Source organism: Canis aureus, unplaced genomic scaffold (genome assembly GCF_053574225.1).
Source record: "Canis aureus isolate CA01 unplaced genomic scaffold, VMU_Caureus_v.1.0 ptg000124l_RagTag, whole genome shotgun sequence".
In the NCBI taxonomy this organism is placed as follows: Eukaryota; Metazoa; Chordata; class Mammalia; order Carnivora; family Canidae; genus Canis; species Canis aureus.
The window spans coordinates 549317-693495 of NW_027554438.1; the positions used below are offsets into that span (position 1 = coordinate 549317).

A 144179-nucleotide genomic window follows, 5' to 3' on the forward strand; every position below is an offset into this window, starting at 1 on the left:
GCATGTGGCCTGTGGGCCTGGGGTGGCTCAGGCCCCACAGGCAGAGGAGAGGCAGGAGGAAAGGCCGTGGCTGTGTCTCCTGAGGGCACCCGGTCAGCTCCCCAACAAGGACCAGGCCCCACAGAGGACGTGGGAGGACAGTTCCTGCTGCGTCTGTGGCCTACTCGGGAAGGTGTCCCCACATCCAGCAGCGCCGACCAAGAGCCCCAGTCTGGTCTTCCCGACAGGGCCTTGCAGCTGGCAGACGCACACACACACCAAGCGAGAGCACAAGCGCGGGTGTGCAAGAGAGATGAAGCCGAGCCCCCCCCCCCCCCGCCCTCCTCGGAAGCAGCCGGCCCAGAACCCGCTCCCCGGGCCCAGCACGAGGAAAGGAAGCAGAGCCCACGCAGTAGCAGCAGGAGGAGAGCGGGTGGCCGGTGTCCCGCTCCCCCCACGCTGCTCCCAACACTGTGGAGATGCAGGGCCAGGCACTGTGGGTTCACCCTTTTTTTAAAATTTATTTATGATAGTCACAGAGAGAGAGAGAGGCAGAGACACAAGCAGAGGGAGAAGCAGGCTCCATGCGCCAGGAGCCCGATGTGGGACTCGATCCCGGGTCTCCAGGGTTGCGCCCTGGACCAAAGGCAGGCGCCAAACTGCTGTGCCGCCCAGGGATCCCTCACCCTTTTTTTTTTAAGATTTTGTTTATTGGAGTTCAGTTTGCTGCCATGTACCATAACACCCAGTGCTCATCCCACCAAGTGCCCTCCTCAGTTCCAATCACCCAGTCACCCCAACCCCCCACCCACTTCCCCTTCCACTACCCCTTGTTCATTTCCCAGAGTTAGGTGTCTCTCATGTTTTGTCACCCTCACCGATATTTTCACTCATTTTCTCTCCTTTCTCTTTATTTCCTGTCACTAATTTTTATATTCCTCAAATGAATGAGACCATATGATGTTTGTCCTTCTCCCATTGACTTATTTCATTCAACATAATACCCTCTAGGTCCCTCCACGTCGAAGCAAATAGTGGGTATTTGTCATTTCTATTGGCTGAGTAATACTCCATTACATAGGTAGAACACATCTTCTTTATCCATTCATCTGTCGATGGGCACCGAGGCTCCTTCCACAGTGTGGCTATTGTGGACATTGCCGCTATAATGATCGGGGTGCAGGTGTCCTGGCGTTTCACTGCATCCGTATCTTTGGAGTAAATCCCGAGCAGTGGAATTGCTGGGTCGCAGGGCAGCTCTATTTTGAACTCTTTGAGGAAGCTCCACACAGTTTTCCAGAGTGGCTGCACCAGGTCACACTCCCACCCACAGTGCAGGAGGGTTCCCCTTTCTCCACATCGTCTCCAACATTTGTTGTTTCATGTCTTCTTAATGTTCACCATTCTCACTGGTGTGAGGTGGGATCTCATTGTGCTTTTGAGTTGTGTTTCCCTGATGGCCAGTGATGCGGAACATTGTCTCATGTGCGTGTTGGCCATGTCTATGTCTTCCTCTGTGACATTTCCGTTCAGGTCTTTTGCCCATTTCATGATTGGATTGTTGGTTTCTTTGCTGTAGAGTTGAATAAGTTCTTTAGAGATCTTGGACACTGGCCCTTTATCTGATGGGTCATTTACAAATATCTTCTCCCATTCTGTGGGTTGTCTTTTAGTTTTGTTGAGCGTTTCTTTTGCTGTGCAGAAGCTTCTCATCTTGATGAAGTCCCAGTGATTCATTTTGGCTCTTGTTTCCCTGGCCTTCATGGATGTATCTTGCAAGAAGTTGCTCTGGCCAAGTTCAAGAAGGGTGCTGCCTGTGTTCTCCTCTAGGATTTTGATGGCTTCCTGTCTCACATTTAGATCTTTCATCCACTTTGAGTTTCTCTTTGTGTACGGTGGTGTGAGAGAATGGTCCAGTTTCATTCCTCTGTGTGTGGCTGTCCAATGTTCCCAGCAGCATTTATTGAAGAGACTTTGTTCCAGTGGATGGTGTTTCCTGCTTTGTCGAATATTAGCTGACCATAGAGTTGAGGGTCCACTTCTGGATTCTCTGTTCTGTTCCATTGATCTCTGTGTCTGTTTTTGTGCCAGGACCACACTGTCTTGATGACCACAGCTTTGTAGTACAACTTGACATCCAGCATTGTGATGCCCCGGCTCTGGTTTTCTTTTTTAATATTCCCCTGGCTACTTGGGGTCTTTTCTGATTCCACACTAATCTTCAGATGATTTGTTCCAACTCTCTGAAGAAAGTCCATGTTATTTTGATAGGGATTGCGTTCAATGTGTAAATTGCCCTGGGTCACGTTGACATTTTCCCAATAAATGAATTCTTCAAATCCATGAGTATGGAATAGTTTTCCATCTCTTTGTGTCCTCCTCAATTTCTTTCAGACGTGTTCTGTAGTTTTTCGAGTGGGGATCCTTTACCTCTTTGGTTAGGTGTATTCCTAGGTATCTCATCCTTTTGGGTGCAATTGTCAATGGGAATGACTCCTTAATTACTCTTTCTTCAGTCTCATTGTTAGTGTATAGACATGCCACTGATTTCTGGGCATTGATTTGGTATCCTGCCACGCCGCTGAATTTCCTGTATGAGTTCCAGCAATCTTGGGGTGGAGTCTTTTGGGTTTTCTAGGTACAATATCACGTCATCTGCAATGAGGGAGAGTTTGACCTCTTCTTTGCCAATTTGAATGCCTATTATTTCTTTTTGCTGCCCAATTGATGAAGCTAGGACTTCTAGTACTATGTTGAGTAGCCATGGTGAGAGTGTACGTCCCTGTCGTATTCCTGATCTTAGTGGAAAGGCTCCCAGTGTTTCCCCATTGGGAATGATATTTGCTATGGGCTTTTCGTAGTTGGCTTTGAAGATGTTGAGGAATGTTCCGTCTATCACTACAGTCTCAAGAGTTTTGATCAGGAATGGATGCTGTATTTTGTCAAATGCTTTCTCTGCATCTATTGAGAGGATCATCTGGTTCTTGTTTCTTCTCTTGTTGATGTGATCCATCCCATTGACTGCTTTACGAGTGTTGAACCAGCCTTGCATCCTGGGGATAAATCCCACTTGGTCATGGCCAGTAATCTTCTTAATGTATTGTTGGATCCTGTTGGCTCATATCTTGTTGAGAATGTTTGCATCCATGTTCATCGGGGATATAGGTCTATAATTCTCCTTTTTGGTGGGGTCTTTGGTTTTGGAATTAAGGTGATGCTAGCCTCATAGAATGAGTTTCGAAGTATGAATGGACCTAAAGTACCACGATGTATAATTTAAAAGCAACAGAGTCAATTTTTACAAAGTTAACTTATCCTTTATTACAAATAAAATTTATGAAGCAATTATAGAGGTTTACAAAAAACACAAAATACAGAAACAGCACAATGAAAGGGGAGGGAAAGGCTTCAATTGTGCTGCAGCCATCACAAGCTGCTGCTCGGGGGCCAAGGCTGGTGGCTCCACTGAGGCAGGTGGCAGTCCGGCCCTTCGATGAACTCGAGAGCCGGCACCAGGACATGTTCCTCCTTCTGGGGTGGCCAAGAAGCAGGTGGCTCCTCCAGGTCGGGACAGTGAATCAAAGGTATGACCCCCAGGTACTTTGGCTTGACCTCAGTAGCTGGCATCTCAGCCCAGGCTTAGCTTTCAGCACCAGCAGCTGGGACCGGCTCGATCACCTCAGGCCCAGGAGCTTCAGCAGGCCCCACAGTCAGCCTCGGGGCGGGGCTCTTGCCACGATGGTTCAGGGTGTTGCTCGGGGTCCGAAGCCGGTTGCTCCCCTGAGTGAGGTGGCTGCTCCAGCACATCAATGACCTCGATAGCTGGTGGTGGGGCCCGTTCGGCTTCCAGGGCTCCCAAGGGTGCAGGTGGCTCTTCCAGGTCGGGACAGGGATTCAGAGGTCTGACCACCACATACCTTGGCCTGAACACAGCAGCTGGCATCACGGTTTGGGCCAAGCCCTCAGCTCCAGCAGCTGGGACCAGCTCAATCACCTCAGACCCTGAAGGTGCAGCACCCCCCACAGTCAGGGCTCAGGCGGGCTCTTGGGGTGGTTCAGGGTGTTGCTCGGGGTCTGAAGCCGGTTGCTCTACTGAGTGAGGCGGCTGCTCCGGCACATCGATGAGCTCGATAGCCGGTGGTGGGGCCCATTTGGCCTCCAGGGCTCCTAGGGTTGCAGGTAGCTCTTCCAGGTCAGGACAGTGATTCAGAGGTCCGACCATGTATCTTGGCTTGAACACAGCAGCTGGCATCATGGCTTGGGCCAAGCCCTCAGCTCCAGCAGCTGGGACCAGCTCCATCCCCTCAGACCCTGAAGGTGCAGCAGGCCCCACCGTCGGAGCTCGGGCGTGCTCCTGGGGTGGTTCAGGGTGTTGCTCAGGGTCCAAAGACAGAGTATCATCTCCAAGAAGACAAAGTATCATCACCAGGATGGACTTTCCACGTCCCTCTCAAATCAAGGACACTCTTCCCACCGCTCAATGTGTGTGAGTGCAAGAGCCCTGGGAGGTCTCCCCAGACTGCAGCCCGTGGGGATGGGGTGTGAGCCTACCCACTGCTCCGGCCCAGCAACACGGAGGCTTGATCTGTGTGACCCACCCTGTCCCCAACTCGGCCACCCCAGTCCTCCTCACCTCCACCCACAAACTCCGCTTGATGGAGATTTATGAAACGCCAAAGGTAACACTCGGCACGACAGTGGAGCACTGAGCCTGGCAAGTACTGCCCCGTGAAGTTCAGCAGCTTTGTCAGGGCAGGAAATTCTGGGGGATCGTGGAAGTCCTCCTCATAGTAGTCCAGCCAGATGGTCAGGAAGGAGGACATGGTGCTGGGGAGGGACAGGTGGGCAGAGGCGTCAGAAGACAGAGCTCCCTCACACAGAGGTGTCCCGGGGAAGCCCTGCAGGAACCGGGGCCCTCGGCCTCCCATGCGGGGCTGTCGGAGGCCAGTGCTGCTCCTTGTCCACCTGTCACCTGGCGGTCCAGTCTGCCACAGCCCTGCTCGCTGAGGAGGGGCTGGCACAAAGCCTCTGTGCATGGGAGCCCATGACCAGCAGTGTGACCATCACTGTTTTTCCTGGGGAAACTTCCCTCCCGTGGGTCTGCCCTGCCTCACTCATGAGGGGCCCCCAAGGGGTGTCCTTCCACTGACTCTAATCTCCCACGGGGCGGGGGCCGTCTGGTCCGTGAGCCCTCACTGGCTCTCCTGAGCACCTGCCGTGCACCCGGGTCCAGGTGCCACCAGATTGGTGAGTGCGATGCTCCCCACACCCTCTGCTCTGGGTCCCAGGTGTGGGGCAGACAGAGGGTTGGGGGGATGGGCATGGAGGAGGTCACCCTTTGGTGTCCCAGTGCTCTCCCACAAAGCCGACACCCCACCCACGGCTCTCCTTTGCTCTTTTCCTGAAGGGGCCTTAGACCCTTACCCTGTCACAGGAATTGCAGACGTGTGGGGTGAAGGGTCGAGCAGCCCCTCCAACCCACAGCCCCCTCGCGGCCCTCCTGGAGAGGGAAGGCTCCCCTGCATGGTCCAGAGCTCACTCACATTTCCCACTGGTCCAGGATTCCTTCGTTCTTGCAGGAAGCTACGATGTATCGATATCTAGAGGAGGGCAGGGGGCATCACATGAATCGTCCTGTGGACCCGATCTCTCCTCATAGCTGCTGTCACCTCTGAACCCCAACTAGTCCAGAACCCTGGGGGGCCGTCAGCTCTGTGCCTGTGGCCACGGGCAGCTCCTGGAGAAGCACCTGCACCTGCTGGCACTTCCTGAATGCTTGAGGAATGAAAGGGCTCCGGCCAGGCCCATGGCTGATATCCGAGTGGGCCTGGGCGCCCAGGTGTCCCCAGGGACCCCTACTCCGAATGCCCCAGGATATAGACCCCAGATGGACTCAAAACTCCCTTTCAATGGCAAAACAGGCCAGCTCAAGACCCTGGTGACGGTGAGGAGGCGGCACAGGCTTTGTCATGGGGAGAGAAGACGACTGATGAGCACAAGCACAGCCCCTCTAGCCGACCTGCCACAGGCCCGGCACCGGGGGCTGCCCTACAGGACCCGACTAGGCCCTGTGTGACTCTCCTCCAGTCGGAGGAGCAGCCCAAGGGGCCGGGAAGTTAAGCAACATTCCCCAAGACTCCCAACCAGTAGGTGGCCCATCCCACTGGGCTGTGGAGGGTCAGAGTGCTCACTTTGCAAACAGCAGGTCCAGCACCTCTTCAGGGGTGCCATATTCCACCAAATAGTTAAGGAATTCAAATATGGACAGGTTATCAAAGCGCAGCAAGGCGGGCACCAGTTCTTCTACCTGCCGCTCCAGCAGCTCCCTCCGGCTGGGGGTGGTTGGGCAGATCCGATTCTTCCTCAGGGCTGAGGCCCTTTCAGCCTGAGGTGGGACAGAGGGGATGTGCAGCCTGCACTGTAGCCTCCAGGAGACCTGGGAGTTGGAGCGCAGACCACAGCCTGAGCTCTCAGTGGCGGCGGGGGGGGGGGGCAGGAATGCCCACAGCAGGGACACGGGGCTTGACGCCTGCGGCTCAGTCACTTAGCATCTGACTCTCAGTTGTGGCTCAGGTCATGGTCTCAGCATCCTGAGATCCCACCCCTGGCAGGCTCCGCGCTTGGGGCAGAGTGTGCTTGAGGAGCCTGTGTCTCCCTCTTCTGCTTCCTGCTGTCTGTCTCTTAAACTGACAGACTATCCAATAAAGAAATAGTTTTAGAGGATACATTTTCAAAAAAATTTGGATCAATACAAGGATCTCAAGTGGGAGAGGTCAGTATCCCAGGGCCGCTTGTCAGCTGAGTTTTGACAGCACCTCCCTGCATTAACGGCTTCACCCCTTGAATTTGACCACACGCCCCTCTCTCGAGGTGCCAACACGGAGACCTTTCCTTGGGTGGGAGGGCCCAGGGTGTGAGGGCTGCAGGATGTTCAGCACCGCCCTGTGATTTGGCAACAGAAGGGAATCGCATCGAAGTCCTGCATCAGTGAAGGGCTCAGTGGCTGTGGGAACCAACTGGCCTTCTGACATGTTGTGCAGCACACGAGGCCCCTGTGCCCGACCCCGGGAGCGGGGGCAGGGATGCGCTCCTTCAAAACCTAACTGTAGAGCGATAGACATAGTACAGTGAGCCCCGTGTCCCTTTGGGGAAAAGTCTCCCAACTCACCAGGACCATGCTCAAGCCTTGGAGAAGGTGGGGAAGGACGTCAGGCCAATGGGGCCTCCTGGGAGCACCAGTTAGGAGAAAGCATAGCACAGTGCAAACTACTGGAGACCGCATGCGATGAGACATGGTGTGTCTCTTCTTAAAAAGTTTTTATGGGCAGCCCGGGTGGGTCAGTGGTTTAGCACTGCCTTCAGCCCAGGGCGTGATCCTGGGGACCCAGGATCCAGTCTGACATCAGGCTCCCTGCATGGAGCCTGCTTCTCCCTCTGCTTGTGTCTCTGCCTCTCTCTCTTTGTCTCTCGTGAATAAATAAATAAAATATTTAAAAGAAAGCATTATAAAAAAAGTTTTTATTATTTATTCATGAGAGACACACACACACGGGTGGGGGGGCAGACACACAGACAGAGGTAGAAGCAGTCCCCATTCAGAGAGCCCGAGGCAGAACTCGATCCTGGGTCTCCAGGATCAGGGCCTGGGCGGAAGGCAGGCGCTAAACCACTGGGCGACCAGGCATCCCCTGAAGGCTCTATTCTGATATTCCTACAAATCTGTGCACAGGGACTCTGCATCTGGCCCAGGCAGGGGCAGGGCCATGGGGGCAAGTTTGGGGAGGAGGGGAATCCAGACTCCTGTAGCAGCAGGAGTCTAGGGGGGAGCCGAGGGGAGCAGCAGGCTGGCTTCTGGGACCTGGGGCCCTTCCTGCTGCATCGGGGCCCTGGGTGTCGGGTGGCCCCAGCCCCTGCACTCACCTTGAACCCTTGCAGGTCTCCGTTAGCTGTGCTGGGCTCCTTCCTGATCACCACCGGGGTGTGGGGGATGTCCTCTTCCTCCCGCCTCCGCCGCCACCCCTTGTCCCATGTGGAGCTCTGTAAAGACCGTGTGCGGCAGCCAGGCAGGAGGCCTCAGCGCCCGGTGTGGCCGCCTCGGCTGGGCCGCACACCCAGCTGACTCCATTGCAGACACACCACAGCACAGTTGGCACACACCTCCCCCAAGGAGAGCAAAGGGATGCGGCTGCAGGGCCTTGGGTTAACTCCGGGTCATGTAAGAGGCACCTCAGGAATCCTGTTTCCACCCTGCCCACCGTGACATCAGGGTGACCCTGAAGGGGTCACCGGGGAACCTGCTGCCCTGCAAGGTCCTCCAGCCTGGATGCGACCTGCCCACACATCCCTGGTTCCCTGAAACTGAAGAGGAGGGGATGGGGCTGCCCAGGATGGCTGGCACAGGTGGCCTGGCCTGCTCTGTATTACCCTACAGCGCCTCCTGAAAAGCTCCCTGAGGTGTTGGGTTTGACGGTGGCACCAGCGTCTCCAGCATTCGAAGCAGCCGCATCCCTGGGGTTCCTGGTGTTGCTCAAAACTGGGAAAGCCATCAGGGAACATCTTTCAGTAGCAGAAGTCTCCTGAAAGTGAGCCTGAGGTGGGGCTGCACTAGAATGTGGGGGCCCGGGTACAGGGGTTCCAAGTTCTGTTGGCCTCTGTTGTGAAAGAAGTGACCTCACTGCCTGGGACCCCCTCCCTGAGTCCACTCCTGGAGGGAGCTTCAGGAGCAGCGCTCGGGGCTGCCAACGGCCCCCCCCCTCCCTGCAGGCAATGGCCTGTGTGCACACAGTGACACAACCGCACCCCTGTCTACAGGCCCCAGGGCAAGACTATGTGCAGCCAGGGCCCCAGCCTGGAAACACACCTGGGTTCAGACACAACTTTCCATTCTTCCCTGGTTTTCACCCCGGAGAAGCCGTTGTGCCTGTCGGGGATAGTCTGCCTCTTGCCTGTGGGATAGGGATTATCCTAGCAGGTGCTTCCTCCAGATGTCCCCACGCCACTGTGGCATCATATCTGTGACATTGGAGGTGGGTGTCACGTGCAGGCAATACCTCCCACCACATGTTCTTCCTTGGTGTGTACATGCGTCCAGGCCCACAAGGTCCCTGTGTGCACACACGTGGGCACCGTTACCCTCATTCTGGAGGCCCAGAAGATGACAGTCCCACCGGGGCAGGGATGGGCAATAGCTTCCCACAATCCTAGGCTCCTGAATCCAAGGCAAACCCTACAGTAGGTGTGGGAGTCTTGGCCTAGAAGGTGTGAGGCTGTCCTTATCCTGAAACCCTGCCTGTCATGTTACGGGCCATTCCGTCATTTCCACTGGGTGAGCTGTGGACAGCGGTGCACCCAGTGGGTCACCCTGACCTGGGCTCTTCCTCAGACTGGAACGTGCTGGAATGCCTCCTGTCTGGGCTGTCAATGCCCACCCCCACCCCATCACATCCCCATGACTGTAGCCAGTTCCATCCACACAACCTTTTCTCAGCCCCCTGACAAAGGGGAGGGGCAGCCTTGGCCCCCAACGGAGGACACAGAGCTGGCTTCATGCCCCCTTCTGCCTCCTTCCCAGGCTGTGATCCTGGCGAGGCAGTGGGTCTTCACCTCCTCCCCTCAGTGGCCCCCTGGAGCCCCAGCTGCTGCGTTTGTCAAAGCCCCACAGTTTGTCACAGCCTCACCTCCGGAGCTCAGGACCCAGGGAAGCACCAGGCTCTCTTTCTAGGGAGCAATTTGCTCTTTCCATTCCTGATATTTTTCCGTATTTTGTCCATCTTCCCCCCTGGAGCATGAGCTCCGAGAGGGAGGATCTGGTCTGTTTATCAGCTCGGGCACTATCTGTGCTCAGGGCTCAGCAGCTGAAGGAGAAGGTGGGAGGATCCATCCCACCACGGGCCAGCTCAGCGGTGGGAGCCTTATTGACTTGGGGCATTTTAAAATACTTGTGCTTTTCTTTTCTTTTTTTTTTTAAGGAAACTCTGTGCCCGATGTGGGACTCAAACTCAGGACCCCGAGATCAATAACCACACGCCCTTCAGACTGCTCCAGGCAGGCGTCCATTGGTCATTTAAAACTAGTAGACTGATAACTATTTCAGTTAATTTGGTGATCCACATTGCTGAATTACCAAGTGACTCCCCCAATGTCAGTACTGCGTCAGCACAGATTGCCCCACCTGACAGCACTGAGTGGCTGTTCAGATTGGAGACTGAACTCGTTCACGGGGTCTTTCAGGAGCCAGGGTGGCTCCTCCATGGGCCTCCTTCCTCCCTGGGAGGTCATGCACCTCTGCAGCCAGCAGCACAAGGGGAAGACAACAAACACAGGCATGAGGGAGGGGGTCTCCAGCCAGGTCTAGCAGGCCTGCATGTCCACCTTTATGCTCACTCTGTGTGTTATTTATTAGAAGTAGTATTCATTTTTAGGATTTTATTTATTTGTTTAAGAGAGAGAGAGCGAGAGAGAGCGAGCACGCATGATCAGTGGAGACAGGCAGAGGGAGAGGGAGAAGCAGGTGTCCTGCGAGCAGGGAGGCAGAAACCCAGGAATTCTGAATCATATCCCACAAAACAGAGAAAACACATCACCAGATCTGCTCCACAAAACAAACAAAAGGCATCTCCTCAAGCTGAATGAAAATTTTCTACTTGAAGTACAGACTGTATGAGTGAAACGAGAGCAAGATTTGTGTGTGTGTGTGTGAGAGAGAGAGTGAGTGTATATGTAAAGTAAATCTTTTTTTATATCAATGCTGTTTTGTATAAACTAAAGAAAGCAATGTCTCAGAGAATCTGCAATAACCAAATTGAAAGCTTCTTGAAAATATGTAACTGCTATTAATTAGCTTCATCTGTTTTGGATTTCAAACCATTAGCATTTGGCAAAGGAATAAAACAACATAGAAACTAGGATCTCCTATATGAGTAAAGAGTTCAGTGCAGAATTTTGAGGGTGAGTGTTTGCTGCTTCACCATTATGATCAAACGGAAACTTCATTCCTTCAGATAAAAAGGGCAGTGTTACCCCAGCAATGTTACAGACAGCAACTTTCTTCAACCTATAGGAGGTAGGTTCTTCCTATTTTGGATGAAAGTTTAGCAAAACTTTCCAGAGTTACCCACTGAAGAAGCACAGCCTGACACATTTCTTTCATCTGGACACCGCAGAAGGCTGAAGTATTTACAGCAGATGGTATTCAGTGTAATGTTATCATACCATGGATTATCAAAATATCTCCTTTCATCACCTTTTGTTTGGAGTTCTTTTTTTTAAAAGATTTATTTGTTTATTTATTTATGAGAGAGAGAGAGAGAGAGAGAGAGAGGCAGAGAAACAGGAGGAGGGAGAAGCAGGCTCCATGCCGGGAGCCTGACGTGGGACTCGATCCCAGGACTCCAGGATCACGCCCTGGGCCAAAGGCAGGCACTAAACTGCTGAGCCACCCAGGGATCCCCTTGTTTGGAGTTCTATCTGGAGTTTTATGTATTTGAAAAATCCAGGATGAATCCTCAGTTGTAGAAGAAAAATAGACTGTGCTCTAAGCTTATATGTGAAAATGCTCCAAGAAGGTTGGTTTGCTCTGACAAAATTCATAGAAGAGCAGTATAACCAGAACAATTCTGAGGTCTCAGGCTGCAGGACTTGAGAGGGGTCGTCACTGGGGAAAGGCAATGTTGATGTGCTGTGTGGTGCCAGAGGAGATAGCATGTGTGAGGGGGCTGGCAACAGGGCCTTTCTGAAAGAACACAGTGGTCATCAATTTCAGGTAAGGGCTCATATATGCCAGGCTCTGTGCTGCTTCATCTTTCTGACCTTTTCATCCTCATAACAACTCTATGAGATATGTCATGTTATCCACATTTTACAGATAAGAATATAGGGCCTTCGAGAATTGAAGTAAATGACCCAAGGTCACCAAGTGAGTGACAGGAACAGATGTCTTCTTGGGGCTATGCCCCACCATGGTCCACACTCAGTATCTACCCCATATGTCTGTTGACTGACTGGAATCTCAGAGGTCTTAACATCTCACATGTGTAAATGATTGGTTGATACGACCCCTCATCATCCACCAACCTCACAGATAAATCTAGATATTGTGTATATGTGTGTGTGTGTATTAATATTTATATTTATATTTATATATATTTCAAATTTCAGCTTTGCTGGTAGTACCTTACTGGGAACCTCTTGGAATACTAAATGGCTTGAATTATTTGTGTGAGAAAGGATCTTCCTACTATAGCAGGAGGATTCCAAAATGAAAAAAAAAAAGGCATGAAAGATCACCAAATACGTCTGATTTACAGATTCGGTCCCTATACTGTAATCTTCTCTTTGTTCCTGTTCTTTGCTTACAATAATCATCACTGCATTTTGACTGCACTTCAAGTAGGCTGCTTCTTCAGCCTCTGACTTCTCTGATTACTGGCTCTTGATCTTTTGCTTTTTTTAATTTATGTGCATTAGTCTTTATCCCTTTAAAATCCACCCCAAAATCTGCTAAGCATATACATCTGGAATTTCAAATCTCACCCTGCCCCCCTTCACACATGGACATTTCTTCCTTTCCCTCTTAACCTCATTCATCATACATTTTCTGTTTATAGCTCTGGGACACCTTGACTCTGACACACAAATCAGCTTTTTCCTGAGCTCTTACTAGAACTGTGTTTCTCATTTACTCTTGGGCAGTATCCATCCTTATCGACTGAAGTTAGGAGTTGAATTATCACCAAAATAAAAGAAAAAGAATGAAGAGATTTTTGTTATTACAGCAGAAATTATTTTTTAATCCACAACAGATGATTTATATTCATCAAAAATTTGTGCTGCTTTCAGCAAACAAGCTTACATATGAAGTCATCAGTTCTGTAAAAGGTGAGGAAGAAAACAACTAATTCAAAGAGAGCATTTTTCCCTCCTTTTTGGTATGCAATGTCAAAAACTTGAACAATTCGTATCAAATCAATTCAGTGGTAGAATGTGGTGTATTACATGAGCATGACTTGTAGTCAGGAGACTTTGGGTCTACTCCCACGATTTATTAGAGTAGCTGTGTGACCTTGGGATAAATTGCTTAAAACTATAATCTGAGTCATTTGTCTGTAAATTTAAGATGTTATTTAACTATGTGACCTTTAAAATTATGGACCTTCTGTGGAGAGTGAAACTTCCCTTAAGCCAGAGTCTTTAAAGGGGAGGCTAGAGTGCTCCCAGATCAATTTCCTCCCGGCCCTAGATCTATAAAGAAACAAATTCAAATCCCCAGTTGAAGCCTTCAGATTTGTTAAAATTAAATACATTCAAATATAATAAGAAATTAACATGAATACTAATGAATGAAAGTCAGGGGAAAACAAGAACAACACATTGAGGTTCTTGGGAATTTATAGATATTGAAATCATCAAATAGTATAAAATAATTATGGGTCAAGTGTTTTAAGAAATTAAAGATTCTCAAAAAAAGAAATTAAAGATGGAATAATAAATGAAAAAGGGTCAAAATGCAAATCTAATAAAAATACCAGGCACATTTGAAAAAAAAACATTTATAAATAACAGATAATTATTAAAACTAATAGCTTAGTGGATGTGTTAAACAGCGGAATATATGCAGCTGAAGATGGAGTTAAATCTGAAAGAAATAGTCAGGCTGTACTACATAGAGACAAGGCAGTAAATACAGAAGAGACATTAAGCTATATGGAGGGCATAATGAGTAATATATATAATTTGAGTTCCAGAAAGGGGAGATAGAAAAAAGGCAATATTTGAACATAGAAGGGCTAAGATCTTCCCCAGACTGACAAAAGGACATGAATCCACAAATAGAGGAAACAAGAGTCCAAATAGATAAAAGGAAAGTCACACCCAGATGTATGATAGTAAAACCAAAGAATAGCAAAGACAAAGAGCAGATCTTAAAAGTAGGCAGAGGGGAAAAAAGTAAATAATAAGGAGGGCAAGTAGGTATCAGTTTCTCAGTAGCAACAATGGAAACCAGAACACAGTGGAATATCTTCAGCGTTCTGAAGAGAAAATGACGGTCAAGCTAGATTCATGGATTTAACAAAACTATTTTTCAAGGACAAAGGCAGTAAAGACACTTTCAGATAAAGATAGATTGCATTTGCAACCAAGAAACCTTATTAAAGGTATTTTTAAAGAATGTTCTTTTTGACGCCTGGGTGACACAGTCAGGTAAGTACCTGACACTTGGTTTTGGCTGGGATCATGATCTCAGGGTCTGGAGATCAGCTCCACGCTCAGCATGGGGTCTGCTTAAGGCTCTCTTTCCATATCCTTCTGCCCTTCCCCCCGCTCTCTCTCAAATAATAAATCTTTTAAAAAAAAGAATGTACCTTAAAAAGAAAAATGGTTCTAGAAACAAGTTTTCAGGATAATACCCTTGGAAGAAAAAAAAAATACCCTTGGAAGAAAACATAGGGGTAAGTTTCCATGATCGTGGATTTGGGGATGGTTTCTAAGATACAACACAAAGAGCACAAGCAACAAACAAACAAACAAACAAAAAATACTGAACTTCAAAATTGAAGATTTTTGTGCTTCAAAGGACGTGATCAAAAACTGAAAGAACCCCCCCCCCCAAAAAAAAAGGGAAAGAACCTACAGAATGGAAGCTATTATTTGTAAATCATATAAATCTTGTGTCTAGTATTCAGAATTTAGAAATTATACAACTGAACAATGAAAAGACAACCCAGTTAAAAAATGGAGACAAAGAATTGAATAGACATTTTCCAAAGAAGATACACAAATGGCCAACAAACACATGAAAAGATGTTCAACATCATTAGTCATTAGAGAAATGCAGATCAAAACTGCAGTGAGATGCCCACTTCATGCTTAGTGGGATGGCTATAATTTTTTTTTAATAGAAAAAAAACAAGTGTTGGGTAGAAGGTAGAGAAATTAGAACCCTTGCACGTTGCTTGTGAGAATTTTAAATGGTGCAGCTTCTATGGAAAAAATGTTGGTGGTTCCTTCAAAAGTTAAACATAGCATTGCCATATGAAACAGCAAATTCACTTCTAGTTATATCCCCCCCTAAATTGAAAACAAGTATTCAAACAGATACTTGTACACAAATGCTCATAGTGATACTATTCACAATAACCACATTATGCTGAGTGAAAGAAGCCAGGCACAGAAGGTCACATATTGTATGATTCCATTCGAAATATCCAGAATAGGCAGATCCAAAGAGACAGAAGATTACTGGTTGTCATTGGCTTGGGAGAGGAAGGAATGCAAAGTGACTGCTTAATTGGCATGGAGTTTCCTTTTGGGATAATAAAAATGTTCTGGAACCAGATAGAAGTGATGGTTGCACAACATCATGTATGTACTGTCACCAAATTATATGCATTTAAATGGCTAACATTGTGAATTTTAGGTTATGAATTTTGCCACAATACAAAAAAGTAAAAGGGAGCCTTGTGGCTCAGCCATTTAAGCATCCAGCTCTGGATTTCAGATCAGGTCATGATCTCAGAGTTGTGGGATCAAGCCCTGCATCAGGCTCCACATGGGGCATGGAGCATACTTAAGATTCTCTCTCTCTTCCTCTCCCGCTGCCCCTGCCCCCTATGCTGCCTACATTCATACACAAACACACTCTCTCTCCCCCTTCTCTAAGAAAGAAAAAAAAATTTTTCACAGATGCATAGAAATTAGCAAACATGTAGGTAAATCCAGACATTGTACAATATAAGTGATAATGATAATAATGTCTCATTTGTGTGGTTCTAAAAATGAGCATTAAAGTAGTAGACAACAACAAACATGTGAGTTGAGAAAAAAGTAATCAGAGCATTAAAGTTCTCACAAGACCTTATGAGAGTCATTCACTCTCAAGTGCTTTTGACTGTGATTGACAGTAATGAATGTTTTATAGTCACCCAAGTGTACACACATATGTATATGACTGAAACAAAAATTTCTCAAAATAGTCCTTCCCTAACTATATATGTTGTACACTATTTTCTAATCTAGTTAATTTCATTTTTAAAAATGCTAATTGTCTCCCCTTAAGTTGACTCCATCAACCACTAATGGATTGTAACATGCTACTTTAAAACATAACAAAACAAACTGGTATCAAGAGTATGATGGCACCCAAGTAAAGATGTGGGTGAGAAAAAAAATTAAAAAGTCTTGAGTTGTTCACTATCTACTCTGATACTGGGTCAGGAAGCATATGCAAGTGGTGAATTGGCTGTATTTTCCACAATCTTTTGAAGATGTCATCATGTTCCAATATGGTAATCTCCATGGGGCGAAAGTATATTTCTACTAATTCACTGGAAACATTTTAAACAATTCTGAGTTTGTATAACATTCTGTAAATTGTCAAGATAAAGTTCTCTGGAGTATTCAATATGGATGCAAGTAATAGAATTTTTTAAAGATTTTATTTATTCATTCATGAGAGGCAGAGAGAGAGAGAGAGAGAGGCAGAGACACAGGCAGAGGGAGAAGCAGGCTCCATGCAGGGATCCCAACGTGGGACTAGATCCCAGGTCTCCAGGATCACGCCCTGGGCCGAAGGTGGTGCTAAACTGCTGAGCCACCCGGGGCTGCCCAAGAATCTCATATTCATCTCAAATTCATATATGCAAGCAGAATGGTCCATCTCAATTTGAAAAAATCAGAAAAGCTGAATTATGGTCTTACACTTCTTATCCTCTTGTTATTTTGGATAAGTGACTTCATTTGCCCTGGTTTTCTCATCTGCAAAATTAAAGGGAACTTTTAAGTTTTTCCTAAAAGGAAATCTGTGATTCACTCTAACAAGTCTATACAAAACCTTGAGTGCTCTCTCTCTCTCTCTCTCTCTCTCTCTCTCTCTCTCACACACACACACACACACACACACAACTGTATTGCATTAAGATGAAGGAAATTTGGGGCGGCCCTGGGTGGCTCAGCGGTTTAGCACCACCTTCGGCCCAGGGCCTGATCCTGGAGACCCAGGAAAGAGTCCCACGTCCGGCTCCCTGCATGGAGCCTGCTTCTCCCTTTGCCTGTGTCTCTGCCTCTCTCTCTCTCATGAATAAACAAAATCTTTAAAAAGAAAAGATGAAGGAAATTTAACATCGACCCTTATGAAACGTTCTCAACATTGGCATTAATCTATTTTAAAGTAGGAAGTGACTTTCATCACTGATGATTTATTGGGCATACTATATATTTTCAGACATGATTTTTTATTTATAAGACATTTGTGACTTTTTTAAAATTAGATTTTTGTTACTGCAACTTCAGAAGCTTTACCAGGTTAAGAAAGGGGATTATGCTGGTCTGAGCCTGTACCAGTAAATATGTCCATATTCCATGGTAGCTAAATGGCTCCTGTTTAAATTCTTGTTCCAACTGCTGCAAAGTACCTTAAGGAACAATGTTTGGTAAGGTATGTTTACACAAGAGATACAAATGTCTGTTTTTCCACCATAGCTTTTTGTTCATGTTAGCTTATCATTGAAACTGTCCATGCTCTCAAGTGATGTGTGACTAAGAGATTTGTTATCTTTAGTCCGCTGCTGTCTGGAAGATTTGTACTAGATGAAAGAGTAGAAAAGACACTCTCCACTTCAGCCATTCTGCATTATTTTCAGGTGCCTAATAGCCTTTTGATGATCTTGCTTACTGGGTTTTTAACGTTGTGTGCATGCCTATGTGTGTGTAGAAAATTTCAAACATAAACAGAGTAGTGTAATGAGCCCCACTTACTCATCACTCAACTTCAACTATGAATATCCTACCATTCTTGTTTTATTTATACCACCCACTCCCCAGCCCCTCTGTTTGATTATTATTATTTTTTAGAGTTTTTATGGTAAAATTTACATACACTGAAATGCACAAATAATTGAACTGTTTTGACAACTAGATACACCTGTGTAACCTGTGCCCTTACCAGAGTTCCATCTCTTGAAAGAATCTTCCTCTGTCCCCAGGTAATTCCTCAAGTCCCCCAAAAGCATCCAGTGGTTTTTCTCACCTTAGGTGAGTTTTGCTTATTCTAGAACTTCATATAAGTGGAAGCATACAGTATTTCTAAACCCTTTTGTGTCTGGCTTCTTTTCTCTTGTGAGATTCAGTCATTTCATTGCAGGGATCAGTACACTAATGCATCCTTTTTATTACTGAGTGGTAAAATAATACCACAGCTTGTTTGCCCATCCTCATGTTGATGGACATTTGGGTTGTTTACAGTTTGGGGCTATTTTGAGTAAAACTGCTATGAGCATTCTTTATATCCTTTTGTGAAGGATATATTCCCACTTATCTTGGACAGTGACCTAGATCTACAGCTGCTGGACTATAAGGTAGGTATATGTTTAACTTTATAAGAGGCTACCCCACCCTGTACCACACTTTTACACTCCCATCAGCAGTATATATGAGTTCTAATTGCTCTGACTCCTCATCAGCACTTGGGATTTGTCAGTCTTAAATTTTAGCTACTCAGGCAGCCGGGTGGCTCAGTGGTTTAGCACCGCCTTCAGCCCAGGGTCGAGTCCCACTTCGGGCTCCCTGCATGGAGCCTGCTTCTCCCTCTACCTGTGTCTCTGCCTCTCTCTCTCTCTCTCTCTCTCTCTCTCTCACTCATGAATAAACAAAATCTAAAAAAGAATTTTTAGCTACTCTAGTGGATGTAAAGTAGTATCTCAATTTAGTGTTAATTTGCATTTCTGTAATGACTAAAGATATTGAGCGTGTTTTCATGAGCTTATCCCTTTGGCCTAATGTATTTTTCACACGTGGTTCCCTTGTCCACAACACTTACTATCTACCACCCTTTTCTAGTTAGCTACTTACACCTTATCTAGTCCTCACCTTATTGAAAGGAATCCTTCCTCCCAAAAAGTTAGGAGTTGAGGAAATCAGCCTGAAAGCTCTATGAGAAACAGTTTTCCAGAATCAGCATCAGCCACTGTCTTTTCGCAGTGCCCTTGAACCTTAAGGCAGGGAAAACTTTTCCTTTACCCTCCTCCAATTCCCACTTTTGGAAATACAAACAGCCCAAGTCGTAGTTGCTCATTCATTTTGATGTTACCGGGTACAGAAGCTCGTAGGGCTGGGACTCCTGTGGAGACAGGGGCATACCATAAAATCTAAAAGGGAGTACCACGTGGAAATTTTATTGAAGAACAGTAAGCACCTCAGCTTCAGTATTTCCCTTTGAAGGGATAATCCTGTGGCTTTCAAGCCTGTAGAGAAATAGGGTGATTACAGTGTACAGCATGAGAAAGAAATACTTCTGGACACCTGGGTGGCTCCGTGGTTGAGCTTCTGCCTTTGGCTCAGGTGGTGGTCCTGGGATCGAGTCCCACAGCGGGCTCTCTGAAGAGAGTCTGCTTCTCCTCTGCCTATGTTTCTATGTCTCTCATAAATAAATAAATAAAACATGAACATATAAACATAAACATAATAAAACAATAAAATGTAAACAGCCTAATAATATATAGAAGTATATAATTTCTTCGGAATATAAACTCTTAAGTTACCATTGACTAGAAAAGCATCGCATTCTCTTGCTGTGCTCTGTAAAGCTTCTTCCTTGACCTGCTCCCAATATCTGCTGAGAAGATAAGCAAAAAATGTTCTCAGGCTTCCCTTAGTCTGACCTCCAGGGATTGCCTGGGGGTCAAGGAGGATCCTGTGTGGGAAGAGAGTAGGACTGCTATCAGAAGGGTTACAATTGATGCTTCTCCTATCTTTCCACCCTCAGTTGCTGGCCTTTTGGTTTCCTCCCATTAAAAAGAAGCTTTATTAGTGTGTTTATAAACAGTTATGCCTCTGAGTAGGTGATTTTGGCACACCATGTATATCCCCTTGTCACTCAACATCCCTATGCATGCTGATAAGCTTTCTGCTGCCAATACCTGCATCCCTTAGCTCTCCCCACAGGAGCATTCTTGGTGCCCGGTGGCTGGAAGTGCCAGGGAGCTGACATCCCTGGGAACAGCCTCAAACTCATGACAGATGGGAGCTAGTGGCTAAGCCCTCCATCTTTCTTATCCTTTGGGTGAGACAACTCTCGGGTCTGCTCTACACCACTTCCCAGAGTAGCACAGTGGAAATGAGCCCAAGTTCCCCACAGCTATAACATACTCATAAATTCATCTACTGGCTTCCTTCCCTTCCCTGGCTCACTGTCCCCTCCTCCGCCAATGTTTCCTGAGATAGTCTTCCAAATAAACTCCTAGCCTTGGTCCTAGTCTCAGGGCCTGTTCTGGAGAAACCCAATGTAGGCTAGCTTAATAATACCAAGCAAACTCACTAATAAAATATTGGTATAAACATATTGTTAGTAAATCTTCTAATACTTTAAATGGTTCAGATCCAGCGTGGCTAAAGACCTAGCATTCATTTCGTTAAATTTACCTAGCATTATCCCCAAAATGTTATTGTTTCAGAATGCTTCTGAGGTAAAGATCTAGTTTAAGGAGTAATCTCAAAACCAGGGATGTGTATCTCACATATTTGAGTTTAGATGAAGAGTCAGCGACTTGATTTTTCAAAGCCAATTGGTATAATGTATACTATTGTTTCCCAGCATACTAAGATACTTCTGTGTATAATAAAAGATATCCTCAACATGTTTATATTTTGGTTTTACTCTCTTTAGCCCATTGTTTGGAAACAAAAATGGGAAGGAAGTATAATTTTCCTGAAGAAAGAGCGCTGATGCTGGTGTATAGGTGTGCATGTATATGGACCCAGGAGTCCTCAGCGTCCCTTGCCCTCCACATACCCACCTAAAATATTTTGGCAAGCTTGGGTTTACGGATGTGTCATGAGTTAAGTTCAGTGAATAACTCCACGTAACATTTTATAGGTCAAGAAAACACAAGAGAAGCACAAATTTGAAACTGTGTCAGGGATTCATGGCACAAGGTATTAGATATTTTCTGTCACCAAATATGCTTTGCTTCATTATCCATTAAATATTTCATCTTAAATACCAGTTCCAAATCCATAAATTCAGACCTGAGCTTAGTGCCACATGCCCTTCTCAAAATAATTAGCTTCCAGATGCTTTAATATTAATTTCACTGATGCCTTTAGAGAAATTCTTGATGTCTGTTTTTGTGCCAGTACCACACCGTCTTGATGGTCACAGCTTTGTGGCACACCCTGAAACCCGGCATTGTGCTGCCTCCTCCCGCCCCCCCCCCCCCGCAGTGGGTACCTTGGCTACTATTCCTGTGGCCATTCGGGGTCTTTCTGATTCCACACAAGTCTTCAGATGATTTGTTCCAGCTCTCTGAAAGAGTCCGTGGTATTTCTGAGAGGGATTGCACTAGTTGTGTAAATTGCCCTGGATCACGTTGACATTTTCCCCAATATCAATTCTTCCAACCCAGGAGCATGGAACCTTTTTCCATCTCTTTGTGTCTTTCTCAGTTTGTTTCAGACATGTTCTGCAGTGTTTCAGGTAGAGATCCTTTACCCCTTTGGTTAGGTTTCTTCCTAGGTAGCTCATGCTTTTTTTTGGGTGCTGCAGTTGTATAAATGGGATTGACCCCTTCCTCGATGTCCCTTTCCTCGGTCTCATTGTTTGCGTACAGAAAGGCCACTGGTTTCTGGGCCCCGAGTTTGTATCCCGCCACACTGCCAAACTTGCTGTAGGAGTTCCAGCCGTCTTGGGGTGGAGTCTTTTGGGTTTTCTAGGTACGGTATCATGTCATCGGCGAAGAGGGAGTTTAACTTCTTCTTTGATGATTTGAATGCCTTTTATTTCTTTTCATTGCCTGATTGCTGAGGCCATGACATCTCGTACTCTGTTGAGAATAGCAGCGGTGAGAGTGGACATCCCCATCTCGTGCCTGGTCTTCAGGGAAAGGCTCCCAGTGTTTCTCCATTGGGAATGAGAATTTGCTGCGGGCTTTTCGTAGATGGCTTTGAAGATGCTGAGGGACGTTCCCTCTATCCCGGTACTCTGAAGCGTTTGGATCTGGCATGGATGCCATATTTTGTCAAATGCTTCTTCCTCTGCGTCTCTTGAGAGGATCATCTGGTTCTTGTTTTCTCTCTTGCAGATCTGATGAAGCACCTTGAGTGCTCTCCGAGTACTGAAGCAGCCTTGCACCCCGGGGATAAAGCCTACCGGGTCATGGTGAGTAACTTGTTAATAATGTCCTGTTGGATCCCATTGGCTCGTAGCTTGTGGAGAAGGTGTGCATCCGTGTTCATCAGGGACATCGGTCCAGAATTCTCCCTTTTGGTGGGTGGGGTCTTGGGTTTTGGAGTTAAGGTGACACTGGCCTCCAAGAACGAGTTTGGAAGTATTCCATCTCTTTCTATCTTTCGGAGCAGCTTTAGTAGCACAGGTATGCTTTCTTCTTGAAGCGTTGGATAGAATTCCCCTGGGAAGGCATCTGGCCCCAGACTTTTGTGTCTCGGGAGGTTTGTGTGTTTGTTTCTAGGTGTATTTCTTATTGGGGTTCATTTTGCCAACATAGAGCATAACCCCCCAGGGCTCATCCCATCAAATGTCCCCCTCCGTGCCCATCACCCAGTCACCCCCAGCCCCCCGCCCTCCTCCCTTTCTTGCATCCCTTGTTCGTTTCCCAGGGTTAGGACTCTCTCATGTTTGGTCTCCCTTTCTGCCATCTCCCACTCAATTTTTTCTCCTTTCCCCTCTATTCCCTTTCACTATTTTTTTCTCATCCTCCCCAGAAGAATGAGACCATATGATGTTTGTCCTTCGCTGATTGACTTCTTTCACTCAGCCGTCATACCCTCTGGTTCCATCCAGGTCGAAGCAAATGGTGGGTGTTTGTCATTTCTAATGTCTGAGTAATCTTCCATTGTGTGCAGAGACCACTCGCCCTCCTTATCCATTCATCTTTCGATGGACACCAAGGCTCCTTCCGTAGTGTGGCTGTTGTGGGTGTTGCCACTCTAAACCTCGGGGTGCGGGTGTCACGGCATTTCCCTGCATCTGTACCTTTGGGTCACACCTCCACCAGTGCACCTGCTGGATCGCAGGGCAGATCGGTTGTTACCTCTCTGAAGCACCTGCACACGGTTTTCCACTGAGGCTCAGGGAGGGTGCCGAACCCTTCCGCATGCGCTCACAGGGGTTTGGATGCAGGCACCGTCCACCGTCAGGGCACGGCCTTGGGGTGGTGGCTTGAGGGCCTGGGTTGCTGTGCCCCAGGAACCCCGCGAAGGTCCTTGGCTCTTCCTTCTCCCCCTTCCGCCCCCTCCCCCTCCACCCCTGCCCCCCTTACTCCCTTACTCCTTCCGCCCCTGCCCCCCTTCCCTCTTCCCCCTTCCCAATCTCCCCAGGCTTGCCGGGAGCACGCCAGCCCCCCCTTGGTCCCTATCAGGTGAGTATGGCTATTTCTGAAATTTTTGAATTTTGAAAGCATTCTCCTTTCACCACATCCTCTCCAACATTTGTTGTTTCCTGTCTGGTTTTTTGTTCCCCATTCTCACCAGTGTGAGGTGGTATCTCATTGTGCTTTCGATCTGTATTTCCGTGACCCCGGTGATGTGGAGCATTGTCTCGTGTGCTTGTTGACCATGTCTATGTCTTCCTGTGTGACATTTCTGTTCGTGTCTTTTGCCCATTTCAGGGTTGGACTCCTGGTTTCTTTGCTGTTGAGTTGAATAAGTTCTTTAGAGATCTTGGATAACTCACGCTTTATCTGACAGGTCATTTGCAAATATCTTCTTCCATTCTGGAGGTTTGTCTTTTAGTTTTGTTGAGTGTTTCTTTTGCTGTGCGGAAGATTCTCATCTTGATGAATGATTCATTTTGGTCTTGTTTCTGTGGCCTTCATGGATGTATCTTGCAAGAAGTTGCTGTGGCCAAGTTCAAACAGGGTGTTGCCTGTGTTCTCCCCTAGAAGTTTGATGGAATCTTGTCTCACATTTACATCCTTCATCCATTTTGAGTTTTATCTTTGTGTACGGTGTGAGAGAATGGTCCAGTTTTATTCTTCTGCGTGTGGCTGTCCAACATTCCCAGCAGCCTTTAGTGAAGAGACTGTCTTTTTTCCAGTGGATGGTCTTTCCTGCTTGGTCGAATATATGGTCTTGACAATAGAGTTGAGGGTCCACTTCTGGATTTCTCTCTTCTGTCCCATTGATCTGTGTGTCTGTTTTTGTGCCTGTACCACACTGTCTTTGATGAGCACAGGTTTGTAGCACAACCTGAAATCCGGCATTGTGATGCCGCCAGCTGTGGTTTTCTTTTCTAATATTGCTCTCGCCATTTGGGGTCTTTTCTGATTCCACACTAATCTTCCGATGATTTGTTCCAACTCTCTGAAGAGAGCCCGTGATATTTCTGATGATAGGGATTGTGTTCCATGTGTAAATTGCCCTGGGTCACGTGGACATTTTCCCAGTATATGAATTCTTCCAATCCAGGAGCATGGAGTAGTTTTCCATCTCTTTGTGTCTTTCTCAATTTCTTTCAGATGTGTTCTGTAGTTTTTTGGGTAGAGATCCTTTACCTCTCTGGTTAGGTGTATTCCTAGGTACCTCATGCTTTTGGGTGCAATTGTAAATGTTACTGACTCTTTCATTTCTCTATCTTCGGTCTCATCGTTGGCATAGAGAGAGGCCACTGATTTCTGGGCATTGATTCAGTATCCTGCCACACTGCTGAACTTGCTGTAGGAGTTCCAGCAATCTTGGGGAAGAGTCTTTTGGGTTTTCCAGGTACGGTATCATGTCATCGGCGAAGAGGGAGAGTTTGACTACTTCTTTGCCGATTTGAATGCCTTTTATTTCTTTCTGTCGCTTGATTGCTGAGGCCGTGACGTCTAGTAGTATGTGAGTAGCCATGGTGAGAGTGGACATCGCTGTCTCTCGTTCCCAATCTTCAGGGAAAGGCTCCCAGTGTTTCCACATTGAGGATGATAATTTGCTGAGGGCTTTACTTTCCGTAGATGGCTTTGGAGATGCTGGGAACGTTCCCTCTATCCCTGTACTCTGAAGCGTTTGGATCAGGAATGGATGCCGTATTTGTCAAATGCTTTCTCTGCATCTCTTGAGAGGATCGTCTGGTTCTTGTTTCTTCTCTTGCAGATCTGCTAAGTCACGTGGCATGCTTTCCAAGTGTTGAACCAGCCTTGCATCCCTGGTATAAATTCCACCTGGTCATGGTGAGTAACTTCTTAATGTACCGTTGGATCCCATCGGCTCGTGTCTTGAGAATATTTGCATCCATGTTCGTGAGGACTGTCGGTCTATAACTCTCCTTTTTTGGTGGGATCTTTGTCTGCTTTTGGACTTAAGATGATGGTGGCCTCCAAGAACGAGTTTGGAAGCATTCCATCTATCTTTCGGAACCACTTTAGTAGTAATAGGTACGGTTTCTTCTTTAAACGTTTGATAGCATTCCCCAGGGAAGCCATCTGGCCCTGGACTTTTGTGTCTTGGGAGATCTTTGATGATGACTGCTTCAGTTTCCTCCCTGGATATTGGCCTGTTCAGGTTTTCTGTGTCTTCCTGTTCCGGTTTTGATAGTTTGTGGTTTTCCGGAAATGCGTCAGTTTCTACTCGATTGCCCAATTTATTGGTGTATAGCTGCTCAGGATGAGTTTTAAAGATCGTTTGTATTTCCTTGGTGGTGGTGGTGATCTCTCCTTTCTCATTCATGATTTTATTTTATTTTTTTATTTTCATTTTTTAATAATAAATTTATTTTTTATTGTTGTTCAATTTGCCAACATACAGAATAACACCCAGTGCTCATCCCGTCAAGTGCCCCGCTCAGTGCCTGTCACCCATTCACCCCCACCCCCCACTCTCCTCCCCTTCCACCACCCCTAGTTTGTTTCCCAGAGTTAGGAGTCTTTATGTTTTGTCTCCCTTTCTGATGTTTCCCACACATTTCTTCTCCCTTCCCTTCTATTCCCTTTCACTATTATTTATATTCCCCAAATGAATGAGACCATATAATGTTTGTCCTTCTCCGATTGACTTATTTCACTCAGCATAATACCCTCCAGTTCCATCCACGTTGAAGCAAATGGTGGGTATCTGTCATTTCTAATGGCTGAGTAATATTCCATTGTATACATAAACCACATCTTCTTTATCCATTCATCTTTCGATGGACACCGAGGCTCCTTCCACAGTTTGGGTATTGTGGACATTGCTGCTAGAAACATCAGGTTGCAGGTGTCCCGGCGTTTCATTGCTTCTGTATCTTTGGGGTAATATTGTATTATAATCAATTAATTAATTTTTGTTGTGTTGTTTATATATATACATTTATATATATAGTTTGTATTTTTTATTAAGTGTTTTATATGTTTGGTTGCTCCCACATTGGGTGCATAAATATTTATAGTGGTTAGATCTTCTTGTTGGATTGTCTCCTTTATTATCATATGGTGTCATATCCTTCTTTGTCTCTTGTTAATCTTTGTTTTAACATCTAGTTTATCTGATCTGAGTATTGCTACTCCAACTTTCTTCTGACATCCGTCTGTGTGATAAATATTTCTGCGTCACCCCACTTTCAATGTGCAGGTGTCTTCACATCTCAAATAAGTATGTTGTAGGTACTATAGAGTTGGATCTAGTTTGTTTGTTTTTGTCCATTCTGACACCCTATGTATTTTGATTTGAGCATTTAGTCCATTTACATTCAAAGTAATTATTCATAAATATTTATTTAGTGCCATTTTATTACTTGTTTTGTCATTGTTTCTGGAGATTTCTCTGGTCCTTTCTTGTCTTTGTTACTTTTAGTCTTTCCTTCCCGCTCAAGGAGAGCCCTCTAATATTTATTTTTTTAATTGAAGTTTGACTTGCCCACATATAGTATAACACCCAGTGCTTATCCTGTCATGTGCCCCCCTCAGTGCCCATCACCCAGTCACCCCATCCCCCTGCCCACCTCCTCATCTGCAACCCTTTGTTCATTTCCCAGAGTTAGAAGTCTCTCATGTTTTGCCACCCTCTCTAATTTTTCCCAGTCATTTTCTCTCCTTTCCCCTATAATTCCTTTCACTTTTTCTTTTATTCCCCGTATGAGTGAAACCATATAATGATTATCCTTCTCAAATTGACTTACTTCACTCAGCATAATACCCTCCAGTTCCATCCACATTGAAGCAAATGGTGAGCATTCTTCCTTTCTAATATTTTTTGAAGGGCTGTCTAGTAATCATGAACTCCTTTAGTTTTTGTTCTGTGTCCTTCTCAGCCTATTGATAGTGATATTATTAGCTTGGAATGCCTGAGGCACTCACCTGGGCCCCCACTACCTATGGCAAGTCCCCACAGACATTTTCCCATCGAGAGCCAATATTATGGTTGGCATGGCCCTTGTGGCTCTTATTATTATTGGAAGATGTATCTCAGCAACAACTATCAAGGGACTTTGAAAAAAGAAATTTATTACTCAGAGATCTTGGAAGGCATATGGCATGCCCAAGAGCCATCAAGCAAGGTGTCAGATAGAGATTACAGACCTGGGTACTCTCCTTACTGAGATTGAGGGTAGGCTACCTAGGATTTCTTGGCTTTACTCTTTACTCATAAATTTAAAACAGAGCAGGAATTAGGGCACAAGAGGTGATAGCAGAGTTCCTTAAGTGGTCAATAATCTAGATTGCCAAGGACTTTCTAAAAAGGAAACTCAGATGGGACACCCTGGTTCCTTTTCTTATCTAGTTGTTTTAGCAGTAGTTGTATCATATAGCTGGCAATATGTTTATTCAAAATAGATGTCTTGGAAATGTATGCCTCAGCAATCAAAAGCTGATTTTCAGGCACTTACACTACAAAAACCTTGTTGAATCTTCTTTCAGAATGTATCTAGAATATTACCATTTTTACCATCCCCATAGCCTTGATCCAAGCCTACCCCATTTCTCACCTGTAGAACCACAGTGGCCCTAACCAGTCTGGGTTCCCTGGAGGCTCCTCTAACTGAGTAGCCAGAGTTAACATGTCCTATCTCATCCCTCCCAGGTTCAGAATCCTCCATTACCTCACTCAGCACCAAAACCAAAGCCTGTATGACCAGACCAAACCTGGTCTTCTTCCTTGTGCTGCCTCCTTCCTTCCTCACCTCCTTGTTCTTCTCTTGGTTCTTCTAGAAGTTCACCTAGTCACTCACCTCCCTGCTCACCACACTACAGCCCCAGATGGTTTTTTCACCCTTCTTGAGCACCAGCCTTAGCCTTCCACTCAAAGCCTTTGCACTGACTGTTCCCTCTTCCTGGATGTTCCCTCCCCACACAACTGGGGCGTCCCTCTTTCCCTCTCCTCAGGCCCTTCTCCCACCTCACTGAGGACTTACTGAAAGTCACCCTGATCAAAATCCTGACTGCCTCCCCCAACAGCTTCTGATATACCCGCCCCTGTTTTTCTGATGTAACATACCACACATTATAGTTGTTTAATTAATGTAAACTCTAACCAGAATGGAAGTTACAGAAAGGCAGGGAATTTTGTTCACTACTCTAGCCCTAACACTCAGAACAGTGCCTGCCACAACTGGAAAGTACCAGTTAGGTTGGTGAATAAATGCACAGAAAGATGGATGGATGAATAAATGGAAATAAAACTTGACTTAATTAGTGGTTACACCATAATGACCACAAGATGGAGACATTCTTTAATATAAATTCATCCCTACTTTTCCCTTCTGTTTGTTTCCCCATCCTGATAGTACTTCACTGCCTCTTTTACCTACACACATGCCTGGGTTTTACTCTCCGTGTGTGTGTGTGTGTGTGTGTGTGTGTGTGTGTGTGTTCTCTCTTTTGAATTTTGTGTCCCCTCTTGGCCACTTGTGTACTCCTCTGTCTACAGAGGCTCTGTTTGCAGGATGGAAGAAACAGGTTAGAACTGAAACAGATACCTCATTTATTTTTGTTTAGCCTACTGAATTTTAAAAATTTCTTTAATAGATTTTTTGCATGTGTTTTAAATGGAAAAATAGCATGTTTGCATTTTGTATTCACGTATTTTTATGAAGCTAAATTGATTTACTTTTGGCTTCTGTGCCCTGTATAAAGTGCTGAGGTAGTGGGTCTGAATGAAATAACAGTACAAATCCAAAGATGTGCTTTTTCTTTTGGACCAAACTAGTTCCTTCTCATGTGGTTTCATCTTCAGAGGTGGCCAAGTCTTTCTTGGAGGAAAATGCTTCACTTCCCCGCTCAGGTAGCGCCTGGGGAGCTCAAGTCTCATTGACTTTTCCTCCTTAACACTGACTCAATGTCACATATGCAATGGGTCTGCTATCATTTATGCAGAAACCTATTTGACATTTCCTTACCTGGGATGAAACCCTATAAATTATAATTCACTTCTTCTTCTTCTTCCTCCTCCTCTTCCTCCTCCTTTTTTTATAGTCTTCATTTCTATTTCAATTCCAGTTAGTTAATATACAGTGTAATACGTGTTTCAGGAGTAGAATTTAGTGGTTCATCACTTACACACAATACCCCATGCTCTTAATAACAAGTGCCCCCTTTAATACCCATCACCTATTTAACCCATCCCCACCTACCCACCTCCTTCCAGCAACCCTCAGTTTGTTCTTCATAGTTAACATTCATTTTTATGGTTTCCCTCTCTTTCCCCCCATGTTCATGTGTATTCTTTCTTAAGTTCCACATATAAGTGAAATCATAGTATTTGTCTTTATCTGACTTATTTCACTTAGCATAATAGGTTCTAGCTCCACCCATGCTGCTGCAGATAGCAAGATTTCACTCTATTTGATAGCTGAGTAATATTTTATATATATAATTATATATATATATTGCTGCTTCTTTATCCATTCATCTGTCAATGGACATTAAGGCTCTTTCCATAGTTTGGCTATTGTGGATGTTGCTGCTATAAACATTAGGGTGCATGTATCCCTTTGAATCAGTATTTTGTACACTTTCAGTAAATACCTGCTAGTGTAACTGGTGGGTCATAGGGTAGTTCTATTTTTAACTTCTTGAGGAACCTTTATACTGTTTTACAGAGTGGCTGCACCAGTTTGTATTCCCACCAACATTGTAAAAGGGTTTCCCTTTCCCCACACCTGTTGTTTCCTGTCTTGTTAATTTAAGCCATTCTGACATGTGAGGTACTATCTCATCATGGTTTTGATTTGTATTTCCCTGATGACGAGTGATGGTGAGGATCTTCTCATGTGTCTATTAATCATCTATATTTATTCTTTGGAAAAGTGTCTATTCGTGCCCTCTGCCCGTTTCTTAACTGGATTATTTATTTTTTGGGTGTTGAATTTGATAAATCATTTGCAGATTTGATACGAACCCTTTGTCAGATACGTCATTTACAAACATCTTCCCCCATTCTATAGGGTGCCTTTTAGTTTTGTTGACTGGTTCCTTCACTGTGCAGACACTTTTTATCCTGATGAAGTGTCAATTGTTCAGTTTTGATTTTGTTTCCCTTGCCTCCAGAGACCTGTCCACTAAGAAGTTGCTAAGACCAAGGTCAATGAGTTTTCTGTCTGTGTTCTTCTCTAGGATTTTAATGGTTTCCTGTCTCACATTTATTTTTTCTATAAATTTATTTTTTTATTGGTGTTCAATTTGCCAGCATATCGAATAACACCCAGTGCTCATCCCGTCAAGTGCCCACCTCAGTGCCTGTCACCTGTCTCACATTTAGATCTTTCATCCATTTGAACTTATTTTTGTGTATGGTGTAAGAAAGTGGTTCAGTTCCATTCTTTTGCATGCAGCTGTCCAGTTCCCTCAACACCATTTGTTGAAGAGACCGTCTTTCTCCCATTGGATATTCTTTCCTGCTTTGTTGAAGATAAGTTGACTATCAAGTTGTGGGTCAATTTTGGAGTTCTCTATTCTGGTCCACTGTCTGTTTTTGTGCCAGTACCATACTGTCTTGATGATCACAGCTTTGTAATACAGCTTGAATTCTGGAATCTCAATGCCTCCAGCTTTGCTTTTCTTTTTCAAGATCGTTTTGTCTATTCAGGGTCCTTTGTGGTTCCATAGGAATTTTAGGGTTATTTGTTCCAGCTCTGTGAAACATGCTGGTGATATTTTGATAGGGATTGCACTAAATGTGTAAATTACTGTGGATAGCATAAACATTTTAACAATGTTTGTTTTTACACTCCTTGAGCATGGAATGTTTTTCCATTTCTTTGTGTCCTCTTCAATTTCTTTCATAAGTGTTCTGTAGTTTTCAGAATGCTGATGATCCCTAGGAATCTTATGTTCTTTCGGAGGCCCCTGACCTCATGGAATCTCTCTCCTGAGATGCAGATGCTGCTCTCTAGCCCCATATTCTTACCCACAGAATATAGTGATCAATTGGCTGCCACACCCATGAATGACTGCCGTGCTCTCTTGGAGGTATGACTGTTGCTTATTCCAGAAGAGAATGAAGTTCAGGGAAAGAGTAGCAAAACAGGGAAATAATCAGTAGAAAAATGAAAGGAAAATTGGGGAAAAGAAATGGGAAGGTAATGGGCATAGATGAGAAGGATGCAGAGAAGAAAAAGAATAATGGGTTATACCTATTAAGTATACACTGTGTATTGACACTGTGCCAACCACTTCATACGGGAGCAATAGTTGAAAAGTTTTTCTCAATGCCTAAAGTCATTTACTCTATAACCCTTTGCTATGGGTTGAGTTGTGTTCTGCCAAAATTAATATGTTGGAGTTCTAGTCTTCAATACCTCAGAACTTTACTGTATTTGGAGACATAGCCTTTTAGGATGAGGTCACTATAGTGGGCCCTGATCCAATCAGACTGATATCCTTATAATAGATGATTGGGACACAGACACTGCCTTAGTCCATCTGAACTGTTACAACCAGATAACACACAACCGATGGCTTATAAACAATGGAAATTTATTTCTCACAGTTCTGGAGCCTGGAAGACCAAGACCAAGCTCCAGACTTGGACCAGCAGACTCAATGTCTGTTAAGGATTCTCTTCCAGGTTCATAGACAGCCATCTCATTGTGTCCTCACATAGTGGAAGGGGCAAGGGAGCTCTGTGGAGCCTCTTCTATAAGGGCACTGATGCTATTCATGAGGGTGGCAAGCTTTGAAAGTCCCCACTATCCAATACCATTGCTTGGGGGTAGGGTGCACAAACATCCAATATATAGCAGACACATGTAGAGGAAGGATCATGTGAAGACACAGGGAGAAGACAGCCCAAGAGAGAGACCTCAGAAGACAACAGTGTTGATGGCACCCTGGTCTCAAACTTCCAGCTTCCAAAACTGAGAAAAGTAATTTTTTATTGCTTAAGCCACCTTGTTCATGTTACTTTGTTGTGGTAGTCCAAGCTGACTGATGTGTCCAGGACTTGGTTATTGGTTGAGAGGCAGGATGGCACAGAGAATAAAGTCCCAGATTGTAAATTGACAATTTGGGTTAGAGTCTCCATCCTGTTGCCACTTTTTCTTTGTAAAACGTATGTGGTGGTAACAGCAACACCAGCCCACTTGAGCTGATGTGACCTCCTTGGAGTTGAATCAGCACAGGATTTCCCATTATTACCCTAAGGGTTTCCTTATCAAAGGTCTCCTGTGTAGGCTCTATTTTGATTTACTGCCTTTCTGGGGACTTTGCTGTTTAACCATTTTTTAGCCTACCATTTCCCCAGTGGGAACTTCACTTTCATACACACTCCTTCCTCAAGCCCTGTCTCAGTTTACCACCTTTGTGTACCAGTTTTGACTCTACTTCCTTTTTCCTCCCTGAATTTTCCTGCCCCTCTGATTATTTGTGCTTAGAATTCCGTGCAGTTACATGCAATCCTTTCATCATTCTCTGTGTATTAGCTCCTTATCCCTGAGGGAGAACCCTGTGTCTTTTGCAGTTTCCATCACTGTGCTGAGCACACAGTGAGAATATGCATAAAACGAGTCCTGGACATATAAACTCTGCACGCTGCCTGCTCAAAAGCCCAGGGAAGAGAAAATGGAGACATAGTCCCAAGGAGAAAGCCACAGTCTATGTAGATTTCAGGCTCAGATAAGCTTATAGAGTGCGAGGGCCCCAGCACGATACAGACAACAGATTGCTTCCCAGAAGGTCATCATTACGTGTGAGGTATTCTTTTCTTTTATGCAACTTACTGCACCCTGTAGGAAACTGAATTTGGAGAATCAAGAGATCCATATGAGCAGGTATCACGGTGTCCATTGTGTTCAGCACCATGAGGACATCATAGTTTGGATCCTGTAAGGGTTATTCCTGACCCCTGCTTCCTCATGGCATCACATGAAGAATGGTTGTGACTGCCCCTGACTTGTGGGACACAGCCTGAGATGCTATCTAATATTTCCTTACTTATTACTTGGGTTGAAGAAAGAATCCATTAGATGAATGAATAAGATTTTTTTAAAATATATTTAATTTATTTTTTTATTCATGAGAGACACAGAAAGAGAGAGAGAGAGAGGCAGAGACACAGGCAGAGGTAAAAGCAGGCTCCATGCAGGGATCCTGATGTAGGACTAGATCCCAGGATTCCAGGATCACTCCCTGCGCCAAACGCAGGTGCCAACCACTGAGCCACCCAGAGACCCCCCTTCAATAAGATTTTTTTTAACCTGAGTTACTAATAAAGATTACAAACATACTTAAGGAAATATCAGCAACTTAATTCTGCAATGTCTGGAGAATGTTGGGGAGGGGAGACATCAGAGGACTCCAACTTTTTCAGGTTTGTAGAATTATGAGCTTGGAAGTGTGCAAACTTCAAAGCAAGACTTTGAGCAAGAAGGGACCAGTCAAGATTGATGAGGTGATGAACATCAGTGGGGATCTCCATTGCTTTGTTCTGTACAGTTGGTACGGATTTTTATGTTATTCAATATACTTATATTCCTCAAGTTGAGGACAGTTTCAGTAGCACAACCCATGGCAAAAATCATAAATATTGGACTATCTGCCAAAAGAAAAATCCAAGAGTTAGTCTTCTCTCTTATCTTGTCTCCCCTCTTCACCCACGTCCTATCCTATCTGCCTCCCTTGGGGAAGAAAAGGGTACACAGAATGCCCCAGAATTCCCCTCTGCCTTCTGTGAAAGAAGCAAGAACCACAGCTCCATCTCTGTCCAGGGACCAAGCCTTAGTTCCCTTTGGGCCCGACATCTCAGTTTAGGATGAATCCCAAAGGGCCCCTGCTGTGTCAGATGCATAGCTGAGATTGGAGTCTGTACCTTCTGACGAGGCAAGAGATAGTTGGAAGAGAGGAAAAAGCCTGAGGTCAGAACTCATGTATTCACCTAAACAGCCCCTTGGTACCTGTTGTTTTCTATCTGAATGGCATCTGTGCATCTTATTACAAGTCCATACTTTTCTCCTCCTCAGGAAAATGGCAAGTCCTTCTGCAGATTTCAGAATCATATCATGCTTATTCATGGGGTTTGGGTAATAGCAATAATGGTAGTGATGAAAAAAACCAGAACTGAGGTATCACCCTCTTTGTTGAAGAGGGTGATGGCCAATGACCCAAGTTCCCATTCGAGGAGATCATGATATGACATGTTCCCAAGTGTCAGACTTTCCTGTGGAAAGCAGTTGTGTTCTCTTCATCTTCCCTCTCCTCTCCTCGTCCTCTCCTCTCCCCCTTCTCTCTTCTGACAGATGGCTCCCTCCAAACTTTGGAGAGTGAACTAGGACTTGGCCCTGTATCAGCCTTTGCTGTACATAGTAGTTAGTCTCTAGGATGGCCTGCGATCTCTTAGTATTCATGTCCTTGTATACTCTTCTCCCATGTTGTATCAGAGTTGATCTGTGCAACCAACAGGATACAACAGAAGTGAAGAAATGTTCCTTCTGATATTTGATTACTTTGAAACTGTAGTATCTCCTTCCTCCCTCCCTCTTCTCCTCCTCTTCTCCCTCTGTCATCATTTGCCCTGAGAAATGCCAGTTAGTGCTCTTCCTCCCTCCCTCCATCTCTCTTATCTCTCTTCTCTCTTCTCTTCTCTTCTCTTCTCTCTATCTCTCTCTCTCTCTCTCTCTCTCTCTTATCACTTGCTGTGGGGGAATACATTATAAGGACATCCAGGCAGCCCACACAGAGACCCATGTAGAGAAGAACCAAGCCTGACAACTACATGGGTGATCTTGGAAGCAGGTCTTCCTGGTGACAGGCCCTGCTGACAGCTAGATTACAACTTCATGAGAAACTCAGCCAGAAGCACTTAGCTAGGCCACTTCCAAACTCCTGACCCTCAGATGCCATGAAATAATAAATGCTCATTGTTTTAAACTGCCAAGTTTTGGAGTAATGATTACACAGCAAAGATAACTAGCACAGATATATCCTTTGAGAAAATGAACACCAAGAATCCTGTGGAAATAGTTGTACCTATGCCAATAACTTCCACACGCTTTGTCTCTGTACCAGTGCAGGCAAGAAGAACTGGGTCGCAGGAAACATCATACACGTTGTAGCAGGCAGGACACTTAATGCCATTGGGTACTGAGGATTCCTGAGGCACTGAATGAAGAAAGAAAATTTTCATCTCAAAGAGTAAGCCATAAAAGGAGCTCAGAGAATTTATTATCCCCCAACCAAGATCATGCTTATTCCATGATTCCTCCACCCAAAATCAAAATTATTTAAAACTAGGATGGCATGGAGGGTGTGTGTGTGTGTGTGTGTGTGTGTGTGTGTGTGTGTGTGTGGAGGGGAGTAGGTATTAAGTGGAAAGATAGAGGATCTTATAGGAATTTGGTTTATTTGCTTCTTTCATGAATTGATCCTTTGCCCTGGCTGGAGAAAAATGCTTAGATGCCAGAAGGTAACTTGTGGTCTTAAAAAATACTGGTAAGAAATTTTATCATTTCAAGTTTCACATCTAAGTCTTTAATACATTTTTAGCTTATTTCTGTGAATGGCATAAAAAAGTGGTCTGGTTTCATGCTTTTGTATACATGTAGCTGCCCAGTTTTCCCAGCACATTTTTGGGAGAGACTGCCTTTTCCCCCATTGTATATTCTTCTCTCCTTTGCCATAGATAAATTGACCATACAAGCATGGGTTTATTTCTGCATTCTCTCTTCTGTTCCATTGATCTATGTGTCTGTTTTTGTGCCAGTACCATACTGTTTTGATCACTACAGCTCTATAGTGTATCTTGAAATCTGGGATTGTGATACTTTGAGCTTTATTCCCTCAGGATTGCTTTGGCTACTCAGTCTTTTGTGGTGCAAATTTTACTTTTATTTTCTCTAGTTCTGTAAAAAATACTGTTGTATTTTGATAGGAATTGCATATCTGTAGATTGCTTGGGTAGTATGGACATTTTGACAATACTCGTTCTTCCAGTCCATAACCAAACATTGGAAGTAATTTCACATCATCTGTAGACACATTTTTCTTTATATATCTCCTTTAGCAAAGGAAATAAAACAAAAATAAACTACTGGGACTACACCAAAATAAAAAGCTTTTGCATAGCAAAGAAAATCACCAACAAAATAAAAAGGCAACCTACTGAATGAAGAAAGATATTTGCAAATTATATATATCTTTTAAATATATAATTAAATATATAAATAATATATAACTTATAAAAAATAAAATATATAAATAATATAAACACTAATAAAAATTATATATAAATAATATTCTAAATATATAAAGAGCTTATACAACTCAATACCAAAAAAGCCCCACGAATAATCCAATTAAAAAATGGGCATGGAGGGATCCCTGGGTGGCGCAGTGGTTTGGCGCCTGCCTTTGGCCCAGGGCGCGATCCTGGAGACCCGGGATCGAATCCCACTTCGGGCTCCCGGTGCATGGAGCCTGCTTCTCCCTCTGCCTATGTCTCTGCCTCTCTCTCTCTCTCACTGTGTGCCTATCATGAATAAATAAAAATTAAAAAAAATGGGCATGGAAAAAAATAATGGGCATGGGACCTGAATAGACATTTTTCCAAGAAAGATATATAGATGGCCAACGGACACATAAAAAAAGATTCTCAACATCACTAATCATCAGGAAAATGCAAGTTCAAACTATAATGAGATATCACTTTATGCCTGTCAGAATGGCTAAAATAAAAAACATAGGAAATAACAATTATTTGTGAGGGTGCAGAGAAAATGGAATCTTTGTGTGCTGTTGGTAGGAATGCAAATTGGGGATAGCCACTGTGGAAAACAGTATGGAGGTTCCTCAAAAAAATAAAAATGGAAATTCCATATGATCCCATAATTTCATTACTGGGGTATTTACCCAAAGAAAATGAAAAACACTAATTTGAAAAGATATATGCACCCCTATGTTTATTGTAGAATTATTTGCAATAGCTGATATATGAAAAAACAACCCGGGTGTCCATGGACTGAAGAATGGATAAAGAACACGTGATATGTATGTGTGTGTGTGTGTATGAATAAATAAATTTATTTATTCATTAGAGACACAGAGAAAGAGAGGCAGAGATATAGGCAGAGGGAGAAGCAGGCTCCCTTCAGGGAGCCCAGTATGGGACTCAATCCTGGGACCCCAGGATCACAACCTGAGCCAAAATCAGATGCTTAAGCACTGAGCCACCCAGGCGTGTCTATACAAGAGGATATTACACAACCATAAAAACGGATGAGATCTTTCCATTTCAAATAACATGGATAGATTTAGAGCATAAATGCTAAGTGAAATAAGGCAGTCAAGGAAAAATAAATATCTATCATGTGATTTCACTCATATATAGAATTTTAAAAATGAAACAAATTAGCAAACAAAGGTTTTTAAAAAGGCAAACAAAAACCACTCTTAAATAGCATAAACTGATGGTTGCTAGCAGGTAGGTGGGTGGAAGATGGATTATATAGGTGAAAGAGATTAAGAGTACATTTATCTTGATGAGCCCCGAGCAATATATAGAATTGTTGAATCGCTGTATTGTACACCTGAAACTAATATAATACTGTATGTTAATTATACTTCAATAAAAAAATACTGTTGAGAGAGTTAAGAAATAAATAGGCAAGGACAAACACTTTTCAACTGGAATGGAAAAGCAAACAATTTAAACCTACAAACTCATACTTAGTGTAAATCCTGAGGACCCATCCCAGCCGCCCAGCTGCCATTCAGTCTTCCTTAAAAGAAGGGCTTGTGCCTATCCCTTCACAGGAAGGAAAGACAGTCAGTGAGGAAAATCAATAGGCAGCTCAGAAGCAGAGAGACAGGTCGTAGGAAGGTACTTAGAAGACAGACATAAGGGATCCCTGGGTGGCGCAGCGGTTTGGCGCCTGCCTTTGGCCCAGGGCGCAATCCTGGAGACCTAGGATCGAGTTCCACGTCGGGCTCCCAGTGCATGGAGCCTGCTTCTCCCTCTGCCTGTGTCTCTGCCTCTCTCTCTCTCTCTCTCTCTCTCTCTCTCTCTGTATGACTATCATAAATAAATAAATTAAAAAAAATTAAAAAAAAGACAGACATAAGACAATGGATTGGGATAAAGGATGGGAAGGGAGGGAGAGCAGAGATGTGTTGGCACTCACCTTGGAAGTCCCCTTGGTTATAGAGCTCATCTTGGCAGCACTGGTAGTTTTACCCGAATGTTTTATTATCTCCTAGTGTTGCTGAGAAGGTCCTTGGGACACACTTGCTTGAAGAACAACCTTCTCCTCAACATATTGTAAGAGCTTCCCTGTACAGAAGCAAACCCCAGAAGGAATTTCCCCTTTGAATCATAGAGAGAGCGATGCCCAAATGGGCTACCATTATTAAAGGATTCTGTGCTTCAAATCCTTTTGTCTTTAGTCTTTCCACTTCTCAAGGAGCCCTTCTGCATTGGTCCATGGAATAAACCAGTGGAGGGATGGTTTGTTAGCACTTGTTAGAATGGGAGTGTCATACTTCAATGAGGTGATGCAGAACAAGGATTGTCCAGTCTTTTTACCAGTGTCTCCCACCCTGCCTCCTCCCACCACCCCACACCCCCAGGTCTATCTGGGTAGAATTCAACATAAGAAAGTAGGGTAAAATAGAAGATGCACAGGAAAGCTCCAGCTGGCACCAACATCAGCACTTGTCTGATCTAATCTCTGATTCCTCAGATGAAGAATCTGAGGCTCAGAGAAATGCAAAACTTGGCTAAAGTTGACTGAGAGGTGATGTGGGTCTCCTAATTTTGTCTCGTGCCTGTTGCCTCCACCACCAACTGCTCTCAACATCAGGAGAACCACAGAAAACTAGCTCTATCTGTTGCTGCCCTACCTCCCCAGTTCTTAGAGGAATAGCCAAGGGCTTGCTCGTGAAAAGAAACAGGGTCTGAGAGAATGTATTAGTATCTTCAGAGATTCACTGACACTGTTAGGGTAGAGTATACTTCCTTGTCTCACTGACAATAGACATGGTCATATGATTTGCTCTGAATACTAAAATGTGAGCAGAAATGTGTATTCTATGTTCCAGCAGAAGCTAGGGTATACTTGGAGTATGGTTCTCTCTATCTCTCTTCATTTTTTTATTGTGGTACAATGCATATAAGGTAAAAAAATACTATCTTAAAAATTTTTAAAGATTTTACTTATTTATTCATGAGACACACAGAGAGAGAGAGAGAGAGACAGGCAGAGATACAGGCAAAGGGAGAAGGAGGCTCCATGCAGGGAGTCCAATGTGGGGCTTGATACTGGGACTTCAGGATTATGCCCTGAGCCAAAGGCAGATGCTCAACAGCTGAGCCACCCAGGCGTCCCTATATTAAACATTTTTAATTGCACAGTTCAGTGGTGTTAATCTCCATGCTCTTTCTTCCCTCCACCATGACACCCAGCAATTCTTTAGAAAGCATCTTCTCCATCAACTTGAGTCCCAGGTTAATATGATTTAGAGTAGACATGCGGCTGACCCAGATGGTGTGAGCAAGAAATAAATCTTTAATTTTGTAGCTTCTGACACCTTGGAGTCACTTGGTATAGCAGCGGTACTTAGCCTCTTAGTACTTAGCAGTACTTAGCCTGGCTGATACCAGGATAACACATGGCTGTCATCTCTAACTTGCTGTCCACCCTGCTGGCTAAAGACCATGAAGTTTCCATGCAATAGCATCTGACTTACAACTAAGTAGAAGAAAGTGTTTCTAGCTTCTAAAATCTCAAGGTGAAGGATGCAGACCGAGAATAAAAACATCTGAAAGCAAGGGCAAATGTATACAACTGAACATGTGCTTTCATTGGCACAGGGCATGCTCAAATGGCCTGATCTTCTGCCTTGTTGAGAATGGATTTTCCTCGGATGTGAGTCTTTGAAACAGGGTGTCACAGCCAACTTTCTCATTCTAAAGAGAAAGATAGAAATGAAGAGAAGCCAGGGCAGAGGGAAACATTAGTTCTTCAGTCACTGACTATCATTTCAGGCAGGGAATTTTTATTACTGTCTACCCCTAAAAACACGTAGGAAGACACAGACCAAAGAGATGTGATGGTGTCAAGTTGTCCACCCCCAGCCTGGGGCCACCCAATGCTTGCACAATCCCTGGTAGCCTGCCACCCAAGAGTACAGGTTCTTTGAGTGACCAAGCCCTCTGGTCACTGGGCTTGACAAGGGACAGATGGTGTTTGTACTTCTTCCAAGGATAGACTATGTCATGCTTAGGCGGAGGAGGAAATAAAAGCTTCATAAACACACTCAAGCCCTCTTTATGGTATTCACTTATATACCTGGCAGATGTCCAACTCATCAAAATTCCACCCTTTTCTGAACATGTCAAATGACCAAAGTTAGGTCGAAGTTTGAGAAGGCAGAGAAGGGTCTGGAAGTGATAGAATTGGGTTGAGCACAGGCAGTGTTCATGGTGGAACCCACCCTGGAGAAAGACAACCAGTTACTCATTTCCCCCTCAATTTCTGGCCCTTGATGTACTCACCAATATCTATCATATCCCTTCTAAGAACCTGGGCCTAAGGGAAGTATAAAAGCTTACAGTTTTTTTTTTACCTGGATTCTGGAGCCAGAGTGCCTAGGCTCAAAGCACCTAGAACAATGCTAGCATGACTAGATTTGAATAAAGTTTAGCTATAGCTGCTGCTATAATGCTCTCACTCGTCACTTTTCATAGAGCTTGTAATTCAAGAGCACAGATAGGCAGCATTTTTCTGAACCTGAGGCTTGGAAGATAAATGGGATTCAGGTAAGATTCATGTAAGCCTGTGAAAATCCCACTCCCTGAGGCCTAGAGGGAAAATGAAAAGGCAGTTGTCATGTGGAGAAACCACCAATACCAAGAATGAGGGTCCCAACCCTGAATCCCAGATTTTTGGTTATTTCAAGAGGTGGGGATGGAACTCCTCAAAAGCCAGTCTGGAGAGCTAAGAGTAAGGTGTCATCCTGAGGCCCACCACTGTTCATCTGAGACGTGGGCAAGTCAGAGTAAGGATGTACCGGCAGGTGGCCTGATAACAAGAAGTAGGGCTGCAGGTCCTGATGTGCAGGGCATTGTGCACAACATTGTGATGCTCAGACAATCTTGCCAGTAAACCAGGGGAGGTAAAGGTTATGTGCAGGTCTGGGTGGGATTCTTGGCCCAGCATAGGGATGCTTCCCTGAGACCACTGCTCAGTGAGAATCAAGACTCTACATCCAGCTGCCATGGGATCATGAAAGGAAATGACTATAAGAAAATGTCACCCTAACTACTTCTTACTACCAGCTTAAAGCACTCTTCCCCACTCACTAATTCACAGGACCAGAAGGTATTTTCTAACCCCATACGAACATGTAATGGGCAGAACATATAAGGGTGAATGAAAAAGAGTTAGGATGAAGATATGGAAGTTTTCCAGTTAACAAAATAAGCCTAGAAGTCAAAAACTAGAAAGTTTCATGTGAGGGCTATGAATGAAAGTTTGGACAGGGTGGTGTGTGTGTGAAGGTGTGCAGCAGGGAGGCATCTTGGGTTCAAATTATGAAGGTAACTGTCTTGGTTTCTTAGGACTACCATAACAGAGTGCCACCAACCAGGTAGCTTAAACAACAAAAATGTGTATTCTCACAGTTGTGGCATCTAAAAGTCTGAACATGGAGCCAGCAGGGTTGGCTCCTTCAGGAGGCTGTGGAGAAGATACTGTCCCATGCCTTTGTCCTGGCTTCTGGTGGCTGCAGCAATCTTTGTCACCCCTTGGCTTATAGACACATCACTCTGATCTCTGCCTCCATCTTCACATGGAGTTCCCTTGTGTGTCTCCCTCCTCTTTTTATAGGGATAGGGACACTAGCCGTATTAGGTTGGGGCCCACATTATTTCAGTATGACCTCATTTAACTGATAACATCAGCAATGACCCTATTTCCAAATAAGATCATATTCTCAGGTATCCAGGGCTTAGGACTTCAATATATCTCTTTTGGAGGTGCAATCAAAGTCATAACAGGAACAGAAGCCCTTGGATTCCCCCCTCTCAGTGCCCCATTCCTTCTACCTGGGTCCCTCTAACTTTGTCCTTTCATGTGTCCATCCAAGTGGCTAGCACTGCTCTCCTCAGGGACACTCTTTACTGTCTGAAAGCGGTCCATCTGAGAGTGGAAATTGGGACAGCCACTATGGAAAACAGTAGGAAGGGTCCTCAAGAAACTATAAATAGATGCACTTCTGGATATATAACTCAATGAAACAAAATCACCACCCTGAATATGTCTACACCCCATATTCATCACAGCATTATTCACCATAGCTAACCAATGGTAACAACCTAAGTATCTATCAACAAATGAATGGATGAAGGAATACTATTTGGCCATAAAGAAAATCTTGCCATTTATGACAACATGGATAGACATTGGAGGAATTATGCTAGGTGAAATAAGTCAGAGAATGATGAACACTTATAATCTCACTTACATAATAATTGATAGAAACAGAATAGATTGGTGCTTACCAGAGATAGAGGGAGAGTGTGGGGGCATACTCCTTAGTTTTGTGATCTTGGGGCTAAATTTATCCTTTTCTTTGAAAAACTTGTCATGCCCTGTCTTCCATTTTAAGTACCATCTTTATGGATAATGATCATTACAAAGAATACATGTTTGTTGCAAAAAAACCCTCAGAATGTAGAAGTATAGAATAAAAAGTGGAAGTTACCTGCCTTCTGGTGGCTTCTACATCCTGTGATTGTTTTCTGAGTGAGGATGTTCCAGGGTGTAGTCTTCCTGAGGCAACAACTGTTCTTGTAAACTGTAGAGAGGTAGTTTAAGGAAGTGGGTTTATGGATGAACATAAGATTCATCCCTAACTGGGTTCAAATTCCTACCCCTTCTGTTACTAGCTCTTCCAAAGTGGATGTTATTTCAGCTTTCCATGCCCCTCTTTATCTTTAAGCTACAAGATGATCATGGTAGTAGTCCCTATATCATGGAGTTGCTGTGAGAATTAAGTGATTTCACAAACATGGTAATTCTTGGCTACTTTTATTATTGTTTTGTATCTTCCTGCCTACTGGAGGTCTTTGAGCCAAGGAATAATGAGATAGTACAAGTTCAAGAATGTAAATTAACCAACGAAAAGCCCAATAAGGATAATAGCACTGTCTCTGAGGTGTGGATGGAAAACGTAAAAACAATTTTAAAAATTAATTTTTCCAGCTTTATTGACATATAAATGACATGTAATATTGCATAAATGTAAAGAATATAACAGTTTAAAAATATTTTTATTTAAATTCCAGTAAACAGTGTACTGCATATTAATTTGAAATATATATATATATATACTGTGAAATTACTACAATAAATTTAATTAACATCCACACCTCACATGGTTACAAATTCTTTTTCTTGTGATGTGAACTTTTAAGGTTTACATTCTTATCAACTTTCAAATATGTAATATTGTTAACTATAGTCACCGTGCTGTGCACTATATCCCCAGACCATTTCATAGGTTGCCTTTTAGTTTTGTTGATGATTCCTACACTGTGCAGAAGCATTTTGTTTTGATACAGTCCGAATAGTTTTACTAGTTTCAGAGGCAGAGCTTAGTGATTCATCAGTTGCATATAACATCCAGTGCTCATTACATCATGTGCCTGCCTTAATGTCCATCACCCATTTACCTCATCCCCTCACTCCCCTCCCCTCCAGCAACCCTGTTTGTTTCCTAGTGTTAAGAGTCTCCCATGGTTTGCCTCCCTCTCAATTTTCATCTTATTTTTCCTTCCTTTCCCCTATGTTCATCTGTCTTATTTCTTAAATTTTACGTATGTGTGAAATATTATGGTATCTGTCTTTCTCTGACTGACTTACTTCACTTAGCATCATACCCTCTAGTTCTAGTCACATCACTGCAAATGGCAAGATTTCATTCTTTTTGATGGTTGGGTAATATTCCATATTATATCCATATATATTGCTTCTCCATTCACCTCTCAATGGGCATCTTGGCTCTTTCCATATTTTGGCTGTTGTACGCACTGCTGCTATAAACATTGGACTGCTTGAGCTACTTTGAATAACTATGTTTGTATCCTTTAGATAAATACCTAATAGTACAATTACTGCGTGGTAGGATGGTTTTATTTTTCAGTTTTTGAGGAACTTCCATTCTGTTTTCCACAGAGGCTGCAAAAGTCTGCATTCTCACCAAGAGTGTAAAAGGGTTCCCTTTCTCCACATCCTTGCTAACATCAGTTGTTTCCTGTCTTGTTAATTTTAGCCATTCTGACTGGTGTGAGGTGGCATCTCATTTTGGCTTTGATCTGTATTTCCCTGATGACAAGTCACGTGGAACATTTTCTCATGTGTCTGTTGGCCATGTGTATGTCTTATTTGGACAAACGTCTGTTCATGTCTTCTGTCCATTTCTCAACTGAATTTTTTGCTTGAGTTTGATAAGTTCTTTATCGATTTTGGATACTAGCCCTTGACCTGATAAGATCATTGCAAATATCTTCTCCCATTCCATAGTTGCCTTTTAGTTTTGTTGGTTTTTTCCTTTACTGTGCAAAAATTTTTATCCTGATGAGGTTTCAGTAGTTCACTTTTGCTTTTGTTTCCCTTGTCTCCAGAGACATGTCTAGAAAGAAGTTGCTGCGGCTGAGTTCAACAGATTGCTGCCTGTATTCTCCACTAGGATTTTGATGGATTCCTGTCTCACATTTAGGTGTTTCGCCCATTTTGAGCTTATCTTTGTGTATGGTGTAAGAAAGTGGTCCAGTTTCATTCTTCTGCATGTGGCTGTATAATTTTCCTAACACCATTTGTTGAAAAAATGTCTTTTTCCACTGGATGTTCTTTCCTGCTTTGTCAAAGATTAGTTGACCGTAGAGTTGATGGTCCATTTCTGGGTTCTCTATTCTGTCTCATCGATATATGTGTCTGTTTTGTATCAGAACCATACTGTCTTGATGATCAGAGCTTTGTAATACAGCTTGAAGTCCAGAATTTTGCTGCCTCCAGCTTTGGTTTTCTTTTTCAACATTACTTTGGTGATTTGAGGTCTTTTCTGGTTTCATACAAATTTTAGGGTTGTTTCATAGATCAATGGAACAGAATAGAGAATCCAGAAGTGGAACCTCAACTTTATAGCCAAATAGTATTCGACAAAGGAGGAAAGACTATCTATCCACTGGAAAAAAGACAGTCTCTTCAATAAATGGTGCTGGGAAAATTGGACATCCACGTGCAGAAGAATGAAACTAGACCACTCTCTTGCACCATCCACAAAGATAAACTCAAAATGGATGAAAGATCTTAATGTAAGACAAGATTCCATCAAAATCCTAGAGGAGAACACAGGCAACACCCTTTCTGAACTTGGCCACAGTAACTTCTTGCAAGATTAATCCATGAAGGCAAGAGAAACAAAAGCAAAAATGAATTATTGGGACTTCATCAAGATAAGAAGCTTTTGCACAGCAAAAGATACCATCAACAAAACTCAAAGACAACCTACAGAATGGGAGAGGATATTTGCAAATGACATATCAGATAAAGGGCTAGTTTCCAAGATCTATAAAGAACTTCTTAAACTCAACAGCAAAGAAACAATCCAATCATGAAATGGGCAAAAGACATGAAGAGAAATCTCACAGAGGAAGACATAGACGTGGCCAACAAGCACATGAGAAAATGCTCCGCTCACTTGCCATCAGGGAACTACAAATCAAAACCACCATGAGATCCCACCTCACACCAGTGAGAATGGGGAAAATTAACAAAGCAGGAAACCACAAATGTTGGAGAGGATGTGGAGAAAGGGGGACCCTCCTGCACTGTTGGTGGGAATGTGAACTGGTGCAGCAACTCTGGAAAACTGTGTGGAGGTTCCTCAAAGAGTTAAAAATAGATCTGCTCTATGGACCCAGCAATTGCACTGTTGGGGATTTTCCCCAAAGATACAGATGCAATGAAATGCCGGGACACCTGCACCCCGATGTTTGTAGCAGCAATGTCCACAATACCCGCACTGTGGAAGGAGCCTCGGTGTCCATAGAAAGATGAATGGATAAAGAAGATGTGGTTTATGTATACAATGGAATATTACTCAGCCATTAGAAATGACAAATACCCACCATTGGCTTCGACGTGGATGGAACTGGAGAGTATTATGGCTGAGTGAAATAAGTCAATTGGAGAAGGACAAACATTATATGATCTCATTCATTTGGGGACGATAAAAAATAGTGAAAGGGAATAAAGGAGAAAGGAGAAAAAATGAGTGGGAAATATCAGAAAGGGAGACAGAACATGAAAGACTCCTAACTCTGGGAAACGAACTAGGGGTGGTAGAAGCAGAGGAGGGTGGGGGGTGGGGGTGATGGGCACTGAGGTGGGCACTTGACGGGATGAGCACCGGGTGTTATTCTATATGTTGGCAAATTGAACACCAATAAAAGATAAATTTATTTTAAAAAATTTTAGAGTTGTTGGTTCCAGCTCTGTAAAAAATGCTAATGCGGGCAGCCCAGGTGGCTCAGCGGTTTAGCGCCACCTTCAGCCCAGGGCCGGATCCTGGAGATTCGGGATCCAGTCCCACGTTGGGCTCTCTGCATGGAGCCTGCTTCTCCCTCAGCCTGTGTCTCTGCCTCTCTCTCTCCCTCTCTGTGTATCTGTCATGAATAAATAAATAAAACCTTTTAAAAATTGGTATTTTGATAGAGATTGCACTGAATGTGTAGGTTGCTCTGGGTAGCAATAGACAACTTTTGGGGTAGCATTAACAATATTTGTTCTTCCAATGCATGAGAATGGAATGTTTTTCCTTTTCTTTATGTCTTCCTCAATTTCTTTCATAAGCATTCCATAGTATCCAGAGTACAGATCCTTTACCTCTTTGGTTTATTCCAAGGTGTCTCATGGTTTGGGGGACAATTGTAAGTGGGATCCATTCCTTCATTTCTTTCATCCGTTCATGTTTAGTGTATAGAAATGCAACTGACTTCTGTGCATTGATTTTATATTCTGCGATTTTGCTGAATTCCTACATCAGTTCAAGCAATTTTGGGATGGAATCTTTTGGGTTTTCTATATAAAGTATCATGTTGTCTACAAATAGTGAAAGTTTGACTTCTTTGCCAATTTGGATGCTTTTTATTTGTCTGATTTCTGAGGCTAGGACTTCTAGCACTATGTTGAACAGCAGTGAGAGTGGACATCCCTGTCTTATTCCTGACCCTGGAAGAAAATCTCTGTTTTTCCCTGTTAAGGATGATATTCACTGTGGATTTTTTGTATGGCTTTTAGGATACTGAGGTAAGTTCCTTCTGTCTTTATACTGCAGTGAGTTTCAATCAAGAAAGAATGCTGTATTTTGTCTTTTATTAATGTTGTGTATCACGTTGATTTGCAACTGTTGAACCACCCTTGCATCTCAGGAATAAATTCCTTTTGGTCATGGTAAATAATCCTTTTAATGAACTTTTGGATCCAATTTGCTACTATCTTGGTGACAATTTTTACATCCATATTCATCAGGGATCTTTGATCTGTACTTCTTTTGGGTGGGGTCTTTATTTGGTGTTGGGATTGATGCTGGCCTCATAGAATGAGTTTGGAAGTTATTCTTCCATTTCTAGTTTTTGGAACAGTTTCAGAATAGGTACTAATTATTTAAATGTTTGGTGGAATTCCCCTGGGAAGCCGTCTGGCCCTGGACTCTTGTTTGTTAGGAGACCTTTGAGATCTGATTCAATTTCTTTGCTGGTTATGGCTCTGTTCAGATTTTCTATTTCTTCCTGTTTCCGTTTTAGTAGTTTATATATTTCTAGGAATGCATCCAAATTGCCTAATTTGTTGGGATATAATTGCTCACAATATTCTCTTATAATTGTATTTCTTCAGTGTTGCTTGTGATCTCTTTTTCATTCATGATTTTATTTCTTTGAGTCCTTTCTCTTTTCTCTTTTTGATAAGTCTGGCTAGGCATTTATCGATTTTATTAATTCTTTCGAAGAATCAGCTATTAATTTCATTGATCTTTTCTGTTTTTTCCCCCATATCATTGCTTTATGGTCCACTCTATTATTTTTCTTCTCCTGCTAGATTTAGGCTTTATCTGTTGTTCTTTTATCAGCTCCTTTAGATTTCAGGTTATGTTGTGTCTTTGCAACTTGTTTCTTGAGAAAGGCCTGTGTTACTATATACTTTCCTCTTAGGACCACCTTTGCTGCATCCTCATAGTTTAGGGGACATGTCTAGAAAAATGTCGCTACAGGAATACCAGAGAAATTGCTCTCTTCTAGAATTTTTATACTTTCAGATCTCACAATTAGGTCTTTGATACATTTTGAGTATATTTTGTGTATGGTGTAAGAAAATGGCCTACTTTCATTGTTTTTGCAAGTAGCTATCCAGTTTCCCAACAGCACTTGTTGAAGAGACTTTTTCCCATTATTTTTTCCTGCTTTGTCAGAGAGTAAATGATCATATAATTATAGATTTTTTAGTGTTGTTTTATTAATCTGTGTGTCCATTTTGTACTAACAGTATACTTTCTGAGTTACTACAGCTTTGTAATAGAACTGGAAGTCTGGAATGTGTTACCTCCTGTTTTGTTTTTCCAAGATTGCTTCGGCTGCTTGGGGTATTCTGTGGTTCCATATAAATTTTAGGATTGTTTTAGCTCTGTGAAGAATGCCGGTGATATTTTGATAGGAATTGCATCCAAAGTGTAGATTTCTTTGGTTGGCATAGACCTTTTAACAGTATCTGGCCTTTTTTTTTAAATTTTTTTAAAATTTTTATTTATTTGTGATAGTCACAGAGAGAGAGAGAGAATGAGGCAGAGACACAGGCAGAGGGAGAAGCAGGCTCCATGCACCGGGAGCCCAACGTGGGATTCGATCCAGGTCTCCAGGATTGCGCCCTGAGCCAAAGGCAGGCGCCAAACCGCTGCACCACCCAGGGATCCCAGTATTTGGCCTTCTAATCCATAAGCATGGAATGTCTTTCCAATTGTGTCATCTTCAACTCTTTAATCATTGTTTTATAGTTTTCAGAGTATAGGTCTTTTACCTCTTTGGTTAAGCTTATTCCTAGGTATTTTAATATTTCTGGTTCAATTGTAAATGGGATTATTTTATTAATTTGTCCTTCTGCTGTTTCATTATTAGTGTATAGAAATGATACAGATTTCTGTGTGTTGTTTTTGTATCCTGTGACTTTACAAATTTATTTCTCAGCTATAGAATGTTTTTGAAGGAGTGTTTAAGGTTTTCTGTGTGTACTATTATGTCAACTGCAAATAGTGAAAGTTTTACTTCATCCTTGCAATTCCGGATGCACTTTATTTCTCTTTGATGTCTGATTGCTGTGGCTAAGATTGAGAGATAGGGAGGGAGACAGGGCCAGGCCAGGAGGGACAGAGAGTGAGACCGGGAGGGAGAGACAGAGACCCGGACGGAAGGACAGGGAGGGAGACACAGAGCCAGAGAGAGGCTTCGTGCCTCCATGAGCAGGAGTCCCTTGGGACTGAGCGGGGGGCTCAAGGCCTCAAACCCAGCGCCTGACCAGACTACCCGGCAGAGGCATAGGCATTCTCCACTCCGCTCTGAACTCCGCGAAGGGCGGGCCTCTGTGCGGGGGGCGGGCCCAGGGGCGGGAGCGGGGGTGAGGCCACAGGGTTCCAGGAGCTTGCCCCTGCGCCTGACCCCGAGCGTGACCTGAAGGGGGCCGCGGCTGGCCGCAGGAGGAGCTGTGCGCAGATGCGACCCGGCGGTGGCAGGAGGTAGCTCGGCCGCGCCCCCAGTCCAGGCCCGCGGTTCCCCGCGCTCCGGGCTCGCGGCAGCGGCTCTGCAGGCCTCGGCCCCCTGCGCGCAGGTCAGCGTGGGCCCCGGGAGGTGTGACGGGCCCTGGGGTGGCTGTGCGAGGGGCATCTGACCCTCGCTTGTGGCGCAGCGGGTGCCTGGGAGGGACCGCGGGCCTTGGGGCTGCATGGAGGTGGCCCCGTGGCGAGCCGGACCCACACCCTTTGGGCCGCCAGGGTGCCGGGCAGAGGGCTGCGGGGAAGGAGTGGTGGGACCTGTTGGCGGAGGGGGGCGGCGGTGGGGCCTCCTACAGGTCAGGCCAGGTCTCCTTTGGGCGGCTCAGGGAGGGTGCGGGGCCCCTCCCCCGGGCTCAGGGAGGTACCGCGGAACCCATGTGCGTGCGCTCAGAGGGGTTAGGGTGCAGGCACTTTGCAATGTCAGGGCACGGCCTTGGGACGGTGGCTTGAGGGCCTGGGCTGCTGGGCCCCAGGAGCCTCCCCAAGCCCTTGGCTCTTACTCCGCCTGCCTCCCCCTCCCAGCTCTCAGGTCCCTCCCCAAGCACCCCAGCCTGGCCAGGAGCCCGCCCCTCCCGCTTGGTCCCTGTCAGGTGAGTATGGCTACCTCTGAAATTTTTGCATTTTGAAAACGTTCTCCTTTCTCCACAGCCTCCCCAAAATTTGGTGTTTCCTGTCTTTTTAATGTTCTCACCGGTGTGAGGTGGCATCTCATTGTGGTTTTGACCTTTATTACTCTGATGGCCAGTGACCCAGAGCATTGTCTTGCCTGCTTGTTGGCCATGTACATATAGGTCTTCTTCCGTGACTTTTCTGTTCGTGACTTTTCCCGTTTTCTGGATGGGATGGTTGGTCTCTTTGCTGTGGAGTTGCAGAGGTTCTTCAGAGATCTTGGATGCTGGCCCTTTATCTGACGGGGTCATTTGCACATACCTTCTTCTCCCATTCTGTGGGCCACCTTTGAGTTATGTTGAGTGTTTCTTTTGCTGTGCGGAAAGTGCTCATCTTGATGAAGTACCAGCGATCCATTTTCGCTCTTGTTTCTCTGGACTTTGTGGCTGATGTAATTTGCAAGAAGTTGCTGTGGCCCAGTTCAAGAAGGGTGTTGTTTCCCGTGTTCTCCCGGGGGGTTTTGATGGAATCTTGTCTCACATTTAGATGCTTCATCCATTTTGAGTTTATCCTTGTGTTTGGTGTGAGAGGAATGGTCCAGGTTCATTCCTCTGCATGTGGCTGTCCAGTGTTCCCAGCAGCCTTGATCGAAGAGACTGTCTTTTTTTCCCCATCTTTCCTGCCTGGCCAAATATTAGTTGCCCGTAGAGTTGAGGGTCCACATCTGGATGCTCTCCTCTGTTCCATTGATCCATGTGTCCGTTTCTGTGACAGTACCACACTGTCCTGATGCTCACAGCTTTGAGGCGCGCCCTGAAATCTGGCATTGTGCTGCCCCACCCCCACCCCCTGCATTGGATTTCTTGGCTACTATTCCCGTGGCCGTTCGGGATCTTTTCTGATTCCACACAAGTCTTCAGATGATTTTTTCCAGCTCTCTGAAGATAGTCCATGGTATTTCTGAGAGGGATTACACTATTTGTGTAAATTGCCCTGAGTCACGTTGACATTTTCCCCAATATTAATTCTTCCAAACCAGGAGCATGGAACCTTTTTCCATCGCTTTGTGTCTTCCTCAGTTTCTTTCAGACATGTTCTGCAGTGTTTTGGGTAGCAATCCTTTACCCCTTTGGTTAGGTTTATTCCTAGGTAGCTCATGGTTTTTTTGGGTGCTGCGGTTGTATAAATGGGGTTGACCCCTTCCTCGATGTCCCTTTCCTCGGTCTCATTCTTCGCTTACAGAAAGGCCACTGGTTTCTGGGTCCCGAGTTTGTATCCCGCCACACTGCCGAACTTGCTGTAGGAGTTCCAGCCGTCTTGGGTTTTCTAGGTACGGTATCGTGTCATCGGTGAAGAGGGAGAGTTTGACTTCTTCTTTGCCGATTTGAATGCCTTTTATTTCTTTTCATTGCCTGATTGCTGAGGCCATGACGTCTCGTACTATGTTGAGAATAGCAGCAGTGAGAGTGGACATCCCCGTCTCGTGCCTGGTCATCGGGGAAAGGCTCCCAGTGTTTCCCCATTGGGAATGAGAATTTGCCGCGGGCTTTTCGTAGATGGCTTTGAAGATGCTGAGGGACGTTCCCTCTCTCCCGGTACTCTGAAGCTTTTGGATCAGGAATGGATGCTGTGTTTTGTCAAATGCTTCTTCCTCTGCGTCTCTTGAGAGGATCATCTGGTTCTTGTTTTCTCTCTTGCAGATCTGATGAAGCACCTTGAGTGCTTTCTGAGTGCTGAAGAAGCCTTGCACCCCGGGGATAAAGCCCACCGGGTCATCGTGAGTAACTTGTTAATAATGTCCTGTTGGATCCCGTTGGCTCATAGCTTGTGGAGGTGTGCATCCGTGTTCATCAGGGACATCGGTCCAGAATTCTCCCTTTGGGTGGGGGGGGTCTTGGGTTTTGGAGTTAAGGTGACGCTGGCCTCCAAGAACGAGTTTGGAAGTATTCCATTTCTTTCTATCTTTCGGAGCAGCTTTGGTAGCACAGGTATGATTTCTTCTTGAAGCGTTTGATAGAATTCCCCTAGGAAGCCATCTGGCCCCGGACGTTTGTGTCTCGGGAGGTTTGTGTGTTTCTTTATAGGTGTGTTTCTTATTTCCTATTGGGGTTCATTTTGCCAACATAGAGCATAACCCCCCAGGGCTCATCCCATCAAGTGCCCCGCTCCGTGCCCGTTGCCCAGTCACCCGCACCCCCCACCCTCCTCCCTTTCTTCCACCCCTTGTTCATTTCCCAGGGTTAGGAGTCTCTCCTGTTCGGTCTACCTTTCTGCTATCTGCCACTCATTTTTTTTCTCCTTTCCCCTCTCTCCCCTTTCACTATTGTTTTCATCCTCCCCAGAAGAATGAGACCATATGATGTTTGTCCTTCGCGATTGTCTTCTTTCCCTCAGCCTTAATACCCTCCGGTTCCATCCAGGTCGAAGCAAATGGTAGGTGTTCGTCGTTTCTAACGGCTGAGTAATCTTCCATTGTGTACAGAGACCACTCACCCTCCTTATCCATTCATCTTTCGATGGACACCGAGGCTCCTTCCACAGAGTGACTATCATGGATGTTGCCGCTCGAAACCTCGGGGTGCAGATGTCCCAGCATTTACCTGCATCTGTATCATTGGGGTACATCTCCACCAGTGCACCCCCATGCTGGATCACAGTGTAGATCCGTTGTTACCTCTCTGAGGCACCTGCACACGGCTTTCCAGGCGTGGCTGCACCAGGTCACATTCCCACCAGCAGTGCAAGAGGGTTCCCCTTTCGCCACATCATCACTGACATTCGCTGCTTCCTGTCTTGTTAACGTTCACCGCGGTCACTGGTGCGTCAGGTGGGATCTCGTTGTGCTTTTGACCTGTATTTCCCTGACGGCCAGTGATGCGGTGCATTGTCTCATGTGCTTGTCTGTCACGCCTACGTCTTCCTCTGTGACATTTCCGTTCACGTCTCTTGCCCGTCTACCAGATTGGATCCTTGGTCTCTTTGCTGTGGAGTTACAGAAGTTCTTCAGAGATCTTGGATACTGGCCCTTTACCTGACAGGGTCATTTGCACATAACTTCTCCCATTCTGTGCGTTGGCTTTAAGTTTTTTGAGTGTTTCTTTTGCTGTGCGGAAGCTGCTCATCTTGGTGAAGTCCCAGCGATCAATTTTTGCTCTTGTTTCTCTGGCCTTCATGGCTGATGTAATTTGCACGAAGTTGCTGTGGACCAGATCAAGAATGGTGTTGTTGCCTGTGTTGTCCCCTAGGATTTTGATGGAATCTTGTCTTGCATTTAGATCCTTCATCCATTTTGAGTTTATCCTTGTGTATGGTGTGAGAGGAATGATCCAGTTTCATTCTTCTGCGTGTGGCTGTCCAGTGTTCCCAGCAGCATTTACTGAAGAGATTGTCTTTTTTGTTCCCCCTGCAAGGTCTTTGCTGCCTGGCCGAATATTAGTTACCCATAGAGTTGAGGGTCCACCTCTGGATGCTCTCTTCTGTTCCATTGATCGGTGTGCCTGTCTTTGTGCCAGTATCACACTGTCTTGCCGGTAACAGCTTCGTGGCACAACGTGAAATCCAGCATTGTGCTGCCCCCGCAGTGGTTTTCTTGGCTACTCTTCCTGTGGCCGTTCGGGGTCTTTTCGGATTCCACACCAGTCTTCAGATGACTTGCTCCAGCTCTCTGAAGAGAGTCCATGGTATTTCTGACAGGGATTGCATTAGTTGTGTCGATTGCCCTGGGTCACATTGACATTTTCCCGAATATTAATTCTTCCAATCCAGCATCATGGAACCTTTTCCATCTCTTTGTTTCTTCCTCAGTTTCCTTCAGACTTGTTCTGCAGTGTTTCAGGTAGAGACCCTTTACACCTTTGGTTAGGGTTCTTCCTAGGTAGCTCATGCTTTTTTGGGGGTGCTGCAGTTGTATAATTGGGGTTGACCCTTTCCTCGATGTCCCTTTCCTCGGTCTCCTTGTTCGCATGTAGAAAGGCCACTAGTTTCTGGGCCCCACGTTTGTATCCTGCCGCACTGCCGAACTTGCTGTAGGGAGTTTGAGCAATCATGTGGTGGAGTCTTTTGGGTTTTCTAGGTACAATATAATGTCATTGGCGAAGAGGGAGATGTTGACTTCTTCTTTGCCAGTTTCAATGCCTTTTGTTTCGTTTTGTTGCCTGACTGCTGAGGCCATGACGTCTCGTACTATGCTGAGAATAGCAGTGGTGAGAGTGACATCCCAGTCTCGTGCCTGTTCTTCAGGGCAAGGCTTCTGGTGTTTCCCCATTGCGAATGATAATTTGCCACGGGCTTTTCGGAGATGGCTTGGAAGATGCTGAGAGACGTTTCCTGTATCTCTGTACTCTGATGCGTTTGGATCGGGCATGGATTCCGTATTTTGTCAAATGCTTCCTCTGCGTCACTTGAGAGGATCATCTGGTTCTTGTTTTCTCTCTTGCAGATCTGAAGAAGCACATGGAGTGCTCTCCGAGTGCTGAAGCAGCCTTGCACCCGGGGGATAAACCCCACTGGGTCATGGTGAGTAACTTCTTAATAATGTCCCGTTGCAACCTGTTGGGTCGTATCTTGTGGAGAAGGTGTGCATCCGCGTTCATCAGGGACATCGGTCCAGGATTCTTCTTTTTGGTGGGTTCTTGGGTTCTGGAGTTAAGGTGACCCCGGCCTCCAAGAACGGGGTTGGAAGTGTTCCATCTCTTTCTATCTTTCGGAGCAGCTTTAGTAGCATAGGTATGCTTTCATCTTGAAGCATTGGATAGAATTCCCCTGGTAAGCCTACTGGCCCTGGACTTTTGTGTCTCGGGAAGTTTGTGAGTTTATCGGTTTATTTATTATTGGAGTTCGTTTTACCAACATAGAGAGTAACCCCCCAGTGCTAATCCCATCAAGTTCCCCCCTCGGTGCCCGTCGCCCAGTCACCGCCACCCCCCGCCCTCCTCTCTTTCTTCCACCCCTTGTTCGTTTCCCAGGGTTAGGAGTCTCTCCTATTCTGCCCTCTCTGCCATCTCCCACTCATTTTTTTCTCCTTTCACCTCTATTCCCTTTCACTATTTTTGTCATACTCCCCAAAAGAATGAGACCATATAATGTTTGTCCTTCACCTATTGCCTTCTTCCCTCAGCCGTAACACCCTCTGGTTCCATCCATGTCGAAGCAAATGGTGGGTGTTTGTCATTCCTAACGGCTGAGTAATCTTGCATTTTGTACAGAGACCACACACCCTCCATATCCATTCATCTTTGATGGACACCGAGACCCCTTCGCAGTGTGGCTATCGTGGCTCTGAACCTAAGGGTGCGGGTGTCCCAGCGTTTCATTGCATCTGCGTCTTTGAGGTAAATCCCCAGCAGTGCAATTGCTGGGGTCGTACGGAGGTCTATTTTTAACTCTGAGGATTCTCCATACAGTTTTCCAGAGTGGCTGCACCAGTTCACATTCCCACCAACAGTGTAAGAGGGTTCCCTTTTCTCTGCATCCTCTCCAACATTTGTAGTTTCCTGCCTTGTTAATTTTGCCCATTCTCACTGGTGTGAGGAGATATCTCATTGTGGTTTTGATTTGTGTTTCCCTGATGGCAAGTGATGTAGAGCATTTTCTCGTGTGGGTGTTGGCCATGTCTATGTCTTCCTCTGTGAGATTTCTGTTCTTTTGCCCATTTCATGATTGGCTTGTTTGTTTCTTTGGTGCTGATATTAATAAGTTCTTTATAGATCTTGGAAACTAGCCCTTTATCTGATATGTCACTTGCAAAATCACATTGATAGTTTTATGAGTGTTGAACCAGCCTTGTGTCCTGGGAATAAATCCTACTCAGTCATGGTGAATAATTTTCTTATGTACTGTTGAATCCTATTGGCTAGTATCTTGTTGAGAATTTTTGCATCCATGTTCATCAGGGATATTAGTCTATAATTCTCCTTTTTGGTGGGCTCTTTGTCTGGTTTTGGAATTAAGGTGATGCTGGCCTCAAGAACGAATTTGGAAGTACTCCATCTCTTTCTATCTTTCCAAACAGCTTTAGGAGAATAGGTATGGTTTCTTCTTTAAACGTTTGATAGAATTCCCCTGGGAAGCCATCATGCCCTGGACTTTAGTGTCTTGGGAGGTTTTTGATGACTGCTTCAATTTCCTCCCTGGTTATTGGCCTGTTTAGGTTTTCTATTTCTTCCTGATACAGTTTTGGTAATTTGTGGCTTTCCAGAAATGCGTCCATTTCTTCTAGATTGCCTAATTTATTGGCGTATAGCTGTTGATAATATGTTTTTAAAATCGTTTGTATTTCCTTGGTGTTGGTAGTGATCTCTCCTTTCTCATTCATGATTTTATTAATTTGAGTCTTCTCTCTCTTCTTTTTAATAAGGCTGGCTAATGGTTTATGTATCTTATTAATTCTTTCAAAGAACCAACTCCTGGTTTTGTTGATCTCTTCCACAGTTCTTCTGGTCTCGATTTCATTGAGTTCTGCTCGAATCTTTATTAACTCTCTTCTTCTGCTGGGTGTAGGATCTATTTGCTGTTTTTTCTCTAGCTCCTTTATGTGTAAGGTTAGCGTTTGTATTTGAGATCTTTCTAGTTGTTGAATGGATGCTTGTATTGCAATGCATTAACCCCTTAGGACTACTTTTGCTGCATCCCAAAGATTTTGAAAGGTTACATCTTCATTCTCATTAGTTTCCATGAATCTTTTTAATTCTTCCTTAATTTCCTGGTTGACCCTTTCATCTTTATTCAGGATGGTCCTTAACCTCCACGTGTTTGAGGTCCTTCCAAACTTCTTGTTGTGATTTAGTTCTAATATCAAGGCATTATGGTCTGAGAATATGCAGGGGACGATCCCAATCTTTTGGTATTGGTTCAGACCCGATTTGTGACCCAGTATGTGGTCTATTCTGGAGAAAGTTCCATGTGCACTTGAGAAGGATGTGTGTTCAGTCGAGTTTGGATGTAAAGTTCTGTAGATATCTGTGAAATCCATCTGGTCCAATGTATCATTTAAAGCTCTTGTTTCTTTGGAGACGTTGTGTTTAGAAGACCTATCGAGAGTAGAAAGAGCTACATTGAAGTCACCAAGTATAAGTGTATTATTATCTAAGTATGTCTTAACTTTGGTTATTAATTGGTTGATATATTTGGCAGCTCCCACATTCTGGGCATATATATTGAGAATTGTTAAGTCCTCTTGTTGGATAGATCCTTTAAGTATGATATAGTGTCCCTCTTCATCTCTCACTACAGTCTTCGGGGTAAATTTTAGTTTATCTGATATAAAGATGGCTACCCCTGCTTTCTTTCGAGGACCATTTGAATGGTATATGGTTCCCCAACCTTTTATTTGCAGGCTGTAGGTGTCCTTCTGTCTGAAATGAGTCTCTTATAGACAGCAAATTGATGGGTCCTGCTTTTTTATCCGGTCTGAAACCCTGCACCTTTTGATGGGGTCATTAAGCCCATTCACGTTCAGAGTTACTATTGAAAGCTAGGAGTTTAGTGTCATCATGATATCTATTCAGTCCTTGTTTTTGTGGACTGTTCCACTGAACTTCTTCTTAAAGGGGAATTTTAAGAGTCCCCCTTAAAATTTCTTGCAGAGCTGGTTTGGAGGTCACATATTCTGTCAGTTCCTGCCTGTCTTGGAAGCTCTTTATCTCTCCTTCCAAGTTGAATGAGAGCCTTGCTGGATAAAGTATTCTTGGTTGCATGTTTTTCTCATTTAGGACCCTGAATATATCCTGCCACCCCTGTGTCCTGCCAGGTCTCTGTGGAGAGGTCTGCTGTCACCCTAATACTCCTCCCCATAAAATCAGGGATTTCTTATCTCCTGATGCTTTAAGGATCTTCTCTTTATCTTTGGAATTTGCAAGCCTCACCATTAAATGTCGAGGAGTTGAACATTTTTTATTGATTTTAGGGGGTGCGGATCACTCTATCTCCTGGATCTGAATGCCTGTTTCCCTTCCCAGATTAAAAAGCTTTCAGCTAGGATTTGTTCAAATACATATTCTGGCCCTCTGTCCTTTTCGGCACCCTCGGGAACCCCAATTAAATGTAGGTTTTTCTTCCTCAGGCTGTCATTTATTTCCCGTAATCTATCCTCATGGTCTTTTAATTGTTTGTCTCCTTTTTCCTCAGTTTCCCTCTTTGCCATCATCTTGTCTTCTATGTCATCCACTCGTTCTTCCACCTCGTGAACCCTCGTTGTGAGGACTTGTAGTTTGGATTGCATCTCATTCAATTGATTATTAGTTTCTGCCTGATTAGCTCTAAATTCTGCAGTCACGAAGTCTCTTGAGTCCTTCATGCTTTTTTCTAGAGCCACCAGTAGCTGTATAATAGTGCTTCTGAATTGGCTTTCTGAGATTGAATCATAATCCATATTTGTACCTTTGTGGGAGAGAGGACTGTTTCTGATTCTTTCTTTTGAGGTGAGGGTTTTCCTTTTAGTCATTTTGCTCAGTGCAGAGCGGCCAAAAACAAGTTGTATTGGGAAAAGGAGAAAAAGAGAGGATAGAAAGAAGGAAAGAAATGAGAAAAAGAAAAAAGGAAGGAAAAAAAGAGAAGAAAGAAAGGAAAATAAAGGATGGGGAAAGCAAACAGAAATCAAAAAGAAAAAAAAAACACACGGGGGAGTATCTTCTGATTCTGTATACTTTAAGTCCCTTGACTTCCCCTGGAACTTGTGTGTCTAGCTAGTCTTCTGGGGGAGGGGCCTGTTGTGCTGATTTTCAGTTAGCACTTGGGGATCTGCTCTCCCCCTTCCTGGTTCAGGGCTCAGTGGGGGTTGTTTACCCCGTGAGGCCCCAGGAGGGACAACCACAGTGGCAGTGGCTGGCTCTGGAGCCCTGGATTCAGCTTCCGCAGTAACTCGGGATCTCTCGGACTGCAGGGGCCTGGATGCTCCGGGGGCGGGGCCACTGATCTCCTCAGCTCGGGGCAGAAGCATCCTTGCTGTCCTGGGCCCTCCTGGCCTCTGCCTGTCCTGGGGGGAGGTTGGATCCTAGGCTGTGTCCCCAGAGCCCTGTGCTCCCGGGCCTGTGCTGTTGGATTCGCGCTCCTGGCCGCGAAGACCCTCTCTGCGGAACCACCACCTGAGACCCACAGAGCTGCTCCCGGGCCATACGGCCCCCTCCACGTGGAGCCTCTACCTCTGCTAGAGCTGCCTCTGAGCTGCTCTCGGGTCCCTGCAGCCCCCTCTCTCCGGAGCCTCTGCTGGAGCCCCTCCGAGCTGCTCTGGGGTCCCGCCATGCACACGCTGCAGCCCTTAGGGAGCTGGGTGCACTTTCCTGGGGGCGCAGGTGTCTGTTAGTGTCCCAGGGAGCCTGAGGGCATCCCCGCCTTCCTGGGGTCCTGCTCTAACTCCCTGCGAGCATCTTTCTGCTTGGGAAGATTGGTTAAGCTCCTGCTTCTCCCGGACGGGGCTCTCCTGTCCTGGGGACACTCGCCCTGGCCTTAGCCCAGCTCCTTGCGGGGCCTCTCCCCCTTGGAGGCCTTTTGTTTCTTTATTTCTTTTTCCCCGTCTTCCTACCTTGATAGAAGCATGAACTCTTCTTACTGTAGCATTCCAGCTGTTCTCTCTTTAAATCTCAGGCTGAATTCATAGATTTTCAGGATGATTTGAATGTTATCTAGGTAATTTGGTGGGAACAGGTGATTTGGGGACCCTACTCTTCCACCTTCTTGCCCCTCCCTCAAAACGGTAGGGTCTTATTAACACCATCTTTTATTTTATTATTTTTTAAATATTTTATTTATTCATGAGAGACACACAGAGAGAGAGAGAGAGAGAGAGAGGCAGAGACACAGGCAGAGGAAGAAGCAGGAGCCATGCAGGGAGCCTGATGTGGGATTTAATCCCGGGACTCCAGGATCATGTCCAGGGCTGAAGGCAGGTGGTAGACCATTGAGCAACCCAGGGATTCCCCATACTACCTTTTAAAATGAATTATAAGCAGAGCTCTGATTAGTGATAATGTTCGTGTTTCTTCCTCCTGAAACAACTACTGCCATTGGGTCGGTAACCACAAAAATGTATAAAGAAATGAAGTACATTTTAATCTGAGAGAAGATACTACCATAGAGTTTCTCGGGGAGTATATTTCATGGATTTACTCAACAAATGCATTTTGAATGGCTACTAGAGAGCTCCTTTTTAGGAATAAAGGATACAGAAAGGAGCAAAACAGATGAATAGCCTGTCCTCATGAAATTTATGTTCTAATAAGACCAGGAACATATAATATATATATATGGGAATATATATATATATATATATATATATATTCTCATATATACATAATACATATATAGAGAGAGATCTAAATATATAGTAAAATATATAAAATGTTAGTAGTAATATGTGTTACAAAGATGAAGAAAAGAGTATTGGGAATTTAGAGAGAATGTGTTTGCAATTTTAAATATGGTGGTTAGGGAAAATCTCATTAATGTCACTAAGAAGACATTTCCGTAAAGATCTAAAGGAACTAAGGGAGCTAGTGATGATGCTATCTGGGGGAATAGCATTCCAGGCTGAGAATGTCAAATATATCGGCTCTGAAGTGAGAGTATACCACGCATGGTTACAGAACAGTAAAAGAGGATGATTGGACTTTTGTGTGGTGTGGTGAGTGAAAAAGGTGAGTGGTAGCAAGAAACACTAAAGTAATTAGGTTGCATGACATTGTAGAGGATCATATACCATTTTAGGACTTTGGATTTTACTTTTAACAGAGAAATAAGATCTAACTTACAGACCCATTTTGACTGCTGTGCAGTGAAGATTGAAGAGGAGGAAAGATTAAGATCAAAAGATCAGTTGGAAAGCTGTCTAAGTAATCCAGATGAGAGGTTATGGCAATTTGGACCTGAGGGATAGTTGTGGGCTTGAAAGGCTCTGTTTAGATTCTAGATATATTTTTGAAGATGGAACTAAGGATTTGCTGATGAATTAGATGTAATGAGGAGGAAGAAGGGTAAAGAACTCTACAATTTTTGTACGGAGGGCTTGGAAGGATGTGGTTAATTGAAACAGGAAAGGCAGGTCATTTCTGTTGTTTTTGTTGGAAGGAGTATAGAAGATACTGGACTCAGTTTTGAACATACTAAATTTGAGACTTCATATATATATATATATATATCCAAGTCTATTATATAAATATGAATGTGAAGGTAAAAGGTTAAAGCTAGAGACATGATTTTGGAAGAGAATGTGGCATCTAAAGCCATGAGACTGGATGTAGTTATCAGGTATAGATAAATTTAAGGACTGAGAAGTGTTTCAAGGGCATTTTAATATTAAGAGGTCAGGGAGAAGAGGAAAAAGTAGATTGAGAAAGAGGAGGGCCATGGCTTGCATCGTTCCTATCACCTTCTGCATCATCCATAAGTCTGAGAAGTTGTGGCATAGCCTCTTGAAGGCCTTGCTGAGGGGCCAGCTCAGAGCTGACATCTGAGGAGGGAGAGGAGCTGTTCTTCAGGATGCAGTCAAGGGTCTCTGCTCATCATCACTCCCACTGACTCTCTTAGGGGGAATTTATGCTTCCGTCTCTACTACTTTAGGCTTCATGGTCCAGCAGTCTTGTTTCCTAAGAGGACATAATTCTAATAGAAGATAAAATAAAGGTCTCGATAAACTTAAAGCTATGGCTGATGCTCTTGAAGTTTGGATTCTTTGTATCAGCAGGATCAGCAGCTGAAGGAAGTACTCATCATGACATCAGACAGCAGAAAAACCAGGATGGTATGGTGTTGTGATTCAATTGAATGTAGGGGTTCAATCAGGAGGAAGTTATCAACCACCAAATACTTACTTGTTATATCAGGGAAATGTAGCCTGAGAAGTTCACCCTGGACTTGGTAAAATGGAAGTTGCTGAGGGTCTTGCTAAGAGTAGTTTCAGTAGAATGGTAGATGGAAAATTCAATTTAATTTAATTTTATTGCATTCATGAAAAGGTGAAAGAAAAATCAGAGAAGGAGTAGAGACAATTCTTTAGAAGCCTCTACTCTAGAAAAGAAATAAATAGGTCACTTGAGGGAATAATGGGGTTGTGGTTGGAGGGAGACAGATGGAATCAAAATGGTAAAAGCATACTAATGAGAGATCATGTAAGGACAGAATAAATGCTGAGGACAGATTAGCCGAAGCAGCTTTCTTAGGTAAAAAAGGAGGAATGGGATTTAGTGTTCCAATGGAAAGATTGTCCACAGGAGCACCAACAGTTCATCCATAGTCAGAGGAGAGAAGGCAGAGAATATGGGCACAAGTGAATGCAGAGCCATACCTAAAGGGAGGGCTGTAGGGAGTTCCGCGGCAAATTCTCAGTTAAATAGGTGGCAAGGTCATCAAGTGAGAGAGGATTGCAGTTGGGGATTTGAAGAAATCCAGCACTCTAGGCTGAGAACTTTTGGGGCTTTTTTCCCCTACTCTTTCATACTTGATTTTCAATTTATTGTGGAATTCTATGCCAAAGACATGGAGAAGCCAAGCATCATTCATTACCTACGTCACTACCTCGCTGGTTCCAGTTGCACCATTCCCTTCTTGGATTATTGCAGTCATTTCCCAATCAGTGTCTTGCTTTCACCCTTGGTTTCCCTATGGTCCATCCAGAAAAACAGCCAGTGAGACTCTTTAAAAACATGTGAGATGACATCCTTCTTCTGCTCAAAGCCTCGGCAGCTTCCCTTCATTCTCAGAATGTAAGCCCAAACCTTAGCATGAATTTACAAGGACTTACATGGTTTTAGCCACTGCTTCGTCTGGGACATCATTTCCAATCACTCTACCTGTTGCTCACTGGACTCTAGTGTTTCTGGAACATGCCTGATGTGTTCCTCCCTTTGGGAATTTGCCCTGCCCAATCCTGTGCCTAGAAAGCACTCCCACAGATGCTTGCATGACTAGGCACCTGGCCTACTTACCAAAATTTGCAAATAACACCCTTTCAAAAGCACATGTTCCTTTTCCTCCTTTCTTTTCGTAATATTTGAAGCTTCCTAATATATTAAATCACTTACTCATTTTAAAAATTTCTTCCCATGTTAGAATATTAACTCTACGAGGGCGTAGATTTTTGTGTTACTTCTGGCTATACCACAGTTCTTAGAACAGTACCTGAAATTTAGGGAGCACTCAATAAATATTTTTTGAGTGAATGGATTAAGGAATGCAGCAGGATTAATTGACAGTGTTAAGGGCCCACTTGAGACTAGCAATCACACATTAAACCTCCACAACAGGGTTGTGTTGGTAGGATTAATTGATAAGATGCTTGGGGTTAGTGAAGGGGTTAGGAAGTCTTGAGCTAATTCCAAAGGCCTTGCAGGAATAACAAAAGCAATCATGGATAAATTAATTGCCTTATGAGTGTGGGTGTGGTTAACTTCTGAGATTTTCTTTTGCTCTGTATAGGTTTGGGGCTAGTGCCAAATTGCTTCTGAAGATAGCTTATTGATTTGAAGCTGTTGCAAATTATTAGCCTTTCTGGAACTTCTTAATGTGCTCATCTGCCTCTGAGTGAAATCAGCTGTTGGCAAATATTTTGCCAGAGTAGAAAGTTTTAAAGACTTTCGTATTGGAATATTCTGAAAACAAAACAGAACAATCATTTATTGCTCTAAAAAAACAACCTTTGTACTTTGTGTGTGTGTGTGTGTGTGTGTGTGTGTGTGTGTTTCATTTATGCTCCAATATTGAAAACACTATAGAGCCCATGGAATGTGTGTGTGTGTGTTTCATTTATGCTCCAATATTGAAAACACTATAGAGCCCATGGAATGGTTCCCTTAATACCATGTAGGGAGTTTCTGTACAGTCTCACTTCCTGGACATCAAGCTGACTGGATGACTCTATGGTGTCACTGTTGTCTACACTTCATTATATTCAAGAAAAAAAAAGATGAGTTCGGTTTAGACTATATATAGAATGAGGATATGATAGTACTTTCAGGTATAAATTTCAATACATTTTCTTTCTTTAAGAAAAGCAGATACATTTATTTCTCCTCTTCAACTCTCTCCTCTCTCTTTTACACACACACACACACACACAGAGTCATAACCACAAACTTTGCATTTTTCAGATGATTAGAAAATGTAGCTGGAGCAATTTGGACATCTTAACTCTCTTCAAGGTTGTTTGGCAGAGTGGGATGTGTGTGTAATTCCCTCATAGTCAACCAGCAGACATAGAATCCTGGGGGTGATATGATGGAGGTAAACATTTGCTAAATGTTGGCCCATCCCTTTAAAAATTAGCTTTTTCCATTAAGTTAAAGTGTTAATTATAATAAAGTGATCTATCCTAAAATTGAAAAATGTCATAGCAGAGAGTCAAATAGCTCATTAATTCCTTCAACTTTAGGCACCAGATGATATAACCAACAATATTTATTTTAAAAAAATCTTTCAAATAATGTAGTTTTATTTAAAAAAAGATTTTATTTATTTGAGAGAGAGAGAGAGAGAGTGTGTGTGTGTGTGTGTGTGTGTGTGTGCACTCACTGAGGTGGGGGGCAAAGGGAGAGGGAGAAGAGAATCTCTTAAGCAGACTCTATGCTGAGGAAGAAGCCCAATGTGGGGCTCAATCCCAGAACCCTGAAATCATGATCTGAGCTGAAACCAAGAATCAGCCACTTAACCGACTGCACTACCCAGGCACACCTGAAATAATGTAGTTTTAAAAACGAAGCACTAAATTAAAAAAAATTAAATAGAATTACTTTTGGGGATGTTATTTTGTGGAAGATAGCATGATGTCATTTTTAATCACAGAAAAGATTTTTTTCTCCTGCTGTTCATTTTAGTGGAGAGAAAATTAATTTATAATCCCTTCGCTGGTCTTTGTTTTCATTAATTTAATTTCCTTTACATGTTGAGATCAGAGATGCTGAAAGAGATGTCAGTGACATCATCTTTAGTTGTGAAACCAGCCCAGTGGGGGCTTTGTTTTTGTTTTAATTTAAAGAGAATTGTTGTAACAATTTTCCTGCACTAAATAATAGACTCTAGAAAATAAAGCAGAAATAGCATAATAAAGAAAAATAAAAGACAAATCTTAGGAAAAGATCATTTTAGAAACAATAGCTTTAGCTGTGGCATTGTTTTTTTACATGAATAGAAGTTGAATAGCCATCCTCAGGTAGTAATTCTTGGTATTCAGTTGTGTGAGAATCACCTGCACATTCGGGCAATGTGGAGGTTCTTTTGCCATTCTGGCAGAGGTTAGGATTCAGTGGGTATGGGATGTGGCCCAGGGATCTGCATTTTCACAATGATTCCAGATGATTCTCATTCAAGTGATCAGTGTTTGATAACGGTGTTCTAAATGGTAAAGTTTTCTTTTTTTTCTGTTCTTTCCAGCTAGGCCATTAGGGTATCCTCACCTTCTAGCCTGATACTAACCAGGTTTTTTTTTTTTTTTTCAAAGAAACACGAGGAGCAGAGACAAATAAGCAATCTTTTTCTGTCAAGGCTCAAATGACAAATGTCTGGTTCGTGGAACATCTTACTGTGAATAACTTTAGTTCATCTTATAAATGTGTTGTGTTCTCATCGATAAATCTATACTGAAAGGTCAGGGGAGAGCAAGAGAACAAGAGGGCACTGGGTCCTTGAGGGCTGCGATGTTAGGAAAGGAGGAAGGACACAGGAAGAGAAGCCTGGGAACTAAAGAAACCTTCAAAGGCTTTACAAGCAAGCACAAATTGTATATTCAATATTCACTTAGGCAGGGGGTAAATAAAAGGTCCTCACTGAAGTATTTCTGGTCTCATAGCTGCTACAAACAGACTTTTCAAATTTTATGATTTCTTTGCTCATTGTGGTTGGTATTGTGTAAATTTGTATGACTTTACATAAAGTCTTCTCTTTGTATAAAGGAGTTTTGGTCTCAGATAATTCATTAATTTAGGCTTCTTTGGATATACAACATACAAATAAATAAGAACCTGCCTACAGATTTCCTTCCTCCTTTCTTTCTCTCCCTCCCTTTCCTCTCAGTCTTCCTCCTCCTCCTTTCCCACCCTCTTCCTCCTCCTCTTGTCCTTCTCCATCATCTCCCCTCCCTTCCTCCTCCTCCTCCTCCTCCTCCTCCTCCTTCTTCTGCTGCTGTTTCTACTTCTGCTTCTCCTTCTTCTCCTCCTTCTCTTCTCTCCCTCCCTCCTTCTCATACACACACACATTCAAGACATGTTTAATTAAGTAGTTTGCTTATTTCTGGCTTAGTAGTGAAAATTGGGCATCACTTTATGCTTTGTTATAATTGGTGAAAGACTCTGATTTCAGCATTTCTATAGAGGGAAAGAATTAGGTTGTTTCAAGGTGTTAGGAATAATACTATTGCAAATGGAGGCATGAAATCAGAATGAATAATTTAGCATTGGCAGAAGAGGAATTTTTCATTCTGATTTCATATGCAGAAAAGGGAAGTTGGAAATCAAAAGAAATATTGAATAGAGTGCCCAAACTTTTTTTACAAAGGTGAGTTGGTTAAAAAATAGAGTGATGTGCAATATTCCATCTTTCTGGTTTCATTTAGTATCCCATCCACTCTGAGCTTTTGAAAATTTAAACATCAACAAATGGCTTTATGACTTCAGTTTGAGAAGTGCTAGCAGGGATTGATTTGGTGTATAAATCTTGCCAAAATGTTCTGAGATCCTCTCTTTTGGCAGAAAGAACAATAGATGCAGGAATCTGATTGGGTATAATTGAAATCTGACTCCACTGTGATCGATGAGGGGGAAATATTCTTTCTATAAATTTTTTTAAAGATTTTATTTATTCATAGGGACACAGAGGGAGAATGAGAGGCAGAGAGAGAAGCAGGCTCCATTCAGGGAGCCTGACGTGGGACTCGATCCAGGGTCTCCAGGATCACTCCCTGGGCTGCAGGCGGCGCTAAACCGCTGCACCACTGGGGCTGCCCCTCTTTCTATAAATTAAACAAGTCCCTCAATATGTGAATTTGCAGAACCTATGGCGCTGCTGCTGCTCTTACTTTGGCTGAAGGCTTTTAGTACAAAGTAGAGGATAGTGTGTACCTTCTTATGAATCAAAGGTAGAATAACTATCTGTAAATATTGCTTGCCATTGTAGGAGGGATTGTGTTGCATATTTAAAATACACTAATTAGGGGGATCCCTGGGTGGCGCAGCGGTTTGGTGCCTGCCTTTGGCCCAGGGCGCGATCCTGGAGACCTGGGATCGAATCCCACGTCGGGCTCCCGGTGCATGGAGCCTGCTTCTCCCTCTGCCTGTGTCTCTGCCTCATTCTCTCTCTCTCTCTGTGACTATCACAAATAAATAAAAATTAAAAAAAAATCAGGAAGGGTCATTCCCTTGAAAAGAAACATCGTCCATTCCTGAATATTTAGGCTTAAAGAGATGGGATGCATTCTCAGTGTTCATTCTACCTTTCATCATTTCTACATCAAGGGGGATGGAGGGAGCTGAAGGCTAAACTAAGGCAAAGCACTAAAGCAGATTATGTTTAAATAATTTCAAATCAGAAAAAAAGTTTCCATTTTTAGAACAATGTACAAATACAAAAGAGATAGCATTTGAAATTGGGAGTGGTTGGAAATGGATAAAAAATTGGTCAATGGTCAATGAAAAGTGAAGAAAATAGAAGTATATAATGTGTGTTAGAAGCAGCAATTTGTTTTAAAGCTTGAAATTTTCCATTTAAGAAAATGTCTTTAAGATACTTCAAGAGCTTTTAAGAGACCTTCAAGAAGTTTAGTCTAAATTTTCTACAATAAAGCAAAAAAGCAAAAAATGATTCCGATAATTTTTATAAACAAGCATACTCTGCAGAGATAGCTCATTTTTTGAGGAAATTATAATACTAATTCTCAAATTTAATTACAGCATTATTTTGTAACTTAAATAACAGTTGGTATAAAATATTTAGTATGTTTTTATATTTTTGGCATTCACTTTTTACTTCCTTAAAATTTTAATCTTTTAAAAATATAAATATGTCATCTAGATTCTGTTTTATCAACAGTTATTCTTCTAAGAAATATCTTAGAGTTACTAGTATTCCTATATATTTTTCTTCATTTCTGGATGTGAAAAAATAATTTTTAAGTGCCATTAGCTATAGTCAACTATACTCTTATAGAGAGTAATAATAAAAATGTACTGTATCTCACATATAAAGCTGCTGCTTATCCTTTTTAAAAATTTTTTCTTTCTCTTGCTCAAATGAAAGATAAAACTCAATATTATAGTTTAACTCCATGTAAGAATTGCCTGCCTTGATTCTATTCATCTATTTTTCATTCTAGAACTAATAGATATTTTAATTATTTACTTTAAATGGCATTACTATTTTCCTTATTTTTTTATTCACTTACCATTTTTTAGGACATGCTCTAGTTGGTTACTCCAGTTATTTACTGTTGGTACTAACAAGGTCATGGGTTCAGGCCACATCTGGGCCTGTGAGAGTGATGGCATGCAAAGCTGGCCATCTGCTTTATAAATGCTTTATGTTAATCCCTATGTCAACAAGGCTAAGGCATAGGCATGGTGCAGCAAAATGCATCCTCCTACTGGAAAAACTCAAGTTTATTCTCTACAAGTGGAGACAAAAATATGACCGCTGGCTCAGAATGGAATGATAGACACTGTGGGGATCATGTCCTTCCTTCTCACCCCATTGTATGTTATAGCCAAATAATCAGATGATCAAAGGACCAGCATACTTCTGATAGAGAAACAAATGTCAAGAATCCTTCTAAAAATCCTTATTTTATTATGAAATATATATATAAGGCATACAAATATAAATATGTGACTAAGTAAATTATTATAATGTGATTTCCCATTCACTTCCCTCCGTCTTCACCAAAGTCAAGAACACTGTGAGCATGCCAGAAGCCATGGGATTATTGGTTATCATGCCCTCTTACGTCTGCTCATAATTTTTTCATGTATGCTTGTTTGCCAAAATAATATGATTTTGCTTTACTAGATTTTAAATTGTATATAAATAGAATCATGCTGTATGCATGTGTCATGTTTCTTCTGCCCACTATTATGTTTATTAGAGTCATACTTGTGTAGCTGTATTCTGTTTACTTTTGTTTTTATGTGATATGCTTCCTTTTTTCTACCCATTCTACTATGGATGAAGTTATTAGGAACAACACTGTAAATGTTTCCTGAAAATCATGTGTATCAGATGTCAAAGGAGTAGAAATTTATTGCCATGGAATATGTTCATATAGCTAGCAAGTGACCACTTCAGGTTTGCTACCAGGTTCACTAGAGTCCCCTGCTACCCAGTTCTATCCTACCCTTAAGACTGATCATACATGAGTATATATAAAGACAAACTACAAATACTGCCCTGCAACCTTTTTAATTTGGTGATAGCTAAACATATTTCTTAGTGATAAAGATTAATATACAACATATATCTATGCAGGGATCTATTAGTCTTTATTTGCTAAATACATTGTATATTTAGGTTACTTTAAAATTACTTGTTAAATAGAAGTAAAGAGTTAAATATAAGTACAGAAAATTTAAAAAAAATCTGAGCAAATTTTTAGATGTGAAATTGATAGGTTAAAGATGAAACAGGACTGTTAAAGTTTTCAGAAAAATAACACAATTTATTCATGAATAAATTACAAAATTGACCATTTTCTTTAAAAGGTCACCAATTTTAGTATTGTGTATAAATATTTTATACTCGCCAATTTTATGATAGAAAAGTATTTTATTAAGCATTTCTTTATCAATAATGCAGTTAAATAATTTTCTGCATACTATTTATTGCTTATTTCTTTGTAAATATATTCTTATACTTCCATTACTATTGGGAAGATGTATATCTTTCTTATTCCAGGTTTTGTAGAAACTTTTAACATAGCATATAGGTATTTTGTCTGCTAAATATGTTGAAAACATGTTTTCTCAGTTTATCATTTACCTTAAAATGTTTTCAATTTTAAAAAAAAGATTTATTTATTTTGGGGAGAGAGAGTGCATGAGCAGGGGAAGAGCAGAGGGATGAGGAGAGAATCCTCAAATAGATTCCCCACTGAGCATGGAGATCAACGCTGGCTTGATCCCAGGATGTGGACAGCATGATCTGAGCCAAAATCAAGAGTTGGACACTTAACTGACTGAGCCACCCAGTTGCCCCAAATGTTTTCAATTTTTTTGTGTTTTTTGGTATCTAGTGTTAAAATTATATGTAGTAAAGTCATTTTCCTTTCATTATCTTTGCTTTTAGCATAGGATCTCTAAGATTATCTGATCATTTTTCCATTTATTTTTCTACCACTTTTTAATCTCTTATTCCCAGGTTGCCACATTACAAAAGTTTATAGGGCACCACTTGCATCATACCATATTTATTGCTCTCAATTATTATTACTCTGTAATTTATAGTAATGGATATAGTGAGTATTTGGATTATTTATTTTTTCCAAGTGGTTAAATAGTTGTCCAAAGACCAATAATTAAATAATCAATTATTTTCAACATTGATATTCTGTGACCTTTGTATCATATACTACCTTTGTTTCTGGACTTTTTATTTCATCTACTGATTTATCTATTTCTGATTTAGGAATATCTATTACCATCTGTTTGGACAAGTTTCCTTAACTTTATTCTTTTTCAGTATTCTTCTCTTTTTATTAGTCATGCTTTAAAGTGACCTTTACAGTCATATTGTCAAGTTCTGAAATATTATCTCATGGGATACTGATTGGTAGCACATTAAATTTTCAGATACAATTTTTGGGAATTTACAGATTACAAAGTTGAGTGTTCCCAACCAAGATGTTAGTACTTTTATTTATTCAGTTTTTACAAATCTTGACGCTGGGTATTTTATAATGAATATCAATGAGTTTTGGAAAAATGCTGAAGTGTTTACATATATTGAGAATAAAAATAAAGTTAACTATGTACTGTCGTTTATTTTGACTTAGAGCAAACAAAATGAAGAGAGGAGGAATCACGAACAAAATATACTTTGTTTTTTCCACCTAGGCGTTTTTCAGCAAAATTCTATTACAAAAAAAAGAAAAAACAAAAACCTTTTACAGACAATTCCTGAAATATTGTGTGGCAAAACCATAGTAGAACAAAATATTAAGAAACACATTTGCTCTCCCGAATAGTTGAATCTTGTGCAAGTTGCTTAATCTTTATGAGTCTTAATTTTTTCATTTCTAAAATAAGTGCATTGGGCTAGATAAAAGATTATAATATTTCTCACTAAATTACTTCAGTTAGAATGCCTTAAGTATAAATAGCAATACAATTTGTTCACTTTTTCAGCAATGATAGGCCACTGCCAATTTAGAAACCATAAATAAGCTTTTACAAAATTTTTGAGGGTGGAATTAAAAAGCTTGTGGGTAATAATCATTCAAAAGACACCATCATCTCTTGGAGCCAAAATGTATTTATTAAATGTAAATTTTCCAAAATAAATACTATTTTCTTTAAAAATAAGCACTAGACTTTTAGATCAGAAGGACATGGAAACTACATTTATCTGTTTCAACAAGTTATTTGACAACATCTTTTAGGACAAATTTTGCCCGTGAAGGATAAGAAATACAAATGTTCCATAGATGGTAATATGATTACACCAATTATTTGCTGATTGAAACCCCCAGGAATTCTGGTGGTACATTTTGCCTTCTTATTTCTTTATCACCTCTTGACCAACCCAATAAGAAACAAATGTTTGATGGGTACCATTTATACGACTTTATAGCGGTGCTGGGTGCAAAGAGAATGAATATATGTTAGTTCCTGTTATGAGGAACACATGGTTCAGTCTAGCTTTTTGACTCAGTACTTGCAGTCTGCATATTACTTTGGCTCTTGGAACCAGGATCTACTTATTCCACTAGATCCCTCTGCATTCTTTCTCTCTGACCACATTCTTTATTCCTATTTTAAGAAACCAAATACTGTGATGCCTGGGTGGCTCAGTGGTTTAGCTCCTGCCTTCCACCCAGGGTGTGATCCTGGAGTCCCCAGATCGAGTCCTGCATTGGACTCCCTGCATGGAGCCTGCTTCTCCCTCTGCCTGTGTCTCTGCCTCTCTCTCTGTGTGTTTCTCATGAATAAAAAAAAATCTTAAAAATAAAAAGAAACCAAATACTTATTCAAGTCAGCAGCAAATAGATACATTATTTGAAAATTAATTACTAAAAAGAGCACAATGGGAATTCTGATTTGAGGCGAGATGGATGAAGTATATTCTATCTTATATACCCTATAGAATGGAATTCACTTGAGGTGTTTGAAAAATAAGTAGTGGCTGGTGGACGGGGGAAGAAGATCAGAATTCAAGGTACACCAGATTGGCAAAGGGTTTCCCATTTTCCTCCGATGTACCCTGGCCTGAATGTAAGGCAGCTCAAACACCAGAAGAGGGCAGCAAGGTGCAGACAGAGTTCCAGGAGAAACCCTCTTATTCTGTCTGAGGAGTGGAATAAAGGGGTCTAAATACTGAGAGAGAGTTGGGGGAGTCCCTTATGTTTTTCTTTTCTCAGTTCTCCCATTCTCTAGCTACCAGACAAACTTACAGTGGCTGTGGAATGAGCAGCACCAATGAGTGGCAATAGGAGCCTGGAGGTATTGAAAATTCAAAGGGAGGGGCCCCTGGGTGGCTAAGCAACTAGTCATATGTCTTTGGCTTCAGGTCATGATCCAAGGGTCCAAAGATTGAGTCTTGCATTGGGCTCCTGCTCTGCAGGGAATCTGCTTCTCCCTCTGCCTCTCTTTCTCTCTCTCCCTCTCTCAATGTCTGTCTCTAATGAATAAATAAATAAAATCTTAAAAAAACAAGAAAATTCAAAGGGAAGAAGGTCTTCCTCTCTAATTGAAGGAGTTGAGATTCCAAGAAGGTGGAGTGAACCCCTATTGCTTTTCTTCCTTCTGACCCACTGCCCATCATTCCTGAATGTGCACACAGTCAGAGACAGAGTATAGCAGAGTGGAGTCTAACTAAAATCTCAGCTTTCTGGTAAAGGACCAAAATGCAAAACTTTGAAGGGGGAGACTATAAAATCATTATAAACCCTTGGGTATGCTCCTGAGCTCTGAAACTGTGGATCTGTTTCTAAACACATAACAAAAGATGCTGAGAACTAATGGATGGACTACCAGTGACCACCCCATGCCAAAGTAAGTGGCTCATGTATGGGACAGGTATGGGCCATGCTAAAAAGGTTGGAAAATGAAACTGACATTAAACTATTTGTTCATATATTTGTTTTCTTATTTAGTATCCCTATCTCCTCCTACTCTCATCTGTTTGTTGCTGAATTTGTTGATTTTATTTACCTTATTTACCTACAATGCTTACTGTAAAACAGACACTTGGGGCACCTGGGTGGCTCAGTCAGTTGGGTGTCAGACTCTTGATTTCAGCTCAGGTCATAATCTCAGGGTCGTGAGATCAAGCCCCAAGATGGGCTCTGTGCTCAGTGGGGAGTCTTCTTGACATCCTCTTTCCCTCATGCACTCTCTCTCTCAAATAAATAAATAAATAAATAAATAAATAAATAAATAAATAAATTCTTTAAGCACAAGACACTCATTTGCTAAGTACATTTATGTTTAGTGGCTGAATTAACTGATATTTTAGTAAGGCTGATGCTAACACATTTGTATCAAGTGGATTGGAATGTGATGCCTTAGTAGCTAATATCTTATCAAGACTTGCTAAAATTTCAAATGTTGTTCTAACATTTTCTATGTTTTCCTTCATATAATCATAACAATTACATGAGGGAAGTACTATTCTTACACTTCGTTTATAGGTGAGGAAAAGAATCATAAGAAGAACATAATTTGCCCAAAGTTACACACACATATTAAGTGGTGGACCTGTGAAGTAAAATAAGGAAATGTGATTTAAGAACACACCCTGATGATACCTGCCCTGCTTCTGCCTAGAGGCAAAGTGATATTGCGATGCTCTGTCAATATTCTAGCCATGCCTTGAGGAGGGCTGTAACTTAGAAAAGAAAGGAATATGTATGAGGCATAGATTAAAGTGTTGATGACCCACTGGTTGTGGAACATAGGAAATGGAGGTTAAAGAGTATCTCTGACTTGGAGAGCAGTGATAGCACTCTTTATTTACTATTTCTGTAAAAAGCAAAGAGAAGAGGGAAAACAGGGTTTAGGGGTGGGATGTGTACCTAAAAATGACTAGTGGGTGATTTGATGGGAATAAATTTTAAATTTTGGAATCATTAATACACAGTATCATGTTGTTTGATTGAAATGTTTCTATACTTCACATTTTCATAATTTTGAATTTAGGGTACATTTTAATACTGGGGTTACATGTATCTTTTGCTGATGTTGTGCCTGACAATGGAAGATCTTTGGAAATACATATTGTGTGGAAAGAGAGAGAGAGAGTAAAGAAAGAAAAAAAAATTAAGGATTGAATCCTAAAATCTAGGATGTAAGAGGAGAGGACTTAAGAGTCACGAGGAGTCATAGAGGAGAGTGAGATTCCAGCCTTCTCTGGTACCACTTGAGTGAGTTAACTGATTTCCTTCTGGCCAACTATACTCATCACCCAGTCCAGAGAAACTAACACCACATATAAACTGCCTCACGACAGATTTTTTTTTCCTTTTTCATCAGTGAAAGTTTAAACGATGAGGCAAAAGTTTGTGAAATAACTACAATGTTCTCTCTCCTCCAACCCTTGACACCCAGAAACATTCCCTGCTTTGTCTTATGTACAACAGCATAGGTAAAAAAGAGCTGGGGTATCATTCCTCAAAGGGGACATTAGTCCCAGGTCAACCCCCAATACACTCAGTCCTCCTGGAAATCATTAAGATTTCTACATTGGTGAGTTTTGCCTTTCTAGGTCTGATTAATCTCTTGCTGGGCATTAAACATTTTAGTAGAGCTAAATTTAAGGCTTACTTCCTGACTATTCCTGGGCTACGCTCCTTTCTTAGGTGAAAACTCTAATGTCATTTAGGCCCTAGGCTTACCTGTCCTTTTCTGTTGCTACTGAGCCTCTTGGAAAAAATAATAATAAAATTTCTCATGCATTTTTCATCACCACAGAGCCAAGATAAAAAACTGTGAGCTTTAAAAGTTTGGACATTCTTTGAACCATGTGAAACAGGTATCTTTGGTCAAAACTGAGGGCAAAAAAGGTTCCAAAAAGAGGGTCAGATTAAAGAGGAGAGAAAGATGTAATAAGATTTAACTTTTCTTGAGAACTTCAAGAGGGAAATTAATACTTAAGGGAAAATGCTAAATGTATTAAGAGAAAAGAAATTAACTTGAAGAATTTCTCCCAAGTTTAAAAGATTTCAGGAGAAGATTAATTAAATGTTTATAAGAATGGCTAAAAACAGTTTTGAACTACCAAAAGTTGTTTTTCAAAGTTTCCCAACATCTATTTTCTGGCAATGGGATAATTAAAATGTCAACCAAAAATGGGTACAATTCAATTATAGCCATATACTATGCAATTAAAAATGCCTCACAGCAAATAAACTTGTGGTTATTATTATGGGGGGAGATTTTATTAGGTTAAGAAAAGTATTGTCATATTTGATTAAGGTGATGCAGTAATGTCACCTTAATTCCCATAAGAAGCCCAGAAAGTGAACTTTCAAAAACATTTAAAAATTTTCAGCCTGAAGGAAAATAGATAAAGGCATATTCTATTGCTTTAGCAATCTTAGAATGGTAATTACCCTCCCAATAGGTGAGTGACTAGGAACATTTGGCAGACCACAGGAGTTTAATGCTTATAAAATGGCCTTTTTTTTCAGTTTAATAGCAGGTGTGTAGTGTTGGTTACCTCATTTTCACTCTCATTAGGCAGAAAGTACAGTGATGTTAGATTATTCAAAACTAGTCTCCAGATTTTTCTGTTCTCTGCATTGGTAGATTTATAGATAATATCTATTAAATTTTTAATTAGCATTTATATATTACACAGAAAAGAATATTAAATAAAAACATATATCTCTTGATTCAAGCTGGAATTTTATTTCTGATATGATGTGCAAAATCTAACCTTTATTCCCATTATATTTTTAATGCACACGTGACACTTGTAATGGAAAAGAATTATGCAGTGAATTCTTTCACAAAACGAAGGGGACTTGCCTAGTAAATATTACTTCAATTTACTTAGTTGCTTAGGAGAAAATCTAGGAGCCATCCTTTATTTTTCATATCTGATATTCAATCCATTATCAAATATTGTTCACTCTGTTTTAAATATTTGATGCCTGGGCACCTGGGCGTCCCAGTGGGTTAGGCATCTGCTTTTGGGTCATGTCATGATCCCAGGGTCCTGTCAGGCTCCCATCTTAGTGAGGAGTCTGATGGCCTGGTTCTCCCTCTTCCTCTGAACCTACCTTCTGTTCATGCTACCTCAAAAATAAAGAAATAAAATCCTTAAAAAATAAATTAAATAAATAAAAATTTAACCCTCAACGGACCTCTACTGACCGCTTCCTCTATTGCTGGTCTAAGCCAGCAGGTCCATTTTGTCTAGCTCTGGACCTCTCAGTAGACTCCTATACACACCTCCATTTTTGCCTCTACATTCTGTTTTGCACTCAGCAGTCATACAATTCCATAAAATTAGAGCAGATAAGATCATTCTGCTGTTTACAGATCTGCCATAGTCTCTCAATGCACAGAGAATAAAATTCAGCATCCTCTCTGTGGCCTGCAAGGTTTCTGTACTCAAGCCTTTGGCATTTTCTCAGACTCGTCCATGTCTCTCTAGCCACACTGGCCAACTCTTCCCAGCTTCAGAGTCCTCTGCCCAGATCATTTCCCTTCAGGCCTTTCCATGTCTGCTATTTTATATCATTCTGGGAGTTCTTACCTTCCTAGAACATTCCAGGCAGTCTCCCAGCTTAAGTCCTGTATAATGGCTCTCTTTCCCCAGATTATTTCCCTGCTTCATAGTGTTTCCCCTGAGGGCTATCTGGCCATTCTATTTAACATTGCCAATTCGTCTATCTTCTGGAAATAGTAAAATACAGTACTATCTATTGTTACTGTATTCAGTTGTTGATCCAAAAGAATTTTTTAAAGGCAAATATAAGATTGAAGAGATTATTTGGGTATTTCAAGCAAAACACTGATGTTATTTCTATCATTCCATGTTAGTATATAACTCTCACTTTCAAATTAATATCAACATATTTTTGGTAATTCAATCTTTTTGTAGTTAATTATAGCAATTTTTAAAATATTTTTTGTCTATTTTTCCTTACTAAATGAGTATATCGAAAAGATATTTCATGTATCCTTTTATTCCTTGATATTGTTTTCATAGTTTATGTCTATTTTCCTCAAAAATTGGAAATCATCTAATTTATTTGAACCCTTTCCTTCTTCCTGAAAGTTTTTTTAGATGTGGGGCACCTGGGTGGCTCAGTTAAACATCTGCTTTCAGATCAAGTCATGATCTCAAGGTCCTGGGATGGAGTCCTGATTGAGCTCCCTGCTCAGTGAGGAGTCTGCTTCCTCCTGTCCCTCTACCCATACCCCACCCTGTTCCTGCTTGCTCTCTTTCTCTCTCTCTCTCTCTCTCTCTCTCAGGTAAATAAATAAATAAAATCTTTTTAAAAATTTTAGGATGTAGCTGATTAAAAAAAGGATGATGTTCCATATATATGCTAATAGTTATTACTAAAATAATCATAAAATTATTAAATAATCAAAATAATAGCAATTATTAAAAAATATTAAAATAAATTAATAAAGGAAAATGCCAATAAACTTGAAATAGTTCGATGAAAACTTTCAAGAGCCTTTAAAGAAACTATTTAATAGTATTATCCTCATTTGTACTGGGAATTATTCTGTTTTGTTACAAAGAATTTTGTATAGTACCTTCTTTTTTTAAGAGTTTTTAAATTTATTCATAGAGACAGAGAGGGAGAGAGAGAGAGAGGCAGAAACACAGGCAGAGGAAGAAGCAGGCATCATACAGAGAGCCCGACGTGGGACTCGATCCAGGGACTCCAGGATCACGCCCTGGGCTGCAGGTGGCACTAAACCGCTGCGACACTGGGGCTGCCCTGTATAGTACCTTGTATTTATCTGTTGCACAATAGACTTCTATTTGATTAATTTAGTTTAAATAAATAAAGCATATTAGTCAATAATCATCTTTAATAATTATGTCTATCTAGTGGGTTATATGGCAAAAAAAGAAAACTGCCTAAAATGTTGCATAAATCTAGAAAGTATTGTATGGCTCTTGGTAAAGATCAGTCAGAGAAATAGCTTTTCCACCAGAATTAATTCACCTCTATTTTTTTGAAAGTACATTTCCAAATTTTAGTTGGGTGCATAGTCACTCAGCAAGGGCCAGCAAGACTCACTTATATCCAGATATGGCCCTATGACTAATTTATACCTGAAGGAATGTGAGCCAAAATATTATGTGGCTATTTTAGTTCATGTCCTTAAAAGGAATAGATATATACTGAACTTATTTTTCACTCCTTCCCCACTGCATTATGAATATGTTGGAAGATCTTGAGAAACCACAGTGGGTGTAGAGATCCTACCAGTCCTGAACTGCAAGCCTCCAGACTATTTTCCAAGACAGTAAACAAGGTTTTCTGTTTTATGTTGAAGCTCTAATTTCAGGATCATTTTAAAAAAACATTTTATTTTTTTATTTGAGAGAGAGATGGAGAGAAAATTTGAGAGGGAGAGAGGGGCAGAGGGAGAAGCAGACTCCCCGCAAAGCAGAGGGCCCCTATGGGGGACCCAGGATCATGACCTGTGTGGAAGGCAGACATTTAACTAACTGAGCCACGCAGGCACCCCAGGAATCATTTAATTATAGTAGTACAGAGTTAATTAATAAAACGAGAGGATACGAGGGGAGGGGCAAGATAGCGGAAGAGTAGAGTCCCCAAGTCACCTGTCCCCACCAAATTACTCAGATAACCTTCAAATCATCCTGAAAATCTACGAATTCGGCCTGAGATTTAAAGAGAGAACAGCTGGAATGCTATAATGAGAAGAGTTCGCGCTTCTATCAAGGTAGGAAGACAGGGAAAAAGAAATAAAGAAACAAAAGGCATCCAAGGGGGAGGGGCCTGCGAGGAGCTGGGCTAAGGCCTGGGCGAGTGTCCCCAGGACAGGAGAGCCCCGGCTGGGAGAAGCAGGAGCTTCCCCAATCTTCCTGGGCAGAAAGGTGCTCTCAGGGAGTTTTTTTTTTTTTTTTTTTTTTTTTTTTTTAATTTTTTTTTTTTAAATTTTTATTTATTTATGATAGTCACAGAGAGAGAGAGAGAGGTAGAGACACAGGCAGAGGGAGAAGCAGGCTCCATGCACCGGGAGCCCGACGTGGGAATCGATCCAGGGTCTCCCGGATCCGGCCCTGGGCCAAAGGCAGGCGCCAAACCGCTGCGCCACCCAGGGATCCCGCTCTCAGGGAGTTAGAGCAGGACGCCAGGAGGGCGGGGATGCCCTCAGGCTTCCTGGGACACTAACAGACACCTGCGCCCTGGGAGAGCCCCACAACCCAGGCCGAGCTCCCTAAAGGGCTGCAGGGCACGCTTAGCTGGACCCGGGAGCAGCTCGGAGGGGCTCGGGCGGCGGCTCTGCGTGGAGGGGCTGCACGGCGGGAGCGCGAATCCAACAGCGACAGGCCCGGGAGCCCAGGGCGCCGGGGACACAGCCCAGGATCCGACTTCCCCTGGGACAGGCAGAGGCCAGGAGGGCCCAGGACAAAAAGGATGCTCCTACCCCGGAGCTCAGCAGATCAGCGTCCCCGCCCCCGGAGCCTCCAGGCCCTGCAGACGGAGAGCTCCAGAGTTACTGCGGGAGCTGACTCCAGGGCTCCAGAGCTGGCTGCCACCACTGTGGTTGTTCCTCCTGGGGCCTCACAGGGTAAACAGCCCCCACTGAGCCCTGCACCAGGTAGTTGGCAGAGCAGCTCCCCCAAGTGCTGACACCTGAAAATCAGCACAACAGGACCCTCCCCGAGAAGACCAGCTAGATGGACAAGTTCCAGGGGAAGTCAAGGGACTTAAAGTATACAGAATCAGAAGATACTCCCCCGTGTTTTTTTTCTTTTTGATTTCTGTATCCTTCCCCCACCCTTTTTTCCTCTCTTTTTCTTTCTCTTTTTCTTCTCTTTTTTCTTTTATTCTTCCTTTTCTTCTTTCTTTTTCTATTTTCTTTTCTTCTTTTCTTTTTCTCCTTTTCCCAATACAACTTGTTTTTTGCCACTCTGCACTGAGCAAAATGACTAGAAGGAAAACCTCACCTCAGAAGAAACAATCAGAAACGGTCCTCTCTCCCACAGAGTTACAAAATCTGAATTACAATTCAATGCCACAAAACCAATTCAGAAGCACTATTATACAGCTACTGGTGGGTCTAGAAAAAAGCATAAAGGACTCAAGACACTTCATGACTGCAGAATTTAGATCTAATCAAGCAGAAATTTAAAATCAATTGAATGAGATGCAATCCAAACTAGAAGCCCTAACGACGAGGGTCAACAAGGTGGAAGAACGAGTGGGTGACATAGAAGACAAGTGGATGGCAAAGAGGGAAACTGAGGAAAAAAGAGACACAAAATTAAAAGACCATGAAGATAGATTAAAGGAAATAAATGACAGCCTGAGGAAGAAAAACCTACATTTAATTGGGGTTCCCAAGGGCACTGAAAGGAACAGAGGTCCAGAATATGTATTTGAACAAATCATAGCTGAAAACTTTCCTAATCTGGGAAGGGAAACAGGCATTCAGATCCAGGAGATTGAGAGATCCCCCCCTAAAATCAATAAAAACCGTTCAACACCTCAACATTTAATAGTTAAGCTTGCAAATTCCAAAGATAAAGAGAAGATCCTTAAAGCAGCAAGAGACAAGAAATCCCTGACTTTTATGGGGAGGAGTATTAGGGTAATAGCAGATCTCTCCACAGAGCCCTGGCAAGCCAGAAAGGGCTGGAAGGATATATTCGGGGTCCTAAATGAGGAAAACATGCAACCAAGAATACTTTATCCAGCAAGGTTCCCATTCAGGATGGAAGGAGAGACAAAGAGCTTCCAAGACAGGCAGGAGCTGAAAGAATATGTGACCTCCAAACCAGCTCTGCAAGAAATTTTAAGGGGGACTCTCACAATTCCCCTTTAAGTAGAAGTCCAATGGAACAATCCACAAAAGCAATGACTGAATAAATATCACTATGACACTAAACTCCTATCTTTCAATAGTAACTGAATGTGAACAAGCTTAATGACCCCATCAAAAGGCGCAGGGTTTCAGACTGGATAAAAAAGCAGGACCCATCTATTTGCCCCGAATATGGGAGCTGCCAAATATATCAATCAATTAATAACCAAAGTTAAGCCATACTTAGATAGTAATACACTTATACTTGGTGACTTCAGTCGAGCGCTTTCTACACTCGATAGGACTTCTAAACACAACGTCTCCAAAGAAACGAGAGCTTTAAATGATACACTGGACCAGATGGATTTAACAGAAATCTACAGAAGTTTACATCCAAACTCAGCTGAATACACATTCTTCTCAAGTGCACATGGAACTTTCTCTAGAATAGACCACATACTGGGTCACAAATCGAGTCTGAACCGATACCAAAAGATTGGGATCGTCCCCTGCATATTCTCAGACCATAATGCCTTGAAATTAGAACTAAATCACAACAAGAAGTTTGGAAGGACCTCAAACACGTGGAGGTTAAGGACCATCCTGCTAAAGGATGAAAGGGTCAACCAGGAAATTAAGGAAGAATTAAAAAGATTCATGGAAACTAATGAGAATGAAGATACAACTGTTCAAAATCTTTGGGATGCAGCAAAAGCAGTCCTGACGGGGAAATACATTGCAATACAAACATCCATCAAAAAACTGGAAAGAACTTAAATACAAAAGCTAACCTTACACCTAAAGGAGCTAGAGAAAAAACAGCCAAATAGATCCTACGCCCAGCAGGAGAAGAGAGTTAATAAAGATTCGAGCAGAACTCAACGAAATAGAGACCAGAAGAACGGTGGAACAGATCAACAAAACCAGGAGTTGGTTCTTTGAAAGAATTAATGATAGATAAACCATTAGCCAGCCTTATTAAAAAGAACAGAGAGAAGACTCAAATTAAGAAAATCATGAATGACAAAGGAGAGATCACGACCAACACCAAGGAAATACAAACGATTTTAAAAACATTTTATGAACAGCTATATGCCAATAAATTAGGCAATCTAGAAGAAATGGACGCATTTCTGGAAAGCCACAAACTACCAAAACTGGAACAGGAAGAAATAGAATACCTGAACAGGCAAATAACCAGGGAGGAAATTGAAGCAGTCATCAAAAACCTCCCAAGACACAAAAGTCCAGGGCCCGATGGCTTCCCTGGGGAATTCTATAAAACGTTTAAAGAAGAAACCATACCTATTCTGCTAAAGCTGTTTGGAAAGATAGAAAGAGATGGAGTACTTCCAAATTTATTCTATAAGGCCAGCATCACCTTAATTCCAAAACCAAAGACTCCACCAAAAAGGAGAATTATAGATCAATATACCTGATGAACATGGATGCACAAATTCTCAACAAGACACTAGCAAACAGGATCCAATAGTACATTAAGAAAATTATTCACCATGACCAAAAAGGATTTATCCCCGGGACACAAGACTGGTTCAACACTCGTAAAACATACAATGTGATTCATTATATCAGCAAGAGAAAACCAAGAACCATAGGATCCTCTCATTAGATGCAGAGAAAGCATTTGACAAAATACAGCATCCATTCCTGATCAAAACTCTTCAGAGTGTAGGGATAGAGGGAACATTCCTCAACATCTAAAAGCCATGTAGGAAAAGCCCACGGCAAATATCACTCTCAATGGGGAAGCACTGGGAACCTTTCCCCTAAGATCAGGAACAAGACAGGGATGTCCACTCTCACCACTGCTATTCAACATAGTACTGGAAGTCCTAGCCTCTGCAATCAGACAACAAAAAGACATTAAAGGCATTCGAATTGGCAAAGAAGAAGTCAACCTCTCCCTCTTTGCCGATGACATGATACTCTACATAGAAAACCCAAAAGCCTCCACCCCAAGTTTGCTAGATCTCATACAGCAATTTGGCAACGTGGCAGGATACAAAATCAATGCCCAGAAATCAGTGGCATTTCTATACACTAACAATGAGACTGAAGAAAGAGAAATTAAGGAGTCAATCCCATTTACAGTTGCACCCAAAAGCATCAGATACCTAGGAATAAACCTAACCAAAGAGGTAAAGGATCTATACCCTAAAAACTACAGGACACTTCTGAAAGAAATTGAGGAAGACACAAAGAGATGGAAAAATATTCCATGCTCATGGATTGGCAGAATTAATATTGTGAAAACCTCAATGTTACCCAAGGCAATTTACACATTTAATGCAATCCCTATCAAAATACCATGGACTTGCTTCAGAGAGTTGAAACAAATTATTTTAAGATTTGTGTGGAATCAGAAAAGACCCCGAATAGCCAGGGGAATTTTAGAATAACATAAGAAAAAAAATAGTATCATAGACAAGGACACTTAATAGCTACTAACACATAATAAAAAGTGTAGTCATAAAAATAGAACCCAAGTGGATAAATGAATTAATAGAATATAATGATAATTCTGAAACAAACAAATGTGAATGTGGGACCTTGACATATATGGAGAAATACAAAGTCAAACATTTAGCTTATAATTTATATCTTCAACTCCAGTTGTGTTAAATACCTAAATTTGAACAACAAAACCATAAAGTTAATAGAATCAAATAGGAAAATATCTATGTGATTCTAGAATATGGAAAGATTTTTTAACAAGGCTCTAAAAATGCAATCTGAATGTGAAACATTGATGGATCTTATTACATCAGATGTAAGGGTTTCCATTCCAAAAAAGGCATTTAGTTAACATGTGTGTGACACAGCAGAAGATATTTAAAATGTCTAGATTTGACAGGACATTAATAATTATGTGAAATTCCTGTGAACCACCAAGAAAATACATTACAACTACTAGATGTTTTCTATGTATGTAATATATAAAAAGAGATAAATGAGTACACTTAAAAATTATCATTAAATAAGTATCACAGGATGATTTCTAAAACAATAACATTTATGTGAATTAAAATAAGCAAAATCAATAGTATATATTTCAGAAGTATATAAAATAATAAAATGCATACCTGTGGGAAAAGGAAAGATTATAGTGATCTCTGCTGAAGGGGAACAATATAATGAAAAAAAGAAAAAAAAGATCGTTTCCATGGTCTGAGGGAGACAGTGTTTCTTGAACAGAGAAATATAATTAACTCTGTTCTCTGCGTCAGGATGCAACAGAAAAGTGAACTGAATACCCAAAATCAGGTAATAAAACAAAGTAAGATGAATTAATTTTATGTGAATTTAAAGATATTTACTTACTTGAAAAGTCATATAGTGAACAAAATACTCTGACAAAAATGGGAGGTGAATAAAAAAGAAAGTATGCAAAATACTGGATACACCATAAAACTAAACATAAAATGAATCAGTATTAATGCCAAAAACCTAAATATTCCAGTAAAAAAACAAAGATTACCAGTATTCTTTAAGACATCTGTTACAGAGATGCATTTTATATATTTACTTTTTTTCAATAAAATTCAAGTTTACAGAATAGACAAAGCCATAACAGGAATTACAAAATAAATCTGGTACATCTGTATAATTACCACATGCAAAAACATTTAAAGAAAACAAAAAAAAGTTTTTGATGAAGAGAATTTAGGTACTATTAAATATAAAATGTTAAAAGAACCATAAAGACGAGTTTGTAAATCTCTATACTCTATACTAATAGCATCAAAACATACAAAATGAGAATTTTGATAGAAGTTGTGAAAATGATTACATACTGATTTTTACACTTGATAATCAGAGAAAAAAATTGGAATATAGACTACTTGCATATCACTTAGCAGATTCAATATCAATGGCATGTATAGAAAAACACATCCACAAATCAAAATCAATCAGATATGTACTATACCAGCATTCATAGAATATTTATTAAAAGTAAATCCGTGTATATACACAATATAAGTTTCAAGTCTCAAAGTACAGTCTATTCTCATTATTTATCGTGCTCATGTTCTATAAACGTTTGCAGATACTGAATTAGTGAATACTAAACCGTTGCTCCTACAGGAAACAGAGGTGGGTTCATGTCAACCTCCGGTTACAAATTTTTGTCAACCAAGCAAGACACAACCTTGTTTTATGTGTGTTTCTTTAGAAAGAAAAACTTGTTTAATATATGTTATTGATTTATTGATATTGAACTCACATCCAAATGCTGCATAACCTGTGCATGAATGGAGCTTATGTAGCACATATTTCATCCATAAGGCATGTCACAGTCTTGTGCTCAGGACCACTAGACACTTCAGCAGTATATTTGGGGGCCATTTTAAGTGAAATCACCAACAAAAAGCACAGGAATGCAAAACATGTGCCCCTAAGTAAATCACAAGAAAGACATGTATTAACAGTATAAGACCTGAAACAGAAAACCAGCGCGTATCCCTGGTCAGTCTCAATTAGGAATGTGCACATTTGTAGACTCAAATTTTTCCCACTCTGCACACATCCATGAGCGACTGTGAAAGAACCATGAGTATTGATTTGGCAAGTAAACAAATATGCAAACACAGAATCTGCTAATAAAGATTATTGCTATAATTTAGATATGTGGTCTGAACATAATGGACTTAAACCATAAATAAAAATATAGATAAATCATGGCTTCAAGAAATAATGAATATTAGAACATCCTTAAAACTAAAAAAAAAAAAAGAAAAATAATAATTATGTATCATTTACCTTGCAGGATGACTTTATAGCAGGACTCAGAGGGACACATAAATTTAAGTACTTATTTTGGGAAAGAAAAAAGGCTAAAAGTGAAGGGATTAAAGATAGAATTTTATTTTTTTAAATTTTTTTTATTTATTTATGATAGTCACAGAGAGAGAGAGAGAGGAAGAGACACAGGCAGAGGGAGAAGCAGGCTCCATGCACCGGGAGCCCAACGTGGGATTCGATCCCGGGCCTCTGGGATCACGCTCTGGGCCAAAGGCAGGCACCAAACCACTGCGCCACCCAGGGATCCCCTAGAATTTTAATTATTTTTCAAATAATGGGAAAAAATGAATATGAAGGGAAGGGAAACAAGAGCAAAAATTAATGAATTAGAAAAAAAGATAAAATAAGTTTGAAAAACAAAAGGTTAGTTTTTAGACTAATTACATAAAGTATTATTATCTTTATCACATTACATTTGAAAATGCACCTTCAGTGGATAAATTCATAAGGAAATAATACTGCCACCAAAGGGATTAACAAAAATGGGATAAATACATAATATTAAATAAACTGAATCCACAATAAAACAACTCACAATAAAATACCATTCACAAACTGATTTGCCAAACACTGAAAATGCAAGAAACGTGTAATTCCAGTCTCACCCACAATGGTCCAGAGATATACCCCTTAAAAGAGGACTCACTTCTCAATTCTTTGTGATGAAAGAATTTCAAAACTAGGCATAATGTAAATTTTTAAAAAATCAGTTGTAAATGTCAATGTCAAAAGATTAGCAAGTCGTTTGAGGTAATAACATATATGGTGCAGCAAGTGTATTTTGAATTTATCCCAGGAATTCAAGATACATTTAATTTAGTCATTTTTCTCTACCTGACAAAAATATGGTTAAGAAGAGCTCCAAGTTTTATATATCCTGCAATTCCTACCCTTTCTAAAACTAACTAACACTGCACAGCATTCTTATAGGTCTTGATAGATGGAAATAAATCTCTGTAGATGTGCATTTAAGAAGCACAGATAATGTTGCTCTTTGTAGACTCTCCCTTCATTAAGAACTGCTTCCTTCTCTGGGGCTCCTGGGGGGCCTAGGGCGTGACGCCGGGGTCCTGGGATCAAATCCCACATCAGGCTCCCTGCGTGGAGCCTGCTTCTCCCTCTGTCTGTGTCTCTGCCTGTCTCTGTGTCTCTCATGAATGAATGAATGAATGAATGAATGAATACATCTTTAAAAAAAGTCTTCCATCTAGATTTTTGTAACTAAAATCAGAACTACATATAGAATAAAGATACACTATCTCTGCCAACCTACATTTGTTCAATCATGTTCAATTATTTTTCAAAATTTGTTAGAATTTGTTCAATTCTAACAAATGAACCTAGAAGCATCTTTTGGAAACTAAACTTTCATAAGTAAAAGAACTTTTGCTTTGGGATTTAGTTTCAGATACATGAGGCAGCAGCACAACTAATTGGAAAAAGAAAGCTCACCAGACCAGACAATATCTGGATCATGGATTATATTTTTGGGGAAAAAAAGTAATTCTTACCTCCTACTATTAAACAAAATTAATGGTGGATGAAATACACATATAAACAAACATTTTAAATAAGAAGAAAATACAGGTAAATTTCAAGCTGATAGCTTATAGATATTTTTAAACATATAAGAACAATTAAAGAAATGAAGACATTGTTTACATTTACAAGATAATTTTACTGGATCAAATAACCTAAACAATTTCCAAGTCGATTAGGTAGACTGTAAGGAATATCAACAACAAATATTGTAGACTAAGATTTAATATTTTCAGTATATTGGGGATCACACCATAATAGAAAACTATCAAATTCTGTTAGAAAAAATAAGCAAAAGAATTTATATAGAAATTTCATCCAGAAATCTGTCCAACTTCATCAATAATCCAACAAATCAAGTAAGAACATGATATGGTTTTTGGATTCTCTATTTAATAAAACCGTAATTATAAAATAATAGTACCAGGCTGGAAAGGTGTGGTGAATGAGAACATATAGAGAGGGTATTACAAAGTATAAAACTTCTGAAAACCAAGTCACATTAGAGGATTTAAAAAACTCTTAATTTTTGACTTAGTATTACCAGTTGTGAGCATAGATTTCAAGTGGTGGTAAGATCACAAATTTATTATAGAACACAAGTGTTCATTGATGACAAAGACTGTGACATAGGAAATTGGAGAAAATCTAAGTGTCCAATAACATGGGGATGGATAAATAAAGCACATCTACTTTTTAATAAGGACATTAAGTTAAGTTTTAGGAATATTAAACTCCAATTATGTTACTGCATTCGTATCAATGTTTATCTTTCCAAAAAAAGACAAATTCCCTAGAATGTTATACATATTAGTCAATACATCTTCTTCTCTAAGGCAATTTTCTGAATTACTGTATATTTTTATTTGGAGCAAAGGGATAAAATTTAATGTGTTAAATTATTTTGGATAATTTCATAGTCAACAGTAGACTGATAATAGTGCGTGCTTTCAGTGTAGACACATTTTCTGATCAAATGAAGAGTAATTTATTATAATTGCTCTTGATTTTTTAAGTAAAAGAAGAAATGAGTGTACTTCACTATAAATCATATAATTCTGTATAACTGATATATGTCATTAAATTGTTCCACACACTTCTTAATCAATACTGTATACACAGCTATAATTTTTGAAATTTTTTTCTTAATCAATTCTCCTAGGAATTTGTCTTATAAATAGTCTACATTTACCTAACAGCTACAGTTATTCACCTGATTAGTTAATAAAGAAACATTAGAACAAAGATTTTAATAATTGAAGGTATTTTACAGTTATTTAGATATAAGGGCTTATTACATTTTACAATTTGATATTTTGGAATCTTATGAGATAGGAAATAAAATATTACATCCAAATTTTTTTTATTAAATGAACAAAAGTCCATGTATATAAATTGGCTAATGCTACCTGACTAAATAGTTGTAAAATAAGTTTAAGTTGAGTGTCCTTTTCCTGGCCACAGAAATATGTGTGAAATTGGAACAGTACTAATTCTGCAAAATTTTACTATTGGTGGTCACCAACTGCAAACGATAATATGAACGAAATCACTGGGTAAACATGAGTCCTGTTGTAGATACGGGATGGCCACTGAAAGCTTTTAAAGGAAAAGCAAAGAAATGATGTAGAGCTCTGGGTCCACACTCACTTTCACTTGTTTTTCCTGCAAGATACAGCAAAAGCAGCATCACCTACAGTCAGGAAGGAAAGTTATTTAGGTACTACTTGTTTTCTAAATAGAGCAAGCGAGCACACCTGGGCGGGGAGGAGGGGCAGAGGGAGAGAGAGAATCTTCAGCAGGCTCCACACCCAGTGGGAGCCCCTTGGGGGGGGCTCAGGCCCAGGACCCTGGGATCACAACCGGAGCCGAAATTAAGTCAGATGCTCAACCAACTGAGCCACCCAGGCACCCCTACGTACTGTTAATATTAGCATTTTACAGACTTAAAATGGAGTATTCTTGTAAGTGGGTGGCTCAGTTTTTAAGGTTTCAAGTCACTGTTTAGTATATTGTTGTATAAGATGTAGAGATAATGACTCAACTGATTTATAACCAAATTGGCCATTTTCTCTTAATTCTTATTTCTCTTAACTCTCCAGATATACTGTTTGTCCATGTATTTAACAAGTGTATCCTCTTCACCTTATTTTCCATTTAATTGTCTACATTCAGGTATTTTTCATAGTATTCCTGCCTTTTTTATTTTTTTGCCTTTCTTTTTTTTAATTTATTTATGATAGAGAGAGAGAGAGAGAGAGAGGAAGAGACACAGGCAGAGGGAGAAGTAGGCTCCATTCACCGGGAGCCCAACATGGGATTCGATCCCGGGTCTCCAGGATCACACCCTGGGCCAAAGGCAGGCGCCAAACCACTGTGCCACCCAGGGATCCCTTTTTTTGCCTTTCTGAGTCTTACCTTTCTTACCTTCAAATGCACACCACAAAAGACGTGCTGCGTGCACGGAGTAGGAAATCTACCTCCTTCTTGCAAGTTCTAAATTTAATCATTGTGCTCATTCTCTAAGCTTCTATTTCTGGCTTTTGAGGGAGCGCGATCCAATTCCAACCCACTTGCGCCTGAACTCCTGAAGGTATACACGCATGCAGTTTAAGTCGCTGTGCTAGAACAACACTGCTGACTTCACAGAAGGAAAGAGAAAACCTACTTTGATTAAGCCCAGTGTGGGGTACAAATGCCATCACTCAGGCTAGCTAGGGCATGCAACTGAAGTGTCTACCTAGGGGGGTAAACGGGGATGCAACATCATCTGGGGATTAGTGACATGGAGGTAGTGAATCCACAGATGTAAAAGCAACTCCTTATACTCTGTAGAAGCTAAAGGCAGGATGCCAAGGAAGATCCCACACCAATAAGTGTCACGGAGGTGGGTAGCCACCGCCCAAACCCCCACCTTTGTGCGTGCATGCACAAAATGTTTTTCCTAATGCATACAGCAAGGAAAATGTTCAATCAGGAAAGTCTGCACAAGGAGAGTGGATTTCTATCCCATGGAAGGATATTTACAACAGCCTCTGGGAAACCCCAGTGCAGATGAAAAGTGTGGTTCAAGGTCAGTGCTACTGGAAGGTACCAAGTGTTAGAAGCCACAGGACTCGCAGAGAAAAGACAATGGGGACCCCACTCTGCAGAGATCGTTTATTCAACCCTATTTAATCTTAAGCAAACTTAACTGCTTGTGGCGATTTTGGCCTGATTTTTAGACCTCTACTGAAGGAGGATTTTGCCATTTTAAAAGTGGTGACTTCGCCTTTTAAAGGGGCTTTCTATAGAGTAGGATTGGCTTTTCCTGAAGTGGATCCAGGAGAAAAATGTGTTTCGTGTTATTAGTAGAGGACGCGGAGAAGGGTGTGGGGAGCAGAGTTGAGAGAGGGTGAGACTGGCTGTAGCTGCCATAGGATCCAGCGTCAGAAAGACTGTTCCTTTCCTCCTTGATGGAATGACCCTCAGGACTGGGTCTTGTCCCCGCATTTAGTTTTATTATCCAAGTCTCAGTAATTCTTTCTGTGGGACTAATTCAAAGCAACCCAATTCCTTGCCTAATGCATTCCTCAAGAGAGCTCTGTGTAGGCCGTTTCCTAGTGTATTTTGAATCAGCCATGACCCTGGGATGATCTTCATGGTCATTTCATTCCCAGGGTGAGGAGATCTGAGTGCTCCAACTCCTTCCCCAGGGAGCTGAAAACCATAGGTGCCATTGGAGACCCTTACCATTAAAATGTGTATCTGTAATTATATCCAAAATCATCATTTTATTCCAGACTTATATCCCTAGAAATGACAGAGAATCACCAAACTCACAGTCTACCAGAAGTCACACACTGGGAATGCAGTTAAGTTAACATGGATCTGTATCTTCCAGATTTATGCAGACCGTATGCATGTGAGGACGAGGGATGGGAGAGGTCTTTGGAAGCCTCAGCTGCTCCCCACTGCTACTTCTGGAACCTCTTGTCCGATGTGGAGAGGAGCGTCTCTGAGCTGCCCCTTATCCCATCTTCTTGATTCTGTATTATTGAGTGAGCTTCTTAAACATGTACCAGGTTCTTCACAGATGGCTTGTGCTCTTCTTTGACAAACTTTACACAGTTTGGGAGGCAGCAGTTTTTCTGTTTGCAGCACTTGGACTTCAATAGTAAGTGCTTCATAGCACTTGTTGACTATGTGAGGTCTGCTCTTCTCACTGCCAGGAATCATTTCTATAGTTGCTCCCCAAATAGCAGCCCCAAGTAGCCTCTCTCTGTCCCTCCCTCCCTTTCTCCCTCTCTCCCTCCTTCTCTTTCTCTCCTTTCTGTTTTCATGCTGTCAGCTTGGTCCGTGTTTTTCTCTAGTGGTAGTGTGAAGTTTCCTGTCGAACTTTTCCAGCCATAGAAATGTTGCCTGGCGGATGCTGCTTGAAATATCTCCACCATAGGGAAGAAGTGATTGGCATTAGGACAGTGAACAGAGAAAATCTCCTAATGTGAACAACACCACCCTAGCCCTGTGTATGGTATTCAAGGCATAACCTTCCCTGGAGGGCACTGGAGATTGGGGTCACTGCCAACAGGAGGCTTAATTTGCCTTTCCACTTCTTAAGGTAATATACCTGATTTATGAGGACACAAATTTCTGCCACACAGTGATACCTACCTGAATAGACTGCAGTTTTATTAGAATCTCTTACGTTCCATTGGTATTTTTTATAAGGTGAATCCTAGCCACCGTATTTAGTCTACATAGATCACACCTGCTCTTCTTGATAGGAACGGGGACTTTGTTCTGGACACTGATGCACATATAATGCTCTTTCTTGCTAAGTACTCTAAAAAATAGGCACTTCTGCTATTGTCGGCTGTGTAGGTTTCTACTGGACCAAGTGTCTTTGGAGAGTGACTTTTTCAAATTTGGTGCCGTTTCTGAAGGTGTATCCTAGTTAGTACCAGGAAACTCCGGAGGACTAATTACACTTAAAACATTCCCCTTCTGATCTTTCTTCGGGAAGAAAAATAATAGTTTTGTTGTATTACCGTGGCACAATGGTTAACTTGTCCAACTCATAGCAACAATTATATTCTAGTTGGTTCTAAGAGGTATGAATTGCGACAAAATAGCTCCTATGACTAGCATATGTGTGTGGTGGTTAAAGATATTAAGATGTCACAGGACTAGAAGTAGTCATTGGTTATCCTATGTTGTTTTATTGTTTGTCAGATACCACATGGTCTTTCCCTGACCAGTCTGTTTTCTTTGCAATTATTGACTAAAGAAAGGTAAATACATTTGTGCAATTTTAAACTCAAGTGGATGTAATGGAAACTAATGGCTCCCACAGAGTAGATGTGGTTAAGATATAAATCGTTGTTAGAGACAATATTGGTCGTTATTCTTCATATCTGAATACCAACCCAGGCCCTCTATATGTATATGAATATGTATAATGTTATCACATATAGTGAGTATACATATATACGTATATAAATATACATATACATGTATAAATATATATATATATATATTAATGTCCATAATTCTAAAAAGGGCACCAGAGAGCAGAGAGGAGATAGATAATGGACTTATATATTTCATATTTATTTTAAATAAATTATTAATTTTTTGCTTGTGCAGTACACCTCTTGGTAGTCCTTTGTCTTCTTATGAAATCTCTAAATTATTCTATTTTCCATGTAAGTAGCTGGCCATTTATTTCACATAAATTATACTCAAATTAATATTCTCAGACAGTTTAAGTCTGCCTTTATTTTATAATCGGCAGAAAAATCTTTCTTTGAATGTTAGGTTGTGTTGCCAGATACAGTTTTGATTGAGAAAGATGTAGATCTTTTTCTTCTCCAAGAATCCACAGGCTATACAATCAGTACATAAGTAGTATAAGAAGTAAAGACTAATAAAAATCATAAAAATATGCAGATAAAGTTCTGCAGCAGTTCTGAAGAAATTAGAGTGGGCTAAATAGAGGAGTTGGCATCTGACATAGACCAAAGTTAATGTATTGACCTAGAAGCATGAAGAGCATAGACAGAGCAAGGAACCTGACCAAATTCATAGCAATAAGATTTCACAAAGAGTTTGGTGAAATAGAGAGCCTCCCAAGCTCTGAGTGGAATGTTGACACTTAACCCTTTCAGACTTAGCCTTCCAGATGTTAACTACCTTGTATTTGGCATTAAATTGGATCCACAGTGGCTGGTGGGTATAATGAAAGAAGTCACATTCAATGAAAAGGTACCTGTCTGCTTGTTTTGCACACACAGGCCTCTGCTAGGTGCTACAGGAATATCCATAAACATTTATTTTCTATATGCTCCATAATTATGTTATGAAATCAGCATTGCTAAGGCCAGGATCCAAATCTGCTGGCTAACAGTATTTTTACTCCTGGGTTAGTTCTATTTATGGACTGTGGGTTGAGGAGATATACTGTGATGTCATTTCCAACGTACATAGAAAAGGAGAATGTAGTTGTAACAGAATGGGATGATACACATCGCTCTACCTGGTAAAATGGGCCAAAGCCTAGCCACTGACTACAGATCCCCAGGGGACTGCGGTTGAGACACCTGGCGGATGGCTCCCACAATATGCTTCCTCCTCTGCCTGTGAGTACATCACTCAAAAGATTTTATGTGTGGAGCTACTAACCATAAAAGGAATGAATGTAATTTTAGTCATGACACTTCTCCAGAAAATTAATTTTTTCTTAGTCTATCAAATGACCTATGATAGGATATTCAAATTCAACTTTTCAGTTTTCTCCCAAGTTTCATCTCAGCTGCAGAAAAGATGACTCTGAGATTCCTGTCTATGGTTATTTCTTGGACAAGTTTGGGTCTGAGACATTCTGGACCTCAGTAATGAGTGAACGGAAGGCCTAGTTTCACCCCAGACACATGAAATATTGAAGCTGGAGCAACAGGAATTTCTAGATGGCTCCTATAGATGCTCTAACCATCTGTAGCTGAAGGCATCCCTCTTCTCCCCAGCTGCACCACCTATTTGGTATAGACTTCTGTCCCCACCTGTGTGAACTCAGTGCAGAGGTGGAGCCTGAGCCTGAAGACAGCGATACAGAGGCATGTTTCCCAGGGAATTCAATGCAGTTCCTGCTGACCCCTGAGTGGAGGACCTGCCACCAGCATGAGTAAGCTGAGAAACCAGAGGAGAGAAATTAAATTCTTAAAACTTTAAAAGACAGGCTTCTGTGTAATATAATCTAGCCATTTTAGGGTCCGAACAAGAAATCGGTGCATCTGATTGATTTATCTTACCCTTGAAACCTGCCCAGATGTGGCATCCAGGTGATTTAGTGCCTTGTGTTTGGTTAGTACAGCAGGCATAGGAATCTAGCCATGAAAACATGGAGAATTGGAAAATCAAGCTGCCCAGGGGAAATGGTGTTATAGTATGTATGTGAATGCAATTCAGGTAATTTTCCTTAAGATAATAATGGGGAGGTTCCTATTTCTACTAATATGTTCAAGTCTTTTCTACTAGAATGTAGATTTGATGAGGAACGAAGCTATGTCCTCCTTGTCCTGTAACTCCTACCCACAGGAGAGTGGTTTTCTAGACCAGCAGGATCAGTATCACCTGGGAAATTGTTAGAAACTTGTTAGGATCCAAAGTACAAATTTTCATGCCCTTCTCCTTATCTATCATATCACAAACTCTGGAAGTGGGGATACAACAATTTGTGTTATAATAAGCCTGCCAGGGGATTCTGATGCAAGATATTCCTGGCACATAGTAGACATATATCAAGATGTGCTAAAGGATGAAGCAGTAATAACATAAGAGAGTAAACATTTCTGTTTTGTAAAAACATATGCAAAGCACTGATGAAAGGTGTTTCTCTTACAGCATGAATTTTTATAATGTAAATAAAGAATAACTGGACTGGTTTATTAAGAAACACAGTTTGCACTACATGCAGAAATGCTGGTATAAATTTCACAGCAATCAGGAGTTACCTCTAACCCTGTGTTATCAGTGAAGATCTGTTTCTCAGGGCAAGGATGTAGTTGCTTTATACCTGGCCATTGAGCTTTTGTTTTATCCTTTCATATATTAGTGGTTGTTGCCAGCTATAATTTATTCTGATTTCGCATATGGGTATATTAACTTCAAAAAATAGTTTGCATTTCTTAAGCAAAGGCAAAGTTCATGAACATTTGTGTGACTGATGGGTCCAGCTGGTGATAGAAGAACAGACTGTCCCTCCTCTTGGTGATCACTAGCAAACTTGTTCATTCTTTAGATGCTGCTCGGTAATCAACTGTGTATTTTTGTCAGTCTGCAAGGAAACTAGCAACTAACTCAGAAAGATAAGTATCTTTCTTATCACTGTAATTGCAATTAGAAAATGAGTTTGCCATATTTGACACTCTAGACCTCTACCATCACTTCTCCCCTTCCCATTTAAATAATGGATTCAACAACATAATTGGATAGTATAACTTTTTAGGAGCTAAATTCTTAAGTTATAAGAACAAAGTAGCATGTAATATTCTAAATAGGATGTACAGTCTACAAATATCAGTGACAGAAATCTTGAAATAAATCATAGCTGACGGCAAAACCATACATCTCCTGTAACTTTTCCTAATAGAGTCAAGAATCTGATTTGTTGAAACTATTAGGTATTCCTTAATTATTCGGCTCAGTGAACAGAGCTGAGCAAAATATACCAAACATAATCTGTTAGCTAAGTCAGGATTTAGACACTTGAAAATAGATTATGTTTGTATTCCAAATCAGATCATGTATTTATTCAGAGCATATGATGTACAGCTTACCATGTTAATGTGCTGGTGGGAAATATAATGAGTATCAGAAACCTTTTCTGACCCGAAGAATTGGCACAAAACATAGACTCAAATACACTGAGAGTTCTAACATCCTATGCATTGCTAATATAGGACATTTCTAATTTTTAAGTCTATATAGGCAATTCAATTTAGTTATTTAACACTCAACATGTATGGCTTGAACTCATGACCCCAAGATCGAGAGTCACAGGCTCCATGGCCTGAGCCAGTCAGGTGCCCCAAGGCAATTATATTTTTCTTTCAGGAAGGAAGGTTTATTTATGTATAAGTTCAATATGTCCATAACAGTTGCCATGCCAGTAAATACCATATATTAAATTGAGCTATATGAAATTGTCTTTGGGTAGGTCAAAATCATAGAATATTAGCAATTTGGGATCCCTGGGTGGCGCAGCGGTTTAGCGCCTGCCTTTGGCCCAGGGCGCGATCCTGGAGACCCGGGATCGAATCCCACATCAGGCTCCCGGTGCGTGGAGCCTGCTTCTCCCTCTGCCTGTGTCTCTGCCTCTCTCTCTCTCTCTCTGTGTGACTACCATAAAAAAAAAAGAATATTAGCAATTTCATATGGCTCAATATAACATTGTTTTAAAAGATGGCTTTACATTTTTTGAAATATTGTGCTTTATGTTTGACTAATGTTGCCATGAATTCTCTCTGTGGATGACTTTCAGAAGTCTGCATAATTTCTGTTTACTTGCATTCCTCATCCTATAATGTACTTTGAAACCATATGAGTGAACATTTGAGGAAGATTTTTAGTGTCTTGTTCTATCACAAATTAATACTATTGAGTGGCTTTGAAGGGTTATTTAAGCTTCAAAAATATATAGTCCTGGGACGTCTGGGTGGCTCAGCAGTTGAGCATCTGCCTTCAGCTCAGGGAGTGATCCTGGGGTCCCAGGGTCAAGTCCCACATTGGGCTCCCCACAGGGAGCCTGCGTCTCACTCTGCCTGTGTCTCTGCCTCTCTCTGTGTCTCTCTTGAATAAATAAATAGATATTATATATATATATATATATATAGTCCAGTAAGAGAGTAGTTTATCAAATAAGAGGAGCCCAGCACAGAGGAGACATTTCATATTGCTTAACATTCAAATTTTACCTATATGTTATTAAATTGATGTGAACAATTTAAGAAATGGTCTTATACTCATTTTTACAGTAATTTTTCAATTATGTTAAATTTGACTTTGAATTTCACATATTGCCATTTTATTTTAGCACCTCTTTAATCACTGTTTTGTGAATTGAATAAATTAAAATATGTAATTGAGTTTTTAGAAATATTAGCAACTTATTTTAATATTCAACTTGATGACATCATCAGTGGAAGATGAGATTTGAGGCTTTTGCTTTTGAGAATCTAAATGATCATTTGGATTCTTTATTTTGTAAAAGAAAAAAAAATAAAAGTGAATAGTGCAGAGATTGAGATTACACCACAAACCTCCCCACATCTACTCCAAAGAAAGTTCCATTAATTCAGATTTTAGAAAAAGATAATAAATTTCTTTATAGTTACATTTTATTTTTTTATTTTTTTAATAATAAATTTATTTTTTATTGGTGTTCAATTTGCCAACATGCAGAATAACATTTTAAAATCCAGCATAAAGTTTAATGACCATTTTAACTACATTTTGAATGCTTTATTTAGTTTATTCAATTTCACATAATGCTTCTCTGCATTGAAAACCTCTTTTCTTTACAATCTCTGCTAACTTCTATTTCTCTAAAATAAATTCCAAATTATTTAGCTTCATATTCAAGATCCTTCAACATCCAGACCCCATCTATCTTGCAACATTGCTATATAGAACCTTCATTTCATTCAAATTTGTTTTTTGATATTAAATCAGCAAATAACCACAATGAGGTACCACTTCACACGCATTAGTGTGACTACTGTTGGTAAAACAGAAAGTAACCAGTGTTGATGAGGAAGTGAGAAAATTGGAAATAGTGAGCATGTGAAGTGGCGCAGCTGCTGTAGAAAACAGTATGGCAGTTCTTCAAAAATTAAAAGTGGAATTACTGTATGAGCCAGCAGTTTCACTTCTGGATGATATATATCCAAAAGAATTGAAAGCAGAGTCTCAAAGAGACATTTGTATGCCTGTGTTCATAGCATCTTTATTTACAACAGCCAAAAGGTGGAAGCAACTCCCATCTATTTACAGGTGAATGAATAAACAAAACATGGTTTTTACAAATAATCAAATGTTACTAATCCTTTAAAAGGGGGATGATGACACCCTCTATAATGGATGAACCTTGAAGATATTATGTTATCACAAAAACACAAGCACTGCATCACTCCCCTCCCAGGAGACACCTAGCATAGTCAAATTCATAGAGGCAGAAAATAGCATAGTGGTTCCAGGAGCTGAGGGAAGGTGGGGATGGGGAGTTGTTTGATGGGTACCGAGTTTTAGCTTCACAAGATGAAAAATTTTGAAGTTCTGTGTCACGATGTCAATGTACTTAAAACCACTTACCCATACACTTTAAATAGTTGAGATGGTTAACTTTATCTCATGCATTTTTTACCACCATTTTAAAAAATTAAGTGAATAGATAATTTTTTAATGTTCCAATAATAATAATAATAATAATAATAATAATAATAATAATATTCCTATATCTAAAGCAAGTCCTTAGAAAGTGGTTTCCGGGATCCCTGGGTGGCGCAGCGGTTTGGCGCCTGCCTTTGGCCCGGGGCGTGATCCTGAAGACCCAGGATCGAATCCCACATAGGGCTCCCGGGGCATGGAGCCTGCTTCTCCCTCTGCCTGTGTCTCTGCCTCTGTCTCTCTCTCTCTCTGTGACTATCATAAATAAATAAGAAAAATGTTTGAAAGTGGTTTCCAGTCACTGTGTTGTACACCTAAAATTAATGTGTCAACTATACTTCAGTAAAATAAAATATAAAAATTAAAAATTAGGGGATCCCTGGGTGGCTCAGCGGTTTAGCACCTGCCTTAGCCCAGGGCCTGATCCTGCAGTCCCAGGATCGAGTCCCACATCAGGCTCCCTGCATGGAGCCTGCTTCTCCCTCTGCCTGTGTCTCTGTCTCTGTCTCTCTCTCTCTCTCTCTGTCCCTGATGAATAAATAAATAAAATCTTAAAAAAAATTAGGGACACCTACGTGGTTCAGCAGTTGGGCATCTACCTTTGGCTCAAGGTGTGACCCTGGGATCCTGGGATCGAGTCCCACATCGGGCTCCCTGCATGGAGCCTGCTTCTCCCTCTGCCTGTGTCTCTGCCTTTCTCTCTGTGTCTCTTATGAATAAATAACTAAAATATTAAAAAATAAATATGAAAATTAAAAATTAAATACCAAAGGGATGGCTACTAAAATTAGTATGGCAGTTATATAATGTATTGAAAAGTCAGAGATTTCTTGTCTCTTGCTGTTTTAAGGATCTTCTCTTTATCTTTGGAATTTGCAAGCTTAACTATTAAATGTCGAGGTGTTGAATGGTTTTTATTGAATTTGGGGGGGGGGATCTGTCTATCTCTTTGATCTGAATTCCTGTTTCCCTTCCCAGATTAGGAAAGTTTTCAGCTATGATTTGTTCAAATACATATCCTGGACCTCTGTCCCTTTCGGCGCCCTCAGGAACCCCAATTAAACGTAGGTTTTTCTTCCTCAGGCTGTCATTTATTTCCCTTAATCTATCCTCATGGTCTTTTATTTCTCTTTTTTCCTCAGTTTCCCTCTTTGCCATCAAATTGTCTTCTATGTCACTCACTCGTTCTTCCCCCTCATTCACCCTCGTCGTTAGGACTTCTAGTTTGGATTGCATCTCATTCAATTGATTTTTAATTTCTGCCTGATTAGATCTAAAGTCTGCAGTCTTGAAGTCTCTTGAGTACTTTATGCTTTTTTCTAGAGCCACCAGTATCTTTATTTTTTTTTTTTTTTTCACCAGTATCTTTATAATAGTGCTTCTGAATTGGCTTTCTGACATTGAATTATAATCCAAATCATGTAACTCTGTGGGAGAGAGAGAGGACTGTTTCTGATTCTTTCTTTTGAGGTGAGGTTTTCCTTCTAGTCATTTTTCTGAGTGCAGAGTGGCCAAAAACAAGTTGTATTGGGAAAAGGAGAAAAAGAGAGGAGAGAAAGAAGGAAAGAAAAGAGAAAAAGAAAAAAGGAAAAAAAAGAAAAGAAAAGAGAAGAAAAAGAGAAAGAAAAAGAAATAAAGGGAAAAAAGGGTGGGGGGCAGCAAACAAATCAAAAAGAAAAAAAACACGGGGGAGTATCTTCTGATTCTGTATACTTTAAGTCCCTTGACTTCCCCTGGAACGTGGCCATCTAGCTGGTCTTCTGGGGGAGCGGCCTGTTGTGCTGATTTTCAGGTATTAGCACTTGGGGGAGCTGCTGTGTCACCTGCCTGGTGCAGGGCTCAGTGGGGATGTTTACCCCGTGAGGCCCCAGGAGGGACAAGTGCAGTGGGCAGAGGCCAGCTCTGGAGCCCTGGAGTCAGCTCCCGCAGTAACTAGGGAGCTCTGCGTCTGCAGGGCCTGGATGCTCCGGGCGGGGCTGCTGATCTGCTTATCTCGGGGCAGGAGCGTCCTTGCTGTCCTGGGCTCTCCTGGCCTCTGCCTGTCCTGGGGGGAGGCCGGATCCTGGGCTGTGTCCCCGGCGCCCTGTGCTCCTGGGCCTGCGCTGTTGGAATTGCGATCCTGGCCCCGCAGCCCCCTCTCCGCAGAGCCGCCTGAGCCACCTCCGCGCTGCTCCCAGGTCCAGCCGTGCGCGTGCTGCAGCCCTTGGGGAGCTCGGCGCACTCTCCCCGGGGCGCAGGTGTCTGTTAGTGTCCCAGGGAGCCTGAGGGCATCCCCGCCCTCCTGGGGTCCTGCTCCAACTCCCTGCGAGCCCTTTCCGCCCTGGAAGGTTGGTGCAGCTTCTGCTTCTCCGGGACGGGGCTCTCCTGTCCTGGGGACACTCGCCCGGGCCTCAGCCCGGCTCCTCGTGGGGCCCCGCCCCCCTGGAGGCCTTTGTTTCTTTATTTCGTTTTTCCCGTCTTCCTACCTTGATAGAAGCGTGAACTCTTCTCACTGTAGCATTCCAGCTGTTCTCTCTTTAAAGCTCAGGCCGCATTCGTAGATTATCAGGATGATTTGAAGCTTATCTAGGTAATTTGGTGGGGACAGGTGACGTGGGGACCCTACTCTTCTGCCATCTTGCCCCTCCTCAATCCTCATAAAGTTTCTATGATTAAGCATGGTAATGTACATAATTTAACAGTAAGTATGCAGTGCTAGCTGTTATTACCATTATTATTATTATAATTATTACTGAAGGATTCTTAATTCCTAAAACATTTAATTACAATAAATTCATGACCTTATATTGAAACTTAAACTGAGGTGTGTATGACACACAATAGATATATATAATGTTTCACTTTTGGGCAAATTTTTAAAACATCTGTACTAACATTCTAATGCTCTAATGAATGCTGTATTTACAACCGCAAGACAAGAAAATAGATGCCAATCTGTTCAACAGACTTCATCATTCTTCAACAGATATTTTATTGTATAAATTTTGGGTTTTTGTTGAGTGTGGTTTGGGGCAAATCATAAGATGGGTAAAGGAAATAAAGAACTAAAATTCATTTTTAAATGCTCATTTGCTTAAAGTAATTACCGCACTAATATGCTTTAAGTCTTAGATTAAAAATACATGCTTTAACTCTTAAAAGTATAAATGTACTCATTTATGTCTCTGGGCAATTTATACCTCCTGCATTCTCATTACAGAGGTGACAATGTTCTGATCTCTTATGTGTATTTCCAGACATATTTTAGGCATATATAAACAAATGCATTTTCCTTCCTTTTCACACAAATGCAAGCCTACAAAACACTCTTACCTTCTCATCTTTTTTTTTTCACCAAAAGCTGTATAGTGTGTTGGTGTCTATATCAGCACTTAGTAAGCTTGTAAACTCTATGACTTATACAGCTTCACTGGATGGATATATCTAACCAATGTCATCAGACCACAGCTCATGGACAGTTTCGTTAACAGCTGTAACTTCTTGTTATAAACGTACTGAATAAATAGTATTGTCCAATTTAAATCAGTTAGTATGTATGTAGTATACTGGATGATAATTCCAAGGAAAGGAATTGGTAGGTCAAGGATAATGCATGGTAATTAATTTTTAAAAGAAATTTTTCATTTATTTTTGAATATTAATACAGGCATGTAGCACATAACTCAAAAGGAAAAAAATGAATGGTAAAAATAAGACTCTCTCATACCATTTTCCTATATTCATCCAGTTTGTTGGACTGGAGATAATCAGGCTTACCCGCTTTATGTCTAAATATCCTTCCAGAGACAGGTAATGTGTACATGTGTACGGAGAAGAATCCCTCTTTTTCAGGCAAGTGTTGTTTTCTGTAGCATAAAAGCTTATGACATCAGAAGACTCTTGCCTAGATGTTTGTTTAAACAGAGATACTGGGCTCGAGGGTAACCGTTCACCCAGGATTGCACATCATGTGGCCTTACCATTCAGTCTCAGCCATCGTAGTCCTTATCAGGAAAAGTGATGCTTCCTGGGAATCTCACTATAGGGCACCGTTTTCCCTGAATGAAGAAGGGATAGTGATGAATTCTGTACCTCCTCACCAAGGATTTTCAAACCTCCTGCCATCCGCCTCTATGCTTGGCATGCAACGTGCATTCTGGGATTCCTCTTCACCATAATTAGAGACATTACTTTCACTACTCCTCTAAATCTTTTATTTCATGTGTCTTGGCCACCCTCTTTCTTAGTTCTGTGTCTAGTGTGTTACATCTCCTAGTAGCTTCCTAAAGAAACGTTAAGGGGGTGGCTATTTTTTTAAGTCATGTACGTTAGCACATCTCTTTAGCTAATTCTCTCAGCTGATTTTTCTGGATATAGACTTCCGAAGCAGTTTTTCAGCTTTCTGATTGCCAATGTTGCTAATGAAAAATTCAGACATTCTGATTCTTCATTCTTTGTTTATGAAATCTTTGTCACTCTCCCCCCCCATGGCAACTTCTGGGATCTTCTTTTTTTGCCTCTACTGTCCTAAAATATCAGAATGCATTACTGGTCTGGCTCACCCATCCTACTGGGTACTTGGAAGGTCCTGTTAATCTGGAATTCGATTCTCTTTAATACTAGTAAATGGTCTTAAATTATATTGCATCATATAATATTCCATTTGTTAAATTATGTTATACATGTTTATTGTGTATAATACATACAGTGATGATGTATGTAGTTTATACTAAATGTGATGTGACATTTATAAGTCAGCATGTAAGTTATTATTATTTTTTTTCAAAATGAACAAGAGTACTATTAAAGAGTGTTTGCAGTCAGTTCAGGAAATCACATATATGCTACTTGCAGAAGAGTTACACCCACAGTAATGATGTCCTCTAAACAATATATATTTTTATATTTTCAAAATATTTTGGCAACAAATGACTAAATTTGACACACCATATTTTATCATTCATCTCTCACACACATACATACAGATACATATCTATAATATTCTACTACTCTATCGCAGAGACTATTCTAGAAATATAATTATTGGTAGGTAACAATATTTTTAAATGAATTAATTCAAGTTCCAAATGTCAAAGTTCACTAACACCTTATTCTTAAAACAGAAATTTATATTGTTTTCTTAAATATTTTACAATCATTTCTGATGTTAAATAAGATAGCTTTTGCTTTTCTATGCTCAAAAATATATAGGGTTATATATAACCTGGATTTAATATACTAATGCAGATTTATAAAATCATAGCATATAATAGCTATGGCCTATAATAAATGTGTAAATATTCATTTTGGATTTTCAGCCCATTATTTCCCCAGATCATCTACCTTCTTACCATAACAAAATTGTTCAGTGTACAAATATTAAGACTGAATTTATGTGATATTATCAATAAGAACGTTCCATCAAGTGCCATACCCCACTGAGGAGTAGAAGTAGACCTCCACTAATAATCTCCCTTTATTGGACAAAATGTCATCATTATATTACATCTCATTATATTTGAAACATATATTTAATTTTCATTTTTAAAAAGCTTAAACACAATTGTACTACATTTCTTTCTTTCTTTTATTACTGTTGCTTTTCATTATTGAAATAATTTGAGAACTAGCATTGGCATTATGCTAAATTATCATTCAAGATTTGTGTTGTTTTGCTTTGTTTTCAGCATGCAGTGACCTGGAGTTCAGGGAATTGGCAAACAGATTGCGGGACTGGTTCAAGGACCTTCATGAAAATGGAAGCCAAAACAAGATGACAAAAGCATTACTGGGGCCTGAGAGAAGCAGTAAGATTTGTAAATATGACATGTGCCATTGTCTTTGACATGGAACTTCATTTCCAATGAATCACTTAGATCAAAACACATATTCCAAAATTTATTCTTTGCTAGGTGCTGAACAAAAATCAGAACATTGCTATTACTTCCAAGCACACTCATAGTATTTTGCAAGGAAATAAAACATTTGTGACAACTCTGATTGGTTAAAAAAAAAGACATATCCCCTCAGAGACGACATTAACTTCCAGTTGAAGTGAAAGAATAAGAATATTTTTCAGTTTTGATAGCAGTGGTAAAGAATAAAACAACACTAGAGATAAAGGTAAGATTGTTCGAGTGCTTGAGATTTTTACAGACACAATTAGTCCCCCCTCCACACACACAGGCCACCCTTTACGTGATGACTCTGCAGGCATTTCTACTTTTCTACCAAAAAGCCAGTAGACAAGAGTTCTTTCAACAACAGAGTGCAAATCAAATTCATTTTTAAAAGAAGAAAATAAGCTATATGAAGATTATATGAATCTTTTATCATCTGTATAATTTCCTCAGTGTTTTCTAATTCCTTAGAAGTAGGAAATGGTGATTGAAGTAAAGCACTTGTTATGAAAATTGTATGAACTTTAATTCTATATTTTTCATTTATAAAAATGTTATTACACATTTAATACATGTAAAAGAAAGATATTGAAATATGAGCTTAATCTGAGGAGGCTTCAAAGATTGAATATTTGCTCTGAAATATAAGAAGAGGTGGTGGGGCAATAATTAGAAGCAGCATCTTTTAGTTGACCAAGTCCCAAGTGTGCCCCCTTCTTTGCTCATTGTGACATGACCCATTCACTCTACTTTGCAATCCTCAAATAGCACTTTCTTTTTTTATTATATTTTATTTACTTATTCCTGAGAGACACACAGAGAGAGGCAGAGACACAGGCAGAGGGAGAAGCAGGCTCCATGCAGGGAGCCCGATGCGGGACTCAATTCCAGGACCCCAGGGGTCACGCCCTGAGCCACAGACAGACGCCCAACCACTGTGCTACCCAGGGGTCCCCTCAATAGCACTTTCTAACAAAATCACCTCATAGATGGTCATGGTTATCCATTCGCTATGGTCTCCAAATACCTCACTTTTTTTTGTCTTCTCATCCAGGGATTTTCTAAAATCCCAACCTTTTGTATTTATGAATCTGATATATGTTCTTAACTAATTTAATAGTTCTTTTTAACTAAACTAATTCAGCTACCACTGATAGACATGATAATTATCTTTGAACATGTGATGATGATGTATATATGTTTCTTCTCATGAACTTCAGAAAGAGATTATAGTATTCCCCTACCCTGTAGGAGTGTTTCTCAGGTGTGTCTCAGGTGTGTCTTTGGAATCATTGATTACATTTATACCAGATGCTAATTTTTTGGATACCTTGAGTATAGGTAAAATGACTAACCTTACTTAATAGAAACAACAGAGTATGTTTGTCTCTGCATTCATAAAGCAAACACATCTGGGGTCGCGTAAAAGTTTGTTCCAGACCCTTACATATCGATCTTTAAAAATTAATGTCTACACCTACCCTACCAATTCTCAGACTTGAATATTTGTATTTCTTGATCTCAAATTTCTCCTTTAAACTTAAGACTAGTGATCTCTCCCATATTTGGAGGTGGATAGAAGGAGAGCTCCTGGAACACTCAGCACAGTGCCTGGTTAATTGTACACAGTCATAAATACCATTTTCCTTTCCGGCTTCTTGTTTCAAGAAATGAGGCACTCTTGATATAGTGGGTTATTTACAAGAAACTTGTAGGTAGCTGAATATCTTTGGAAAGTAAATGAAAAACTGGACATAGGATTATTTTTACTACTTGAAATGGTCAGAGGCCAACTAGGAGTAAGAGATGAAATCCATTCAGAGATAAGACAAATCACTAGAAGAAAAATGGAGGATTGCCTCAATTCCTCAGAATTGGACATCATCTGAGTGTATTCTTTCCTGACTCAAATCATACTTAATTTGTGAACCAACCCACGATATTATATTCTATTTCCTTCATATTTTTATTTTTCCTTCACAGCATTTCTCAGTATCTACTGCAGTAGTAATCTACATGTTTATTTGGATTCTCTCTCTCCCTCTCTCTCTCTCTCCCCTCCCCCTCTCTCTTTCACACACACACACACTAGATGACAGAAATCTTTACTGACCATCGTACTATAGGAGTAGAGTGGTTTGGTACATAGCACTGCTAAATAAAAACAAATACTAGTATTAATGGAAGAAACAAAGAAACCATCAAAATGCTGCATTACCTGGATGTACCACAATTTAATCAGCTTTCCTCTTAAGAATGTTTATTGTTTCCATTATTTTCTCCATGACGACCAATTCTGCAGCTGATTGTTATGCTTTTATTTCTAAGAAAGATTCCAAGAAGTGCAAGTGATGGGTCAACATGTGCATGCAGTTCAAATGCTAAATGATAATAGATGTTGCAGGTTGCTTTGCAAAACAAAAAATCTTAAGGTATTTCTAAGATTAGGGTAACTCACAACATGGGAGTTACCTTTTGTCTTCATCCCTGGCAGCAAAAATATTAACCATTCTTTTTAACGTTTCCATTCTGGTGAGCATGCTGTTATAGTTCATTATTAATCCCATTTGCATTCCCTTGATTAGTAGTGAATTTGAACATAAAATATTAGTGGAGGAGAACTTTCATACAGCAAAACGATATAAAATGACTCATTCAGCTCAGGCTACTCTAATAAAATACTATAGACTAGGCGGATTAAACAGTTGACATTTCAAGAATTCTGGAGGCTGGGGAAGTCCTACATCATGATGCTGGCAGATTGGATTCTGGATTCTTTTCTCATGGTGGAATCAGAAAAAGATCTCTCTAGGGCCTCTTCTTATGAAGGCACCAATCCCCTCACGTAGGCTCCACCTTCATGACCAACTGCCCCCAAAGGCCCATCTCCAAATGCCATCCAGCTAGGGGATAGGACTTCATCGTATGCATTTTGGGAGGACACGATTCAGTACAGAGCACCAAACAAAACGGCACACATACACCTGGAAAAACCACTAGTTATGTCAACTTACAAGTTCCATTTTAAGAAAGGTATATTGATGACTTCCATTATAATTGTTTTTAATCATTCCTTCTAGTATTTTGGGGAGTTTTTGCTATATGTGCTTGCTACTCTATTTCTTAAATATATAGATTTATTTATGTTCTATCCATTAATAAATTATGCTTATCACTTTATTTTATGATACTATATTCTACTTACTGCTTTTTTGCACAGATTTCACCTAATCTGATAGTAATATTATCACTCCTACATTTAATTTTATTGCATTTGCCCAATATATTTGGCAACATTTTTTGTCAATCTTTATTTATTACTTAGAACTAAATGTCTTTCTTGTAAGCATCCATAATTGAGCTGTGAGTTTTCAATATGACGGTAAGAAAACTGAGTGACTTTTATAATCAAGATATAACAATAAAGTCAACAAAAAGCACAGAAAAAAAAGCACAGAAAAATATTCTGATAAAACACAGAATGTTTGCCATAGGAGATTACCCAGAAGACAAAGAAAACCTTGTTATCACAATTTCTGCTTAAGAAAAGACCAATAATCTAAGAGAAAATTGTCATTTTAAAAGAGAAACAAAATTTTAGTTTTACATCTGTATAATATTTGATACTAATTTTAATTTTTTCTATAATAAATCTTTCAAATATTAGTGAGCCCTGACTATGAAAATAGTTTCAAGGATCCTTTTATAATATTTTGTATTCATATACCATTTGGTCTTATGCATTTTTGTAACAGTAAGTCATTTTATTTTAGAATAAAACTATGTTTTTTAACAAAGTCATATCTTTCATACCTTGCATATCAAGTTGCTTATATCATTATTTTTTCCTACTAGAGTATTACTTATATAGATATTATCATTTGAAATTACAGTAATTTTTATTTTATATAGAAAACTATGAAGTAGATAATTTTGAACTGTCATGCATTAGTATTTTGCAGATTAAGAGGATTTATAAATATATATTTTATGCTTTTTATACCCATATCATTTTTTATATGTAGCTTTTTAAGTTGCAAAAATGAACATGTTTATTAACATACCCAAATATATAAAAATGAAACTACAAAATTAGTTTGAATCATAAAAATTAGAGGCAAACAGTATATAAATTTAAATTTCTCTAGTAGATGTAATGCTAACTTATTGAATCAATATACCTATTTCAATTTAAGACAAATATGTTCCAGTAGAATATAAATGTATGCTTACAGTATATGTAATGCTGATAACTCTGAAGATACAGTTTTTTTATTAATTTTTAAAGGTTTTTATTTATTCATGAGAGACAGACAGAGAGAGAGAGAGAGGCAGAGACATAGGCAGAGTGAGAAGCAGGCTCCCCATGGGAAGCCCAATATGGGACTCGATCCCAGGACCCTGGGATCAACAGCTGAGCCACCCAGGCATCCCAGTTTTTTTATTAAAAAATATTAAATTAGTTTCTTTTACAAAAGTTTATACTATGCTAATTGAATTTTTAAATTTTTAAATTTTTTTAAGTTGACCTACAATGTTATGTTATTTTCAGGTGTACAACATAGTGATTCAACTTCTTTATACATGACATTAGGTTCCCCAGAAATGTACCTACCATGTGTCCCAAACATCACTATTAAATTACTACCGACTATATTCCATATGTTGTATCTCTCATTCCCATGACTTGTTTATTCCATAACTGGAAGCCTGTACTTCCCACTTTCCTTTACCCATTTTGTCCAGCCCATCACCTCCCAGTCCTCTGACAACCATTGGTTTTTCTGTATTTTTAGATCTGGTTCTACTTTTTGTTTGTTTATTTCATTCTTTAGATTCCATAAGTAAGTGAAATCATGTAGTATTTTTCTTAGTCTGACTCATTTCACTTAGTATAACATCCTTTATATGATCCATGGCTATATGATATTTATATTATATATATATCATATAATTTATATATATTTATATTATATATAATTTATAAATATTAAATGTATACATACACTACATTTTCCTTATCCTTTTGTCTATTGATGAACATAGGTTGCTTACATATCTTGGCTCTTGTAGATAATGCTGCAGTAAATATAAGGGTGCATCTATCTCTTTGAACTGATGTTTTGTTTTGTTTTTTAAAGATTTTATTTTCTCCCTCTGCCTGTGTCTCTGTCTCTCTCTCTCTCTTTCTCTCTCTCTCTCTGTGACTATCATAAATAAATAAAAATTTTTAAAAAATTTAAAAAAGGGATCCCTGGGTGGTGCAGCGGTTTGGTGCCTGCCTTTGGACCAGGGCGCGATCCTGGAGACCCGGGATCAAATCCCACATCGGGCTCCCGGTGCATGGAACCTGCTTCTCCCTCTGCCTGTGTCTCTGCCTCTCTCTCTCTCTCTCTCTCTGTGACTATCATAAATAAATAAAAATGAAAAAAAATTAAAGATTTTATTTATTTATTCATGAGAGACACAGAACTGGGCTAAAGGCAGACACTTAACTTCTGAGCCACCCAGGGTCCTGAACTGATGTTTTGTATACTTTGGGTAAATACCTTTGTGAAATTATTGGATCATGTGGTACTTTTATTTTTATTTTTTTTTAGGAATGTCCATACTGGTTTCCACAGTGATGTTAGCAATTTACATTCTTGCCAATAGTGTACAAGAGTTCTTTTTGTCTACATCCTCACTAACACTTGTTGTTTTTTGCCTTATTTTAGCTGTACTGACAGGTATGAGGTGACATCTCATTGTGGTTTTGATTTGCATTTCCTTGATGATGAGTGATGTTGAGCATTTCTTGTATATTTATGGGCCATCTGTATGTCTTATTTGGAAAAAATGTCTATTCATGTCCTTTGCCCATTTTTTAAAAATCAGACTGCTTGTTTTTTTTTTTTCTGATGTTGAGTTGCTTAAGTTCTTTGTGTATTTTGGATATTAGCCCTCTATTAGGTCATTTGCAATTATCTTCTCCTATTCAGTAGGTCACCTTTTTTGTTGATGGTTTCCTTCACTGTGCAAAAGTGTTTTATTTTGATGTAGTCTCAATAGATTATTTTTGCCTCTGTATTCCATGTCTTAGAAGACATATCTATAGAGTGTTGCTATGGCCAATGTCAGAGAAATTACTACCAATGTTGTCTTCTAGGATTTTCAGGTTTCATGGTTTCATATCTTTAATCCATTTTGAGTTCATTTTTTGTATATGATGTTAAAAAGTGATCCAGTTTCATTCTTGTGCATGTAGTTCTATAGTTTTCCCAGTACCACTTATTGAAGAAATGGTCTTTTTAAAACATTAAGTTCATTAGAAGGTTTTTTTTATTTCTAAAAATTTTAGTAATATATAATTAATATAAGCACTTACTATTCCTAAGCTAATCACAATACACATTTCTTAAGTGATTTTATAATCTAATTTGAGAATACCATCTGAAGATAGGGGAAAAATACACATACACACCCCTGCACGTTCATGCATACACATAAAGATTGTGTTTACAGAGGATAGAATAGATTGTAGTTATAGTTAAATATGAGACCAATGCTCTACAAAGTATTTTGCAATTTGTCGAGATATCAGAAGGAAATAGTCCTTGGAGAAGCAGGCTCCATGCATCCATTAATCTGTTGATGGACATCTGGGCTCATCCATTCTTCTTTATCCATTCCTCTGTTGATGGACATCTGGGCTCTTTCCATGGTTTGCTCTTGTGGACACTGCTGTTATAAATGTAGGGGTGCAGGTGCCCCTTTGAAACATTATTTTTGTATCCTTTGGGTAAATATTTAGTAGTGCAATTGCTAGGTCATAGTGTAGTTCTATCTTTAACCTTTTGAGGAACCTCCATACTCTTTGCCAAAATGGCTGCATGAGGTTGCATTCCACCAACAGTGTATAAGGATTCCCCTTTCTCTGAATCCTTGCCAACATCTATTGTATCCTGAGTTGTTAATTTTAGCCATCTGACAGGTGTGAGGTGGAATCTCAGTGCAGTTTTGATTTTATTTCCTTGATGATTAGTGATGTTGAGATTTTTTTCATGTATCTGTTGGCCATTTGTATGTCTTCTGTGGAGAAATGGCTGTTCATGCCTTTGGCCCATTTCTTTTTTTTTTTTTTTAATTTTTATTTATTTATGATAGTCACAGAGAGAGAGAGAGAGAGAGAGAGAGGGGCAGAGACATAGGCAGAGGGAGAAGCAGGCTCCATGCACTGGGAGCCCGACATGGGATTCGATCCTGGGTCTCCAGGATCGCGCCCTGGGCCAAAGGCAGGCGCTAAACCGCTGCGCCACCCAGGGATCCCCTTTGGCCCATTTCTTAACTGGATTTTTTGTGTTTTGGGTATTGAGTTTGATAAGTTCTTTATCGATCTTGGATACTAGCCCTTTAATCTGATGTATCATTTGCAAATACCTTCTCCCATGCCATAAGATGCCTTTTAATTTTGTTGATTGTTCCCTTTGCTGTGCAGCAGCTTTTTATCTTGATGAAATCCCAATTTCCTCATCTCTCCATCCATCTTTTGTTTCCCTTGCCTTTAGAGACATGCTTGCAAGAAGTTGCTTCGGCACAGGTCACAGAGGCTGCTGCCTGTGTTCTACTCTAGGATTCTGATGGTTTCCTATCTGACATTTAGGTCTTTCATCCATTTTGAGTTTATTTTTATGTATGCTGTAAGAAAATGTTCCAGTTTCATTCTTTTGCATGTTGCGCCCCAATTTTCCCAACACCGTTTGTTGAAAAGACTTTTTTTTGTATTGGATATTCTTTCCCACTTTGTTAAAGATTAGTGACCATAGAATTGAGGGTCCATTTCTGGGTTCTCTATTCTGTTCCATTGATCCATGTGTCTATTTTTGTACCAGTACCATATTGTCTTGATGATTGAAGCTTTTTAATACAGCTTGAATTCTGGAATTATGATGCCTCCAGCTTTGGTCTTCTTTTTCAACATTGCTTTGGCTATTCAGAGTCTTTTCTGCTTCCATACAAATGTTAGAATTGTTTGTTCCAGCTCCGTGAAAAATGCTGACGTTATTTTGATGGAGATTACATCGAATGTGTAGATGATTTGAGTAGGATATACATTTTAACAATATTTGTTCTTCCAATCCATAAGTACAGAATGTTATTCTATTTCTTCATCTCTTTCTAAATTTCTTTCATAAGTGCCCTATGGTTTTCATAGCACACCTGTTTGGATAGGTTTATTCCTAGGTATCTTATGGTCTTTGGTGCAGGAAGGAATAGAAAATATGAACAGACTCATAACTGGAAAAGAAATTGCATGAGTAATAAAAAATCTCCCAACATATGAGAATCTATGGCTGAATGGCTTCCTTGGGGAATTCATCCAAAAATTTAAATAAATAATACCAGCCACTGTGGAAAACAATATGAAGGTTCCTCAAAAAGATAAAAATAAAACTACCCTGAGACCCAACAATTGAACTATTAGATATTTATCCAAACGATACAAAAATAGTAATTTGAAGGGGTTCATGCACCCCAATATTTATAGCAGCAATGTCCACATAACCAAACTATGGAGAGAGCCCAGATGTCCATCAACAGATGAATGGATAAAAAAGATGTGAGATTCCTATCTATCTAATCTATCTATAATGGAATCAAAAAGAATGAAATCTTGCCATTTGTAATGACATGGATGGAACTAGAGGTTATTATGGCGAGCAAAATAAGTCAGTCAGAGAAAGATAAGTACCACAATTTCACATATGATTTAATTCATATGTGGAATTTAAGAAACAAAAGAAAAAAACAGATGACTATAGGGGAAGGGAAGGAAAAATAAAATAAGATAACACAAAGAGGGAGTCAAACCATAAGAGCCTCTTGACTATAAGGAACAAAGACTGCACCAAAAAGGAGAATTATAGACCACTATCTCTGATGAACATCGACATGAAAATTCTCAACAAAATACTCCCTAATAGAATCCAACAATACATTAAAAGGATTATTCACCAGGACTAAATGGGATTCATTCCTGGGATACAGGCATGTTTTAATATTCAAATATCAAGCAATGTGATATACCACGTTAATAAATGAAGAGTAAGAATCATATGATCTTCTCAAAAGATGCAGAAAAAAAAAGCATTTGACAAAATATATCATCCTTTCTTGATAAAAACCCTCAAGAATGTAGGGTAGAAGGAACATGCCTTAACATCATAAAGCCCATATATGAAAGACCCTAGATAATATCATTCTCAATGGGGAAAACCTGAGAGCCTTTTCCCTAAGGTCAGGAACATGACGGGGTGTCCACTCTCACCACTGTTGTTTGACATAGGATCAGAAGTCCTAGCCTCAGTAATGAGACAACAACAAGAAATAAAAGGCATCGAAATTGACAAGGAAGAAGTTAAACTTTGACTCTGCAGAAAAGTCTTTCTTTTACAGGAAGGAGTAAGCAGACCAGCAATACCTTTGTGGATGAGGAGGCCAAAGGTGTTGTGTAAGCAGGCAGCAGAATTTGGGCACTTTAACAGGGAATAATGTTCCCCTGCTCAGCAGATTCTCAGTAAATCAAGTAAGAAAAGATTTTGTGTATCTTAGCGCTTTAGTTCTTGCTCAAGCATGTGGAAAAGCCAGAGTTTAGGTGTCTGGGGAAAAAGAAAAGCATGGCTAATGTTTGGTCAAGCCAAAGTTCAGTGGCTGAGTAATGGGCAATTGTGAGCATTTGGTCAAACTTTATTCCTAACTATAAGTGATTCATTTATCTACCAAGCGAGGATATGAGACTCTTAAGCTTCTGATTTCACTCATGATTTCAATCTTTTTATATCTTTGGTCTGTATTTTGATACATTCCTTGCACTTGATTCTCTAGACCATTAATTTGATGCTCCACAGTGGCAATTCTCTCTATAATTCACCCACGGGATTACTTGTCTGGAAAATCATGTTTTTCCATCTAGAAAGTATTATTGTACCTTTTTTATGTGTGTACTCAAATACTTGTGTGTGTGTGTGTGTGTGTGTGTGTGTGTTAAATTTAAGTAGACTGTCTCTTCCCTTATTTATTCCATTCAACATGAAACTAATTTTTCTCTCTCTGGCTACTTGAGCCCTTTAGATATGTGGTGCTTTCTCTGTGTTTATTCACTGAGCCCCAGTCTATTTGATGATATCTCTTTATTGGCGATAATATCACATGGGATGGAAAAGTCTCACACGGGCTTAGCCTCAAAGCATCCGGAAGGCCACTGGTTGCCTGAGCTGTGGAGGAAATCACCGTATTCCTGTATCTCTTACTGTCCTGGCCTCTTTTATGAAATCAAGCTCCCAATATAGTGATTCGATATTGAATACTGACTGACCTTCTCCCCAGGAGTCTATAGATTCCTGTGAGTCAGGCTAATTTTAGGAGCTCTCACTTCCTGTCCTCTGCCCTTGACCCACAATCTGTGCTCCATCACCCACCTGACCCCTCAGGAGAGAGAGCTTGATAGCAATTTGCACTCATTTGCTTTTAGACTCTAACACTCATTTGACTGGAGAGGGTGATAGTGGATTGAAGTTGATCACGGAGAAGGAGCTTGCTGCATTGGTTGGTCAGAACACCGTTCTTGTGCTTCATCAACCAACTTCAAATCTAATACAGAAAGTGACAGATCTGAAGAACAACTTAGAGAAAAATGCTTTTTATATTTAAATATCAAAGTGGCAATGCTAGGAGAAATACCTAAGGGAGGGCCACAATGTGTATTTTTCTGATTGTGCAAAGAAGGATGCTTAAATACTAATATTGTTTAATGTATTACCTTTGAGACAGATGATTTGGCTTTGATGGATTTGTATCTTTATGACATTTAAATTGCTAAAATTTTCAAAAAATGGTCAGTTTTTGCTTTACTGTCTGGAAATATTATAGTTTTCTTTCTATATTATTAGAATATTTGTGAATAGGATATGTAGTTCTTTACAAATTAATTATCAAAAAATACATCTGCTTGATTTAACTTATAGACCACCATACAGTAGAAGTTAATGAATGAGTTCAAGATGTTAGTCTGAGTTGCACAGAGCTGGTTGGCATGCAGGAAGAGAGTGGAGAAAGGATGTTAGTCTAGAGCTTCTTCGCCAGTACTTTCTGTCCTTAAATAGTCTGACAGATTCAGCGTTCTACTCACTTCATACAAAGCCTTAGATTTGTGCTACTTCCAACCAACCACATAGAGCGATAAAGGCTCATAGGAACAACACAGAAAAATCTGGCTCCAAATATTGTCTAAAAGAAGAACCATTGCCTTATCAGACAATGTCGCACATGAATGTAATATGTTAGGTTCAACCAAATGGAATGACCAATTGTGGAATCAGAAAACAATATTCTCAAAGGATCAACTTATAAAATAAAAATCATCTGAAAAATTTGCTACTTTATTTTTTACTCGTATCTCTCATCATCACTTTTTATAGGTAGGTTAATCTGTATACTTTAATAATCTAAATTATTCTCTCTCCCCAAGTAATGCAAACCTTTCACCTGTTTAATTCTTCTTCAGAGTTATAATGAGCAAAAATATAAATTAAACCACAATATCTTGTGTTTTCTTTTATCATAGTCTCATAACCCAGCCCCATTATATATGAACTGCATAGCTGCTAATGATCCTGAAGCTGAATTCACAATGTGTAATATGTTCTCTAGCTTCATTTTTTTCCTATTTAGAAGCCAGATTGCTAAAAACAATTAGTCCAGATTGCTCTTGTGGCCTAGCCACTGCCTGCTGACCTCTCTGTGGGTTCTAGGAGGTGTTACAGGACTTTTGATTAATGCACTTCCTCATAATAAAGTACTTGCTTCATACTTACTGTTTTGGGGGGGAAATCCAAGAACACTCTTCACCCTGTTATCTGTACCTTCTCACTTCATTCTGCTTATTGCTTAAATATCTGGCATCAGAGGTTCTCCTTTCTACCATGTATGAAATTGTAACACCAGCATGAGTATTTGCCTGAGTGTTATGCTGCTTTGCTTTTCTTTACAGCAAATGCATTTATTCCAAAGGAAACTTAAGTTCTATGAGGCCAGGGATCATCTGCTATGGAACCTCCAGTTAGTAGAAACAGCCCTGGCACACCATAGGGGCTCAGTGACTAATACAGTAGCTCATCACTGCTTTCCTACCGCTGAACGACACCCAGGTTCCAGGAGGACACATGTTTGACAGTAGAAGGACTGAGAGTCAAGGGTCAATGAAACATAAATGGATACTCTGCTTCTTTTTATAAGGCAATAAGCTTTGAATATATACCATGGCTTCATTAAAGAAGGGAAACTTACTAGCCTCATACACTAGCCATCCGATTAGTAGTATCATATTTTTATGTTAAACATCTTTAAAAAATAAACATCTTATTACACTGTCAGAAATATTTTTCACAATGGTGAAATATAATAGGTTTTTTTTTTTCCCTTAGAGGTTATATTAGTAGTTGTTCTCAATTCTCTAACACAGTAGGGTACTAACCTGTGTTTTTGACTGACCAAATTTTATTACAGCCGTTATCTAAAACATAGTATTGCCATTCCCTAAGAAGAATTGTTTATCTGAATCTTGGATAGTGTCAATTTTCATAGTTAAAATGTTTTCGGTTGACGGGGAAGATCAATAATGTTATTGCTTTTTAAGAAATTAAGCAAACTGGTAAAGTTTGCCATTATTTTTAACAACCTACATCTCCTTTATATACAAACTCATGTGTCTTGGGGTATCCAGGTGGCTGAGTCAGTTAAGCCTCAGGCTCTTGATCTCAGCTCAATTCTTGATCTCAGGGTCGGGAGTTCAAGCCCTGCTCTGGGCTCCAAGCTGGGTACAGAGACTACTAAAAGAAATTTTTAAAATTTACAAAGTCAGGTTTCTATGGGTCTATCTTGTTTGGCTCTATTTTAGAGCTATCGTTGGCCACTGATCCATTATAGAAGAGCAACTAAGATGGTAAAAACTTAAAAGTTGTTATATAAAGAGAAGCTGAAGATAATCAAGCCATTTTGTCTCTAATTCTATGATCTTTATACCATTAATATAACTCTTTGAGTTTTTTTCAATAAGTGTATGTTGTACATAATGTAGTCTGTACACTGGATATATTTTGTTTTATTAGTTATATCTCCAAAAGTTTAAGAACAGAAATACAATACAGTTTTCTTTTTAAAAATGGTTACTATTGAGTACATGTGTATGTGGGGAAGGATATCCTTCTCTGAAAGAGCCACTGTATTAATTTTATTTTTGTCGATTTGTAAAGCATCAAGACATCAGAAACACATGCAAAATCTTCAGATTAACAGGTTAACTCAGATTAAGAGAATGCCTCATGTTTGCATTCCTAGGTACCAAATGCTCTGCACAGTCATAAAAAATGACAATACTTAAACCCCCAGGGTAAATGAATGCATTTGAAATTCTTACAGAGACTTTGTTCACTTTATGTCATGCTGTCTTCACATTCAGAGGAAGATTGAATTTGAAATCAGATGACTTGTAAACAATGCTCATTTTAATGCAGTTAGGAGCTGTTTAGGTACATCCTGTAACTTTATCTTTGAAAACAAAGATTTGTAAAGGTGGTAGATGAATTTTCTTTACTTATTTCATTTTAATAATAAATTTAGTTATTGGTGTTCAATTTGCCAAAATACAGAATAACACTCAGTGCTCATCCCGTCAAGTGCCCCCCTCAGTACCCATCACCTATTCACCCCCACCCCCCAACCTCCTCCCCTTCCAACACCCCTAGTTCATTTCCCAGAGTTAGGAGTCTTTATGCTCTGTCTCGCTTTCTGATATTTCCTACCCATTTCTTCTCCCTTCCTTTCTATTCCCTTTCACTATTATTTATATTCTCCAAATGAATGAGACCATATAATGTTTGTCCTTCTGCGATTGACTTATTTCACTCAGCATAATACGCTCCAGTTCCATCCACGTTGAAGCAAATAGTGGGTATTTGTCGTTTCTAATGGCTGAGGAATATTCCATTGTATACATAAACCACATCTTCTTTTTCCATTCATCTTTCGATGGACACCGAGGCTCCTTCCACAGTTTGGCCATTGGGACATTGGTCCTAGAAACATGGGGGTGCAGGTGTCCTGCCGTTTCATTGCATCTGCATCTTTGGGGTAAATCTCCAACAGTGCAATTGCTGGGTCATAGGGCAGGTCGATTTTTAACTCTTTGAGGAACTTCCACACAGTTTTCCAGAGTGGCTGCACCAGTTCACATTCCCACCAACAGTGCAAGAGGGTTCCCTTTTCTCTGCATCCTCTCCAACACTTCTGGTTTCCTGCCTTGTTAATTTTCCCCATTCTCACTGGTGTGAGGTGGTATCTCATGGTGGTTTGGATTTGTATTTCCCTGATGGCAAGTGATGCAGAGGATTTTCTCATGTGCGTGTTGGCCATGTCTATGTCTTCCTCTGTGAGATTTCTGTTCCGGTCTTGTGCCCAATTCATGATAAGATTGTTTCTCTGGTGTTGAGTTTAATAAGTTCTTTATAGATCTTGGAAACTAGCCCTTTATCTGATATGTCATTTGCAAATATCTTCTCCCATTCTGTAGGTTGTCTTTTAGTTTTGTTGACTGTATCCTTTGCTGTGCAAAAGCTTCTAATCTTGATGAAGTCCCAATAGTTCGGTTTTGTTTCTGTTTCCTTTGCCTTCATGGATGTACCTTGCAAGAAGTTACTGTGGCCAAAAAAAAAAAAAAGTTACTGTGGCCAAGTTCAAAAAGGGTGTTGCCTGTGTTCTCCTCTAGGATTCTGATGGAATCTTTTCTCACATTTAGATCTTTCATCCATTTTGAGTTTATCTTTGTGTATGGTGAAAGAGAGTGGTCTAGTTTCATTCTTCTGCATGTGGATGTCCAATTTTCCAGCACCATTTATTGAAGAGACTGTCTTTCTTCCAGTGGATAGTCTTTCCTACTTTATCAAACATCAGTTGACCATAAAGTTCAGGGTCCACTTCTGGGTTCTCTATTCTGTTCCATTGATCTATGTGTCTGTGTTTGTGCCAGTACCACACTGTCTTGATGACCACAGCTTTGTAGTACAACCTGAAATCTGGCATTGTGATGCCCCCAGATATGGTTTTCTTTTTTAAAATTCCCCTGGCTATTCAGGGTCTTTTCTGATTCCACACAAATCTTAAAATAATTTGTTCTAACTCTCTGAAGAAAGTCCATGGTATTTTGATAGGGATTGCATTAAACATGTACATTGCTATGGGTTACATTGACATTTTCACAATCTTAATTCTGCCAATCCATGAGCATGGAATATTTTTCCATCTCTTTGTGTCTTCCTCAATTTCTTTCAGAAGTGTTCTATAGTTTTTAGGGTATAGATCCTTTACCTCTTTGATTAGGTTTATTCCTAGGTATCTGATGCTTTTGGGTGCAATTGTAAATGGGATTGACTCCTTAATTTCTCTTTCTTCAGTCTCATTGTTAGTGTATAGAAATGCCATTGATTTCTGGGCATTGATTTTGTATCCTGCCACGCTGCGAAATTGCTGTATGAGTTCTAGCAATCTTGGGGTGGAGGCTTTTGGGTTTTCTATGTAGAGTATCATGTCATTGGCAAACAGGGAGAGTTTGACTTCTTCTTTGCCAATTTGAATGCCTCTAATATCTTTTTCCTGTCTGATTGCTGAGGCTAGGACTTCCAATACTATATTGAATAGCAGTGGTGAGAGTGGACTTCACTGTCTTGTTTCTGATCTTAGGGGAAAGGCTCCCAGTGCTTCCCCATTGAGAATTATATTTGCTGTGGGTTTGTTATACACGGCTTTTAAGATGTTGAGGAATGTTCCCTCTATCCCTACACTCTGAAGAGTTTTGATCAGGAATGGATGCTGTATTTTGTCAAATGCTTTCTCTGCATCCGATGAGAGGATCCTACTGTTTTGGTTTTTCTCTTGCTGATACGATGAATCACATTGATTGTTTTAGGAGTGTTGAACCACCCTTGTGTGCAGGGATAAACCCTACTTGGTCATGGTGAGTAATTTTCTTAATGTACTCCTGTATCCTATTGGCTAGTATCTTGTTGGGAATTTTTGTATCCATGTTCATCAGGGATATTGGTCTATAATTCCCCTGTTCGTTGGGGTCTTTGTCTGATTTTCGAATGAAGGTGATGCTGGCCTCATAGAACGAGTTTGGAAGTATTCCATCTCTTTCTGTCTTTCCAAACAGCATTAGTAGAATAGGTATGGTTTCTTCTTTAAACGTTTGATAGAATTCCCCTGGGAAGCCATCTGGCCCTGGACTTTTGTGTCTTGGGAGGTTTTTGATGACTGCTTCAATTTCCTTCCTGGTTATTGGCCTGTTCAGGTATTCTATTTCTTCCTGTTCAGTTTTGGTAGTTTGTGGCTTTCCAGGAATGCGTCCATTTCTTCTACATTGCCTAATTTATTGGCGTATAGCTGTTCATAATATGTTTTTAAAATCGTTTGTGTTTCCTTGGTGTTGGTAGTGATCTCTCCTTTCTCATTCATGATTTTCTTAATTTGAGTCTTCTCTCTCTTCTTTTTAACAAGGCTGGCTAATGGCTTTTCTATCTTATTAATTCTTTCAAAGAACCAAGTCCTGGTTTTGTTGATCTGTTCCACAGTTCTTCTGGTCTTGATTTCATCGAGTTCTGCTCAAATCTTTATTAACTCTCTTCTTCTGCTGGGTGTAGGATCTCTTTGCAGTTTTTTCTCTAGCTCCTTTAGGTGTAAGGTTAGATTTTGTATTTGAGTTCTTTCCAATTTTTGGATGGATGCTTGTATTGTGATGTATTTCCCCCTCAGGACTGTTTTTGCTGTATCCCAAAGAGTTTGAACGGTTGTATCTTCATTCTCATTAGTTTCCATGAATCTTTTTAATTCTTCCTTAATTTCCTGGTTCACCCTTTCATCCTTTAGCAAGATGATCCTTAACCTCCATGTGTTTGAAGTCCTTCCAAACTTCTTGTTGTGGTTTAGTTCTAATTTCAAGGCATTGTGATCTGAGAATATGCAGCGGACGATCCCAATCTTTTGGTATTTGATAAGACCTGATTTGTGACCCAGTATGTGGTCTATTCTGGAGAAAGTTCCATGTGTACTTGAGAAGAATGTGTATTCATTTGAGTTTGGCTGTAAAGTTCTGTAGATTTCTGTGAAATCCATCTGGTTCAGTGTATCATTTAAAGATCTTGTTTCTCTGGGTATGTTGTGCTTAGAAAACCTATCGATTGTAGAAAGCGCTAGATTGAAGTCACCAAGTGTAAGTGTATTATTATCTAAGTATGTCTTATCTTTGGTTATTAATTGATTGATATATTTGGCAGCTCCCACATTCGGGTTATATACATTGATGATTGTTAAGTCCTCTTCTTGGATAAATCATTTAAGTATGATATAGTGTCCCTCTTCATCTCTCACTACAGTCTTTGGGATAAAATTTAGTTTATCTGATATAAGGATGGCTACCCCTGCTTCTCTTGAGGGCCATTTGAATGGTAAATGGTAATCCAACCTTTTATTTTCAGGTTGTAGGTGTCCTTATGTCTAAAATGAGTCTCTTGTAGACAGCAAATAGATGGGTCCTGCTTTTTTATCCAGTCTGAAACCCTGCTCCTTTTGATGAATTAAGACCATTCATGTTCAGAGTTACTATTGAAAGATATGAGTTTAGTGTCATCATGATACATATTCAGTCCCTGTTTTTGTGGCTTGTTACATTGGACTTCTTAAATAGGAATTTTAAGAGTCCCCCTTAAAATTTCTTGCAGAGCTGCTTTAGTGTTCACATATTCTATCAGGTCCTGTGTGTCTTAGAAGGTCTTTATCTCTCCTTTTATTCTGAATGAGAGCCTTGCTGGATAAAGTATTCTTGGCTGCATATTCTTCTCATTTAGGACTCTGAATGTATCCTGACAGCCCTTTCTGGCCTGCCATGTCTCTGTGGAGAGGTCTGCTGTTAGTCTAATATTTCTCTCCATTAACGTTAGAGATTTCTTATCTCTTGCTGCTTTAAGGATCTTCTCTTTATCTTTGGAATTTGCAAGTTTAACTATTAAATGTCGAGGTGTTGAACGGTTTTTATTGATATTTAGAGGGGATCTCTCTATTTCCGGGATCTGAATGCCTGTTTTACTTCTCAGATTAGGAAAGTTTGCATCTGTGGTTTGTTCAAGCACATATTCTGGCCCTCTGGCCTTTTCGGCGCCCTCAGGAACCCCAATTACATGTAGATTTTTCTTCCTCATGCTGTCACTTATTTCCCTTAATCTATCCTCATGATCTTTTGTTTGTCTCTTTTTTCCTCAGTTTCCCTCTTTGACATCACCTTTTCTTCTTTGTCACTCACTCCTTCTTCTACCTCGTTCACCCTCGTCATTAGGAACTCTAGTTTGGATTGCATCTCATTTAATTGATTTTTAATTTCTGCCTGATTAGATCTAAATTCTGCAGTCATGAAGTCTCTTGAGTCTTTTATGCTTTTTTCTACAGCCACCAGTAACTTTATAATAGTGCTTCTGAATTGGATTTCTGACATTGAATTGTAATCCAAATTTTGTAATTCTGTGGGAAAGAGGGCTGTTTCTGATTCTTTCTTTTGAGGTGAGGTTTTCCTTCTTATCATTTTTCTCAGTGCAGAGTGGCCAAAAACAAGTTGAATTGAGAAAAGGAGAAAAATAGAGAAGAGAAACAAGAAAAGAAAAAGAAAAAAAAAGGAGAAAAAAAGCAAAATAAAGCAGAGAAGAGAAAAAAAGAAAAAAGGGGGGGGGAAGCAAACAGAAATCGAAAGACAAAAAACAAGGGGGAGTGTAATCTGATTCTGTATACTGTAGATTCCTCGATTTCCCCTGAAACCTTCCAGTGCTGCTTGGTCAATAATTTGTTTTTCCCCTCTCGGTCTAGCTGTTCTTCTGGGGGAGGGGCCTGCTGTGCTGATTCTCAGGTGTCAGCGCTTGGGGGAGCTGCTCAGCCCCCGGGCTGGTGCAGGGCTCAGTAACATTTGTTTAACCTTTTTATGTGGTGAGGCCACTGTGAGGCTCACTGGGGGTTGTTTACCCCGAGAGGCCCCTGGAGTAACAACCACAGTGGCAGCGGCCAGCTCTAGAGCCTTGGAGTCAGCTCCCGCAGTAACTCCGGAGCTCTCTGTCTACAGGGGCCTGGATGCTCCAGGGGCGGGGCCACTGATCTGCTCAGCTCGGGGCCACCTGGTGGCAGGAGTGTCCTTGCTGTCCTGGGCCCTCCTGGCCTCTGCCTGTCCCGGGGGGAAGCCGGATATTGGGCTGTGTCCCCGGCGCCCTGGGCTCCCGGGGCCTGTGCTGTTGGAAATGCGCCCCTGGCTGCGCAGCGCCCTCCGCTCAGAGCCGCCGCAGGAGGCGCTGGAGCTGCTCCCGGGTCTAGCGGTCGGGCGCTGCAGCCCTTTAGGGAGCTCGGCCACGGGGTGTGGGTGCTCTCACCGGGGGGCAGGTGTCTGTTAGTGCCCCTGGGAGCCTGATGGCATCCCCGCCCCTCCTGGGGTCCTGCTCCAACTCCCTGAGAGTGCCTTTCTGTCCGGAAGATTGGTGAAGCCCCTGCTTCTCCAGGCGGGGCTTTCCTGGGGCTTTCTTGTCCTGGGGGCACTCGCCCTGGCCTTAGCCCGGCTCCTCACGGGGCTCTTCCCCTTGGATGCTTTTTGTTTCTTTATTTCTTTTTCCCCGTCCTCCTACCTTGATACAAGTGTGAACTCTTCTGACTGTAGCATTCCAGCCGTTCTTTCTTTAAATCTCAGGCTGAATTCATAGGTTTTCATAATGATTTGAGGGTTATTTAGGCAATATGGTGGGGACAGGTGACTTGGGGACCCTACTCTTCCGCCATCTTGCCGGGCTCCCTGTGCCAATTTTTAAAAATAATTTTACCTATTTTTTTTTAACTTAGGAGACCAACAGCCTATAAACTAAAATAGTCCATGCCCACTTTCTTTAAAAAATAAAATAATGGTTCAATTTAATCACTCCAAACTATGCACTTCTTCTGACTCATCCTCTTATGATACTCTTTTACCCATATTAAACAAATGAGAAACTTTGCAAAGGGAAGATAGGAAAATATTTTAAAAGCCTTGAGTTAATGGATTTCTGGATTTCAAGGATAATGACATCTCAGTCTCTTAGGATATTTTTTTTTTCATTGAAAGCTACTGTAGATAGTTTAATGAGTTAAAAGAAAAAAATAACTATTTTTCATTTATTTAACTCTAGGAGTTGATTGGTTATTTCTTTGACGTTAGGCTTTTGAGATTAAAAAATCACACAAATATTAAGATATTAAATACATAAAAACTTTATACAATTAGACTTAAACTTCAAATCCAAAATATATACTAAAAATGTTGAAGATATATTAAAGGATTCTTAACATGGGGGAAATCACGTAGTAAAATCCTCTCTTTCAAACCTACAGAGTATGACCTGGGATATTTTATTAAATAGCGAGAATCTTTTACTGTTAATCAAATGCATCTTCACAAGTGTAGTGATTTTTTTAAAGCATCTGTTGGTCTTTTTAAGAGATACTTGAATCTGAAAGTAGTTTGCTACATCAGTTTACTGAAAATAAACTACACCAAATGTGCTAGAAATGAATAGACAAGAGCAAGATGTTTGTGACCAAAATGAATTGATGTCAATGATAACTGAAGGTACTAAAAAAAAGAAAATGTATATGTTGAAACTTGTAGGTTTTCATTTTAATCATTCAGCACCACCTGACTGAAGTGAATAAAGACAGGAAAAAATAATTTACTGTCACTTCAAAGAAATATGATTTTGGTGCAAGGAAAGAAATATGGCTGACACATTAAGAGTAGTTATTATGAAAAACAATATGGTCAAATTGCAGTTTGCCCATAATTCAGCCAACTTCCTTCTTTCATCATAAGATTTGCATTCTTTGAAGTTGTAGCTTCACAGAACGATGAAGTCTTTTCATTATTCATCTTTGTCACTGTCTCAGAGTTAAAAGGCTTGTTGGTGACAAAAAGCCAATTAATCACATGTACAGTGACAACCATGATCGTAATAAAACATTCTTAGAAAACATGCCCTTTCCTTTACATCAAAACCTGTTGAATGTGCTCTTCCATTCCCTGAAGCTGTGAAGATAGATTATTGTTTTTCAGAGAGATATAAAGAGTACAGACCTAATAGTTGCTGTGATGATGATAGAAATGGACCAAAGTCAGGATTTTTATATTCTATTAGTTTTGACGGTAATTCTTTCTGTTACCTATTTCATCATTTGAAAAGGATGAGGTAATTCATTCTGTAGTAATTTATCCATTAAATCACATTCTAAAGTTCTGGATTGTTCCCTATGTGCCTAGAACAAGAAATTCAAATGAAGACAAAATCTGGACAAAGGCTGAATTTATTCATTAGCTAATGTTTGAAACTAATTATAGTGAAGAGATAGGAACTTAATTATATCATCCTAATCACATTCAACAAAACCTTCAAAAATTCATATGGCACGGTCTAACTGACAAAGTTTTTAAGGGATGTGTCATTCAGTCATGAAAGACAATTGCCTTTTTATTTTATATGGTCAGATTAAGAAATAGGTTGTATTGGTTGGTTGTACAGTTCTTTTTTAGTCAAATATAATTTCTACTTAGTGAATTTAGAGTAAATCTTTTATAACTACAGTCATTGACTTTTTGAAATTAAAAGACTTTTAGAATTTTGTTAGTGCAGGGACTCTTTACTTCTTGTATGCCCAAATGCTTTGGCAGTCTGAAGAAGCCCATGGCTCAACTCCTACAACCATTATATTATGATGTAAAAATAACCTTAACTTCTATAGGTAACAAAGTGAGAGGTAGTATTACTACTAATATACATTTGTTGCTTACAACCATAATTGAAGGAAATGTTAAATTTTAGTGAGGTATGAGTGAGAATAAAAAATGTACTATTTTTCTGCCCAAGTTCACAGACTCTGTCAAATCTATTCAGATGCCCGGGGGTGGGGGTGGGGGGGTGGGGGGCAGTGGTCCTTGGACCTCAGATGAATTGTTGGTCTGTATAATTATCCATTGTCCTGATGAGGAAACACGTCTTTAAGACATTTGTGACAATTTGTACAGGCAGGTGGTGAGTGAAGAGCTAGACCCTGATTCTCCAGATGGTTTTCCCCACACTCTCAGAGCATCACATCTACCTCAGCATGAAGTGTTACAGAGTTTTATTTCATTCTATTTTAAACTAGATATTTTCAAAGTTCTAATTTGTAAAAGACAACCATTTTACAGATGGTTGTAGGAGACTTTGGAGAAAGAAAGTTTAGTACAATCACTTTACTTTGTTCCTCAGCACTCATGATGGGAAATCTGAGTAGCTGCGTAGGTTCACAGTGAAGATGAGTAACACAAGCCCTTTTGTAGCACTGACTATTCTTGTTTCTGTTTCTCATGGCTGGGGATTCTCTCTGCATAGGTCACTGTTTTCATTTTTGGGGTGGTCAGGGTTATAAAATGGCTAACACATCCATCATCTTATTCCAGGAGATGGTTGCCATCAAGAACCATTAGTCATATACTTTTGCTGAGATTTTCAACCATAAACTGATGAATATACATTCCTTCTCTTTGCAGAAGCCACAGACACTAAGATTGAACTCCAGAGAGTAGATGTGAATTTATCAGATGGCATGTTTGTCAATGCATTTACTATGCAGGTTGATTAGCAGGGGAAAAAATAGACATCATCTTTTAACATTTTCTGGGTTATATTTGCAATTTACAGCAATTGCTAAAAGTAACAAGTCTTCAAAATTTGAAAAAAAATGAGAGGACAATTTTTAAAGTTAAGGAGTGCTGAGAGAGAACTAGCAGAACTAACAGATGTTGCAGTGACATGATCTGTCAAAAAAGATTGTATTGGATTTTCAGAAAGCAGCACAAATAAAAGTTGAAAGTAAATAGACCTGTTATACTTTTGATTAGTTTGCCCAAATATGTACTTCTATAGAGACAGGGACCATGTAGCTTCCATATATTTAATATTCTCCATCATACCTGGCCAAGAGGAGTTCTATTTGCAGCATGCAACAAATGCTTAGTGTAATGGAAAACCTTGGAATGCTGAGCTGAAAGAGACCTCAGGAATCATGTAATCCAAGCTCCTTTATACTGGGTGAAAAAGCATCTGTAATTTAGTGTTTGAAGTGCCCTTTGCTCAGAAGATTATTTAAATAGGTATTAAGATTGAATTATTAGGCCAACAAAGAAGATTTCTCACCATTTACTATAAAAAGCATCTGATGAATTTTAGGGATGCTATTTTAAGCTACATTTTTTGGTGTTATCCACTATCCATATATTAAGTTTCAAAACAACTCTAAATTAGATAGTATTACTGTCATTCTCAGACAAGGAAACTAATACAAGAAAAGGCTAATCAAATAACCCAAGGTCAAAAAGGTAGCAATTGGCAGGTCCAGGATTCAAGCTAACAATATCCACTTTGAAAGACCATTATGTTAAAAGGGGGAGAAAGAGGAGGGGAAAAATCAAGGCTGGTAGATGAAGGAATGAATATGAATAAGGGCACATACCGATCATGAGGCAGCTCTAGCAAGTTACACTGGATTCCTATATTCTACACAAAAGAGATATAATATAAGCACGTACATATTTGACTAATATGTCTGCAGTGGGGGTAGGGGGACAAGTGCCTCAGGGGAAATGAGAGGGAAGGAGGATCTTACCAATTTTTTTCTAGTGATTCATAGGTAAGTCTTACATTTATTGTTTTCATTTCATATATGGGTTCCTTTTCCCGTATTATGTGACAGATAATGTAAGGCTATATTTTATTTAGAGGATTTCTATTTCATAAGATGCTGAACTAGGAGAACTTTAGTAAGTTTCTTATAGGAAGTTACATACTTGAAATTCTTAAGACCTATTACATCAGACAAAAAAACAGTTAAAATTGTGTTTAATTTACTTATATTTTTTTGTATTAAATGGAATTTTCTGGATTATGATAGATAAATATTATCTTTAAATGAGCTGTTTATTAAAATAATTTACCAAGTAACATCTCCATTCCCAAACTACACATAATTTATGTAACATCTTTTGAAGGTACTCACGGTCAACTCCACTTGAGTCACTCACAGTAAACACTTTTTGAGTTGGAGACATGTTGATGATGAACAATGTACTTTTTATATTAAGACCAGTTTGCTATTTCTCTTGGGAGGCTGGATTAGAGGAGGAATGATGCCTGTCCTCTACTTGGGAAGAACATATTTTTAATTCCTCTAAACTTCCTATATTGGGATTCATCAATATGAATCATGAAAGAAATTTTGGCTCAAGCGAGGCTAGTGCCAGTGCCAAGATTTTAAAATACATTCTGTGGATCATAGCCAAAAATGTAATCATGTTCAGGATTTAGAAATTAGAACACTAGCTGATAGGTCAGGTGCCAGATCATAAAACACAGTGTGCTTAGAAGAAAGAATATTTTGGACATTTTTGTGATGGCCCAAATATAACTGATAGAGAGATCCAGTCCAAATGAATGGCTGATTAACTTTTCTACTCACTTTAACAAATTTACGAGACCTTTGAAGTTTAGCGTTAATATAATGCTTCATCAGGCTCAGTGAGACAAAAGCTTAATGTTGAGATTTCTCATTTACTGTTGGTTGCTTATATACAGAAGTTCCAAACAATTTTCTTCCTTATGGAACCTAGATTTTGGTCATGAATTTGGGGGGGGGGGGGTCAAGTATTTCAGAGGAACTGGACACCTCCAAAGTTCCAGGCTGGAGATCCCTTTGCCCTTGGCTGGTTTGATTATCCTCATTATTCTCATGTGACTCTGTTCTAGCCAATGAGCTGTGAAGAGGTTTCTGTTAAATATCTTTTGGGAAAGGAAAATAAGTAGTATATATTATATTGAAGATAACTACTTCTTCCTGACCATGGAAGCTATTCTATGAAGATGAGGTGCTTGACATTGGTATAGCCATCTTGTCACCATGAAGTAACAAACTTGTAAAAAACCAAGACAGTGAGGTGTCAGAGCTTAAATATGACCCTTGGTGAACTATTTCTGTGCTAAGTTTAATACGCTAAAATAGCCCTATCTCCTCACTCCTTGATATGTGAGATAAATTTGCATTATTAATGTCAACCTTCAGAGTTAACGTGGTTAATATCATTGCAACTGGAAACATTCTAACTGAAACATTCCACTGAAACATTCATCACCTGCTACTCTGGGGCTCCTGAGAGTTATAGCATAAGAAGTTCTCTAGTTACAGGTACATTTTTTATTCTGTCCCATAATTCATGCTGCTTTTCCTACCTAGTTTTGGCCTCCTAGACTAAAACATAAAGGTCCGCTTTATTGCTCTTCATAGATCATTTCCTACTTCACTCCAGTTCCTCAAGCTTAGATAATGTAATTAATTCATTCATAGAATTATTTACTGGATACACATTCAATAGCAAGCTCTGAACTAAATAAGATGATGGGGATAAAAATGAAAAAGATGCCACTTCTATTATGAAGGACTCACTCTACTGTAGACACAAATGATTAGTCCATCTTATGAACAATCTGTCCTAGAGGGATACACTGAACATTTGTAAGTACTAAGTGTATAGAGAACAGGAACTTCAGATTGGGTGGGGGGGAATTCTGGAAAAGCCTTCTTGCCAATAGCACCCAAGACAAAAGCCCATGGGAGCACATTATTAATATAGATCAAGCATTGAGTATCTTCTTTCTTTCTGCCTCATCTTTAGATTGTCCCAGAATCAAATGTGCTTCCAAACTGAAGGCCATCAATAACAATACAAACCACTATTTTAAAGATTTTATTTATTTATTTATTTATTTATTTATTTATTTATTTATTTATTTATGTTTTAGAGAGAGCACATGAGAGCGAGATTGGGTTTGGGAGAAGAGAGGAAGGACAAGCAGGTTTGGCATTGAGTGCTTAGCTTGACTTGGGGCTCGATATCAGGACCCCAAGATCGTGACCTGAGCTGAAATTAAGACTTAGATGCTCACTGGGTGTTATGCTATATGTTGGCAAATTGCACTCCAGTAAAAAAAAAAAAAAAAGAGTTGGATGCTCAGCTGACTGAGCCTCCGAGGCACCCCCAATACAAACCACTCTCTCTCCCTTTTTAAAAGTTATTTATTTATTTATTTATTTATTTATTTATTTATTTGAGAGACAAAGAGAGAGACAGAGACACAAGCAGGAGGAATGCCAGGCAGAGGGAGAGAGAACAGCAGGCTCCCCATGGAGCAGGGAGCCCAATGAAGAACTTGATCCCAGGACCCTGGGATCATCATCTGAGCCAAAGACAGAGGCTTAAGTGACTGAGCCACTCAGGCACCCGAGTACAAACACTCTTACTCAAAAAAGAAATCTAGCTATTGCACTTGGGGATGTTATACTTGTCCAATTGTTCAGTATGAGTGTAAATGGAGCTTCTTTCTCCAAACAGGCTTATGTAGGCTTTATGGAATCTGGTTGATAGAATTAGATTAGAAGGTATGGATAAAGGAATAGGCGAGACTTCTGACCACTCTAGTAAGGGGAAATAATATTATAATATAATGATTAACTACCTTCCCCAGTTTTTAAGTACTGAGAACACTGCTTACTTTAGAAATTTATTTTGCTTTTGGAGTCATCTCATGTAAGCACTGTACATGTAACTGTTCAGGATTATCGTAAGGAATGATGGTTTATCTCTCTCAGTCTAGTAAAAGAGCGATGAAATGTATTTATCTATTTTGAAACATCTATGCCACTTGTACAAATATTTGCTGATGTCCAAATGTATCACTTTTTTCTAAAACTTACCATAGTTATATTTCTGAAATTAGAACTATCACATCAAGGTGAGAATTCTTGCACTGAACTATAGGTACAAATTTCCATGACCCACAAATGATCTTCCAACACCAGCTCATCAAGAATAAGCTCAAGAGCTCTGCCCGCACCCCCGCGCCCTCGCTCGCCGGGCCTCCCTGAGCCGGGCCGCGCCGCCGCAGCCGCGCAGCCCACCGCCGCCCTCCGCAGCCACGGCCACCGGGTCTGTGTCCTCGTCCTCCTACCGCAGGATGTGCGGCGGCCGGCCCGGGAGCCGCCGAGCTCCGCGCGGAGCTACGCGGCCGCGTCCCCCCGCACCTACAGCCTGGGCGGCGCGCCGCGCCCCGGCACCAGCCGCAGCCTCTAGGCCTCGTCCCGCGGCTCGTCCGCCACGCGCTCCTCCGCGCTGGCCTGCGGAGCAGTGTGCCTGGCGTGCGTCTGCTGCAGGACTCGGCGCGCTTCTCGCTGGCCGCCGCCATCAACACCGAGTTCAAGCCCACGCGCACCACGAGAAGCTGCAGCTGCAGGAGCTGAATGACTGCTTCGCCAACTGCATCGACAAGGTGCGCTTCCTGGAGCAGCAGAACAGGATCCTGCTGGCCGAGCTCGAGCAGCTCCGGGGCCAGGGCAAGTTGCGCCTGGGGGACGTCTACGAGGAGGAGCTGCGGGAGCTGCGCCGGCGGGTGGACCAGCTCACCAACGACAAGGCCTGCGTCGAGGTGGAGCGCCACGACCCGGTCGAGGACATCATGCGGCTCCGGGAGAAGTTGCAAGAGGAGATGCTTCAGAGAGAGGAAGCCGAGAGCACCCTGCAGTCTTCCCGACAGGCTGGTGCCAACGCTTCTTTGGCGCGTCTTGACCTTGAGCGGAAAGTGGAATCCTTGCAAGAAGAGATTGCCTTTTTGAAGAAACTACATGATGAGGAAATCCAGGAGCTGCAGGCCCAGATTCAGGACCAGCACGTCCAAATCGATATGGATGTTTCCAAGCCTGACCTCACGACTGCCCTACGTGATGTACGCCAGCAATATGACAGCGTGGCTGCCAAGAACCTTCAGGAGGGCGCGGAATGGTACAGGCCCGAGGTTGCCGACCTCTCTGAGGCTGCGAGCCGGAACAACGATGCCCTGCACCAGGCGAAGCAGGAGTCAACTGAGTACCGGAGCCAGGTGCAGTCCCTCACCTGCGAAGTGGATGCACTCAAAGGGACTAATGAGTCTCTGGAACGCCAGATGCGTGAAATGGAAGAGAACTTGGCCGCCGAAGCTGCTAACCACCAAGACACTATTGGCCGCCTCCAGGATGAGATTCAGAACATGAAGGAAGAAATGGCTCCTCACCTTCGGGAGTACCAGGACCTGCCGAATGTTAAGATGCTCTCCACATTGAGATTGCCACGTACAGGAAGCTGCTGGAAGGCGAGGAGAGCAGGATTGCTCTGCCTCTTCCAAACTTTTCTTCCCTGAACCTGAGGGAAACCAACCTGGATTCACTCCCTCTGGTTGACATTCACTCAAAGAGAAGGCTTCTGATTAAGAGGTTGAGACTAGGGATGGACAGGTTATCAACGAAACTTGTCAGCATCATGATGACCTTGAGTGAAGCTTGCACAGATTCGGTGCAGCAATTATTACCCGCTAGAATTTCAAAAAAAAAAATCCATATCTTAAAGGAACAGCTTTCAAGTGCCTCTCTGCAGTTTTTCAGGAGTGCGAGATAGATTTGGAATTAGGAGTAACTTCTAGTTCTTAAGAACCAACACTCTTAAAAGATTTAGGAGAAAGTTTACAACATAATCTAGTTTACAAAGAAAACTTGTGCTAGAATACTTTTTAAGAAGTATTTTTGAAAACCATTAAAACTGCTTTTTTCCAACAAGTATCTGACCCACTTGTTTCTGCTTCAATAAATCTTTGGAAAACAAAATAAAACAAAAAAAGAATAAGCTCAAGAAATGAGTGGTATAAGTTTTTTAATTTCAAAAGTGGTAATATTGTAATGCAAACTCACAAAGGAGCTAAGAGAAAATTCTTTTTTCAAAAATCAATTTCTTTAGCATATATAATTTGGAAAGAAAAAAAGCTTTATACTATGGTTATCAATATGCTCCATCAGGAATTCCCACTCAAAGTTCATATAAGTATTAAGTTTAGCTTCATTGCTAATTAGATCAGTGAATTTGGGAATGTTTTGAGAAATGCTTATCAGAGCTTTTAAACACTCATATATTTTAGAGTAGATGAAATGTTAATAATGAGAATTTTTCATTATTTGTTTCTTTACGTTGTAAGTTGACAAAATACAGATGAAGAGGTTAAGAACTGTATTTAGTGAAGTCTTCATGAATGTTATTTTAAAAAGCATGGCCACTATCAAACCACAGGCATTCTTGCATTCAACTAAAGTAGAACATTTCATCAGTAGCAGCCTTTTATGTATAGTTGAGTAACCCAGGAAGGCTAAGGAAACGATTTTTTTTTCAGCCTACAATGGTTATTTATTTTATAAAAAAGTTTTTTGAAACGTGTCTTAATGGCATAAAACTATTGTTAAGTATGGGGTTCCAGAAATTCTATATTTTCCATGATTTTAAAGACATTTCTAAGACTGAAGTTTTCCAGCACAGTCCATCCTTTAATACTTTCTCTCTGGTGATTTTAAAAAGGGAAGCCATTACTTGGGGACCTTCCATGAGAATCATTACGTAAGATGAATAAAAACACATTTAAAATGTTCTTTACCTCAAATCCTAACCAATATAAACTAATAAAGATAGACTACAAAAGACCAGAGGGAGTTTATTTTTTAAGTTTAATTATTTTTTAATTTTTTAAAGATTTATTTATTTATTTTTAGAGAAAGAGGGAGAGAACAGGGAGAGGAATAGAGGGTGAGGGAAAGAGAGAATTCCAAGAGGACTCCCCTCTGAGCAGAGCCCAATATGGGACTCAATCTCACCACCCTGAAATTATGACCTGAGCTGAAATCAGAAGACAGACGCTTAACTGAGTGAGCCACCCAGATGCCCCCAAAGGGAGTTTTTCATAAGGATCAAGTAATAACTCCTTGCAACTTGGAAGCACTGGTATATTTGTTTGATCTGAGAGGTTTTGTTCTGCATTGTGACCTAAGCATATTGTTGGATTTTTACCAACTTTAGAAACATTGTCATAGGTCCCTAGAATTTAAATATTGCTTTGTGTTCTTCCTGGAAAGAAAAGATTCTTGAGAAAGGCTTGATAGTTGAAGGATGCATGCTTACTAAGTAGAAGACAAAGAAAAAGAAGAGTAAATGATCAACAGAAGTACTGCTGAAAGATAAATAACAAGGTAGAACTTAGAACATTAAAACTGGGAAAAATTAAGTAGAAAGCCTTAGTGATAAACACCCTAATATAAGAATGGGAAAAAATAAAACAAGACATAATCAGAGAGAGAGAGACAAATCATAAAAGACTCTTAATCATAGGAAACAAATGGAGGGTCCCTAGAGGAGGGGGGGGAGGGTAACTGGGTGATGGACATGAAGTAGGGCATGTGATGTAATGAGAACTGGGTGTTATATAAGACTGATGAATCACTGATCTCTACATCTGAAACCAATAATACATTATATGTTAATTAGTTGAATTTAAATAAAATTTTAAAAATACACCTTCTGGAATAAATAAAATGAAAAAGGAAAAGAATGGGAATATAAATAAAATTTATATCCACAGCTCAAACCCAGTAACTCAGTTGAGAAATAAGGAGTACTAGAATAAATGGAATTCACCTAAATCTTAACAGAATAATATAGGCCTCAGAGAGACACTGTGGAGCAGGTAGGTATAAAAGCATAATTGATTCTCCTCATGAGACTCTCTTCTGAGCATTCTCAACTGCCATATTTGTGAATGAGAAGAGCTTCCTAAATGTGTGGACTTGGCCCCGCTCTCCAGTATGTGTATTGGCATGGTTTATGAGATTACATAAACTTATGAGAATATACAATATGAAAATGCATCACTATTTCCATGCTACCCATCCTAAGAGATCTTGGTATGACGTCAACAATGTCTTCAGTCAAATTAGTATCTGTTGAGTGTTAATTATTTACTAAGCATTTCACTAGGCCCTAGGGGTTTGGTGATGAGCCAAAATAGACAGGAGTCTTGCCTTCCTAGACTTCACAAGTGAATGGGAGGAGCCAAGAGTAAAATTATCACTGAAATCTATCATTTAAAATCATAGTGTGCGTGATAAAGGAAGAGTACAAGGAACAAAGGAAAGGGTTCTGATCAAAGTTTCAGGTCTGGGACCTCATTGAGAATGCATGAGTTGAAAAAAAATTTTTTAAAAAGAAGAATATAAGTTTAACTAGGTGAATGTTTGCAAGAATGTTCCAAGACAGAGGTATCAGCATGCTCAAAATCCCTGGGTGACGGGCACTGAGGGGGGCACTTGACGGGATGAGCACTGGGTGTTATTCTGTATGTTGGTAAATTGAACACCAATAAAAATAAATTTATTATAAAAAATAAAGTATAAAATAGGAAGTATAAAAAAATAAGGCCTTTGATAAAGCAGATATTTTGAGAATGTGAAAGTAGACCAGCATGCTTGTATTCAGAGAGCTTGCATTAAGAGCAGCATGGTGAAAGATCGTGTGTCCTTTTGTCAGCAAAGAAGCAGTAACTGGTAAAAACTGATGGGATTGAACACAAGGGGCCTCCAGCTAAGGAAGACCAAAGGGTCTCTATGAGTAGGCTCTCCCTGGAGGGTCCTAGAAGAGTAGATCTAGGAAGACAAAAGCTGTCCTCTTTTCTAACTTATGGACATACCCATTTAGCAGAGAGCCACTGCAGATATGTAGTTCTCACAAGCTGCCCATACAGAAAATCCATTCTAACTTTATTCCAGGGAGAACCTTCTGGCACAAACAGACTAGAATAATAAAATAAGGCCTTTGATTCTTCAAACACAATATTTTGGGGTGAATATGATAAAATAAATCTGGATTTGGCAGGGTCTGAGCATGGCTATTTTACTCTGAGATTAGAGTACCGTGAGCATTTCCCTCCTTCCCCAACTGGTATGCCATCAGCAGTTGCAAGAGACTGGACTGAATGAAGGACAAACCAGACCCTAAACCAAACACAAAAAGAGATGCATCAGTGAGATTTGAGGAGGAAAAAAGTGCCATATGGAACAAAACAAAAATAAAAAATGAACACAATGGGAATCATCAGAGGAGAGAGAAGACCCAAGGCCGGGGGATTTCCCCTTTAGATAACAGAAAGGGTTTTCCCAAGACTCACAACCACTGCTTCTCAAGGTGTGGTCCTTGAACCAGCAGCAACTGCATCCCTGGGGAACTTGTCAGTTCCATGAAGTCTCAGACCCTATCCCAATCTTATTAAATCAGAAACCCTGGGGGTTGTACCCAGCAATCTGATGCATGCAATAGCTTGAGAACCACTGTTCTAGATATAAAGTCTTACTACCCTTGAAGACCAATAATAGGTTGAAACTGTAACACATTACCATCTGCTGTGGATTCTGTGTTGGGTGGAATAATAATGCAAATCTAAAATAAAAGTCATTTATTTCTGGATTCCATTTGCCTGGCTAACCAGTTGTCAGGAAAAACATTAACTTATACATCATGCCTCTTTTTCATGACAAGTTCTGAGTTTCAAAATGTATCTGCTTATTTGGCATATGTAGCACATATTTTATGTTAGATTTATAAGCATCACATGAGAGGCAAAATAATAATATGTAATAGGTGAATTACTGTTCCTCTGAAAATATTTTTGTTTGGTAATTCCATTTGGCACAGAAAGGATTCTACTTGAATTTAAAAGGCAATCAGATAACTATGAGGAAGGTTAAATAATTGAATGAAATTATTAGAAAATTCTAAAGTGTACTCCTATTATTAATATTTCAGAATTTACTTGCACAAAGTCTGTCTGCCTATATCATTCTGATAAGTAATGGATCATGAACACACATGTGCAGATTCCTGGAGCTAAATCTCCTACTTCAAAGAAGACTCGGTGACCTTTTCTAAATGGTTTAGTGGCTCTATACCAGGATAGCAGGAGATCAGAACTTAAATCCAACAGGATATTATTGATATTAGAGTGAAGAAAAAAATAGAAAGGTTCATTCAGAAATCTGGGACTTGATCTACTCTCTTCCTTGGGTAAAATATAACTTTGATGAAATTTTTTTTAACTTTGATGAAATTTATATCTATTAATCACTAAGAAGCAAGACTTGCTACCAATTAGTCAGACAAATCTCATGCAAATCTCACTGAACGACAGTACCAATCCAAATCCTTCAAGTGTGGTTTCAGGATTTCCAAGTCACATGACCTGGGTTTCCATATCACAGTTTCCTACTTATATCACCTTAAGAAATTACTTAACGTCTCAGTCTTTTTCCTCTCTTATCTTCAAAATGGGTAAAGCATCACTACCTACCATGTAAGACTTTTGTGAATATGAAGTGACATAATACATGTGAAGTGTCCACCACTGAGTTCATTAAATGCTTTTATTATCATTGCAGTAATAACAAATTTAATATTTTATTTTGGAAATGAAACTCATGCAATTACATAGTGCTAAAATTAGTCCTTGGCAACCCAACGGTAAGGGACTTATCTAAGCAGTACTACCTAAATACCTTTGACATGTGATTCATAGCTCATTTTCAAGTTTAACACATCGATTTGGTACAAGGACTATCATGGATTTGCATGGTAATATTATATGAGATGGATTTAGGCAAGCCATTGGGGATAATCCAAGCAAGTTACCAGCAGCTGATAGATGATTTCTGCACATGAAGCTGTGTTTGCTCTGGTCTTCCTGCCTGCTGGTAGCAGAAAAATATCATATTAACTTTATCCTTCTGGTGTCCACCTGGCCCTCCACTCCTAGAGCTTGAGTTCCAGTGATGACGCCCTTTGATCTTTCCACTTTTAATGTCCATCTGCTGCGTGACTTTCCCTTCCAGCCTGAAGCACAGATCTATGAGAAAGAACAACTCCTTGTTTAACATGAAAAACTGATTATTTCTACTAAATAATGTTTAAAAATAGACATGGTCTAATACTTTCAATAGATCTGGAGAAGATTCACTAAAACTTCAAAAATCTATTTGTTCTCTTGCCGATGCTTGACCCATCAAGAAAAATGAAGCAGTATACTCCTCCATTTGTCACTGCCTATGCTTTTAAAATAAAAATAAATTTAGAATGCCACAATTAATCCCCAGGTCTCAATATTTTTTTAAACAGGGGAAAAAGAGATGACTTGTGGATTTGGAATAAGAGCAGTTATGTAAAAATAGAGTTAGAAGGAAAACTGAAAATATGTGAATGACCAGATAAAAGAGTAATGAGAAAAAGTGTTTCTGATGGCTCTCCTTCTCAATTCAGCCAAAGGGGAAAAGCAGTTTGTGGTGGTAAATATTGCAGGCAGGATAGCAGCGTGTGTAGCTACGCACATCGGGCATGCAGGGGTCCAAGTGGAATTTGCCATCACTCCAAGAAACCATCAGATGTTGTCTTTTTAAATGGAGAATGGTGTGAGGACTAGTGGAATTTGGTGTTAGATGTCAAGCGTACAACATGTTCATTTAACTCAGGGTTGCAGTCAGAGTCACTGCTTGACATCTTTTTGAGTTAATTTTACTCAATAAAAATGTTTCATGAAGATGAGACAAAAACCAATTTCTTGCTCTCCCTTCAGAATCCTTGCAGGGAACAATTGGGGGGAAAAAAGGCTGTTTCTAGTATACACTGCTGAAAAACTTATTTAACTTTAGTTACAGAGAGAGCAATGCTTTTTTGATTTGAAAGCAATAAAAAGAGTATCAGAAAGAGTATTGATCACAGATTTATTTTTACTTTTTATTTTTTTCTTAGTTATTTTTAAAGCAGACGCCCAAGAACCAATTTATTTTTGACACAAACACAGGCCATTCTTGGCAACAGTTAGTGTCTTCTGGCTTTTTTAATCCCATTTTGGGTAACTGCTGTCCCCCCTCCTCTCAAATTTCATGGCACCTACCTTTAATTCCGTTCTCAGAGACTTCTACTGTTAGATATACTTAGTTTTATAACCTTGAATCCCTGCAGGGAGAAAATATAGTAACAAAAACAACTACAATAATGAACATTTGTTGTCATTGTAGGAAGCTCGGTAACTGTGTGTTAGCAACTTGAAAATATCTCTTTAATTTTTCCTCCTTCATACATTAAATCAGAGTCCTGCTTATTGGATGCTTGTGGGGTCACTTGCTCTTGGTTTTCAAGAAAATCAGGAATGAACAAAAAAATCTCTGATAGCTGAGAATTTGATTAAGATTATTGACAGCTCTCCGTGTGGCATGAGTAGGACTGTGCATACTTGCATCTGAACTCCCAGAAGCTATGTGCCATATATGCCAAGTTCCCTTGCCTTTCTGAGACTTTTTTTTTCACTAGGCTGAAGGGACATCTCCATGAGTCTTCTTGTGTGGTCTTGTGGTTTGATAGTGACATGGACACTGTGCTTTCTCTCTGAAGACTGTCAGCCCTTTTAACATTGAACTACATGTCTGTGGTTCTGCTAAGGATTACATTGGTCACCTTTTCCCCCCTAAAAACAGAAATTGATTCTTAACCACAGTGGTGTGTATGTGTGTATGTGTGTGTGCCTGTATATGTGTGCTTAAGGGATATTTAGAAATGTGTAAACTCTGGAAAAAGTTTTCTATCCTGTCAATACCATTTATCTTCATTTCTATTCTAATTATTTCTTCTTTAAAAAATAACCTTATTGGGCATTTCCTCTAACTTAAGAAAGTGATTTGTGTCCATTATTAAAAATCTGACATTTACACGCACACAGAAAACCTCAATTACTGCAATTAAATTTTAATGTTAATTACTAATTACTAATGCTAAATTTTACATTACTCAGATATTTTATTTAAGGAGGTATGTATATGTATTTATATATTCTTATATGTCACTAATACTGCCCTTCAAAATTATTTCATGTGTAAATTCATCATGTTATACTGATATATTAATGCAATATTTTATCAAAGTTATACATGTACATGGTTTTAAAAAGCTATTTCCAATGCTTGTAAAAAAAGAAAAAAAAACATGAATTTATGCTATTCTTGATTTTCTAGTAAATATCATTTACTGACTTCCTACAGTGGAAAGATAGATACAATCAGCTACACACACACACACACCCCTATCTACTCTATCCAAACTTTAAATACAATTACATTATAATTTTTGGTGGCTCTCTTAAGACTATGTAAATATTTTCACTGTTTGGGATGCCAAACAGGGTTGGCATCTGTGATTGAGCATCTGCCTTTGTCTCAGAGAGTGATTCCAAGGGTGCCAGAAATGTGTCTCACATCAGGCTCCCTGCATAGAGTCTGCTTCTCCCTCTGCCTCTGTCTCTGCCTCTATCTGTGTTTCTTGTGAATTAATAAATAAAATATTTAAAACATATTTTCACCATTGTATAATGCAGAATATTATGTTAACATTTCCTATCTTGTTCAATTTCTTGTTGTTATATCCATTGTAGATAAGGGTAATAATAATCACTTCCTTTCTCACTTACTTAGTTTCTATGTTTTTATCACTAATTTATCACCAAAAATGTTATAATTATAATCTTCTTTTTACTGAGGGAAGTGAATGTTAATCTCGATAAAATTGAGGTTCAAGTAAAACTTTTATGAGGTCTGTGGCTGAGTTCCTGGGCCTCGCAGTAGTACATCAAGGTACTGGCAGTATCCTCTAGTATTTGGGTTATCCATTCATCTTTAGTCTTTGTCCGTGGAGATCTGCTACACTATCATTCCTCATTCCTCTCTGCATGACCTCTTCAGGTCCAATGAATCATTTACTCTGCCACTTTTATTCTGAGGCACTGAGAGTCATTCTTCTGCTTTGATCCACACTGGGACCCTCAAAAAGTTGTGAAAGGCTGTCCATTCTTTTATTTTTCTGGACATGTTTTGCATCTAGAACCTATCTAGGGTCACTTATTGAAGTGATCACATGGTTGTTCTTCTTTATCCTATTAAGGTGGTGAAATTCAATGATTAATATTTATTTTTATGATTAATATTTAAATTCAAAGCCAATCTTGAATTCCTAGGATAAGCCCTACTTGGAAATATTGTATTTTTGATTTACTAATTTGATTTACTAATTTTTTGCTAAGAATGTTTGCATCTGTATTCATGAAGTACATTGGTCTGTAATTCTATTATTTGGAATATATTTATCTGATTTGGCCTGTACTTCTATTATTTGTAATATATTTATCTGATTTGGCATCTTAAGGTTTAAGTATAAGTCAGTTGAAAAATATACTCTCTTCTATTTCTTGAAGAGCACATTCAAGATTGGTAGGGTTCCTTTCACGTACATTTGATTGAATTCACCAGTGAAATCATTTAGACTTGAAATTTTGGGGGGAGAAAAACCTAAATAACAAATTTAATATTTTTTTGCAATATATGAGACTCTTCCTATTTTCTATTTCTTCCGTATTGATTTTGTTCATTTGCATCTTTCATACGATTTTTCCATTTTGGGTATGTTGCAAAATTCATTACTCTAAAGTTGTTCATAATATTCCCTTACCTTTTTTAATGATTAAAAAGATCCCTTACTTATTCTGGATATTAGTAATATTTTTATTTTGAAATTTAACAGTTACATTATTTTTCAAAGAACGAACTTTGATTTATTGATTTTCTCTGTCTATTTTTTTTGTTTTGATAGCTGCCTTCAATGTTATTTTCTTTTTTGCACTTATTTTTGGGTTTAAATTGCCAGAGTTTTATTTGTCTTTTACTTCTTAAGATAGAAATACATACAATTATTTTACACTGTCATTCTTTCAACATAACCATTTGAAATTACAACTTTTTAAAAATATTGCTTTAGGGGATCCCTGGGTGGTGCAGCAGTTTGGCACCTGCCTTTGGCTCAGGGCGTGATCCTGGAGACCCGGGATCGAATCCCACGTCGGGCTCCCGGTGCATGGAGCCTGCTTCTCTCTCTGTCTGTGTCTCTGCCTCTCTCTCTCTCTCTGTGACTATCGTAAATAAATAAATAAAATTAAAAAAAAATATTGCTTTAGCTGTATCTCATATATTTTGTTAAATGCTTTCATTATCATTTAGCAATCATTAGTTCAAAATATGTTCTAATTACTCGTAAGATTTCTTTGTTGCATGGGTTCTTCAGAAATGTGTTGTTTAAACATATTTGGAGATTTTATAGATAATTTATTGTTTTTAGTTTCTAATTAATTACATTGTAGGTGGAAGTCATATTCTTCCATTCTTTGAAATGTACTGAGACATGTTTATAAGCTATAATATGGTCTGTCTTGGTGAATGCTCCTTGTTTATTTGGGAATGCTACAATAAGTACCTATCTATAGTCTATGAATATCAATTAGGTAAAATTCATTGATAGCAATTTTCAAATCTATTTCTATGCCATTATCTTTGCTGTATTCTATGGTTTAGAAGCAAATCACACACATATTCAAAGAAAAGAGTTCACACAGGGTGTGAGACCAAGGGGACAAGAATCATAGGAC

At 40.4% G+C, this 144179-nt stretch overlaps 1 protein-coding gene, 2 long non-coding RNA genes and 1 pseudogene across 7 annotated transcripts; 2 read left to right on the plus strand and 2 right to left on the minus strand.

The window, feature by feature from the left end:
* Nucleotides 1–4012: 4012 nt before the first annotated feature.
* On the minus strand, nucleotides 4013–21829 carry LOC144309589 (uncharacterized). Its single transcript, XM_077890672.1, has 10 exons — nucleotides 21762–21829; nucleotides 19061–19118; nucleotides 9657–9696; nucleotides 8840–8924; nucleotides 8404–8512; nucleotides 7900–8016; nucleotides 6171–6364; nucleotides 5523–5579; nucleotides 4613–4806; nucleotides 4013–4380 (listed from the first exon to the last, which is right to left on the minus strand). The coding sequence occupies exons 1-10, from the start codon at nucleotides 21827–21829 to the stop codon at nucleotides 4013–4015; spliced, it is 1290 nt and encodes a 429-aa protein (XP_077746798.1).
* A 3258-nt stretch (nucleotides 21830–25087) lies between these two features.
* LOC144309606 (uncharacterized) lies at nucleotides 25088–106219 on the plus strand. Of its 2 annotated transcripts, none has more exons than XR_013375558.1 (4): nucleotides 25088–25133; nucleotides 52493–52569; nucleotides 55231–55307; nucleotides 105397–106219. It is a non-coding gene; the product is annotated as an uncharacterized LOC144309606 (long non-coding RNA). The 2 variants fall into 2 exon arrangements; XR_013375557.1 differs by lacking the exon at nucleotides 25088–25133 and adding an exon at nucleotides 35364–35501.
* Nucleotides 33394–107891, minus strand: LOC144309605 (uncharacterized). Of its 4 annotated transcripts, none has more exons than XR_013375555.1 (7): nucleotides 107828–107891; nucleotides 103690–103767; nucleotides 102196–102295; nucleotides 43068–43160; nucleotides 38486–38634; nucleotides 35337–35468; nucleotides 33394–33906 (listed from the first exon to the last, which is right to left on the minus strand). It is a non-coding gene; the product is annotated as an uncharacterized LOC144309605 (long non-coding RNA). The 4 variants fall into 4 exon arrangements; XR_013375556.1 differs by having other exon boundaries at nucleotides 33394–34754; XR_013375553.1 differs by lacking the exon at nucleotides 33394–33906 and having other exon boundaries at nucleotides 35210–35468.
* Nucleotides 107892–124970: 17079 nt separating this feature from the next.
* On the plus strand, nucleotides 124971–134415 carry LOC144309590 (vimentin pseudogene; annotated as a pseudogene).
* The last annotated feature ends 9764 nt before the right edge of the window (nucleotides 134416–144179 follow it).

Coding starts and splice junctions, on each gene's coding strand:
- LOC144309589 (XM_077890672.1), bottom strand. CDS start 21,829: ATGGGGATGTCCACTCTCACCGCTGCTATTCTCAACAGAGTACGAGAT. Junction 19,119..21,761: donor GTCATGGCCTCAGCAATCAG/GCAATGAAAAGA, acceptor ACTCCCTTTTAG/ATTTTATGGTATGCCCCTGT. Junction 8,925..9,656: donor CTGGGTCCTGAGCTCCGGAG/GTGAGGCTGTGA, acceptor CCTATCCCACAG/GCAAGAGGCAGACTATCCCC.